At 37.4% G+C, this 144,179-nt stretch overlaps 4 protein-coding genes and 2 non-coding genes across 8 annotated transcripts in view; 3 read left to right on the forward strand and 3 right to left on the reverse strand.

Moving 5' to 3' along the window:
* Nucleotides 1–8,542: 8,542 nt before the first annotated feature.
* Nucleotides 8,543–64,634, reverse strand: cers1 (ceramide synthase 1). The gene is made up of 7 exons (XM_055016317.1): nt 63,613–64,634; nt 31,388–31,547; nt 23,533–23,713; nt 19,852–20,013; nt 18,128–18,275; nt 17,884–18,038; nt 8,543–15,159 (listed from the first exon to the last, which is right to left on the reverse strand). The coding sequence occupies exons 1-7, from the start codon at nt 63,850–63,852 to the stop codon at nt 15,117–15,119; spliced, it is 1,089 nt and encodes a 362-aa protein (XP_054872292.1). The 5' UTR covers nt 63,853–64,634; the 3' UTR covers nt 8,543–15,116.
* On the reverse strand, nt 41,861–41,931 carry trnag-gcc (transfer RNA glycine (anticodon GCC)). The gene has a single exon. It is a non-coding gene; the product is annotated as a tRNA-Gly (tRNA).
* A 4,124-nt stretch (nt 64,635–68,758) lies between the features above and the next one.
* On the reverse strand, nt 68,759–84,614 carry cope (COPI coat complex subunit epsilon). The gene is made up of 10 exons (XM_055005698.1): nt 84,470–84,614; nt 84,247–84,309; nt 81,834–81,934; nt 80,364–80,516; nt 79,842–79,895; nt 79,307–79,388; nt 76,056–76,211; nt 73,000–73,068; nt 69,940–70,014; nt 68,759–69,627 (listed from the first exon to the last, which is right to left on the reverse strand). Exons 1-10 carry the CDS (start codon nt 84,569–84,571, stop codon nt 69,574–69,576), a joined length of 909 nt encoding a protein of 302 aa, XP_054861673.1. The 5' UTR covers nt 84,572–84,614; the 3' UTR covers nt 68,759–69,573.
* Nucleotides 84,615–91,546: 6,932 nt separating this feature from the next.
* Nucleotides 91,547–123,158, forward strand: tnfaip8l1 (tumor necrosis factor, alpha-induced protein 8-like 1). The gene is made up of 3 exons (XM_023294580.3): nt 91,547–91,821; nt 117,329–117,608; nt 120,858–123,158. The coding sequence occupies exons 2-3, from the start codon at nt 117,337–117,339 to the stop codon at nt 121,144–121,146; spliced, it is 561 nt and encodes a 186-aa protein (XP_023150348.2). The 5' UTR covers nt 91,547–91,821; nt 117,329–117,336; the 3' UTR covers nt 121,147–123,158.
* An 8,188-nt stretch (nt 123,159–131,346) lies between these two features.
* Nucleotides 131,347–131,462, forward strand: LOC111585176 (U5 spliceosomal RNA). The gene has a single exon (XR_002747802.1). It is a non-coding gene; the product is annotated as a U5 spliceosomal RNA (small nuclear RNA).
* An 11,652-nt stretch (nt 131,463–143,114) lies between these two features.
* LOC111567307 (uncharacterized) overlaps nt 143,115–144,179 on the forward strand; it is a 28,965-nt gene continuing 27,900 nt past the window's right edge. For all 3 annotated transcript variants that reach the window (XM_023268321.3, XM_035947174.2, XM_035947179.2), the window contains exon 1: nt 143,115–144,179. This exon is cut by the window's right edge and continues 433 nt beyond it. In XM_023268321.3, coding sequence (XP_023124089.2) covers nt 143,596–144,179 — 584 coding nt within the window. In that variant the 5' untranslated portion in view covers nt 143,115–143,595.

The raw sequence follows: 144,179 nt of genomic DNA on the forward strand, positions 1-144,179 counted from the left end.
GAAGTGTAAAAAAATGATACAGTCCTCAAAAATGACAACTTAAACACAAATGCTTCCTATAAATGAATCAGAGGCCATTGCAGTGCCTGACTGTACGTTATAAAATAAAAATAATGTTAGACAAAAAATACAGCACTGTATTGTACACAGTACAGTATGCAGATATTTACACCACGTCTGCATCAATTCTTTCAGCCTGGTCAGACCTCAGGACCTCATCAACATCACAAACTATGTTTTCTCTGGAAAGAAGGACCTAGTGTGTCTGATCCAGTCCTGACATGCATCAACAGAAACATCACCACATGCCAAGACCACTGATTGACAGAGATTTTCCTGAATGTATGGCTGCTGCTCATATACCTTCCACCTCCATGTAGAGAAGAATTCTTCTATAGGATTCAGAAAGGGAGAATATGGTGGCAGAAAAACCACAATAACTTGAGGGTTCGTATTGAAACATTCCTGAATCAATAGTCCTCCATGAAAACTAACATTGTCCCAGACAACAACAAAAACTGCGTCTTCTTGCCAAACACCCTGCTGCACCGTGTCAGTGGATCCTTTAAGTCAGGGGTATTCAACTAAAATTCAAAGAGATCCAGTCAGAGAAAATGTATTAAAGCAAAGGTCCGGAACATCATAAAGTCTAACTTCAATTAGTGCGTTATATGATGATGTAACCTAGAAGTTTTATCAGCATGTGCATGTGATCAATAACTGATCATCAAATCAAATAAATTCAGTACGGTTCAAAAACATTTTGACAACATTTATTAACAAATAACTTTTGATGTAACTGTACATCTTAAAATTAAGTGCAGAACTTGAAAAAATAATGACTAAACAACCCAAACCAGCTTATATATATCTTTAACAATACCTAAATCTCAAGAAATGTAAACAATTGAACACTTTTACATTTTTTTTCTGTCTTGTTACTCCCTTATATCCCTGCTGCTTAATGGGAGAACTGAGCTGCAGTTTGCTCTGCCAGTATTTTTTGAATTGTGTATTTTGAATTGTGGTCTGAATGGTGTCAGGGTTGTTCTCAAACACATTTGGAGCTCATTGGTCAGTCTGGAACCATATTCAGTTTTGATTATGTTCATAGTTGAGAAAGGTGCCTCCAGCTGGATGTTGAGCCAGACATGGTCAACATGTGCAGGACTATTTCCCTCTCAGTGTCGCTTTATTCATTCTCCTTTTTGTCTGTCTCTCACCTCTCAACTGTTTTCTGAAAGCAGACCTGTGATGTTTAGCAGCTGCAATGCAGAGGCTTCTCTCCTCTGTTGTTGACACTGTTCTTGTGAAATTAGTGGCAGTGATTTCTGATTTGCATAAACAGACCAGTGCAAAACCGGTGGATTGTGTTTAGGCTAAATCTGAAGAAATTCTGAATTATAACAAAAACCATTCTTTAACGTTTGACGGCATTCCAGTATATAAAAGTTCTAAAATTTGAGATTGTGGTCTGACATTTTGTAGAGAAGCAGTCTGTATTACTGATGAAATTATGCAAATGCTGCCTGAAATATATTCAGAATGGAATGTAAAATAATTGTAGATGGTGTCAAAACAAACTAAAGAACTTTTTTCAAACAAACTTTTGAATTGACTCCTGTCTTGGATCATTTATGCTCGCTGGAACGTGTGCAGACTGAACTTACTAGAAGAAAAAAGAAGTTGTTCTCTGTTTGCTAATGACATTACAACATGCATTGATGAGGAATTCATTAAAAATTTGGTGTAAACCTTAGTATGCTTTAGTCTAGAGCAGGGGTTCCCAAAGTGGGATCATGACCCAAAACTTAGGTGACGCTTACATTCTACACATTTCATTATTGAATCAATGAATTCATTGTTGGTCCTGTTATTTACTTTGTTTGTGTTACTGTTGCAACAAATATCACACCCACATCAGTGCATGATACGACAAACTAGTTGATCAGAGATGATGAGTTAAAAGATGGGAAGGGTTATGAAACAGCATCTGTCCATAACTTGCAGTGTTACTACATCATTACTGTGCAGCTTTACTACTGCAGATCCTCCTTCAGACATGTGCAATGAAACATGCAACAAAGCTGAGTGTGTCCATGTGCAGTATCACTAAAATCTGTTGTACACTTACTGGCTTCTTTTAAGCCTAAGTGTTTATTCACTACTATATGGAACCCAAAATGTCACCTAAATGCAGCATTCTACATGGAAATGCCAGTTAAGCGTATTTGTATGAATAAGGTTATAAAAGAATGTTGACACCACAGCCTCCCTTAAAAAACGGTACCGTGCACAATAGCAGGTATATCCACTGTTCCCTCAGTTATTGGGAGTATGGCTCGTACTACAGGTTACCAGAAAACTGTCACATCTCTTTCTGATGCAATATCAACCATCCAAAGCAGTGAATTGTGAATATTTTGTACATTGTAAAAGTGTACAGTATCAGTTTTTCTACATACACAATAGTCTGTACAATATCAGTATTTCCCTCTACTTTAGATAAATAGATAGATAGATAGATAGATAGATAGATAGATAGATAGATAGATAGATAGATAGATAGATAGATAGACTATAGATAGATAGATAGATAGATAGACTATAGATAGATAGATAGATAGATAGACTATAGATAGATAGATAGATAGATAGATAGATAGATAGATAGATAGATAGATAGATAGATAGATAGATAGACTATAGATAGATAGATAGATAGATAGACTATAGATAGATAGATAGATAGATAGATAGATAGACTATAGATAGATAGATAGATAGATAGATAGATAGATAGATAGATAGATAGATAGATAGATAGATAGATAGATAGACTATAGATAGATAGATAGATAGATAGATAGACTATAGATAGATAGATAGATAGATAGATAGATAGATAGATAGATAGATAGATAGATAGATAGATAGATAGATAGATAGATAGATAGATGATAGATAGATAGATAGATAGATAGATAGACTATAGATAGATAGATAGATAGATAGACTATAGATAGATAGATAGATAGATAGATAGATAGATAGATAGATAGATAGATAGATAGATAGATAGATAGATGATAGATAGATAGATAGATAGATAGATAGATAGATAGATAGATAGATAGATAGATAGATAGATAGATAGACTATAGATAGATAGATAGATAGATAGATAGATAGATAGATAGATAGATAGATAGATAGATGATAGATAGATAGATAGATAGATAGATAGATAGATAGATAGATAGATAGATAGATAGATAGATAGATAGATAGATAGACTATAGATAGATAGATAGATAGATAGATAGATAGATAGATAGATAGATAGATAGATAGATAGATAGATAGATAGATAGATAGACTATAGATAGATAGATGATAGATAGATAGATAGATAGATAGATAGATAGATAGATAGATAGATAGATAGATAGATAGATAGATAGATAGATAGATAGATAGATAGACTATAGATAGATAGATAGATAGATAGATAGATAGATAGATAGATAGATTATAGATAGATAGATAGATAGATTATAGATAGATAGATAGATAGATAGATAGATAGATAGATAGATAGATAGATAGATAGATAGATAGATAGACTATAGATAGATAGATAGATAGATAGATAGATGATAGATAGATAGATAGATAGATAGATAGATAGATAGATAGATAGATAGATAGATAGATAGATAGATGATAGATAGATAGATAGATAGATAGATAGATAGATAGATAGATAGATAGATAGATAGATAGATAGATAGATAGATAGATAGATAGATACTTTATTAATCCCGAGGGAAATTCAAGTGTTCAGCAGCTTACATACAACAACACAAATAAAAAGACAGGAGAGGCAGGTTAGTACATTAACATTAAAGGTTAGTATATACGCTGACAAAAACTTGCTGTACAATTACATTAAAAGCACTTCTAATTTTAAAATCTATACAACACCAAATGTAATTAAAATTCAATAAAGAATCTTTACACATTTCAAGGCACAGTGGTTTAAAGTGATTTAAAGTGAATGACAGGTAGGAGGAAAACAGGTTTATCAAACCACCTAAGGTGCACAGACATTCTAGAATAATCACATTGGTCCTAATGGACCAATCTGTGCAAAATAGATCAAATCTGCTCAATGTTAATACTTAAATATCAGTATTTATACTCATGAAAGAATGTGCAATATTGTCATCTGTACATCCAGAAGAATATGAACAATCTAGTACTAATCTAACCCTAATGCCAGTTTGGGATTAAAGATAGTGTGACCAGCAAGCAGTGACTGTAAAATGTGGCTGTATTCAGATGACAAAAGAAAGAGGCTTTGATTGAGCTGTTTGTGTGATGGATGCTGGCATGTCAGTTCAGGCTGTAGCCACACACTTGAATGTCCACAACTCCACCATTTAAATGGCTTCTAAGGGTTTCAGGCAGCTCTGGATGTCTGACAGCTGCAATCTGGTAACTGCATTAAAGCAAAGAATGAAAAGCAACGTCATGTTCATCAGTGGATAATAAACAGATATGACAAATAAAAGTAGAAATGACACAAAAATAACTGACTGAAACAGCAATAAATACTGGAAAAGTAATCTTTAAAATTTGAGAATTATTTCTAAACTCTATCAAGTGTCTTATATCATTTTGAGTTAATTTCATGTTGAATAAATCTGGAGTCATTTTGGACCAGTTTCAAGTAATTACGGACAATTATTGGGTCATTATTTTTAACAATTTTCATTGCATTTTGGACAAGTCTTTGTTACCTGAGACAAGTTTTAAGACATTGTGATTCATTTCAGACACATTTTGAGTCATTTTGGACAGTTTTAAAACCATTTCATACAGTATTTGTTATGTTGCACCCTTATTTGCATCCTTCTGGACAGGTTTAGTCATTTAGGAACATATTTGTCATTTTGAAAGTGTTAAAATTCCAAGTCATTGTTTTTTTGTTTTTTTCTTAGTTTTTTTTAGGTTTTCATATTGAAGAGGGGGATAGAGAAAGTGGGAAGGATAGAAAGGAAAGATAGAGAGAGGTGAAAAGATAGAGAGGTGAAAAGATAGAGAGGTGAAAAGATAGAGAGGTGAAAAGATAGAGAGGTGAAAAGATAGAGAGGTGAAAAGATAGAGAGGTGAAAAGATAGAGAGGGGTGAAAAGATAGAGAGAGGTGAAAAGATAGAGAGGGGTGAAAAGATAGAGAGGTGAAAAGATAGAGAGGAGTGAAAAGATAGAGAGGTGAAAAGATAGAGAGGTGAAAAGATAGAGAGGTGAAAAGATAGAGAGGTGAAAAGATAGAGAGGGGTGAGGGCAGAAGCAGGACTGAGAGCAGAGGGGTAAAAAGGGTGAGGAGAAGGGGGAGAAAGGAGGAGACATTATGGTGGCTGTCAGCTTATAACCAGAGCCTCATTTCTTCCTTTGCCACCAGCTCCAGCCACCTTTCTTCCTTTCAGTCTTGTCATCTTTGTGTTCTTTGTTCTTTGTTCTTTGTCTTGTCTTTCTGCTCTGCTCTCTGCTCTCCGTCTTTGCTTGGGTTCTGCTCAACGGTTGGTCCAGGCTTCTTGGTCCTTCTCAGGAAGCTGAAGCATCCCGTCTTCCTTTTCATCAAGGACTCCTGCATGGCTTCATTCTCCTTCTGCAGCTCGTTTTGTTTGTTCAGGAGGTGAACCTTTTCTTGCTGCAGCGTGATCTTCTGCTGCTGTAGGTCCAGTCTCTCTGCAGCCTCTTTGCTATGTTCCTCCTGAAATGCACAGAGGAGCACAGAGAGACCAACCACCGAAGCCTGCAGTCGAAGGATTTCTTCTTGCTGCAGCTGGCTAGACTTGGTGTTGTTGTTGTTCTTTCCAGCTTCTAGTGCAGCTTCTGCCTGGACTTTATCAGCCATGAGCAGTCTGAACTTTTTGTCCACTCCGTCTTTGATCTTCAGCAGCACATCTCTTTCCAGCAAGAGATCCTCCTTCTCCTCCAGGATCTGGCTACATTCTTGCTGCAGCTGTTGGTTCTCCTCCAGAAGGGCCTTCTTCTCTGACAGGAGTGTCTGATGATCCACCTGAAGGTTTATGATCTTCAGCTGAAGTAGCTGTTGGTGTTCTGCTGCCTCTTTTCTGGCTTGGTCCAGACGTGCTTGGAGCTCTATGTGTCTGGAGAATCTCTGCAGACATTCCCTTCTCTCCAGGGCTGTTACCTGGTCTCTCTGGGTCTGCAGCTCCTGTTCAGTGGTCCTGAGTTGAGAGGAAAGACTCTGGTTGTTCCTCTGGAGTCTGGAGATTTCTCTCTCATACAGGAGTTGGTCTTGCTGCAACTTCTGGTTCCTCTCTTGCAGCTGTTTAATCTTTTCCTTCAGTTTTTCAGTTTCATCTTTCTGTGACTGGTTATCAGTCCAAGATGGAACTTGTAAAGTTCTCTGTTGCTGAGTGGTGGCGGCGTCCTGCACAGAGTGGAATGCAGCTCTGCATGCAGCGCTGAACATCCTTCTGCTGCCTCTGTCAGTGCGTTGGTCCATTGTAGTCAGGTAGTGTTCAAGTGTTTTAGTCCTCAGTGCTTGTGAAAAATGCTCAGTTGTGCTCTGGGAAGCTCTTGGAATCACTGTGATTGTCTGAAGAAAGACGACAGATTTATACGTTTCAGAATATGACGTATTAACTGACGTCCTGATGTGCTGTGACATCATAATGTGGTGTGACATGTCGGCCTTCGATGCTGTTGCTCGGCAACAGGACACACACTGGAGAACGTTCTCCAACTGTAGCACTTGGTTAGCGCTAAGCTAATTGTTGAAAAGAAAACATCTTCTAAACAAGCAATAACCCGATCGTCACCTCTTTCCGTAGGTTTGGGTGATTTGTTTCAATCATACAGATCTGACAAGATTTTCTTTATTGTCTTAATAAATCAATAATTCATAAAGCGCATTTCAATCAATGCTCTGATGACATTTTTTTTTAATGGTTTTGACGTTTCGTAAGCTAATGTTATTGTCCTCCACGTTACACTCCTCTGGTAAAATAAATGAATGAATTCCATTCATTTTTTGTCTGCGCCATTTCTTATCCAAAATATAAATGCTACAGCACACTGATGAAGGTTTATATAGTAGGAGTCTTTATTACGGGTTTACATCAGGTAAAAACTCGTACCTAATTGGTCTGTGTGTTTCCTGAGCTGATAACTAATGCCGTAAACACTGGGAAAGCTGTGCCGGTAAAACAGAAGCGACCGGTCAAATTTAAAATCCCGTTACAATTTATTGATTACAGGTCCGGTCCGTATAAGACGGCGTCTGGTCCGGATCCGGACCGCGGTCCACCAGTTAGTGACCCCTGCTTTAAGTCCATCTAGGAAAGTCAACAAATGCTGGGTGTTCTATGGGTCCAGAACTGCATGACGGTCAGTTACTCCCAGATTGCTTATTGCAGCTCTGAGGGTTACGTTGCCCCACGTTGACCTGGATGTTGACTACAGCCTGTTGTCCAATGATGTTCCTCCCTCTTCTCCTCCTCTTGGCCTCATCCACATAGATGTATTCATGTGTATCATCAGAATCCAACTGAAAAACTCTCTGGAACAAACACACCAAACACAGAAAAAGTCAGTCATGTAGACTTTCTGTAATTTTACCAGCACTTGTGAACCAGAATTATGCATTAGATTTTTTACAGGATTCTCAGAACATTTCTGACTGCTTGTATTGTTCCAGTATAGACATGTCACTGAAGTGATAAACAACATTTACATACATGTAAAGTGGTCCAGGACCAGGGGCAGGGGCAGGGGCAGGTCCAGGTTCTGGTCCAGGTACTGGTTCTGGCCGTGGTCTGGGTCGTCCACATCCTCTTCTTCCAACATGACCTCTTGCTCCTCTGACATCCATTCTGAACAGCTAATTCTGCTTCCCAGCAGGTTTTATAGTGTGCAGTTCATTGGTAAAAGTGTTTTCAGTTTTGACCTGTTGTATCTTAATTGTGACAGCAGTGTTGGAACAGTGTCCCAATTCTGCTTCTTAGTGTTCATGTTTTGAAAAATGTGTGCTGTGAGTGAAAAAGTGTGTTCAAATGAGCAAAAAACATGTTCAGTCTTTTGCAAAAAGAGTGCAAGAGTTTTGGAAACTATGTGCAAAATTTGGACAGCAAAGTCCTGTTTTTGAGAAATGTGTGCAGTCAGTTGGTGGCTGAGTGCAGTGAATGGAATTTAGTGTCTTATCAATTAAGAAAAACTGTAAAATTGTATTACAAAAAGAGCCAAAAGTTCTGTGTCTTTATCAAGTAGTCATGTTGGTTTAGAAAGTGGTCAAATTCAAAAACATGTGGGGTAATTTGTTACAGTGTGTACCAATGGTCCAATTGGTACACAATAAAGCCAAAAACAATATTTTTTTCTTCTTAAAGGTAATAAAGTCAATAGCAAACTAATTTTGTCCATTTTAAATAAACTTTGCAATCTCTCGCTCACTCTCCCGTGATTTAAAACAAAATAAATGAGAAAGAAGAACAGAAGACGACCACATTGTTTGTTTACTGACATGTTTTATTTTATGAGAAAAAAATGAAATGATAACATTGGCTGAATGGTATTAAAATTGTATTACAAAAAGAGCAAAAAGTTCCGTGTCTTTATCAAGTAGTCATGTTGGTTTAGAAAGTGGTCAAATTCAAAAACATGTGGGGTAATTTGTTACAGTGTGTACCAATGGTCCAAAATATCAGCAAAATACACTTTAAATTAACTGATTTATTTTTTCCTTCATGATCCTTCAGTCATAAAAATTCCCCCAAAATGCTCCCTTTTGTTTAAAATTTTGATCTACTACTGAATAATAAAAATAATACTAATAAATTACAGTGCAATGTATAAGAAATACCTGCAGGGCTTTTTCTGCCCGTCACACTCGACTCTTCGCTCTTCGCCAGCTCCCACAAACACTCGCCTCGGAGTTTGGTGGACGTTTTTGGCACAATCGAAACTTCCAGTGAGGATTTGGTCAAGTCGAAAAACCTTCGGCTCGCACAAAACGACACTTTACTGCCGCTCGGTTTGTGAATTTGCCTTCGTTTTTAAAAATTTTTATTTACCATCACTCCGGGGGCCAAACTTGAATATATTACAATAATTCTGATTATTTCAACATAAATAATGTTGCTGCTGGACTCAAAAACCCACCAGCAACGGCTCACTTCATGACCACCCCCAGATTAGTTTTAATTTACATAAATGGGGGAGAGCTTCAGCCAGAGTCCAGATGTCGATTCCATGGAAATCAATCAATTCCTCCCAAATGACCTCCTCACAATCAGCTGACTTTCTCTGTACAATAACTTTAGTGGCTTTAACCCTCATGTCGTCCTGCGGGTCAAAATTGACCCGTTTTAAAGTTTGAAGATGTGGAAAAAATATATTTTCACAGTGAAACATCTGATGTCCACATTTTCAACATTTTTGGGAAATTTTTGAAAATTTTTGTGGAAAAAAATGTTGAAAATGTTTCTTAAGAAAATTCACAAAAAAATCAACCAAAATCCAGCGAATTTCTCTGGATTTTGGTTGATTTTTATGTGAATGTTTCTTAAAGAAAATATTAGAAGTTTTCCTGATATATATATGTAATCACTTTAGATATTTTTAGGATTTTTATGAAAGATTTTTACTCATTTTTAAAAAAATATTTATAAGAATTTTCTTGCCAAATTTGGGGGATTTTTTAAAAATAAAAATTTCAAGGGAAACTTTTAAGGAATTATTGGAATTTTCTTCCTGAAGATTTTTTCAAATTTTCATAAATTTGGGTAATTTTTTTCTGAATTTTTGGAAACAATATTTTTTGGTGCCCGTAAATGAGGACAACAGGAGGGTTAGAGTCACTGCAGATGATAAATCGGCTGATTCTGAGGAGGTCTGGTGGGATATTTTTCTCAGATTTGGTTGATTTTTCCATGGATCGAGCCGTTAACACTAAACCTCTGCAGCCCTGTCAGTCAGGCCGCTTCACTGCTGTTTGCAAACACTGCTTCTGTTATTGCGCTCCCTGATCAACTAACAGACACCAAACATTTACAGCTAAATCCTCCACAGCTTGATTTAAATTTGCACTAAAGTGGTCCTGCTCTGACCGACGTCGGTCACTTTACTAACTTCTTTAACGTACGGAAACACAGAGGCGACCTCGACTGGAAGAATCGGCCCAATCTGTACAGAAACAAGACGTTCTAAAAAGGTTCTTCGTTTCATCTCAGGTAGTTTTAGTCAGTTCTGGGTCGTAATCAGAGGTGAGCAACATGAATGAGACTCTTCAGCTTTGGAAATAATTATTAGACCACTGTGAGCTCACTTTTCTGCCTTTTTCTTGGTAGTTATTAGTGAAAAAAACGGCAAGTTTCCTATTTAACCCTCGTGTCGTCCTGCGGGTCAAAACTGACCCGTTTTAAAATTTGAAATGTGGGAAAAAAATCTATTTTCACAGTGAAAATTCTGGTGTTCACATTTTCAATGTTTTTGGGAAATCTTTGAACATTTTTTGGTGGAAAAAAAGAAATGTTAAAAAAATGTTTAAGAACATTGACAAAAAAAAATCAAATCAACCAAAATCCAGTGAATTTCACTGGATTTTGGTTGATTTTTTTGTGAATGTTCTTAAATAAAATATTAGAAGTTTTACTGATATATATGGAATCACTTTAGATATTTTTAGGTTTTTTTGGAAGATTTTTACTCATTTTTTGAAAATATTTACAAGAATTTTCTTGCCAAATTTGGGGGATTTTTTTTTAAAAATTAAACTTTTAAGGGAAACTTTTAAGGAATTATTGGAATTTTCTTCCTGAAGTTTTTGCAAATTTTCAGAAATGTTTTTGCTGAATTTTTGGATTTCTTTCAGACAAGGAATGCCTGTAAATGAAGACAACAGGAGGGTTAACTCTAATGGTGCACAGGAGAGTAAACTTTAAACTTGGAGAAATTGGACGCCATTTCTTGCTAATTGATGAGAAACAAAAATCCAAATGACAGAACCTCTACCTCCTCATGTTGCTCACCCCCAGATGTAGCCACTCCTCCACATCTGCTTGTGGTTCGACACATCTGGACCTCTCAGTACCGTGTCGGACTTTAGGGACGAGTCGCACCGAATCCGGATCCAGGTCTTTGTGGATTTTTAACTGCAAACTTCAACCCTCCTTTCAGATTTTTATTCACTTCTGTCGCCGTTTAACAAAATAAAAACATCAGCAAACTCTGAATAAGGTCGTCTCACAGTCGAACAGGAAGGACGGCGACGCTTCGTCCCGCTGCCTACAGTACAGATGTGTAACGACTACAGTAAACTGAGCGCGAGCCAGCATTCAGATTCGGAGGAAGAGAATCCAGATGTTGCGTAAAAGCGACTCTCCCTGGTCCCTGGAAACATCTGCAGACTGTCGCTGACTCACACACAGCAGAGAAACGACAACACATCTGGAATACAAACAGTGCTCTCACAGGAAAAACAAAACAAAACAGCAGCAATTCCAAAAAAATAAAACCTCAACTACGACAATAATAGTAAAATTAATAGTTTTAGCTCCTTCCTCCCTTAGCGTCAGGATCGCGGAAGACAAAAATGATAAAAATCCTACGGACAGACGACATCTGCAGCCTGCTCCAGCGGCACAAGCCTGCTGTTCATCCAAACAAGAGCTTGAATTTGATCGAAGAGGTGGAAATCAAGTGAATATCCCTTATTTTGAAACGGAAGCAGCAGCTGTTTCCACGAACACAAAGTAAACCAGCAGGAAACGAGCGAAAGAATTCCCTTTAAAGTGTAATTTAATGTTCAGAACACACAAATACACTGCCCATCCAAAAAAAAAAAAGCAAGGTAAGAGCCTTCCATTGGATAATTACTTCTTTAAGCCCAGCTGATGCAGTGAAGAGCTTCAATTGACCCGGTTTAAAGTTTGAAAATGTGGGGGGAAAAAAAAAATTCACAGTGAAATTTCTGATGTCCACATTTTCAACATTTTTAACATTTTGGGGAAATTTTTCAACATTTTCTAGTGGGGAAAAAAGAAAGATTTCTAAAGAACATACACAAAAAAAAAATCCAGCGAATTTCACTGGATTTTGGTTGATTTTTATGTGAATGTTCTCAAAGAAAATATTAGAAGTTTTCCTGATATATATGGAATCACTTTAGATATTTTTAGGATTTTTTTGGGAAGATTTTTACTCATTTTTTGAAAATATTTACAAGAATTTTCTTGCCAAATTTGGGGGATTTTTTTTATTATTTGAATTTTCTTCCTGAAGGTTTTGTAAATGTTCAGAAAATTGGGGAATTTTTTTGGCAGAATTTTTTGATTTTTTGTTCTGCTTGAGGTTTTTTCCCTGTTAAAAGGGTGTTTTCCTGCCACTGTCTCCTTAGGGCTGTGCTGGGGGTTCAGGCATATGGGTTCTGTAAAGCGTCTCGAGACAATTTGACTGTAATTGGCGCTATATAAATAAAATTGAATTGAATTGAATTAGACAAGAAAACAATATTTTTTGGTGCCCGTCAATGAGGACAACAGGAGGGTTAAATGTTGGAAGACACATCCTGTGGTCAAGGAAAGGATGTTAATCTGTCTCAGAAGGGTCAAATTATTGGCCTGCATCAAGCAAAGAAAACAGCTAAGGAGATTTCTGAAACTACTAAAATCAGGTTAAGTACCGTCCATCCATCCTTTGTCTTCCTCTTATCCGGGGTCGGGTTATGGAGGCAGCAGATGAAGCAAGTCATTTCAGACATCCCTCCCTCCAGCAACACTTTCCAGCTCTTCCTGGTGGATCCCGAGGCGTTCTCAGGCCAGATGAGATATATAATCCCTCCAGCAGGTTCTGTGTCTGCCCCGGGATCTCCTCCCAGGTGGACATGTTCGGAAAACCTCCAGAGGAAGTCTCCCTGGAGGATCTGAATCATAGGTCCAAACCACCTCAACTGGTTCCTTTAGAGGTGAAGGAGCAGCGGCTCTACTCCGAACTTCCTCCAGATGTCTGAGCTTCTCCCCCATCTCTAAGGCTGAGCCCAGCCACCCTACAGAGGAAGCTCATTTCAACTGCTTGTATCCACCATCTTGTACTTTCGGTCACTACCCAGAGCTCATGACCATAGGTGAGGGTCGGGACGTAGATGGATGGTAAATCAAGCCTCTTCACCACGACGTTTCGATACAACGCCCTCATTACTGCTGATGCACAGTCCAACGCATTATTAAAACCTGAAGGACAGTCCATCATTTTCAGGAACAAACTCTTAGATGATCGTAGGAAACCAACAGTAGAACTCACGGCTGTTTGATAGCGAAAGTAAGAACATTTCCACAAGGATTGGGACTAAACAGCTGTAGCTCAAAGAAAACCACTGATCAGTGAAGCTAATCAGGACAAAAAAGGCTCCAGTTTGCTGGTAGCATAAAGATTGGACTCAATGGAAGAAGGTCATGTGGTCTGATGAGTCCAGATTTACCCTGTTCCAGAGTGATGGGGGCATCAGGGTAAGAAGAGAGACGGATGAAGTGATGCCCTCATCATGGCTAGTGGGGGTTAGAGTTATGATCTGGGGTTGGTCAGGTTCAGCAACGTTATGTTCCCAAAGAATGAGGTCAGCTGACTCCCTGAAGATACTGAAGGACCAGGTCTTTCCATCAATGGAGCTTTTCTTCATGTTCCAAGATGACGATGCCAAGATTCATGGGGTCACATTGAGAATGAGTGGATCAGGGAGCAGGAGATGGATTGTCCTCTACAGATTCCAGACCTCAGCCCCATTGAGGATCTTTAGGATGAAGTCTTTGTCCGACATTGTCAGTAGAAGATCTTGGTAGGAAATGAATCCAATGCTGTGACTTTGCAGAAGGTTCCTGAAACGATGCCACGGCGAATGAGTGTCGTCCTCAGAGCTAAAAGTCGGTCCAATTAAATTTTCGTGTGTGACTTTTTCTTTTTTTTTTTTGGACGGACAGTGTATCTTCCCTCACAACCCAATTTCGAACGAATCCCGCACCAATTTCCTCGCGTTCGCCGCTGCTCGGAAAACTTTCAGCATGAGTTTTAATAAAGATGATTACATAGCTAGAGGATTTCATAGCATAATTTCCTGAATCATTCCGACGTCATGCATTCCTGAATACCATAATGTGTGCATACATAATGTTTTTTTCTATTAATCATACAGATTTTTTAGTCTGTTTTTTAAATCTTTACACTCTGGGGCTATTTCACCACCGAGGAGAATCAAATCATGGAGCGTTTAAAAAAATAAAACAACAAAACCCGGTCAATCAATTCAAAGCTATTTGCTGTCATTAAACCAGCAATCAGCTTGTACGCCTTCATGTGCAGCGACAGACGCTTAGCAACACAAAAAAAACCAAAAAACATAAAATAACTCCGTACAGGAATGCCAAAGAGGAGATTCCCAATGCCTGTTTGATCATCGGTACAAAGAGACAAACTGAGAGTTGAAATGTCGTGAAACTAACTTTTTTTTGTCTGTTTTTTTAAAATCTTTTAAGTCTCGGCTACATCCGTGTTTTCTCCACACACACACTAACACACTCTCACACACACCTGCTTTTCTATTCAGACTAATGGATGCAGCTGTGCAGACGCCACCACTGCAGTGAAATCAATACATGTGGCGAAGCAGCCAGGAAGGCCTCCCCTCCACACGGACTTACGGACGGAGTTTTTGAGCATGTTGCTTGCTGATCGGGCCCCTACACATCTCCTGAACCGCTTTCCTTCCTGACGCTTCTTCTGCACGCAGCCCGACTGGCTTGTTTTTCTACTGAATCTATTGAACGTGAAGTTAAACGACGGTAAGACAGCTGAGAGAACATTCACAGTGCTCTAAGGAGAAAACAAAACCGACAGCGATGAAATGAAAATGTTTTAAAACCAAAAGAAGAAAAACTCATCGCACCCTAAGTTGTTTTTTTGTTTGTTTTTTCTTTTTTCTTCCACCTTCCTTTCTGTTTCTGTTTTGACGCTCGTCCCCTCCGGCTGAGAGGCTTTTTTCCGGCGTCTCGTCGTCGTTTCCTGGAGCCAGGCGGTGGCGCCGGAGAGCCGGTTATAGATGCTTCTCCTTGGCGACGCCGTTCTGCACGTGCTTCCTGCAGAGAAACAGCAAGAAAATCAGGAAATGTTTGGGTCATCCAGAGAAAATTTAATCTCATAATTAGCTATAAATCTGTGTGAATTTATAGTTTTATTCTCATTTTCAAAAGCAGGACAAATTTTTACAGTTTCATAAAAAATATGAACCCATTTCCTAGGTTTATATTTAAAAAAATCTATGTTTTGACCATCTAGTGTAAATTTTGACATTTTTAGTCTCAACAAATCATATTTTGAAACATAACTGAATGCATATTTTTAATTATTATATAACATTTTTCATCTCTTTTAGAAAATACTACAAATATTTAACCATTCTGATTAAATTCGAACAAAAATACAAATTTTAAAGGTCTGTTGTCTAGATTTTGGGGAAAAAAACAACAGCTGGTCTCATAATTTTCTATAAATCTGAACAAATTTCTCAGGTTTATATGAAAAATTTAAAAAAAAATCAAGAAATGCTTTGGCCATCTTGTGTACATTTTGACATTTTTAGTTTCAATAAATCATATTTTTAAGCAAAATTTATCATATATTTTTAATTATTGCAAGACTTTTTAAATGTGTTTTCGAAAATAATCCTATTTTTTAACCACTATGATAAAATTCTAGTAAAAATACCAATTTTAAAGGTCTGTTGTGTAAATTTTGAGAAAGAAAACAGGTGTTCTAATAATTAATTCCAAAAGTTGTATGAATTAATACAGTTTCTTACTGAATATGAACCTGTTTCCCAAAAATTCAAGTGTTCATGTTTTGGCCATTTAGTGTGAATTTATACATTTTTAGTTCCATTAAATCATATTTTCAAACATAATTTATTGCATATTTTGAATTATTCTCAGATTTTTTGGTGTTGTATCTCCTCTCAGATGTGCGTCGCTTTGGATAAACGCTAAATGAAATTGTAGATATTGTCGGCGTGAGGCGACGGAGGCTATCGGAGGCGCTCAAGGCCGAACAGATAAACACAATCATCCACACCTCCAGAGTTTATTACCGAGCCACGGTCCAGTGGTCAAACTGCAGCGCTGAGTTGGACGCACATGGCAGGAAGTCAGATAAAAACAGACCAAGAACAAACGGATGAACTTTGGTTTTAGTCAACGAAGCGTTTTCCCGACTGACAAAAAAAAAAAGACTCGACACTTGATGACGCAATTATTTAACCACCATGAGGACATTACAGCAAAAATGCCAGTTTTAAAGGTCTGTTGATTAAAAAAACAACAGCTTGTCTTGTTGTTGAACCTGCTTATCAGGCTTATATTAAAAAAAATCTAATAAAATCAAGAAATGTTTTGGCCATGTGGTGTAAATTATAAATCAGTCAGTTATTTGGTAAAATGTCAAAAAAAATTGTTCAAAAATGTGTTCTCCAAAGCGCAAGATGACAAACATTTTGTCCACCACCCAAAAGTATTCAGTTTACTGTCATAGAAGATGAAAGAAAATAGAAAATATCCAAATATAAGAAGCTGGAATCAGAAAATTTAGATTTTTTCTTTTAAAAATTACTTAAATCACTAAATTCGTTAGTGACTAATTTAATATTTTACAACTAGACTTGTTTTGACTTATCATAAATAATAGAAATAAATGCTTTTTGGGTCATATTCTAACATGAATTATACATTTAGGTGGCAGTACAGTCAACAAATGGGATCATAATTAATATTATACATTAAAGTTTTCCATTCCAGTTATTAATAAAATGAAAAAGAAAGCCTGCATTAAAACACCATTAAGAATAAAAATACATAAATATAGATAAAGGTATGAAGATGTATGGGAATAGGAATAAAACTAGATAAGCAAAGTGGCCACATGGACCCAATCTGCAGCAAACGAAGGCCTGTTAGTAGATCTGAGTAATAAAAGCAGCAAATTATTCAGAGTGAAGCAGCGATTGTTCAGACTGATTAATTATCAGTGAAATGTGCAGAACTGATTGTTCCTGAAGGTTCCTTCAGACATGAACGACTAGAGAAGCACATTCTTGTGAAGAGAAGGGATTAAAATGGTAAAAACTCTATTTTACTTTTTAATTATTCCTAAAATAATGTAGCATTATAGCTTTATTCAAACAGACCAGGTTGTGCTAAAAATATACAACAAATGCTTCACTTATTACTATACATATACAAAGGACAGTCTTATTTATAATTCGTCTTTCACATCATGATGCTGCCACCACCATGCTGCACATCATGATGCTGCCACCACCATGCCTCAAGTCATGATGCTGCCACCACCATGCTTCAAGTCATGATGCTGCCACCACCATGCTTCAAGTCATGATGCTGCCACCACCGTGCTTCAGGCAATGATGCTGCCACCACCATGCTTCAAGTCATGATGCTGCCACCACCGTGCTTCAAGTCATGATGCTGCCACCACCATACATGGAGATGGGCTCTCAAATGTGATTGGATAATAGATGTGTGATGAAATTCAAATGAGTTAAAGTGGTAATGCTCAGTATTGAACCATCAGGATGTTGAATTCTAACAATTCTGGCTGATAATTGGTGTCATTTTGGTGATTTATTTTAAAAACTGAATGCGTTTCAATGGGCTTAAGGTTCCGAGGGTTCAAGTGGACATCATTTTCCTTCCAAACTGGTTGCAACTTAAAGATAATTCTACATTTCTAATAAAAATCTGCCAGCAGCTGACTGGTTTTAGTTGTAGTTTGTGTCTGAAGGAGCTGCTCACCCCTGGGCAGAGTTGTGATGTCCAGCATCGTCCTCGTTGTTCGCTGCCAGAGGTTTCCTGTTGCCTGCTGCCCTGCTGCTGTCCTCGTCCTCGTACTCCCGGACATCGTTCACCTCCTTCATCTTCAGCACCTTCACCACAAAAACCACGATAAACTGCCAAGAAATAAAAATGAGAAAGAGGTCAGATTCTGTTGCTGATGAAACACCGTGTGAAAACCTAAAACTGTGATTCTGTTCCTCACCAAGAACCAGTAGATGTTCATGAGCAGCAGAGCGAAAAGCAGAGTGTTGAAGAAGAAGTAGAAGGGGATGTTGGGGACGGACTGGAAGCTGGACACACAGGTGGCATACAGAACTTTGAGGGGGAACCAGTAGAGACGGAACCAGAACCTGAAACAGACAGGAAAATATTAAACACCAGCAGTAGAAATATTACATACAGTGATGATAAAGTTGAACGTTTTCCTCATTTGTTGCTTTTTAACGTTGAATCAAAGTCAATTTATTTGGCTTCTTTTGACAAGAATTTATATAAAAACACTCATGTCAAAGTGTTGTCTTGATTGAAAAAAAATCTTCTCCAAGTCTCACATCAGGTTGTCCTCCAGGACTTCTCTAGACTTTGCTGCCACCACCATGCTTCACATCATGATGCTGCCACCACCATGCTTCACATCATGATGCTTCCACCACCATGCTTCATATCATGATTCTGCCACCACCATGCTTCATATCATGATGCTGCCACCACCATGCTTCACGTCATGATGCTGCCACCACCATGCTTCATATCATGATGCTGCCACCACCATGCTTCACGTCATGATGCTGCCACCACCATGCTTCACGTCATGATGCTGCCACCACCATGCTTCACATCATGATGCTGCCACCACCATGCTTCTTATCATGATGCTGCCACCACCATGCTTCATATCATGATGCTGCCACCACCATGCTTCACATCATGATGCTGCCACCACCATGCTTCATGTCATGATGCTGCCACCACCGTGCTTCACATCATGATGCTGCCACCACCATGCTTCTTATCATGATGCTGCCACCACCATGCTTCTTATCATGATGCTGCCACCACCATGCTTCATAGTGAGGATGATGTTTGTGTTTGGTGCAGGTTAAACATATCATCTAGTCTGATGGACAAAAAGTTCCATTTTGTTCTCCTCAGACCAAAGAACCTTCTTCCCGTTGACTTCAGAGTCTCCACATGTCTTCTGGTGAACTCTAGTCCAGATTTAATTGGAGTTTTTCCCAACAAAGTCTTTGTCTTTGTCTCCCATAAAGCTTTGACTGGTGAAGAACAGACAACAGTTGTTGGATGAACAGTCTCTCCCATCTCAGCTGCTGAAGCTGGAACTCCTCCAGCGGAGTCATAGGAGTCTTGGTGGCCTCCCTCACTAGTCTCAGGTCTTGAGGACGTCCTGCTCTAGTCAGATTTATTCATGTTCCATATTTCTTCATCTCTTAATGATGGATTTAACTGGACTCCAAGAGATATTCAGTAACTTGGAAATGTTCTTGTATCGTCCTGACTGATGCTTTTCAACAACCTTTTCTCAGAGTTTCTTGGAGTGTTTTTTAGTCTTCATGGTGGACTTCTATCCAGGAGAACTGATCCACCAGAGACTGGACCTTCCAGATCCAGGAGTCTTTATACCACAATCACTGAGACACATTCACCGACCTAAGATGATCTTTATTTTACTAACTGTGGGACTTAATAATAATTATATATTTAATAAACTGACATTACTTTGTAGAAATCAGTTGTCACATTGACATGAAACAGTCTTTTTTTTGGTAAATTCTTATCAAAAAAGACGAATTTAAACAAGAAAACTTGCCAAGGGGTCATCATACATGTCTGTTTATCTGCAGCATCTTCATGGGTGAATAAGAGACAAACGTAAAAATGATGAATGTGTCGTTTGTTGAAGCTCACCAGGTGATGCTGAAGCAGACGGAGCCGGTGTTGGACAGGATGTCGTTCAGCAGGTAATAACCTCCTCCTCTGGACTTCAGGTAGACATTGAGCTTAGTGAACTCCAGCTGGATGTCGCTGATGTCGTGGAGGAACAACACCAGGATCCCTACGTTGTGGTATCTGAGGGAAGAAGACACTCACTGAAAGGAACGTTTCTACTCATTTCTAGTTATCAAACCAGCAAAAAACTCTAAAACCTTTCTAAGAAATATATGTAATTGTAAATAAGGTTATGTGCCATCAGTAACTGAGGAAAAAAACAGGTCAAATGTGATGCTGTCAATCTTTTTTTTTAGTTACTGTGCATTTTGTTTTTATTTAATTAAAGGAAAGTTACTGCATTTGCAACTTTTGGCTTCATCTGATTACGTTTTGCTGAGCTGTGACAAACGCAACTCCCGTCTTCTGTTTTGCAGCAATGAAGCTGAAAAGCTGATGTTCGGTGCGAATATTCAACCAACACAGTAAGTTTCTGTTCTGCATTTTTTAAAGAACAATAATCCAGGAAGCTACATTTAATGTTGCTGCGTTTGCAAAATTTATCACACAAGCTGTGTTCTAGTTGAGCTGTGTTGTTGTGATTATCAAAAAGGGTCAATTTACTTAAAAATCAATCAGTTCCTCCCATCTGACCTCCTCAGAATCAGTTGATTTTTTATCTACAGTAACTTTAAAATGCATTTCATGAAGCGATGCAGAGCTTTACTTTCATACAATGAATATTTTTAGAGCTACAGGCCCTTGAAGTACATAGATGTGGGTTGAAATTTCATCTTTTTAGTCTAGTTTTTCATAATTTCTGAGTCATAGTAGCAAAACAGATGACATGAAACTTTCAAGGGAAAAACACATTTGTTAAAAACTGTTCTGTTAAAAACTGTTCTGTTAAAAATTCGCTGGATTTTGGTTGATTTTTTTGTAAATGTTCTTAAAGTAACATTTTTTTGGACATTTTTTTTCCCACCAAAAAATGCAAAAAAAATCCCCCAAAAATGTTGAAAATGTGGACATCAGAAGTTTCACTGTGAAAATATATTTTTTCCACATTTTGAAACTTTTTTCGATTTGACCCGCAGGACGACACCAGGGTGAAAAACTGCAACCCCATCAGTTTCACATCCACTCCAAGTGTCACAATCTAAATTCTAAATCTTGTTTTTGTTTTTTTTTCCTATAACCAACTTTGAGCTAAACTGTCCCAAACACATGTAAAACAATCAAAACGTCACACTAAACAAGAAAAAACAGACACAAAACAACACAAATGAGACATGAAACAAGAAAAACAAGAAAAAGATGTCCCTTAATAAGACAAACGAGGCAAAAAACAGGAAAACAGAGACGCAAAATGACAAAAAGAACAAACAAAATGACCACAACGAGAAAAAAAACTGTCCCAAAGATACACAAAACAACACAAAACTGACGCAAAGTGACAGAATGGGGACAAAAATGACAAAGATGAGCACAAAGATGACACAAAAAAACAAATCTAAATCTCATTTTTGGTCTATACCAATTTTGATCATCAATATTATGGGATGTATCATAGTTTTATGTCGCAAAGAGACTAAACTGTCCCAAAGACATCAAAATGTTACACTAAACAAGAAAAATGAAGCATAAAACAAGAAAAAAAGACACAAAATGTCACTAAATGAGAAAAACGAGGCACAAAACAGGAAAAGAGCGACGCTGAATGACAAAAACAACAAACAAATGACCACAATGAGAAAAAAACTGTCCCAAAGACACACAACAAGAGGGACAAAGATGAGCACAAAACAACAAAACTAGACACAAAAAATGAAATCTAAATTCTGTTTTTGGTTTATTACCAACTCTGAGCATCAATATTATGGGATGTATCGTAGTTTAAACAGTAAAACTGCAACAGTTTAATGACATGGAGTCCTAGAAACAATCATTGGTTCTCTGGATGTGTTTGTTTTCTGATAATTCACCAGAGAAAACTTTAAAAAGTGCATTCTGGGTAAACTTTAAGGTTGGTTTGGTGTTTCTTTGTGGTTGTTTTGTGTCTATTTGTGTTGGTTTTATGTATTTCTGACCAGGACCACCACAGTGAATGCATAGTCCTGACAGTGAAGCACGGAGGTGGTGGTATGATGATATGTGGCTGGAAAAAACCTGAAAAAGTGCATTCTGGGTAAACCTTAAGGGTGGTTTTGTGTCTTTTTGTGGTAGTTTTGTGTATTTTTGTGGCTATTTTGTGTCTATTTCTGCCTGTTTCATGCCTTTTCTGACTTTTAGTACCACAGTGGATGCATATGGGGCTGGAAAAAACCTGAAAAAGTGCATTCTGGGTAAACTTTCAAGGCTCATATCAGCATGTGTGATAGGTGGTTGGTCAGAACAAATTCTAGACAATTGAAGGATCATTTTCTTGTAGCCATGATAGCTTCGGTGTCGAAACTATTTTCTAATTTGGTTTGAACTCAAATGTGACTTTAATACCTGGAAATGTTCATGTGTCTGTCTGCGGTACTGATGAAGTTATGAGGCTCGTAAATGGTACTTCAAGGGCTTTAACTCAAGTCAAACTTTGCATGGTTTCATTAAATAAACCACAGTTACTGTACAGGAATTTTTTCCAGATTTAGTTGACTTTATACAGAACAACTCACCAGTTTTTTAATCCTCGTGTCGTCCTGTGGGCCATATTGACCCGTTTTAAAGTTTGAAAGTGGGGAAAAAAATATTTTCACAGTGAAACTTCTGATGTCCACATTTTCAACATTTCTGGGAAATCTTTGAACATTTTTTGGTGGGAAAAAAAATTTTAAAAATGTTTTTTTTAAGAACATTCACATAAAAATCAACCAAAATTCAGCAAAAAAAAAATTCCTTAAATTTGTAAAAATTTGCAAAATCTTCAGGAAGAAAATTCCAAAAATTCCTTAAAAGTTTTCCTTAAAAGTTTTATATTTGAAAAAACAAACAAATTTTGCAAGAAATAAAAATTTAACAAATTTTAAAAAATAAAAATTGGAAATATTTTCAAAAAAATGAATAAAAATCTTCCAAAAAATCCTAACAATATCTAAAGTGATTACATATATATCAGTTAAACTTTTAATATTTTCTTTAAGAACATTCACATAAAAATCAACCAAAATCCAGGGAATTTCGCTGGATTTTGGTTGATTTTTTTGTGAATATTTTTGAAGAAGCATTTTTTTGAATGTTTCTTTTTTGCACCAAAAAAATGTTCAAAAATTTCCCAAAAATGTTGAAAATGTGGAAGTTTTCACTGTGAAAATATTTTTTTTCTACATTTTCAAACTTAAAAACGGGTCTATTTTGATCCACAGGACGACACGAGGGTTAAGAAAATCTTCAAAGTTTCACTGATATGTAATCACTTTTTAGGATTGTTTTTGGATTTTTACTTATTTTTTGAAAATATTTACAAGGATTTTCTTGCTTTTAAGGAATTATTGGAATTTTCTTCCTGAAAGTTTTGCAAATTTTCAGAAATTTGGGGAATTTTTTTTTTTCAGATTTTTGGGATTTTTTCAGACAAGGAAACAATATTTTCTGGTGCCCATAAATGACGACAACAGGAGGGTTAAATGCATATTTCTTCTCATGTGATGAAAAGGTTTTCTGAGTAAATACCTGAAGGCGTAGGAGAAGCTGATGAGCGCCAGCGTGATGATGTGATGAACCACCATCACTGCAGAGTCCTTCCTCCAGGCGTCCATGTAGATGGTGGCATAGATGGAGTGGCCATAGAAGCTGCCCTGGATCAGGTAGGCTATGGCGATGTCTGTAGGCACTGACATACCACTCTTCCAGTCTGAGGGGACACAGGAATCCCATTGAAATTATCTGCAAAACTCAGCTGTGCAATATTCATGTTTATACGTAGGAGAGAACATGTGCAACATCATTGTGTCTACTAGTGGAGGAATCTCTCCTTGTCCACATCCACATGAATCTGTGCAACATCTAATTGTCCACATGTAGCAGAATCTAAAAGTGTTAACCGTCCATTAACCCCCGTGCTGTCCTTGCCTTTATCCATTAAAAAAACGGTAAAAATGACATGAAAGTTACATTATTTCCATTTTAATAGGAGAATATGGAGGAATAACATGCATTTTTATCTGGATATCTGGGTTAAAGACAAAAGTATCTGGTCTGGGAGTGCGGAATTTTAATAGTTTGTTTCATTAATTAAATTATTTTTCCATTAATTAGACTTTCACCAAAACTGCTGCATGAAACTTGTGGCTAATTCTGGCTTATTATTTTGTCTATATTTGTTATAACAGTGGTTTATTTCACATTAACATGAAGCACAGATAAATGCAGTGACGTTCTGTCTATAGGTGGCAGTAACACGTCACATTTAAAGACAAGTCGTCCATGTTTGCAGTCAATCAATCCCAAACTGATCGGCTGAAGTTTTATCTGCATTTATTGGCTTCAGACTGCGACGCCTTAATGGATGCAAAACTGATCCAGGTGCAGATTTTAACAGAACTCAAATGCGTTCTTTATCCATTAAAAAAATGCTAAAAAGTGACATGAAAGTTGTCAGAAATCACAGAAAAACGGTCCCAAATGACTTCCAGATTGTCCACAATAATGGAAAAATGTTGAAAAATGTCCAAAATTACACAAAAATGATTAAAATTTCTCCAAAATGTCTTGAAATTTGTTGCATTTCTTGGCTTCAGACTGTGACACCAGGACGGATGCAAGAGACCCAGCCGCAGATCAAAAAAGAACTCAAATGTGTTTATTTATCCTTAAAAAGGGTGAAAATGACATGAAAGTTGTCCAAAATCACAGAAAAAATGTTCCGAAATGACTTACAGATTGTCCAAATAATGAAAAACTGTTGAAAAATGTTCAAAATTAACCAAAAACGCTCCAAAACTCCTCATATTTGTCCAAAATGTAATGGATGTAAAACTGATCCTGTTGCAGATCTTAACGGAACTCAAACGTGTTCATTTATCCTGAAAAAATGCTAAAAATCACATGAAAGTTGTTTTGTACAGATTGTCCAAAATAATGGAAACAGTTGACAGTGACATGAAAATGATCCAAAATTCCTCAAATTTGTTCAAAATGTCCTGAAATTTGTCTGCATTTTTAGTCTTTAGATTGTGACACCTGGACGGATGTAAAACTGACCCAGCTGCAGATCTTAACGGAACTCAAACGTGTTCATTTATCCTTTAAAAAATAGCTAAAAATTACATGAAAGTTGTCCAAAAGTTTTTTAAAAATTGTCCCGAATGACTTCCAGATTGTCCAAAATAATGGAAACAGTTGAAAGTGACATGAAAATGATCCAAAGTTCCTCAAATTTGTTCAAAATGTCTTGAAATTTGTTTGCATTTTTTGTCTTTAGATTGTGACACCTGGATGGATGTAAAACTGATCTGGCTGCAGATCAAAACAGAACTCAAACGTGTTTGTTTATCCTTTAAAAAATAGCTAAAAATTACATGAAAGCTGTCCAAAATTTTTTTAAAAAATTGTCCCGAATGACTTCCAGATTGTCCAAAATAATGGAAAACTGTTGAAAAATGTCAAAAATTACACAAAAATTGTGCAAAATTCCTTAAATTTGTCTAAAATGTCTTAAAATATGTCTTCATTTGTGACACCTGCACGGCTGCGAAACTGATGCGTTTTGGGTTTTAAAGGAAGTTTTTGATGCTGCAGATGATCGAGATGAGCTTTATGATCCAGATGTGAACCAGATGAGTAGAAATCTAGCATTATTTAAGTGAATTTAGAGCGTTGTGCAGCCTCTGAGACGTTTTTCATGCAGGTTTTTATTGTAATCGTGTCATTTTTCTGCTTTATTATTGGTTTTCTTGCTTGTAATTGAGTTTTTCCCACAGTAAAACAGAAGCATCATCTCTGTCACAGAGCTGGAAACCAGTTTGCCGACGGTTTTATTTGCTTCGGGTTCTCTGCTCGTCAGTGCAAACTCTGCCGGCGGAGGCTTTTGTTTGTTTTTGTCTCCGTTTTCCTGCTCGTGACCCGGAAATCTCTCTCAGCGCTTCGTCTTTAGGCTTTCTCAGTTCCTGAAACGCATCTCTAGAAAAGAGGAGGTCTGTTTGAGGAGCTACGAACGAACGCTCGGCTTTACTGGAGTTTATTTCTGCACCAGAGGCAGCAGGAATAAGACTCAAAAGATGTTCCTTCTTTTGTAGATTGTCGTCACATTCTGTCATGTTGCTGACTGAGTTTAACCCTCCTGTTGTCCTCATTTACAAGAACCACAAAATATTGTTTACTTGTCTGAAAAAATACAAAATTCTGCAAAAAAATCTTTGAAAATTTGCAAAATCTTCGGAAAATTCCAATAATTCCTTAAAAGTTTCCCTTAAAAGTTTTATTAAAAAAAAAAATCCCCCAAATTTGGCAAGAAAATTCTTGTAAATATTTCCAAAAAATTAGTAAAAATCTTCCACAAAATTCCTAAAAATATCATTACATATATATCAGTCAAACTTCGAATATTTTCTTTAAGAACATTCACAAAAAATCTACCAAAATCCAGCAAATTTCACTGGATTTTCTTAAGAAACTTTTAAAAAAAAAAATTTTTTCCACCAAAAAATGTTCAAAATTTTCCCAAAAATGTTGAAAATGTGTACATCAGAATTAAGGAAACTTTTAAGAAATTATTGGATTTTTCTTTCTGAGGATTTAGCAAATTTTCAGAAATTTGGGCAATTTTTTTTGCTGAAATTTTGATTTTTTCATACAAGGAAACAATATTTTGTGGTGCCTTTAAATGAGGACAACAGGAGAGTTAAAAGTTTCCATGAAAGTTTTATTTTAGTAAAATCCCCCAAATTTGGCAAGAAAATTCTTGTAAATATTTTCAAAAAATGAGTAAAAATCTTCCAAAAAAAATCCTAAAAATATCTAAAGTGATTCCATATATATCAGTAAAACTTCTGATATTTTCTTTAAGAACATTCACATAAAAATCAACCAAAATCCAGCGAAATTCGCTGGATTTTGGTTGATTTTTTTTGTGAATGTTCTTAAGAAACATTTTTTTTAACATTTCTTCATTACACCAAAAAAATTTTTAAAATTTCCAAAAAATGTTGAAATTGTGGACATCAGAAGTTTCACTCTGAAAATACTTTTTTTTCCACATTTTCAAACTTTAAAATGGGTCAATTTTGACATGCAGGACGACACGAGGGTTAATGAATTATTGGAATTTTCTTCCTGAAGGTTTTGCAAATTTTCTGAAATTTGAGGAATTTTTTGCTGAATTTTAGAATTTTTTTCAGAAAAGGAAACAATATTTTTTGGTGCCCGTAAGTGAGGACAACAGGAGGGTTAATGAAGGATATTTCTACATAAATACATCTAAATTAAACGCAGTAACTTTGTGGAGCTTCAGGATCAGGTTGAGCTCAAAAAGGAGGTTTCCTGAAGCGAACCAGACGAGCTGAAGCCGCCTCTCGTCTCTGAAACCTATCGGATGTTGGACGGAAACTTTCTCCTCCGAGGCCGGAGCGCAGTTTGTCTCTGGTGAGATGAGGTTACGTTGTAATGTTTATTGATCGGCCCTTCCGTCATTAAACATTGAGAGGAGGCCTGGATCACAACAGACGAGCTGCCAGAGGAACCGGAGCTGCCGGTTTCTGCTGCACTTTTTATTCTCCTCTTCAGGACTCAGAACCCGGCCTTGCTTCTGCCGCTCTGCTTTGATTTCTTCTGCTTCGTCCTCCCTCCCTCATACTGCTCTGCCTCTCCACGCTGCTCAGTTTGACGGCTATTAGAGGAGAAGTGGCGATTAAAGATGAACCTGGCGCTGTCGGCCAGACTTTGGAGGCTCCACTCAGCAGCCCAGACACCTCCAGGTCTGACGGAAGAGCTGCAGAAACTCTACATCCTACCAAGTCTATTTGTCTTAGTCTTAGTCAGAATGTCTCATCCCACTTGATTTAAGATAAATTCACTGAACCCTTCTGTTGTTTTCATTTATGGACACCAAAAAATATTGTTTCCTTGTCTGAAAAAAATCCAAAAATTCTGTCAAAAAATTCCCCAAATTTCAGACGATTTACAAAACCTTCAGAAAGAAAATTCCAATAATTCCTGAAAAGTTTCCTAAAAAATCCCACAAATTTGGCAAGAAAATTCTTGTAAATATTTTCAAAAAATGAGTAAAAAACTTCCAAAAAATCCTAAAAATATTTAAAGTGATTAAAAACTTTTTCCAGCGAAATTCGATGGATTTTGGTTGATTTTTTTGTGAATGTTCTTAAGAAACGTGTTTTTTGACATTTCTTTTTTTTTCCCCAAAAAAATGTTCAAAGATTTCCCACAAATGTTGAAAATGTGGACATCAGAAGTTTCACTGTGAAAATATTTTTTTTCCCACATTTTCAAACTTTAAAACATTTACAGGCACCAAAAATATTGTTTCTTTGTCTGAAAGAAATCCAAAAATTCTGCAAAAAATTCCACAAATTTCTGAATATTTGCAAAACTGTCAGGAAGAAAATTCCAATAATTCCTTTAAAGTTTTATTTTAACACAATCCCCCAAATTTGGCAAGAAAATTCTTGTAAATATTTTTTAAAAAATGAGTAAAAATCTTCCAAAAAAATCCTAAAAATATCTAAAGTGATTCCATATATATCAGTAAAACTTCTGATATTTTCCTTAAGAATATTCACATAAAAATCTACCAAAATCCAGTGAAATTCGCTGGATTTTGGTTGATTTTTTTGTGAATGTTCTTAAGAAACATTTTTAACATTTCTTTTTTCCACCAAAAAATGTTCAAAGATTTCCCAAAAATGTTGAAAATGTGGACATCAGAAGTTTCACTGTAGAAATATTTTTTTTCCACATTTTCAAACTTTAAAACGGGTCAGTTTTGACCTGCAGGACGACATGAGGGTTAACATAAATTCACTTAACAAGAGACATTTCAGCAGATGGAGGGACTTGTTTTAAGACAATTCATCTTAAATGTCTTGTTAAGTCAAACAATCTTGAAATGATCTTATTTTGAGTTGAATTTTACAATAAACAAGGTTCATTTTACTTTTCATACATTTTTCAAGCTGAGGTGTTATTAGTAGAAGCTACATAATCTTGATTTAAGAAATAAACTTCACTAGATTCAAGTAAATGCGTTTTATTGGAAAATCACCAGTTAGTTCATATTGTCCAGTTTGCTAATACGTTGCATGTAAATTCAAAAATAAATAGTTGATTTCAATACTAGACTTGTTTACATGGTGTAGAGTTATTTATAAATAAGGGAGTAAGAATCATGGTCATATTTACAACTAATGTATTTTCAACCAACTGTATACAGACGGATATCTGAAAATGCTGCTTCAAGGACAAGCTGGTCTGAAATCTGGAGTCATGTCACTGTTATACAATCTAAAATAAGTCAAATACATCTTAAATTTTGTACTCAGCATGAATGTTTAAAAAGTAAATGTCTACTTTTCAGTTAAAATCACCTGCTTGGCTTCCTCTAAAACACAACACCTCTAAATGTTGTCAAAACACGACTAAATATTAGGATTTCTAGTTAACTGGGAGAAGACATTATATCTCAAAATGCTTCAGTTAATCTTTGGAATCTTATTTCAAGTACAAGACGGTCTTAAATCTAGAGAAGTTCTGCTATAATACAACTCAAAATAAGTTTAATACATCTCAGATTAGGAGGTTACATGAAAGCAAAAATCTATTTTTGAGTGAAAAACTACTATTTATTAGCATGTCTGGCTTATTTTAAGACTCCTAAGCTTGACAATCCTGGTAAAATATAGTTTAAAATAAGTTTTATCAGCTAATTTTAAGATCTCAATATTATAAATATCATAACTTATTTCAAGAAAACTTCCAAAGCCATTTCTCACTTGTTCTATTGGCAGTTTTTTTCACTTATTTCAAGGTAAAACTTCCTTGAAACAAATTGTTTTTTTTCTTGTTTTGAGAGGAGCATTTTTCCCAGTGAGGCTCTAGATGTGAATCATTTTTCATGCATTTTGTGGCAGAATTTAAAGCGCCCCGTAACAAATAAATGAATAAAGAAAGAAAATGTGGGTGGTTTTGTGTCAATAACTGCATCTAATCATGAAAGAACAGGAGCGTGGGATCAATTAAAGGCTGAGAATATGCATGAAGCACCGGGCTGTAAATCCTGTACAAACCACTATAAATATCTGCCTGTTTGAATTCTCAGAGTCTCTGCACAGTTTCAGGACATTAAAATGACTTCAGGTAAGAAACCGGCTCAGCTGCACCACTAATAAACACGTTTGTCCTCATTATTCAGTCTCATCTCACCTTTTAAATCAACTTGTAACTGATTTTTTATCGGGATGTAGATGACTCAATTAACAAAATAATTCAACTTTAACCTTCTGAACCCCAAAAGCTGCCAGTGGTTGTAAAAGGTGTGTTATTTTGTAAAAGTCGCCCAAATTACCGCATTTATTTAACCCTCGTGTCATTCTGCGGGTCAAATTGACCTGTTTTAAAGTTTGTAATGTGGAAAAAAAAATAATTTCACAGTGAAACTTCTGATGTCCACATTTTTAACATTTTGGGGAAATTTTTGAACATTTTATGGTGGAAAAAAAGAAATGTTAAAAATGTTTTTTAAGACCATTCACAAAAAATCAACTAAAATCCAGCAAAATTCACTGTATTTTGCTTGATTTTTATGTGAATGTTCTCAAAGAAAATATTACAAGTTTTACTGATATATATGTAATCACTTAGTTATTTTTAGGATTTTTTTGGAAGATTTTTACTTATTTTTTTGAAAATATTTTCAAGAATTTTCTTGCCAAATTTGGGGGATTTTATTTTTTTAAATAAAACTTTTAAGGGAAACTTTGAAGGAATTATTGGAATTTTCTTCCTGAAGGTTTTGCAAATTTTCAGAAAATTGTGGAATTTTTTTGCTGAATTTTTTGATTTTTTTCAGACAAGGAAACAATATTTTTTTGGTGCCCGAAAATGAAGACAGCAGGAGGGTTAAAATCTCGATTGTTCATCAAAATGTCTTTATTTTATATCTCTAATGTAAAATTTCATCAAAATTAAACTTTTTGCAGTAGCCACATTCTGTAAAAACCAAAAAATTCTGGGCTCTTCGGCACAAATAAAAAGCCATGACTGATTCATCTACGACTAACAGTCATGTGAGGAAAATTCAGAGACTTTTGGATTGAACTGCAGGCTGTATTTACATAGAGCAGAGAGGAAACAAGAACAGAAACTAATATTATGAGTAGTTAAATATGTATAGTATGCAGAATCGCCGTCTTTTATTCCAGTTCTGGTAACACCTGCACTTCTAGTCATGGTAGTTGTGTTTCCATAGAGGTGCAGGACTTTATATTGAAGCGAAAAATGAGTGAAAATGTGTGAAAAAACACCCAGAAGCTGCTGGAGTTCAGAGGGTTAAACGTCACTATTTTGAGGCTCTTACTGTAGAAGACGGAGGGTGGGTCATGGAAGAAGGAGTAGGAGGTGAAGAAGAGCAGGTAGGTGCTGTAGGACCATGACATGCTGCAGAAGAGCAGCTTCCACGCGCTCTCCGGCATCTTGGCAGCATCTTTGGGCATCAGCCGCCACCACTGTGCAAGAGGCTGCAGGGAAAACAGAGAAAGGACAGTCAGAGTTCATTCTGAGACGCTTTTCATTCATCCAGACGGTTTCCTCATTGCCCGGTGTTTAGGTTTCATCGTAAAGACTTGATTTTGTTCTGTGCTCTGATACAAACACTGAGGAGAAAGAAGAAAATAAATAAAATTAGATTAGATTAAATCCTACTGTCATTGCACTGAGATAACAGAACAGTTTAGCATCCAAACAGAAGTGCAAAAGAAGCAATAAAAGGGCAGTGCAATATGAAAATTCCTGAAAAGTTCCCTAAAAAAAATCCCTCAAATTTAACCCTCCTGTTGTCCTCGTTTCCTTGTCTGAAAAAAATTCAAAAATTTCCCCAAATTTCTGAAAATTTGCAAAACCTTTAGGAACAAAATTCCAATAATTCCTTAAAAGTTTTCCTTTAAATTTTTATTGAAAAAAATCCCCCAAATTTGGCAAGAAAATTCTTGTAAATATTGTAAAAAATTTGTAAAAATCTTCAAAAAAATCCTAAAAATATCTAAAGTGATTCCATATATATCAGCAAAACTTCTAATATTTTCAACCAAAATCTAGCGAAATTCACTGGATTTTAGTTGATTTTTTTTTGTGTGAATGTTCTTAGGAAACATTTTTAACATTTCTTTTTTCCACCAAAAAATGTTCACAAATTTCCCAAAAATGTTGAAAATGTGGACATCAGAAGTTTCACTGTGAAAATATTTTTTTTCCTCCACATTTTCAAACTTTAAAACGGATCAATTTTGACCCGCAGGACGACACGAGGGTTAACAGGAAGCTGCTTATTCCACATCTCTGCTGGTATATATTGAGATGTTGATGCTGCTGAAGTGTCAGATGAGTCACTTCTGACCGTCTGCTGCCGCCGACGCTGTCAGGAAGTCGTTTCAACACCAGATATTATAGAAATATGCTTTATGGGGCAGAGGACAAAAATATTTAAGTTAAAAACGCCGACGCTTTGGTTGCCTTTCTCCCCGGACATGTGCAGCAGAACTGCAGCCAGCATGTGACCGTCTGCCCGCAGAAACCAGTCTTTCACAAGGCTGCTTCAGGTTTGCAATGCAAGCAGAAAGGGAGGAAGTGGAGGAGTCCTGACATCCTGATGCTGCCGATAAGTCAAACCCGCCCAGCCTTATCTTCCTCCACAGCCTCTCTGTGACACAAAAACCTCCGAAATCTCTGAATCATTCAGTAAAAAGCAGCTAACGGTCGAGGTAAAGTCGTAAAATGACACCAGTGTGACAAAAAACTGAATCTACATGTCAAATGTAAAACAAAATCTATAAAATACGCAATGTTTTTATGTAAATTTAAATGAGACACTTCTTCTTTTTCCATACATGGCAGCAAACTGAATATTTGTATGTTCTTTTTAGACCAAATTAACCCTCGTGTCGTCCTGTGGGTCAAAATTGAGTTTGAAAATGTGGAAAACAAATTTATATTTTCACAGTCAAACTTCTGATGTCCACATTTTCAACATTTTTGGTAAATCTTTCAACATTTTTTGGCGGAAAAAAAAAATGTTAAAAATGTTTCTTAAGAACATTCACAAAAAAAAATTTATGTGAATGTTCTTAAGAAAATATTAGAAGTTTTACTGATATATATGGAATCATTAGATATTTTTTGGGATTTTTTTTTTAAGATTTTCAAGAATTTTCTTGCCAAATTTGGGGAATTTGTTTTAAATAAAACTTTTAAGGGAAACTTTTAAGGAATTATTGGAATTTTTTTCCTGAAGGTTTTGCAAATTTTCATAAATTTGGGGAATTTTTTTGCAGAATTTTTGGATTTTTTTCAGACAAGGAAACACTATTTTTTGGTGCCTGTAAATGAAGACAACAGGAGGATGAATGTGGGTTTTTTTTTTTTTTTTTTTAACATTCATTTAACATAACTCCATTGATATATAGGTGGACATAATGGTTTTTTTTTTGTTTTTTTTTTTTACAAGTTTTTCATGGTAAATTATGAGGAAAAACTTATATTTTGCTTGCTATGATCTAAACATAAAGATAGTTTTTAGTTTTATTTACATGTTTTAAAGGTAAATTTTGTTTTGTACTTTTATTTTTCTACATTACAGACCTGCTGGGGAGGACATATTGATCACTAATGAATAAAACACACGTTCAGGTGAAGCATCTCGACAGGTACGTTGGCTCAGCTAGACGGACAGGTGTTCAGTGTTTCAAAGGCAACACAGGAAACCAAACCCAACGCAGCGATTAGACGGTAACCGGAGGCCTGACAGTGAAAGTGGTCTGGTGTCAGTGATACCGCTCACCTCCATCTCGTCGGGACTCGATCCGACGAGGCTCGGTGACAGCGACATGACAAATTAATGGGGAGCCGATGCTCCTCGGAACCGGGAAGTCACTCCGGTTCTGTCCATGTGATGAAAAACAGCTCAGCCGTGTCGGTTTCCTGTCGCCTACCTGCTGAGTCTGACCAAACTTTCACTTTTCTTTCAGCGCCACTTTCATTTTAGGAAATTTGTTTGGTTTCTTTGTGTGTTTTTTTTTTTTTTTTTTTACATTTTTTCACCTACATTTTTTTCGGTGGACACATTATTTTTTAACATTTTAGATGTGCCAAATATACAAAAGTTAATGTAAAACTCATATTATATTTGATATAATGTAAAAATGACAGAAACTATAGCAACAAGTATTGTCATTTGTTTATTTAATCATTTAATCATCGACCTTTTTCCCTTGTAGGTCTATAAATATGTGGAAATGTGCAAAAGAGCATGTTAAAAATAAAACAAAGCTTAGTGAAAAGTACAGTTATTGACAATAAATACACCATATTACCTCCTAAATTAACCCAGGTGTCGTCCTGTGGGTCAAATTGACCCGTTTCAAAGTTTGAAAATGTGGAGAAAAAAAATTCACAGTCAAACTTCTGATGTCCACATTTTCAACATTTTTGGGAGATTTTTGAACAGTTTTTGGTGGAAAAAAGGAATGTTAAAAATATTTCGTAAGAACATTTACAAAAAAATCAACCAAAATCCAGCAAATTTCGCTGGATTTTGGTTGATTTTTATGTAAATGTTCTTATAGAAAATATCAGAAGTTTTACTGATATATATGGAATCACTTTAGATGTTTTTAGGATTTTTTTTTGGAAGATTTTTACTCATTTTTTGAAAATATTTACAAGAATTTTCTTGCCAAATTTGGAAGATTTTTTTTTTTATATATATAAAACTTTTAAGGGAAACTTTTAAGGAATTATTGGTATTTTCTTCCTGAAGGTTTTGCAAATTATCATAAATTTGGGGATTTTTTTGCAGAATTTTTGGATTTTTTTCAGACAAGGCAACAATATTTTTTGGTGCCTGTAAATGAGGACAACAGGAGGCTTAACGTAAAATCATGTGCTGCTAACTTCTACTAACGAGTAAAAGTCAGTCTGGATTCCAGTTTTTCTGTCTCTGAATCTTTCTGTCACTGGATGTTTTCTCGAGTCACAACAGGAGGGAAGGAAGCGACGCTCATGTGAGAAAAACTCAGGTCTTCAGCTGTGACACATGTAGCGGAACAGAGCTGGTCATGTGATCCCAGCTGAGGCCGCTGATTGGCCGAGACGGCGGTGACATGTGGTGCAGGAAGGCAGGACGCTGACCGCATTCCTCCGAGTGTTTCAGTACATCTGTATCAGTCCGTCAGCCTCCCCCTCCTCGCTCTGCATTTGTTGGTTTCCCCCGTCCTCACCCCTGTCCCCCCCCCCCCGCCTGGACGTTTATTTATAGAAGCCAGCTGTCAGCACACAACCACACAAACACAACAACACAACCCACTCACAAAGACCCGGAGAGGCTGGTCCAGGTTCCTGTAGAGCACCCAGACTGGATTATTAGACAGTCTATCAGAGACTGGATTATTAGACGGTCTATCAGAGACTGGATTATTAGACAGTCTATCACAGACTGGATTATTAGACGGTCTATCAGAGACTGGATTATTAGACGGTCTATCAGAGACTGGATTATTAGACAGTCTATCACAGACTGGATTATTAGACAGTCTATCAGAGACTGGATTATTAGACGGTCTATCAGAGACTGGATTATTAGACAGTCTATCACAGACTGGATTATTAGACGGTCTATCAGAGACTGGATTATTAGACGGTCTATCAGAGACTGGATTATTAGACGGTCTATCAGAGACTGGATTATTAGACGGTCTATCAGAGACTGGATTATTAGACGGTCTATCAGAGACTGGATCATTAGACGGTCTATCAGAGACTGGATTATTAGACGGTCTATCAGAGACTGGATTATTAGACAGTCTATCACAGACTGGATTATTAGACGGTCTATCAGAGACTGGATTATTAGACAGTCTATCACAGACTGGATTATTAGACAGTCTATCACAGACTGGATTATTAGACAGTCTATGGAAGCACCGCACTGCTGCTGCACCGAACCGTTAATCAACATTAATGCTGCATCACCGGACCTGAAACACTCCCAACAATCAGCCCTCTGCAGGATTCACACACACCCAGCTGACTGTCAGGAAAATAAACATTATTACTGCTTTACAGGCTGGGCTCCACTGGTAATTCTACATAAAAATGTCAATAAAGGTACAAAAGAAATGACAAGATTTAGGAAATTTATACGAATTCTATGGAAAGTTACGTGTAAAAAACTCTCACTGTACTTGAAATAATCTAAATATAACTGTTTATTGTATATATAAACATTTGTTTAACAACCATGGTTTATTTTAAGATTATTCATTTTATAGGTGGACATAATTTGTTCAATATACAACAAACAAACTTTTATGTTAAGTTATATACAGTAAAATTTCGAGTAAAATGACTTTTTACTTTATATATATATATATATATATATATATATATATATATATAAAAATAAAAATCTGTAATTTTAGGGAATTTTTCCCGGTTATTTTGCAGACTTTTTACATTTTCCACATTTTTGAAATAAACTAAATTCTCAATAAAGTTACAAAAATAGTCTGTAAATTTTTGTGGCTAATGTAAAATAACATGAAACAAAGAAACATATAGGAAATACATACGTATTTTGTAGGAAGTTATGCGTAAGAACTTCGGGTCAATTTTGATCCGCAGGACAACACAAGGGTTAAACGATACATTTAAATAGATTATTTATATAATAGATAATAATCCTGCCTGGAGCAGATGTTGGCAGATGTTTGTTTCAGATTCAGTGAGTGACGTTTGTGTTCAGTTAGAGGCCTTTAACCGACCAAAACCCCACAGCAGGACCAGAATCGGTGCTTCAAATGCAGACTGTCAGATTACATAACGGCCCTCCAATGGTTCCATTCTTGTGCCACCAGCCCACCATCTCTCCGGGTCCCATCCACCCACTCGGCCCAGCCACCCTCCGGTTTTCTACGCCAGCCTACAGCGCCGGGCCACAGTGGGTCAAGGACACCAGCTAATCCACTCCGTCCTCTGCCGGATGGATGACAGGGCCTTGAATTCCACTCAGCTGGGACCTGCCACCACCCAGCAGCTTCCTCCCAGCCTCTGACAGACAGACTCTGGCTGGCTTGGCTTTCACCGTCCCGCTGACGAAATTACAGCGGCGGCATGAAAAGATGAGAGTCGGTGTGAAAGAGGCTTCACGACGAACGAGTGGTTCCCATAGCAACCAGGCAGAGATGCTGGCAGCAGCGAGGAGAAAAACTCTCCATCATCCTTCCTCATCCTTCAACGTCGTCTCTTCCTCTACACTTCTGGACCTTCTCCTACAAGCTTTCATCTAGGGAACGACCGATATGTTTTTTTTAGGACCGATACCGACTGTTGGTAGTCAAGAAAGACGATAATATTTGGAGCCGATAAACATTAAATGTAATGTTTTAACAGCATGGGATAGCAGAGAACCTGTTATTAAGAACTCGGTGTCTTCTTTAACCTTCATGTCGTCCTGAGGGTCAAACTGATCCGTTTCAAAGTTTGAAAATGTGGAAAAAAAAAATTTTCACAGTGAAACTTCTGATGTCCACATTTTCAACATTTTTGGAAAGTTTCTGAACATTTTTTGGTGGGAATATAGAAATGTTTAAAAAAATGTTTCTTTAAGAATATTCACAAAAAAATCAACCAAAATCCAGCGAATTTCACTGGATTTTGGTTGCGACTCAATATTACATATATATGTCTGTGTGTGTGTGTGTGTGTATGTGATTATGTATATATGCTATTTTATATCTTGCTATTTTATTTAATATATTCCATATATTTATTATTATATTTAAAATTCTCCAAAAGGACTAAAAACTTTTCCAAATAGATTCATTTTTTGTTTCAAAACAGTTAAAGAATTGTCAAAAATGAATTAAAATCTGGCAAGCAAGACTCAGCAATTTTCTAAAATGGCTCAAAACATTTCCGAAGTAACTCAATTTTTAAATTTTAAAAAAAAAAAGAAAAAGCGGTTAAAGAAGTGTCCAAAATGAATTAAAATTTGGCAAAATAACACTCAAAATTTTTCCAAAGTGACTCAAAAGAAAATCTCAAAATGGGACCTAATGGTTAAAAAATTTGTCCAAAATTACTTAAAATCCGACCAAAAAAAAAGACTCAAAATGTTTTCAAAGTGACTCAGAATTCTCCAAATTAAATTCTGTAAAATAGAAATATTAGTGACTGAATTATCTCATCTGTCTGTTGACTGATATTGATCAGTTTGTCTCCTGCTGTTCTTCTCTGTTTTCTATATATTTCACTATTTATTGCTCACTAAAGTCAAGCTCTTAAAGCTCTATTAATTACTGTTTTCCTGTTTCAGGTTGATCTGTGTTCTAACTTAGCCGCTAGCTGTTAGCGTAGCATTAGCCGCTGTGAGAGAAGTTAACTTCCTGTTTTGCGTTTCTAGTTCAGAGACATTTCTGTGACCACAGAGAGAAACAGACAGAGAAGGAGGGCATTTAAATTATCAATAATTGACCAAAAAAAAGGAGAAAATATCGGCCAGCTAATCGTCCGGGCTGCTGATCGTTCTACTTTCTGGAGGCAGGTGATGAGGGGAAGCAGCTGAATGGACTCTGGCCTGTTGCATAAGGAGATAAAGTGAGCCAGTGATGCTGTTCAATAAGGCATCGTTCTCATTCAGCCTCTTTCATTCCTTTAACTCCGTCTGGCTTCGGTTTCTCTCTGCCCGGCTGATGTCACTCCGATCGTCACCTTTAAACCCAATTCTGTCACCGATTTCCCCCTCTGGTCTCTGTACATCTTTTTTTTTTCTTTCTCCAGACTGGGGCAAGCAGGATTTAGCGAAGGCTAATCCAACGCCGGCCAGAGGTTTATGCTCTATATATACATGCTGTAAGTGACTCAGAGAAGTTTGTAAGTAGGTTAGAATCCACTGTTTTCAACCATCCAGTGCAGATTATCGGCCACTATAAAGAGACGATGATCTCACCCGACCACCCTCCTGCCTTCCTGTTCTTCATGAGGTGATGAGAGGACAGCTGTCAGTGGGGATAAAGCTCATTCCCACCGAGAGCAGCACAAGGAGCCACAAAAACACCTCCTTCACCTTCGGTTCCGCAAAACAGGAATAAAACAGTAACGACTGATAGAAATTTAATCGACAGAAATCAAGGAAACTGTCATTTCAACATAATTTAAAAATCCAAGTTCGGTTGCATCAACAAACTCCACTGCCTCCTCACTTCCTCATCAACAGCCAATCATATCCCTCCATAATAAGTGAACAGCCAATCATTTAACCCTCCTGTTGTCCTCATTTATGAGCACCAAAAAATATTGTTTCTTTGTCTGAAAAAATTACAAAAATTCAGCAAAAAAATTCCCCAATTTTCTGAAAATTTGCAAAACCTTCAGGAAGAAAATTCCAATAATTCCTTGAAAGTTTCCCTTAAAAGTTTTATTTTTAAAAAAATCCCCCTAATTTGGCAAGAAAAGATTTTCAAATAATGAGTAAAAACCTTCCAAAAAAATACTAAAAATATCTAAAGTGATTACATATATATATCAGTAAAATTTCTAACATTTTTAACATTTTTTTTCCACCAAAAAATGTTCAAAGATTTCCCAAAAGTGTTGAAAATGTGGGCATCAGAAGTTTCACTGTGAAAATATGTTTTTTTCCACGTTTTCAAACTTTAAAACGGGTAAATTTTGACCTGCAGGACAACAGGAGGGTTAACAGCCTAACTGTGAGCCTGCAACACAAAAAAAAAAATGTCCAAAGGGACTTAAAATTCTCCGAAAGGAGTGACTCATTGTTCCTCCATAAAATGGTTAAAGAATTGTCCAAAATGAATTAAAATTGGACAAAAAAGACTCAAACTCCTTTCCAAAGTGACTCAAAAAATCTTCAAAATGATTTTAAAAAATGTCCAAAATGACTTAAAAATTCGCCAAAAATGACTCAAAATGTTTCCGAAGTAAGTCAGTTTTAAAAAAAACAACTATTAAAAGAATTGTCCAAAATGAATTAAAATCTGACAAAAATATCTCAAAAAAATACTGAAAAAGGTTAAAAATTGTCCAAAGTGACTTAAAATTCTCCAAAAGGACTCAAAAATTTTCCAAAGCGACTCAATTAAAAAAAATAAAATAAAACTGTTAAAGAATTAATCAATACTCAATAACTTTCCAAAGTGACTGAAACGTTTTCTAAATGATTAAAAACTTTTCAGATCAACATTTTTCTGCATTATCTGACATTTTAAGGAGCAAACAACTCATTAATTAACCAAGAAAACCACAGACAATGACAATAATGAACAGGTTGCAGGAGAAACGTGTTCCCTATTCGTAATTCCACCTACATAGCTGCGAACGGACTGAATCACTGAACAAAATGTGAGATTTATGGCGCGATTATTCGGTCTGGATCTGCATAATCATCAGCAGGGTTCATCTGGACGCTCATAGACTGATGAAAGCAGCAACAATGTGGGGGTGAAGTGGCTTCAAGACGTGTTAAAAGGTGATGATAAACCACATTAGCATCACAGATTCTTGCAGTCTTATAGCTGTTTTTCCCCCTTCCTCCTCTCTCCATGCTTCTCTCTGGGATGTTGAAAGCCCGTGTTGAGTAACGGCAGCTTTTTCAGTCCTGACCTTTTCACATCCACATCCTGCCGACTCTCTGGAAGCTCCACTGACTGCAGACAACATGAGTCAGCTGCTAGCCGGTATGTGGCTAAATAAGAAGAAATGGACGCCGATCGATTCCGGCGGTGAATCACGACTCCAGAGGAATGTGAACGGACAAACTGCAGCTCAACAATTAACCACAGCAAGGAGGAACATGTATGCACATATGAATGCTGTCTGCACTGTACTGCTGCTCAAACCAGATCTTTAAAATCCAGCTTTTTATTTAACCCTCATGTCGTCCTGGGATCAAGACTGACCCGGTTTAAAGTTTGAAAATGTAGAAAAGAAAAATATTTTCACAGTGAAACCTTTGATGTCCACATTTTCAACATTTTGGGAATTTTTGAACATTTTTTGGTGGAAAAAAAGAAATGTTAAAAATGTTTAAGAACATTCACAAAAGAATCAACCAAAATCCAGCGAATTTTACTGGATTTTGGTTGATTTTTTGTTTGAATGTTCTTAAAGAAAATATTAGAAGTTTTACTGATATATATGGAATTACTTTCGATATTTTTAGGATTTTTTTGGAAGATTTTTACTCATTTTTTGAAAATATTTACAAGAATTTTCTTGCCAAATTTGGGGGATTTTTTACACTTAAAACTTTTAAGGGAAACTTTTAAGGAATTATTGGAATTCTCTTCTTCTTCTTTCAGAAATTTGGGGAATTTTTTTTTGCGGAATTTGTGGATTTTTTTCAGACAAAGAAACAATATTTTTTGGTGCCCGTAAATGAGGACAACAGGAGGGTTAATAATAAGAATTAGCTCCACTGCTAATAAACCTGCTTCTCATTTAAATATATTGAGAAAAGTGAAAAGCAAGAAAAAAAAAGCATTTATGGAGCATCTTTCTTTCTTTGTTATATTTTTTTTGACAAACTGCCATGAAAATAGCAATTAAGTCTAAGTACAAATCATTCAAATAAAACTAGACGGGAAAAGTCAGAAATCAAATTAGCAATGATGCTGAAGTAATAAAGTAAAATTGCACATGAAATTAAAATAAAGCGCAAGGGACTCGATGATACGGAACATACCATTGGAAATGATATTAACATTATCGTTGAGTGTTAATCGTGCAGACAGGGGAGCGGTTAGTTTCAGCAAAAGGTTTGTGCATTGGCCGGGAATCAAACCCGGGCCTCCCGCGTGGCAGGCGAGAATTCTACCACTGAACCACCAATGCTCAGCTGTCTACACTCCACATATTTACAGCCTCACGGGTTTTTTTTACGTCCGACTTAGTGTGTTTTTCCAAAGGCAGCAACATAAATGAGCCTAATTACAGGGACCTTGAGGGGGAAAACCAGCAACATTTTTCCATTCCGGCAGAAACAACGAGATGTTCGAGAAGCACATCTGGAGGGAGCCGGGATCAAACGGCATGCGAGGATTTCTGGCAGACTGAGACGACTCACATCCAACACAGCTGGATTTCTGACGCTGGACAAGACGCCGGCTGAACACTGGAACCTGATTTGATTAAAAACACATGAAGAGGCGAGGCTCTGTCCCCGGAGAGCACAACTCATTTGCAAGTTAGAACGCGAGTGGATGAGCGCCGATGACCCCACGCCGTCTGCATGGAAACAAATCCCAGCGGCAGCGTGGACGACACACCTTCTGAAACATTTGACTCTGCTGACTTTGCCATGTCTCTAAGCAAATGTTGGGGCCCTGTGATGACTTCCTGTTTGAAAAGTCTTCATCTTTAGCGTGTCTTGATCTGACTCAACTTGAATGTCTGCGTTGCACAGAATGAGAGTGAAGCTTTTCTAGACATTGCACCTGAATCTGCTTTGTAAAGTTTTCCTTTTTTACTCGTAGGTTGCAGCCTTAGATGCCTCTTCACTAAACTTGTGTTATTAACATATATACATTATATAACATATATTAACAGAAAAAAGCCAAAGGTGTAGATTTTAACTGTTTGAATTTGTGGCAAATGTAACCAGGACGTGACCAAAGCCCACAGGTGCAACGGTGCATTGTTTTAGTCTAAAAATGTTCACTGGTGCAGGAAATATGTGTCCTAAGGTTACTGCAATCAGTCACCATAACCGATGAAAGCGCATCAACAGTATTACTTTCAAGTAACACCTATTTTTTTTAACTTTAATTCAATACAACAAATGTTTATTCTTCAGGATCAGTGTGTAATTGTTTCGTCGTGATGTCGGTTGTTTTTGGCTCCAGTCAGAGATAGTTTTAGACAACACAGGCGACTTGTTTAGATGTTAAAGTTCTCAAAAACCCAAAGCTCCAAAGTCTGGAAGGATTTTAGAACATCACAGGACATAAAGACGTTTCGCAAACCGAGCAGAGTTTGGATGCCACACCACAGCAACACAAACACATGAAGAGAAAACAAACAGAATTCAGCTTCTCTCCTGCTCTCTGTGCTCATTTATACTATATTTTATTAAAGATTAATTCACAATAAAGCTGTTTTCAAGTTCTCAGACAGCAGAAGGAGTATGAAATAATGACAGAAACGCATCTAATTCGGACTACATGTTACCTAAACAAGCAAAAGAGGAAATCTCAATCGCAATATTTTCTGAAAAAGTTAAACTATTGTCAAAGTCAGAGAGTGATTACACAAGGAAGGTTTGAAAGAAGCTTGGGTTTCTTTTGAAGAGGCACTGCTGACCTAAATATTAGGAGGTTGTTTTAAAAGTATTTTAACATAATTAACAATTTTTCAGCTGAAGGATTTTGCGATTTATTATCTAAACTTACATTGAATTGTGTACATTATATACATAAACCACTTCAACATTTGTACATTCTTTACATCGGACATTTTGCATTATATATTTTTCTTATTGTTTACTTTTATTTAGTGCGCATTTTTGCTTATATCTGTATTTAAGGTGGTGGTAAAGTATTTCTATTCTATTCTATACGACATACAGTTTTTCTAGATAAAAAGAACTAAGATGAAATCGTAAATTTGCTTTTTTTGGAGGAAATTAATAGTTTAAATTGATCGAATATCATTAAAGTAGTAGAAGATTAATTGACAGAAAAATAACTGTTAGTGGTGCAAACCATGAGCAGGTTAGCAGCATGCTACGCTAACCTTAGCACAGCTGTAGGAGCTGTGTGTGAAAACATGGCAGTGAAGCTAACACTGATCTGACAGGAGTCCGACTGCCGATCCCTGCTGCTTTTAGGCAGCGTCTACATGCAAAAGCAGAAACTATTTCCGATGCTTTCACAGTACATTGAAAAGAGACGCAGGAACTGTTTGTTTTTCATCAACATTTTGCACTTATCTTAATGCACATTTTAACGTTGTTTATTTTATACTTTAGAGTCACCACCTCTCTTACTGAAAGCATGCAGCTTTTTAGTGCATTAACTCTCAGCCACTTTTACACTGCAAAAACTCTAAATCTTACCAAGTCTATTTGTCTTATTTTTGTCAAAATGTCTCATCCCACTTGATTTAAGATGAATTCACTTAACAAGTGACGTTTCAGCAGATGGAGGGACTTGTTTTAATGCATCTTAAATATCTTGTTCTGAGTTGTATTTTTACAAGAAAACTCAAAATAAGCTTAATACATCTCAAATTAGGAGGTTACATGAAAGCAAAAATATGTTTTTGAGTGGAAAAACTGCTATTTTTTATAGCATGTCTGGCTTATTTTAAGACACCTAAGCTTGATAATTCTGGTAAAATAGAGCTTAAACTAAGTTTTCCCAACTAATTTTAACCCTCCTGTTGTCCTCATTTACGGTCACCCAAAAATATTGTTTCCTTGTCTGAAAAAAATTCTAAAATTCAGCAAAAAATTCCTCAAATTTCAGAAAATTTGCAAAACCTTCAGGAAGAAAATTCCAATACTTCCTTTAAAGTTTAAAAATCCCCCAAATTTGGCAAGAAAATACTTGTAAATATTTTCAAAAAATGAGTAAAAATCTTCCAAAAAAATCCTAAAAATATCTAAAGTGATTCCATATATATCAGTAAAACTTCTAATATTTTCTTTAAGAACATTCACATAAAAATCAACCAAAATCCAGTCAAATTCGCTGGACTTTGGTTGATTTTTTTGTGAATGCTCTTAAGAAACATTTTTAACATTTCTTTTTTTCCACCAAGAAATGTTCAAAAATTCCCAAAATGTTGAAAATGTGCACATTAGAAGTTTCACTGTGAAAATCTATTTTTTTTCTACATTTTCAAACTTTAAACCGGGTCCGTCTTGATCCCAGGACGACATGAGGGTTAAATAAAAAGCAGGATTTTAAAGATCTGGTTTGAGCAGCAGTACAGTGCAGACAGCATTCATATGTGCATACATGTTCCTCCTCGCTGTGGTTAATTGTTGAGCTGCAGTTTGTCCGTTCACATTTCTCTGGAGTCGTGATTCACCGCCAGAATCGATCGGCGTCCATTTCTTCTTGTTTAGCCACATACCGGCTAGCAGCTGACTCATGTTGTCTGCAGTCAGTGGAGCTTCCAGAGAGTCGGCAGGATGTGGAATATCTAAAAATATCTAAAGTGATTACATATAAATCAGTAAAACTTCTAATATTTAAGAACATTCACAAAAAAAAATCAACCAAAATCCAGCGAATTTCGTTGGATTTTGGTTGATTTTTTTTGTGAATGTTCCAAAGAAACATTTTTAACATTTCTTTTTTCCACCAAAAAATGTTCAAAGATTTCCCTAAAATGTTGAAAATGTGGACATCAGACATTTCACTGAGAAAATTATTTTTTTTTCCACATTTTCAACTTTAAAACGGGTCAATTTTGATCCGCAGGACGACATGAGGGTTAAGATCTCAATATTCTAAATATCAGATCTTATTTCAAGAAATCTTACCAAGCCATTTTTCACTTGTTCTATTGGCAGATTTTTTTCACTTATTTCAATGTAAAAGTTCCTTGAAATATTTTTTTTCTTGTTTTGAGAGGGGCATTTTTTCCAGTGTAGATATTTTGACTTGTCTGAGAATAAATGAAGCTGGACGTTTTCTCGTCTGACCTGAACCGTGACTCCAAACCTTGAAGTGAATACAGAACAGCAACTTCTGTGTGAAGCTATGCCCAAACCAGAGGTTCATTCTGAGACAGGTTAAACCAGCAGTTTCAGTTCCTGCTACATAAAAAGAACATTTGAAATATTATTCAAATGAGGAAAGGTTAAGTCAGGTAAGTATGTTGTTTCTAAGCAGCACAACAGGTGCATCTATTACCAGGAGGTTTAGCCTGTTGGCAGATCCCAGAGAAAGCCTTAAGCCCATAACTGCTTCTCAAATTAACTCCTGCTGCAGCAAAGCCAACGCATGCAACCTCCACGCTCAAGACTCGTACACGATTAAACTTGATCACACGCCGCTTCCACCTCTGTTATTGGATGTAGTGAAGCAGCATTGTGTTTCCTAACAATATCACACATTAGCAGCTTTGTAGAAAAGGATTATATGTCAATGATGCTGGATTTTTGAGGCTAATATTTCCACTAATATATATTTACATTTTAGTCATGCAAATTTTAAACAAGTCAGCAGTGTTAGTCAATAAGCAATGATTCGTTAAAGTCAATTAACCTTCGTGTCGTCCTGCAGGTCAAAATTGACCCGTTTTAAAGTTTGAAAATGTAGAAAAAATATATATTTTCTCAGTGAAACTTCTGATGTCCACATTTTCAACATTTTTCGGAAAAGCATTGAACATTTTTTGGTGGAAAAAAAGAAATGTTAAAAATGTTTTTTCAGAACATTCACAAAAAAATCAACCAAAATCCAGCAAAATTCGCTGGATTTGGTTGATTTTTGTGTGAATATTCTTAAAGAAAATAGAAGTTTTACTGATATATATGGACTCACTTTAAATATATTTAGGATTTTTTTAAAGATTTTTACTCATTTTTTTGAAAGTATTTACAAGAATTTTCTTGCAAAATTTGGGGGATTTTTTTTTTTTTTTTAAATCAAACTTTTAAGGGAAACTTTTAAGGAATTATTGGAATTTTCTTCCTGAAGGTTTTGCAAATTTTCAGAAATTTGGGGAAATATTTGGTGTCTTTTTTCCAGACAAGGAAACAATATTTTTGGTGGCCGTAAATGAGGACAACTGGAGGGTTAAACAACCACAAACTGGCACCAGGCTGCTGCAGATGTAGAAATGGAAAACCATCTGCTGTGAGGCTCAGTCGTGCCGATTCAAACGGAAATCAGGAAACATGTTGCTGCATCATCTCAGATTTATTTACCTCTTTGTTATTTGGGGTCCAAAACTAGCTTCTGTGAAATATATAGGCAGATGATATGTTTTTAGACCGGTGATTTTGTGCATTTTAACCCTCAGATTTCTCGGCAACACCATCAGTCACACTTTACTAATGACAAATACACAACAGCACGACATCTCCTGCAACTCGTCTATCCGAGTCTAGCCTCTAATGATGTGAGATAAAGCCGGTGTTCATTTGTTATCTGTTGCTGCTTCCTTGCATCATTACATTTTACAGTACATCAGACTGTAAACAGCTAATTATTCAGGCTGAAGCTAAAGTTACCATATATAGATCTGGAAAGAAACTGTGAATAATATCCACTAATTTGCTCTTTTACATCATGAGACCATATAATTACACTGTGTTACTGTATTTAGACCTGCTAAATATATACTTGTTTTACAAATATTTCACCTTATTTTCAACATTTATTTATTATCTTCAAGAAAATAGCCAAAATGACACCATTTATCTGTGCAAGAAACTGTGAAATCGGAAAATAATTGTCAGATTTTCAACTTTCTGGGGGTCCTTTAAATCAAATTAACCAAACCTAAGCTTAAAATCCTGACATTTCATCAAAGTCGCTTTATTCTGTCTGTCCCATTTTAAAAATTTGTCAAAAATATTCGTGTGCTTTAACTAATTTCTGCAAAAAGCTAAAAATTCTCTGCTCCTTGGTGTTACCAGCAATCATAAGTGATTCAGCTATGACCAACAGTCACGGGAAAAAAAATCGGGAACTTTTCAGCTAAAAATGCAAACAGAGCAGATAAAGTATGGAAAAAAATTAGCAGGAACACACTAAAATTCCAGCACTGAAACAGCTGAGGGCAGTTTAACCCTCCTATTATCCTCATTTACGGGCACCAAAAAATATTGTTTCCTCTGAAAAAAAAATCCAAAAATTCTGCAAAAAAATTTCTCAAATTTCTGAAAATTTGCAAGAAATTCTTGTAAATATTTTCAAAAAATGAGTAAAACTCTTCCAAAAAATCCTAAAAATATCTAAAGTGATTACATATATATCAGTAAAATTTCATATTGCAGTAAAAAAATGAGCATACAGTGGAGAAAAATGTGACAGGAGCAAATAAAAAAACCCAGAAACTGACGCAGACTGCTAGAAATGGAACATCACTGTGTGACGTTACACAACTTTCTAATTAGCAGCGACGATCATCCATATACATGTATTACTGGAATGTGCTTCGTGTGTTTCAGTCGTGTAGCTGCTTCTAACTGTTGCGTTTTACTACGTTCAGAGAGGATAAAACGCTGCTGAGTCTCGGTTTCGTTCACGACTGCGACCACATGGCATAGAAAGTGAAAACAAATGTGGAGCGTGACGATGCAGGGGGAAAACTCAGCCGCTAATGATTAACTCGACTCAACGTGAGCGCTATCGAATGTCAAAATGCTTCCAGGATTTAATGATTACAGCTGTTTGTAAGTCACATATTATAGTCATGTAACCGGCCAAAGAACACGAGGAAAACCGCCTGTTAGTTTAAACCTGGGTCATTCAGAAATATAATACATCAGATTTTATATCAGCGGCGGAATAAAAAATATGATATAAATATAGAAAAATCACAGAAAAAAGTAGTAATTTACATGTTGACTGTAAGAAAGAGATAGGTGTATTTTGATCATTTTACAGTTATTCTGCATAATTTAACCCTGCTGTTGTCCTCATTTAGGGGCACCAAAAAATATTGTTTCCTTGTCTGAAAAAAAATCCAAAAATTCTGCAAAAAAATTCCCCACCCCAAATTTCTGAAAATTTGCAAAACCTTCAGGAAGAAAATTCCAATACTTCCTTTAAAGTTTCCCTTAAAAGTTTTTTTTTTTTTTTAAATCCCCCAAATTTGGCAAGAAAATTCTTGTAAATATTTTCAAAAAATGAGTAAAAAATCTTCCAAAAAAATCCTAACATTAACCCTCCTCATTTACAGGCACCAAAAAATATTGTTTGTTTATCTGAAAAAAATTCAAAAATTCAGCAAAAAAAATCCCCAAATTTCTGAAAATTTGCAAAACCTTCAGGAAGAAAATTCCAATAATTCCTTAACAGTTTTATTGTTTTTTAAAAACCCTCCAAATTTGGCAAGAAAATTCCTGCAAATATTTTCAAAAAATGAGTAAAAATCTTCCAAAAAAATCCTAAAAATATCTAAAGTGATTCCATATATATCAGTAAAACTTCTAATATTTTCTTTAAGAACATTCAGATAAATTTTTTTTGTGAATGTTCTTAAGAAACATTTTTAACATTTCCACCAAAAAATGTTCAAAGATTTCCCAAAAATGTTGAAAATGTGGACATCAGAAGATTCACTGTGAAAATAGATTTTTTTCCACATTTACAAACTTTGAAACGGGTCAATTTTGACCTGCAGGACGACACGAGGGTTAAAAGTACATGCTGAACTGCTATAAATACCTAAATTCTGATTGCATTGATTATAGTTCACGGCTTGAAACGGCTACTAAGTGCTGCTCGTGCGTCACTCAGGACAGAATCTTGTATTTGGAGAAGCTCAGACCGATGATTAGGCTCCTCTACAGCCGACAGGCCTCATTACACTAACAGTCTAATGGAGTTAAATAATGATGGGATGTCAGGATTAAGGTTAAAGCTTTGGCTCAGGTGTGGAAGGAACCAGACAAATGCACAGCCGGGCTACAGGCCTGTGGAATCAATCAAAACAACCATTTCAGCTTCCATTTGATCAAAAGTGTGCTCTTACCGTACGATATCAGTTCATTTTCCTTTTAGAATGCCTCTAAATGGGTCGATTACAGCCTCAGTTCACTCAAATATTCTGTACATTTGACGTAACTAGTCACACAATTTCATACTAATGGCTTTAAATTTAGATATTTCATTTAATTCAAAGTAACTATCAGACTTTTAAAACACAATATACAGCGACGATAAAAAGCATTCACCCCCTTTGAAAGTTTCACCCTTTAATTGCGTTTTAATATGGAATTGTTGTCATGGTTACTTAGGCTTTTTTGATGAGAATTTACAAAAAAAGGTTCTTTCATGTCAAAGTGAAAACAGATTTCTACAAAATAATGTCAATTAATTAAAATCTATTCATATACTATATAATAAATAGAAAATAAGTGATCGCATCAGATGCTGCCACCACCATGCTTCATGTTATGATGCTGCCACCACCATGCTTCATATATTAACGCTGTCACCACCAAGCTTCATATTATGATGCTGCCACCACCATGCTTCATGTTATGATGCTGCCACCACCATGCTTCATATATTAACGCTGTCACCACCAAGCTTCATATTATGATGCTGCCGCCACCATGCTTCATGTTATGATGCTGCCACCACCATGCTTCACGTTATGATGCTGCCACCACCATGCTTCACATCATGATGCTGCCACCACCATGCTTCATATATTAATGCTGCCGCCACCATGCTTCATGTTATGATGCTGCCACCACCATGCTTCACGTTATGATGCTGCCACCACCATGCTTCATATATTAATGCTGTCACCACCATGCTTCACATCATGATGCTGCCGCCACCATGCTTCACATATTAATGCTGTCACCACCATGCTTCACATCATGATGCTGCCGCCACCATGCTTCACGTTGAAATGCTGCCACCACCATGCTTCATGTTATGATGCTGCCACCACCATGCTTCACATCATGATGCTGCCACCACCATGCTTCATATATTAATGCTGTCACCACCAAGCTTCATATTATGATGCTGCCACCACCATGCTTCACATCATCATGCTGCCGCCACCATGCTTCACGTTGAAATGCTGCCACCACCAAGCTTCACATTATGATGCTGCCACCACCATGCTTCATATCTTAATGCTGCCACCACCATGCTTCACGTCATGATGCTGCCACCACCGTGCTTCACATCATGATGCTGCCACCACCATGCTTCATATTGTGACGCTGCCACCACCATGCTTCACATCATGATGCTGCCACCACCATGCTTCACATCATGATGCTGCCACCACCATGCTTCACATTATGATGCTGCCACCACCATGCTTCACATCATGATGCTGCCACCACCATGCTTCATATTATGATGCTGCCACCACCATGCTTCATATTATGATGCTGCCACCACCATGCTTCATATTATGATGCTGCCACCACCATGCCTTCCAGTGAACTCTATCCCAGATTTAATATCATTTTTTTCCCAGTGTCTTTCTTTTTGCCACTTTCCTGTCAAGATTTGGCCGGTGATGAAAAGGCAACAGTTGCAGAAGCTTGTTACAACTTCGGAGGAGTCATAGGTGTCTTGGCAGCCTCTGGTACTAGCGTCTTTCTTCTTGTTCTTATCTTTTGTCGTAAATTCTTATCTAAAGAGCCAAATTATGTTGCCCATGATTCAGAATCGAAAAGCAATAAATACGGAAAACTTCCAAGGGAGGTGAATGCTTTCTATCGGCAGTGCACCGCGTGTGTGACGCCTCTTACAAAAGATGTTGAAACCAGGCTAACTCTACAGATGTGGAATTGTAAGTGTCTTTTAAATGTGTCAGAGGAGATTTTGGAGAGTGACAAAATAGCTTTGTAGTGTGCAGCGTTTCTGACTGAGTCACACCTCGGCTAGTCATTTCATTAGAACAACCTCTGTAATCGCTGCCAGATGTCAGCGAGGTCCGACGACTGACTTACAGGTTTGCACTAACTAGCCATGTGGTTACACAAACCCAGTACCGTAGGGAGGGTGAGGAGAGGCAGAGGGGGAGGCTAGATGAAGCAAATCTTGGAAAAAGCAGTCCACTATTACGACCACAGTTAGGAAAGTGTTCTCTGTGTGAGTCTAGTCCAGTTTCCTCCACAGAGAGGTTGGGGAGAACGAACCGATGTAGCTGCAACACAAAGAATGTTTGGCTCTCAGACGTTACCCATAACTACAGCAACCGAACGAGCCACACAAACAAACGTGGCGAAAAAAAAAATAAAAATACAGAAATACAGAGCCCAGAGCAGACGAGATGAACTCCGGTTTCCTCTGACAACTGTGTTCTCGCATTCGATTACAAAAGTGTCCTTGTTAGACGGGAGGCAGCTGCCAAGAGCGAAGCCTACAGTGACAGTGTGTTCTCGGCCAATGGAGGCCCGTCCACTGTGTCTATCTGGAAGAGAATAAATAGGACAGAAAGGGAGAGGAAGAGGAAAAAGATTGAGAGGCCGGCCACAGCAGCTCTGCGGCGGTCAAGGCCTCTCGGCACATTCCAGCTGACCAGAAGAGAGTCTGACTGTCACACAAACAGGCCTGATTCATGAGCCCAACAGCCACTCCCTGTTTTATCCTCAAATGATCTGATGGTCTTTTGTGTTTGGAATTACAGCAACGCCGGGGCTCGAATTACAGCGGAGGAATAGGGATGTAGCTAATGATCGCTGTCATCATTAATTAATCTGTCAGTTAGTTCTGATAAAATGATGGCGATGTGGATCGATCAGGGACGTTTCATCGAATAAAATAAGAAAACTGTAACTTAAATACAATTTTAGACGCAAGTTTAGTTACATGAACAAACCCTCCCTGCCTTGTAAACAGCCTATGATGATAGAGCATGCTATGAGTAACGCATAAACAGCCGATCATTTAACCCTCGTGTCGTCCTGCAGGTCAAAATTGACCCGTTTTAAAGTTTGAAAATGTGGAAAAAAATATATTTTCACAGTGACACTTCCGATGTCCACATTTTCAACATTTTTGGGAAATCTTTCAACATTTTTTCGTGGGAAAAAAAGAAATGTTAAAAATGTTTCTTAAGAACATTGACAAAAAAAATCAACCAAAATCCAGCGAATTTCGCTGGATTTTGGTTGATTTTTTTATGTGAATGTTCTTAAAGAAAATATTAGAAGTTTTACTGATATATATGGAATCACTTTAGATATTTTTAGGATTTTTTTGGAAGATTTTTACTCATTTTTTGAAAATATTTACAAGAGTTTTCTTGCCAATTTTTTTTTTAAATAAAACTTTTAAGGAATGATTGGAATTTTTCCTGAAGGTTTTGCAAATTTTCAGAAATTTGGGGAATTTTTTTGCTGAATTTTTGGATTTTTTTCAGACAAGGAAACAATATTTTTTGGTGCCCGTAAATGAGGAAAACAGGAGGGTTCAAAATAGGTAATTTAATCCACATCATTAATTATTCATTATATCTATATATCTATTTGTAATAGACTTTTCAGCCTTGTTGCCAATATTTATTTGATCAATTATAATATATCTTTTATTCAACAAAATGCCAAACAATACAGACAAACCTGTCTGTCGAAACATCTCAACTCGAAGGTGACTTACTAAACTGTACAAAACCCAAACATATTTAATTTGTAATGATTTAAAATGGAGAAAAGGCAAAAAATCCTCATATCTGAGACACAATTCTGGATTATGATTGATCAGCTGCTTATTAGATTAATCCATTAATCGTTTCAGGTCTACATGTCGTTGGACTGAATGTTAATTAGCAGGTCACTGAACTTTAAAATTAACTATGTGTAATTAATTCATTCATTTAACCTTATGAAGCTTGACGAGATGTGACACAACTGTCCAACAATCTGCAGGGTTTTCAAATGAATCGTTTTGGCGTGTGGTCTGTAAAATTCTAGAACAGAAGATAGGAACAAATTCCCCTGTCATTTTTGCTTGAAGAATAACTTTATTTGACAATTAATCAGTAGTCACATTAGTTGCCCTTATCTCTTGAGTGACTGACCAATTAGTGGACTGACTGTTTCACCTCTAAGAATCTTAAAAAGCGAGCTACCAAATATGGCAGCAGAAAGTCAGAAATGGGCAGCAGCTGGATGCTAAAGTGCATCACAGGCCGGAACAAACCTGCGGGCGGTCAAACCACGAGCACACAAAGCATCAGTGCAGGAAACCATCAGGCCTCCAGCTATTTGTAGAAACACGAAGCTACGAGCATGTTGTAACACTGACATTAGATATGACATAATACATATAAAACACTGGCACAGATAGAAAGCTTGATTACCTGCAGTGAAACCTCTGGGCGCTCTGAAGGGTAATTCAGAGTCGCTATCTTCAATGACTTCATTACATCATTTCATCTTTGAAGTTGTAAACATTGTTGGATGGGTTGTGTTGACATAGCAATGGTAGTTCCCTCACATTTCTATGATTAAAACGAAATTCAACTTGTACTAACTTAACCCTCGTGTCGTCCTGCGGGTCAAAATTGACCCATTTTAAAGTTTGAAAATGTGGGGGAAAAAAAGCTATTTTCACAGTGACACTTCTGATGTCCACATTTTCAACATTTTTGGGAAATCTTTGAACATTTTTTGGTGTTAAAAATGTTTCTTAAGACCATTCACATAAAAATCAAACAAAATCCAGCAAATTTCGCTGGATTTTGGTTGATTTTATTGTGAATGTTCTAAAGAGAGTATTAGAAGTTTTACTGATATGTATGGAATCACTTTAGATATTTTTAGGATTTTTTGGAAGATTTTTTCAAATTTTTTGAAAATATTTACAGGATTTTTTTGGCCAAATTTGGGGGATTTTTAAAAAAATAAAACTCTTAAGGAATTATTATAATTTTCTTCCTGAAGGTTCTGCAAATTTTCAGAAATTTGGGGAACTTTTTTGCTGAATTTTTGGATTTTTTTTCAGACAAGGAAACAATATTTTTTGGTGCCCGTAAAAGAAGACAACAGGAGGGTTAACTGACAATCGTGTTGTTTTTGATGTTGAGCCCAAACATTTGCTCTGGAGGAAATAGTTTAGTGAACCTTTAAGTGCCACGTACTCATGATGTAGAACACGCATGAAGCAGATCACGTCAGCTGATGGTGAAAGTGCTGCTTGATAAAAAAGAAAGCTGAGTCATGAGAGCAGATCGGAGAGCTATCACCGGCCAAACTATCATAACAAATAATGACTGCTTGCAATCAGTGTCAAAATTACAAGCAAGTTTCACCTGAGTGGGCACTTTTGGCTGAATGGATATCACTTCCCCCTTCGCCGCAAATCAAGTATCTTGTTTCTCTCTGCGGCTCTAATGTACAACAATGAGCAGGAGCTTAGTGGAAAGTGATCTGGGATCTGTGGTCGGGAACCTTGTCAAACCTCAGGCTGCTTTCACATTTAGAACAACAGCGAGGGGATGAGGTGCCACCGGGCTCAATGCAGGGAGATAAGCTCTGCAACAAGGCCGAGGCTGGCAAACTCCCTGCTGCTGTGCTGTCTGAGTGAATGCTGCACTGTGTGTGTTGGGAAGGTATTTATGAGCACCGTTATAAACTGCTGCTGCTGCTGCTGCTGCTGCTATAAACTGCTGCTGCTGCTATAAACTGCTGCTGCTGCTGCTATAAACTGCTGCTGCTGCTGCTATAAACTGCTGCTGCTGCTATAAACTGCTGCTGCTGCTGCTATAAACTGCTGCTGCTGCTGCTGCTATAAACTGCTGCTGCTGCTGCTATAAACTGCTGCTGCTGCTATAAACTGCTGCTGCTGCTGCTGCTGCTGCTGCTATAAACTGCTGCTGCTGCTGCTGCTATAAACTGCTGCTGCTGCTATAAACTGCTGCTGCTGCTGCTGCTGCTGCTATAAACTGCTGCTGCTGCTGCTGCTGCTGCTGCTATAAACTGCTGCTGCTGCTGCTGCTGCTGCTGCTATAAACTGCTGCTGCTGCTGCTGCTGCTATAATATGCTGCTGCTGCTATAATATGCTGCTGCTGCTGCTGCTGCTATAAACTGCTGCTGCTGCTGCTGCTGCTGCTATAATATGCTGCTGCTATAAACTGCTGCTGCTGCTGCTGCTGCTATAAACTGCTGCTGCTGCTGCTGCTGCTATAATATGCTGCTGCTGCTATAATATGCTGCTGCTTGACCACCGCCTGCCTGCTTTTATCTCCACTGCACCGTTGCTTTCTGCCGCAAAACGAAGATAGTGAACTGAAGTCGCATGTTGGCGTAAGACAGCACATGTCCTTTTACCACCGTGTGCATGTGTTCGGGTGTGTGCGCGGTCGTGTTAATGATTGGCTGCTGCATGCTGAGTCAGCAGCTACACAACGCCCTCCGGCCCACTTCCCCACTCCAGTCCTTCCTTCCTCTAGATCCCTTATTTGTTTATTCCTTCCCTCCGATCACCCCTTCTCCCTCCAGTATTACACTTTTGTCTCTATCGCTAATTTCACTGTGGCCTCATAAAGGCTGCACGTGCGCATTTTAAGGCCGCCCGAATGCGTGCAAAGCATCCGATGAATGCTTGTAAATGCAACGCTCAAGTTATAACCCATCAGATGAACACCTATTCATACCATGCAGGCGAACGGCAACACAAACCTGCAGCACACAGTTTGTGTTTGTGCAGAGTAAAGTGATGAAGGAAAATGAGGAAGAACTACTTTCGTGTTCGACTATGTGTGACATTTACACGTTTTCTTAACCCTCCTGCTGTCTTCATTTACAGGCACCAAAAAATATTGTTTCCTTGTCTGAAAAAAAATCCAAAAATTCAGCAAAAAAATCCCCAAATTTCTGAAAATTTGCAAAACCTTCAGGAAGAAAATTCCAATAATTCCTTCAAAGTTTCCCTTAAAAGTTTTATTTTTAAATAATCAATAAACCACCCAAATTTGGCAAGAAATAAAAATTTAACAAATAAAAGAAATTTTTTTTAATTAAAATTATAAATATTTTCAAAAAATGAGTAAAAATCTTACAAAAAAAATTCTAAAAATATCTAAAGTGATTACATATATATCAGTACAACTGCTAATAACTTCTTTTCTTTAAGAACATTCACATAAAAATCAGCCAAAATCCAAGGAAATTCGCTGGATTTTGGTTGATTTTTTGTGAATGTACTTAAGAAACATTTTTAACATTTCTTTTTTTCCACCAAAAAATGTTCAAAGATTTCCCAAAAATGTTGAAAATGTAGACATCAGAAGTTCCACTGTGAAAATCTATTTTTTTCCCACATGTTCAAACTTTAAAATGGGTCAATTTTGACGTGCAAGACGACACAAGGGTTAAAAAAGAGCTTTTCAGCACTCACTTTAAGGACACATTTACCTTTGTTTGGGTTTTTAAATGTTGGTGTCGTTGGTGGCTGAACACAGTGAGGCACTACAGTGTCTTATGCAACAGCACAACTCAAGTGGCTCATAAACTAGTTGTGTTTAATTTAACCTGAGTAGGTGCTGCTGTGACTCGTACACCCAAGCATCAAACCAAATGTGATGAAAAACACTCACTCAACCAGGCAGCTGTAACCACCGCCAGCACACTGACAGTAGGGTTAGCGACATGTGAAGAGACGGCAGCATCATCTCTTCTGATCAGAAAGATTCACACGTGCAGAGCGTCACAGATAAGCACAAAGCGTAGGTCATGATCTGCAACCTGGACTGTACCTCATAGCTTTGTAAATGCACCATAAAAGCAAGTGTTCATTCACAGCCCGACTTCAACCAAAGTGCTGAGGGGGCCAAATACTTGATGGCTTTAAATATGATTGGATTACACAGTTCTGTATAGGAATGATAAGGATTAATCACTAATCGATTAGCTGCAGTTAGCAACCCAACTGATCAAAATACATTAACTAGAGGTGTTAACGATTAACAGTTAATGGAGTCATGAAACCGATTAAAACATGCTAACCGATAAGGCAGGAGTCAAAGGACATGTCAGACAGTGTATTGTAGATTAGCTGTAGTACACAGGTTTTCCACCCGGTGGATCCTCTTACTGATGCTTGGTAGGGGTAGCTTCTGCGCTAGCTATAGTTGTTAAAGGTTGTTCTTCTTCTGTCTGTTAGTAGCCCTTTACTGTTTACTGCTATTGAAACCCAAGGAGGCAGCTGTACTGTGAGGGTTTAGCTAGCAATGGGCACCATGACAAAGAGTTCTGTAATGTTTAATGGCCTCCAACTACACATCAAAAGCAAGGAGCTCTGATATCATGGTGGTTTACATTCTGACTTCGTTAGAACAGAAATATCACTATAGGACACATGTCCCATGTTAATATTGCTGCCAAATACTGACCACAGTTTCCATAACTTGCATCCCTAGCATCCTACCACAAAGTAGCAATGGGCACCATGACAAAGACTTAAGTTATGTTTAATGGCCTCCAACTTGACATCACAAGTATGGATCGACTAGGATACCGATGCAGACACCAATCAGTTAAAAATGCCTCGATTGTTGGCTTATTATGCCTAGCGGGTGCCTGATGATGATAATTGTGCTGATTCAGCAGGGGTAGCTACTGTGCTAGCTATTGTTGCTGAAAGTAGTACTTCTTCTTCAGTCTGTTAGGAGCCCCTTACTGTTCAATACTGTAGCAACCCGAGGAGGCAGCTCTATTATGAAGGTTTAGCTAGCAGTGGGCACCATGACAAAGACTTCTGTAATGTCTAGTGACCTCCAACTAGATATAACACATTCAAGACCTGCTAGGATCGACTAGGACAGTGTTCTGATATCATGGTGGTTTCTGTAACAGAGCTGACCTTGTTAAAACAGAAATATTACAGGACAAATGTCACATTTTGATAATTCTGCCAAATACTGACCAAAAACATTTTTCATAACTTGCATCCCTAGCGTCTTACCACAAACTAGCAATGGGCACCGTGTTGAAGAATACTACGTTTCTGGTCCATTCCACGCATGCTCGTCAAGCAACGGACTATACCACTACATACATTCTCTTGGCCTTCACATTTCTGTCTCACAGATACTTCCCCTTCAGCCTACATACTGTCTTCCCCGGGGATTTGGTGATTTCCTTCCAGGAGTTAAAGGTCATCTGTGTGGCCTACTATTCGACTACTACCCTTATGGATGTAGAAATCATGAACTGGCCTTAACGGCTACCGGCCAGAGCTCTCATTTTCAGCATTACTACACACCCCTGATCCACGAACCTAAACCGCTAGAGTGTCTTTTGTCACTTGTCTTGTGTTGTCAAAAATACTTGTATTAGCAGATCAAATAACGATCACTGTGTTCAGTTTTCTTCATTGATTAACCCTCGTGTCGTCCTGCGGGTCAAAACTGACCCGTTTCAAAGTTTGAAAATGTGGAAAAAAATACATTTTCACAGTGAAACTTCTGATGACCACATTTTCAACATTTCTGGGAAATTGTTGAACATTTTTTGGTGGGAAAAAAAATGTTTAAACCATTTCTTAAGAACATTCACTAAAAAAATCATCCAAAATCCAGCAAATTTCGCTGGATTTGGTTCATTTTCCACCAAAAAATGTTCAAAAAGCTCCCAAAAAATGTTGAAAATGTGGAAGTTTTCACTGTGAAAATATTTTTTTTTCACATTTTCAAACTTTTAAATGGGTCAGTTTTGAACCGCAGGACAACACGAGGGTTAATATATTAATCACCGAACAACTGTTTCGGTTAAGTTATTATCAAATGGTGTTTCATATGCGGTTCAAAATACTCGGTGTTCATAATGCCAAATTTAGCGGTGAGCTGTAAGGAAACAGTTTGACATTTGAATCTGCAGCAAAGCAGAGCATTCGGTGCCTCTTGACTAAAGTCCTTCCTCTTTTCACTGCGAAGGCTCAAGTCTCAGGTTCGTGGAGGTTATTCTTGTGGAACGAGGTTCGACTGCAGTCAAAAAAATCAAGTATCACTTGGTCTGTTTTCATAACTGAAATCTGTACAGCAGAAAATGCAAACCAGAGTAAGGGGAGGTTTTAAGTGGGTCAACTTTCATTCTTCAAACGTGACTGTAAGTGCTGTAAGTAAGAAAACAGGAAACTAATTATTTTTATCCATCAGCCTGTGGCAGATGAGTTACAAAAATGCACCAGCAACTTTCGGAGAAGTAGGGCTCGATTTCAGACATCTGCATCTGACTGTTGTTCTCAGTATTGATTCATCTGTGGGTTGTGTTTTCAATTTGTCAGTTAAAATATTCCAACTCAGTAACCCAGAGTGAAAGAGGAGGCCATTTAATGCCACAGCAAATGCTTAAAACCACAAACTGTCTGTTTACTGTAATGTAAAAGCAGAAAATTCTTACATTTGAGGAATATATGGCATTTTCCTTCAAATCTAACACCATTTTTGACTTTGTGATAAACAGGTAAACAAAACAAACAAATACCCTCCTCTGTAATTGATGCATATATGAGATGCAGAACATTAACCCTCCTGTTGTCCTCAGCAGCAAAAAATATTGTTCCTTTCTCTGGAAAAAATCCAAAAATTCAGCAAAAAATTCCCCAAATTTATAAAAATTTGCAAAGTATTCAGGAAGAAAATTCCAAAAATTCCATAAAAGTTTCCCTTAAAAGGTTTTTTTTTTTTTTTTAATCCCCGTTTGGCAAGAAATAAAAATGTAAAAAATAAAAATATAAAAATTGTAAATATTTTCATAAAATGAATAAAACTTTTCCCCCCAAAAAATCCTAAAAATATCTAAAGTGATTACATATATATCAGTAAAAGTTCTAATATTTTCTTCAAGAACATTCACAAAAAAATCATCCAAAATCCAGCGAAATTCGCTGGATTTTGAAAAATGTGAAAGTTTTCGGTGAGAAAATACATTTTTTCCCACATTTTCAAACTTTAAAATGGGTCCGTTTGACCTGCAGGACGACACGAGGGTTAAATCAGATCTAAAATGTTTGTTGTTTTCCTGAGGTTCTTCCACAGATCATACGATTCTAAGTGCATCATTTGATGTCTATCAGGTCTCTGGTCTCTGCAGCTAATCAAGAATGTGTGTTTGTTATTGTCTGCGCTGTAATTTATTACGCTCATGACAGTTCAACCACTTCACTCCACATCAAGAACCGCAGCAACTGGATACTTCAACACTGCGAAAACCGCATATTCACTCATTACTGGCAAGTTATTAAATGCGCCGCGGTTTACTTAACTTTGAGAGAGAGTGAAGGAAAGCATCTTGTTTTGTTCCGAGTCTGTGCTCTCTGCTCAGATAAAACCTCAAACTCCGGGTCTCTTCTGGCAGCTTTTCTGTGATGTACAACAGTAATACTGCATTAGTGCTGCACGGCTGCCCCGGCGCTGAACTCCTCCTCTCCATCCCTAATGTAAGGTGTTACTACACATGCACCGGATTCAACCTACTTTCATTGTTCTCAGCCTTTATAGCACAAACAGGCTCCATCCCATAATGTTCCATAGGAGTCGACACACATACATGATGCAGAAAAGAAAAAAAATAGGAGAGTGGGGGGTTACAGGCCTCATTCTCTGCATTCTCAGGCCTCATCTGGCTTCACACATGGGGCCCTGAGCTACAGTAAAGTGCTCCAGCATCATCCACTGCTCCACCCCCACCCAGGACACATCCACCCAGGATACATCCACCCAGGACACATCCACCCAGGACACACCCACCCAGGACACATGCACCCAGGACACATGCACCCAGGACACATCCACCCAGGATACATCCACCCAGGACACATCCACCCAGGACACACCCACCCAGGACACATGCACCCAGGACACATCCACCCAGGATACATCCACCCAGGACACACCCACCCAGGGCACACGCACCCAGGATACATCCACCCAGGACACATCCACCCAGGACACATCCACCCAGGACACATCCACCCAGGACACATCCACCCAGGGCACACGCACCCAGGATACATCCACCCAGGACACATCCACCCAGGACACATGCACCCAGGACACATCCACCCAGGACACATCCACCCAGGGCACATGCACCCAGGGCACATCCACCCAGGGCACATCCACCCAGGACACATCCACCCAGGACACATCCACCCAGGACACATCCACCCAGGGGAGGGCCCCTCCCTCCCGGCTGCGACTGGGCGGAGGAGCCTCGGCCCAGCGGAGGGAACAGAGGAGACCTGGGCGTGAAGCCAACCTGTCGAGCATCTGACGGATGCGTCGAGGTAAGATGCCGTCAGACGTTTTCTTTTTTTTTTGAACGTGCACATCATCAAAAAATAAACAGTGAATTTCCACTTCATGACAGCGTGCTGCAAATCAATGAGCAAGACCGACTCATGACGATACTGGATGCTAATATGACTGTTGCATCACTGGGAGGCCTCTAATTTACAATAGTGGATGGATTGTATTGATTTTCTGGAAAATGTACCCGTTAAACGCACTGATTTCTGATGGTGTATGTGCACATGTGTGACAAAGAGAAACAGTCTCCAACACTTTCTGCTCAACAATTTACGTTCAATTTAGGTTGTCCTGTCAGAAAGCACCTAAAAGCACACAGGTGGGAATCTAAAATCTTATTCTGGCACAATGGAGTCAGTAGTTTGACTAAAGAGAGTCTTAATGAGACTTAACGGGATTATAATAGAGCAAATCTGAACTGTAAAATAAACATTTACCCAGAATATAAAGCAACAAATAAACAACTCTAGGTGTTTAGTTGCTATATACATTCACAGTTCACCACATAGCCATCATAAATATTTATATACGTCCAGTAATGGGGGTTCTACAGCTGTCTATGTGTTGTTTGTCTATATATATTAAATAGTCTGCATCCTTATACATACACATTTATAAATATATAATGATGATGACGATGATGCAACTATGCCTGTTTCGGCACAATATATTCTGTTCATTTTACAGTTAAGATTATATACATTTATGCATATATATGTATATATATATATATATATATATATATATATATATATATATATATATATATATGCTTGCTTTTTGCGTATATGTATTTATTTTTAAATATTCATCATATAGACAAACATGATTGTCTGTATATTATATGCACATTATGGTGCAGATACGGTGTCTACTATATGACATGTTGTTTTTATACATGTATATGATATGCATGTATACACTTAGTATTATGTTACAATAAGTTATACAAAAACAGCAGGGTGGTTTTTGCTATATAGATAGATAGCTAGATAGCAACAACATGGCCATTGTTGTCTATATATTATATAGAAAACAATGGGGTGCAGATAAGGGTGTCTACTGTATATAATGTTATATTTATTTATATTATGTGCACGTATTTACTATATATTGTATTAAATTATGTGATATTATACTATGGATGGTTAATATAAGGAACATAGGGGTGTTTACTGTCCAACGCAAACACACATATATATTATAAAGACAACTATGAGCTACAACTACTACTATAAATATACCTGCAAATATGTTAACTCTGTAAAGACCTTGTTAATGTTAGAATCTGTTTGTTGGATCAACACATGTGCTGACTGACTTCATCCTCCTCCTCCTCCTCCTCCTCCTCCTCCTCCATGTGCTCTGATGGAGGCCTGACTGGGTTCTGATCTCTTCCTCACCCTGCTTGAACCTGCCACCATCTTGAATGAGTCACTAAACCCAAATAAGAAGAAGCAGAAGCAGCTCTGAGCAGCAGCTGGGACTCAGGTTCATCTCCACCTGGCCGTGGACCCACTAAGCTGCTCCATGTGTCAGGTCTCCCACACCCACGGAGCTCCCACCCAGAGAGCGTTAATGAGGGATTCACTCACCTTAAACAGACTTTGTGTCAGTCCTTTCCTGATCTGCGTCCACAAAAAGGCGCAAAAGAAGAACAGGCCGATCTCGGTCCAGGTAATGTTGGCGTTCTCCAGGAGAGTCCGTCTGGAGAGCTCCAGCCCGCAGCCGCCACAGTCCGTCCAGGCGTCCAGCATGACGGCGGAGGCTCTGCTGATCAGCTCCAAGTAGCCCGGCATGGGCTCCACGTCCACCGGCCCGGCGGGACTACCCATAGCGGCGGCGCACACACGACAAAAACCGGCTGAGATGGAGTCCGGGGAGCTGCAGGGTCCAGACGGTGATCGGTGGAGCTTCTTAGCTCAAAGCGCTTATCTAACAGCTCAGCAGCCTAATTCTTTGTTGTCCAAATTAAGACTCGGGCCCATTCTCCGCGTCCCGGACACTTTATCAATGGGGCCCGGCGGCTCTGCAGGGAGGCGGGGGCGAACCGACACCGAGGCTGGGCTGGGAAGCTCACACAAACCGAATCCTGAGCGGGTTCTGGCCGTTCCGGTGATCCATTAGCGCCGCTGGAGGCTCCTTCTGCTCATCATTCCGCTGCGCTCATCCGCGGCAGCTGCGCGTCCCGGTTAGCCGCCTAAGCTAAAGCGGAGCCACACGGCATCGGCGGCACGGTTAGCCTGGACGTCGGTAACGTGACCGGGCGCACACGCATGAACGAGTTAAGAGCTGGGGGTTCGGCTCGGCTCGGTGATCAGCGCCGCTCCGCCGCCACACGGGCTCATCCGCCCGTTATTCGCCTTATATAACGTGTCCGCGCCGCACCGCCACTCAGGAGCGGCGGATTCCCGACACGAGTTATCCCGGCGACAGCAACAAGCACACAAAAAGAGGATAAATCGGAGGAATATTATCCTGCGGGGTCTGCTGCTGCTTCTCCTCCGCCTCTCGGTACCGCGGCTCCGGTGCTCAACGTGTCCGACGCTGCGTCCTGACGCTGCGCTCCGATCAACTGTTGCGGTGAAAGCGGGACCGACGGCTCCGCTCCGTTTATGCGAAAAGTGGGGGGGGATAAGCGGGGGGGCGTGACGCAATTAGGACCGCTATCTGGCGTTTGAACCGTCTTCTGCTCGGAGGATTACCGAGGATGACTTAAAGAGACAGCGCAGACGCACTGGCGGCGCAAAAAAACCTCCCACAAAAGCGCAAAAAAAAAAAAAACAACCCAAAACAAAACGTTAAAATCTTTATTTCCTCATAACAGCAGCTGGTCTCATGAAGGAGGCCGGAGATCCTCAGTGACACCCCACCATCAATAAAACACATTCATGCACAGATTTTTAACCCTCCTGTTGTCCTCATTTACAGACACCAAAAAATATTGTTTCCTTGTCTGAAAAAAAATCCAAACATTCAGCAATAAAATTCCCAAATTTCTGAAAATTTGCAAAACCTTCAGGAAGAAAATTACAAGAATTCCTTAAAAGTTTTATTAAAAAAAAAAAAAAAAACACCCAAATTTGGCAAGAAAATTCTTGTAAATATTTTTTTAAAAATGAGTAAAAATCTTCCAAAAAAATCAACAAATATCTAAAGTGATTCCATATATATCAGTAAAACTTCTAATATTTTCTTTAAGAACATTCACATAAAAATCAACCAAAATTTCCCCAAAATGTTGAAAATGCAGAAATTAGAAGTTTCACTGTAAAACATTTACAGGCACCATTGTTTCCTTGTCTGAAAAAAATCCAAAAATTCCGCAAAAAATTCCCAAAATTTCTGAAAATTTGCAAAACCTTCAGGAAGAAAATTCCAATAATTCCTTAAAATTTTCTCTTGAAAGTTTTTTTTTAAAATCCCCTAAATTTGAGAAGAAAAATCTTATAAATATGTTCAAAAAATTGGTAAATATCTTCCAAAAAAATCCTAAAAATAATTAAAGTGATTACAGATGTATCAGTAAAACTTCTAATATTTTCTTTAACAACATTCATATAAAAATCAACCAAAATCCAGCGATTTTTTTGGTGAATGTTCTTAAGAAACATTTTTAACATTTCTTTTTTTCCACCAAAAAATGTTCAAACATTCCACAAAAATGCTGAAAATGTGGACATCAGAAGTTTCACTGTGAAAATATATTTCTTTCTTCATTTTCAAACTTTAAAACGCATCAATTTTGACCTGCAGGACGACACAAGGGTTAAATAAAGTGATTCATTCTCTGCACATCTTAAGTTGTTTACAGCATTAAAGTTTGCACATTCCTGCACTCAAAATCATGTAAATATTTATTTTTATTCTTTGCTCCTTTTGCTTCTTATTTGTCATCTGCACTTTTATCTGACATAAATAAATAAATTATATTAAATTTAAAAAATACATAAATAATAAATAATAATAATAATAAACACCTGAACCTCCATCCTGGCTACCTGTTAAATGTTTTCTATTTAATTATATTTTGAAGAGATTCTGCTTTATATGTTTAATATTTAATATTTCTTTCAATTTTAGAAATAAATCTTGTTGATATTTGTTTTAATATATTAAGTGTTGTCCTGTTTGCACAGTTTTTTTAAAATAAGAGTATTATTTCTCCTCTGCACATCTTAACTTCTTTGTACGGTATTAAAGTTCGCACACATCATGCAAATATTTCTTTTAATTACTTAAAATTCTTTGCTCCATTTGCTTCTTATTCATCTTGCTGCTGCACTTTTAATTGGCACCAAAAAAATCACAAAAAAATTGTAAATTGATCTTACAAGTTTTATCCTGTCCATGTTTGCAAAGAATTTTTAAAAATATATTTATCTTCTGCACATCTCCAGTTGTTATAGTATTAAGGTTTGCACATTCCTGCACACAAAATGATGCAAATATTTATTTTTTTATTCTTTGCTCCTTTTGATTCTTATTCGTTTTGCTGCTGCACTTTTATCTGGCACTAAAATAAATTTTTTTAAAAAGAAATATATATATATATTTTAAATTGTACATAGATTTTTACATGTTTTATCCTGCCAGTGTTTGTACAGAATTTTTAAATATTATTTATTCTCCGTATATCTCAAGTTGCTGACACCATGTGGTATTTAAATGTGGACACAATATTATGCAAATATTTATTTTTATTCTTTGCTTCATTCGTTTCTAATGTGTTTTGCTGCTGCACTTTTAATTGGCACCGAAAAAATAATAAATTAATTAAAAAAATACATAAATAATAATAATACACCTGAACCTGCATCCTGACTATCTGTTAAATACAGAAATGTTCTTCCTCTAATGATATGTAAGTATTTTATACCATTCTGTTTTGTTTAATAAATATATTTTATGTAAGTTGTACCATTTGCACAGAAATTTTACAATAAGAATATTATTTATCCTCTGCACATCTGTGTTACACTGAATGTTTGCACAGAATTAAAAAATCTATATTTATCCTTTGCATATCTCAAGTTGTTTACACCATGTAGTATTTGAGTTTGCACAATCCTGCACACGATAATATGCAAATATTTATTTTTAGTACTTTATTATTTTCTGCTTTTAATTGGAACCAAAACTCTGCATCCCTGCACCGACAACCTGTTAAATACAGAATTCATTTTATTTTTATTTTTATTTATCAATAAAGCAATGCATCTGTCCATTTTTAATCAAATGTTCTTCCTTTAATTACATTTTCCAGAAAAAACAAACAAGACGTTTCTGTTTTCAGTGGTTTCCGGCTTTGGTTTATATTTAATATTAGAAATTAATATTATTGATAATTTTATATCATTTTATTTTGTTCAATAAATAGATTTTTACACATTTTATCGTGTCAATATTGGCACAGTTTTTTTTTAAAAATAAGAGTATTATTTATCCTCTGCACATCTTTAGTTGTTGATAGTATTAAAGTTTTCACATTCTTGCATTTTTTTTTTTTTTTTTTTTTTTTGGTGCCAGTAAAATTTTAAGAATTTTAAGTAATAAAAAGAAATATTTGCATGATGTTGCAATATTTCTTTTTATTACTTAAAATTTTAACTGGCACCAAAAAAAAGAAAAGAAAAATAATAATAATAAAGAAAAATAAACAATAAACCTTTATCTGCATCCCTGGACTGACTACCTGTTAAACACAGAAATGTTCTTCCTCTAATGACATTGTCAAGAAACAAACAAACAACAGAAAAGATCCTGCTCTTTAAATTTAACCCTCCTGTTGTCTCCATTTACGGGCACCATAAAATATTGTTTCCTTGTCTGAAAAGAATCCAAAATTTCAGCAAAAAAATTCCCCAAACTTCTGAAAATTTGCAAAACCTTCAGAAAGAAAACTCCAATAATCCCTTAAAAGTTTCCCTTAAGTTTTTTTTTTTTTAAATCCCCCAAATTTGGCAAGACAATTCTTGTAAATATTTTCAAAAAATGAGTAAAAATCTTCCAAAAAAAATCCTAAAAATGTTGATTTTTTTGTGAATGTTCTTAAAAAACATTTTAAACATTTTTTTCATCAAAAAATGTTCAAAGATTTCCCAAAAATGTTGAAAATGTGGACATCAGAAGTTTCACTGTGAAAATATTTTTTTTCCACATTTTCAAACTTTAAAACAATTTTGACCCACAGGACGACACAAGGGTTAATATTTATTTCAGTTTTAGAAATTAATCATATTTATGTTTTGTTTGAGTATTTTGTACCATTTTGTTTAATAAATTGAGTTTTTTATATAAGTCTTATCCTGTCATTGTTTGCACAGAATTTTTAAAATAAGAATATTATTTATCCTCTTCAAGCTGTTTGCACCTTATAGTATTTAAATGTGCACATTCCTGCACACTGCAAATATGTGTACTACTTAAAATTCTTTAGATTTGCTCCATTTGTTTCTTGTTTGTCTTGCTGCTCCAACACATTTAACTGGCACAAAAAAAAAGAAAAAAAAAAAGATAATATACCTGCATCCTGCACTGGCTACCTGGTAAATACAAGTTTTATTCTGTCTTGTTGTTTGCACAGAATTTTTGTTGCTACATGACTGACAACATGTGCAGGACATTTTTCAACTCTGTGCAACATAAATTAATTTGATTTGACTTTGCTTCATTTTAAAATTCTCTCCTAAACCTGCATGTATACCAACCTTAAACAAAGATTCACACAGCAAACACAACTCAGCTGTTAAACATTTATTATCATTTCAAAGGAATGTTTGCATTACATGTGGATATGGTGGGAGAAATATAAATTTCTAAAGATTGGACACCCTCCAAGGGAAATTATGACCTCACGTGTGATTTAAATAAAGCGGCCAAGTAAAAATATGAAAACACACAGTGGACGGAAATATAAACGCAGCATGAGAATGGTACAAATTTAGCCAATTGTGCACAGAAAGTTTTCAAGCTGTTCAACTGGTGACAAATTCAGAGTTAAACCACACACTGGTGGCTTAAAAAAAAAAAAAACATAGATCAGATAGCCTGAGAAGCTCACAGACGCTGCTATAAAAAGGCCACCTCATAATGCAGCTTTATTCAAATGATGCGACGCCACACATGACAGGAGAAAAATGACGGTTAGGGCTGCAAAAAAAGCACCTGAATGACCAGAAACCCAGCATTTGTTTGATTCGGACAGCTCGGTGTGACAGAAAATCTGCCACATGATGCTGTGGATGTCTGACAACAGCTCAAAAAAGTCCACCAACTTCACCCAGTCCTTCAGGATGAGCAGGACATTGTTTGTCATTTAATCTGCGTGGAAAATGTGAGAAATCTGGTTTGTATTTCAATGTGCTTGGTTGTTTCCTTCTGTTGTAGAGACTCCATGTTTTGGGACAACAAATGCCTTTTCCTCTATGTTAAAAAGAATTCACAGATTTTAATTAAACACTACATGCTGCGTTTACATTTCTGTTCAGTGTACATGTATGTAAGAGAGATGTCGAGTTGTTTTCATGGCGTCGAACTCAGTAAAAGGAGATGTTTCACGCCGTAGCGCTGGGAGCGTACTGCATCGCTAGTCTGTCGAACTCGTTCTCCTGCAGGGAAACAAAAGAGCAGAAGAAGCGGTTAAAGAAAACAAAAAAATCTGACCGTGGAAACAGCTGTGCATCGCATGCTTTGTTTGGTCAGCGTGTAACCCAGTTTTAGTGTTTATGTACATCTGCACTGTTGTGTAATTACACCACAGAGTGTGACAAAGGCTAAAGATTCAGAGTTTAATGCTCTCATCGGGTTCGTTCCAAGGACACCTGCTGCCAAACCACCATAACACCCGGGCCAGGTGATTAAACTATAACAGAGTGAAGTTAAGAAGGATGGTCAGCAGCTGTGAGTGGAAGGAGGGTTACCTTTGCTAAATAGTCCTTGAGGAAGGGGTGAGCTCGGTGTGCATCTTTCAGCTGGGACAGATACCGGTTGGTTACCTGAGGACAAACAGATGACGCAAAAGTTTTAAAAAACTGACAGTAAACGGGCCAAAAAAAACCTTCTGAAAGAGCTGAAAAACAGGCTTTCCGAGTAAAGGTTATTAAGGTTTGTCAACAAATAAAAACAAACATGTTTTCCAGGGCCTGAACACAGTATTCTGATTAAACAATCACGTGAGATTTCAGCTCTAGTGTTATCTGTGTTCTGAGCAGCTTAAAGCATGTTTAGCTAAGTTAGAAAAGGACAAAACTGCGCAATAATCAGAATTTAGCCACATTTAACTCAAAACCTGACAACAGTTGTGAGATTGTTTGCATATGTTGACATCCACTGCCAATGAAGTATGACCAAACCACAACTAAACTGTCTTTTGTCAAATTCTCACTAATATTACACAACGCATTTCTTCTAATACTTCTGTTGTTGCTAAATTTGTCATGGTTGTTTAATGTTAGAGACAGAAGACTTCTACTACTACAGCTACAGGTTGCATAACTTCCAGGAATGCTTTGAATAACGTTACTCAAAACAGTTTTTTGAAGCGCTCAAATTGCTTCCTTCTGGTGAAATTTTAATACCAGGTTTGGGTAATAATGAGCACAAAAGGGGATCCAAAACAAATTCCATCTACAACTTATGTCACTGTCAGGATCGCACTGACTTGAACTTTGCTCGGCTTAATTTAGACAAACAAATGGTATAAATAGAGGTCTTTTCAATGGTTTATCTCTTTTCCCACAAAATAATACACAGAAAAAGAAAGCTTGCTCATAGAGAATGCAGAGAATCCTTAGATTTGTTGGATATTCATGAGTATTTTTTAGGGTCACAACTTTAGACCTCAATTCATCAGGTTAATCTAATAATTAATAATACTGTAGTGTCCTAGCCTTAATATTTTAACTAGTTAGCACAATCTCCTTAATTATTAATACTGTAGGGTCCTAGCCTGAATATTTAAATGAGTTAGCTTAATCTCTATAATTAATATTAGAGTGGTGTCTTAGCCTTAATGTCAATTATGGTCAGCTTAAAGTCCACAATTATTAAAACTGAAGGGTCATAGCCTTAATATGTAAATTACTAGGGTTAAGTTAATAATTAATATGTTAGGGTCTTAGCCTTATCATCTAAATTTGTCAGGTTAGGCTCCTTAAATACTAACAATGTAGGGTCTTAGCCTTCAATTAGGCTAATCTCCACAGTTATTATTAGGGGGTGTCTTAGTCTTAATGTTAATTATACTCAGGTTAATCTCCACAGTTATTAATACTGTAGGGTCTTAGCCTTAATATTAATATTATTCAGGTTAATCTCCATACATACTAATACTGTACAATCTTAGCCTTAATATTTCAATTAGTTAGGTTAATCTCCATAGTTAATATTAGGGGTTGTTTTAGCCTTAATGTTAATCGTAGTCAGGTTAATCACCACAAATACTGTAGGGTCTTAGCCTTAATATTTAACTTAGTAGGGTTAATCTCCATACATACCAATACTGTACCATCTTAACCTTACTATTTAAATTAGTTAACGTAGTTTTCATAATTGAGAATACAGTAGCGTCATAGCCTGAATATTTCAATTAGTTAGGCTAATCTCCACAGTTATTATTAGAGGGTGTCTTAGCCTTAATGTTAATTACAGTTAGGTTAATCTCCACATATACTGTAGGATCTTAGCCTTAACAATTATATTAGCAAGGGTAATCTCCATAATTAATATGGTAGAGTCTTAGCCTTGATATTTAAATTAGTTAGTGTAACCTTCATAGTTGATCATACAGTAGTGTCATAGCCTAAATATTTTAATTAGTTAGGCTAATCTCCATAGTTATTATTAAGAGGTGTCTCAGCCTTAATATTAATTATTGTCATGTTATTTTCCATAATTAATAAGGTAGTGTCTTAGCCTTAACATCTAAATTCATCAGGTTAATCTCTATAATTTATAATAGTATAGTGCCTTAGCCTTAATATTTAAATTAGTAAGGATAATCTCCATAATTGATACTATGCTAGTGTCTTAGGCAGAATATTTAAATTAGCATGGTTGATCCCTATAATCATTAATACTGCAGTGTTATAGCCTTTATATTTAAGTTTGTCAGATTAATCTCCATAAATACTAATACTGTAGTGTCTTAGTCCTAATATTTAGATTAGTCAGGTTAATCTCCATAATTAGTAATACTGTGATATATCTGTCTGAATATTTAAATTAATCAGGTCATCTCCATAATAAATACTGTAGTGCTTTAGCTTTAACTTTTAAAGAAGATAGGGTAATTTCCATAACTAAAAACACTGTCAGGTCTAAGTCGTAATGTTCATTTTAGTCAAGTAAAGCTCTATTTTATATAACTTTTGAATGGTTTTAATCCTTAACATTTACATTTCTAAGGGAAATTCACATCATCAATAACAATGTGGGGTTTTAACCTCAATCTTTACACTTGTTTTTGGTCAGTTCATAATCTTATTTCTCTCCTGGAATGCACTGCTGTTTTAAATGTGCTCTTTAAGTCACGGTGACATTCCTGATTTTCAGCCAGTTTTCAAAGAAACATCCACACCATTCCTGTTAACCTTGAGTGTGACGAGCTAATCAGCGGTTATCACAGGCGGGACCTTGTTAATGACGACTCCGATTGAGTGGTCAGCATTCTAGCGCACCGCTATCAAGTCCATCGAATGCACCGGAGATAATTGAGTCTTTATCTCATGAACTCTGAGATTCAGGTTGTGTAACTCGCACTCACATCACTAAACCAGTAGATCTGCGATAGAAGATGCTGGAGTTCATTTTCCTGATTTAAACAAAAAACAAACCTAAAATTGCAGATTTCCAAGCAGAAAGCGTTGCTGAATAGAAGCTGCTTGGAGTCCTCCTTGACTAGTTTGTCTGTAGGAAGGAGCTAAACTGAAGCTGTTACAACAACGGTGCTGTCATTAACGGCTGTCGGTCCAAAGTCTCACCTCGGGAGCTTTGCCCAGGTGCTGGGTCAGCACGATGAGGTTGATCAGCGTCTCAGGGTGGCTGCTGTCCTGATAAGATGACACAAAGATACAGAGTGAGTGGCAGAGTCTCAAAAGTAGAAACTAGACGGTGAAAGACACCAACTTGTGTTTAATCTGCACTACTTTAAGCCATATTTTATCATCTACGCTACCGTTCAAAAGTTTGGGGTCACCCAGAAAATTTCATGTTTTCCATGAAAATGTAAATGTATTTTCTTTGGATGATGCAGTCAATTTTTTGTACCTTTGTTTCTATGGAAACATAGAAAAAAATGCAGCATGGAGGTAAATTGACTGCCACTAATTAATCCACAAAATCTTCAACAAACTCATCAACAGTCCAATAACTACGATCAACTTTAACTTCCAGCTACATCTGGCAGCTGATTTTAGTGAAAGAACTCTCAAATCTCTGCTACTGTGGCTAAAAAGCCCCAAAAAAGGGTTAAATGCAGCTTTTTAAACAGGCCTCTAACTTTTGAACGGTAGTATACATGAATTAAAGTTGGTCTATATTAGTTAAGGTTGCTCTACGTTAGTTAAAGTTGCTCTAAATTTGTTAAAGTTACTCTAAATTCTTTAAAGTTGCTCCATATTAGTTAAAGTTGCTCTATATTCTTTAAAGTTGCTCCATATTAGTTAAAGTTGCTCTATATTAATTAAAGTTGCTCTATATTAGCTAAAGTTGCTCAATATTTGTTAAAGTTACTCTATATTAGTTGAAGTTGCTCCATATTGCTTAAAGTTGCTCAAAAATGAGTTAAAGTGGCTCTATAGGAGTTAAAGTTGCTCTATATATGCTTAAGTTGCTCTATATTTGTTAAAGTTGCTCATAAATTAGTTAATGTTAACCTACACTACTGTTCAGATGTTTGGGGTCACCCAGACAATTTCACGTTTTCCATGAAAACTCCCACTTTCCTTTATGTGCTAACATAACTGCAGTAGTGTATGAGTTATATCCAGAGGTGTAACATCAGTTTTACAGGCCTTTTTACACCAAATAAGTTATCTTTAAAAGAATGAGCTATTTCCACTGTTTCCATAGATGGACATTTATTCCTCTACTAAAACTTGAAAATGATAAAGTGATTCTATTTTATTCTGTTCTTGTGTTTAGTGTGATTCACGTGTCTTCCCGACAGCAAATACTAAATTAAACGACCACCATTTCTTCTTTTTCATAAGTACAGAAAACAATTATGTGTTGCAGGAAGCTTCAGGGATCCAGTTTATTGCTTCTGTCTGTTGAGGCCATTAATAACAATAAAAATAAAACAATTCGCCTGGTTTAGCTGCACAGAACATGTGAAAGTCTCGTCGCATTCCTGTTAAGTTCTGTCTGTTTAGTGAGAGCAATGGGTAGCCACAGCTCTGTAAACGTTTAACCGCCGAGCTACATAGGATGAGACTCACACAAGCTGCCATAGAGTCCAAGGTCTACCTTTTAAAACAGGATTTCTGAGTTATCAAAGTTATCTGGATAATAGACAGGAGGTGTCAAACACAGTGTAAATTAATTTAAAATGATAAATATGATGATTCAGACAGAGCTGTGATATTTATCAACAGTGTGAAGAATGAAAATGCACAACACAAAGAAAAAAATAACACAATTAACCCTCCTGTTGTCTTCATTTATGGGCACCAAAAAATATTGTTTCCTTGTCTGACAAAAATCCAAAAATTCTGAAAAAAAATTCCCCAAATTTCTAAAAAATTTGCAAAACCTTCAGGAAGAAAATTCCAATAATTCCTTAAAAGTTTCCTTTAAAAGTTTTATTTTTTTAAAAAAATCCCCCAAATTTGCAAAGAGAATTCTTGTAAATATTTTCAGAAAATGAGTAAAAATCTTAAAATCCTAGAAATATGTAAAGTGATTACACATATATCAGTAAAACTTCGCTGAATTCGCTGGATTTTGGTTGATTTCTTTCTGAATGTTGTTAAAGAAATATTATTGTTTACTTTTTTTTTCCACCAAAAAAACTTCACAAATTTCCCAAAAAAGTTGAAAATGTGGAAATTTTCACTGTGAAAATGTGTTTTTTTCTCCTCATTTTCAAACTTTAAACGGGTTAATTTGGCCCGCAGGACGACACGAGGGTTAAAATGATAAATATGATGATTCAGAAAGAGAGCTGTGATATTTATCAACAGTGTGAAGAATGAAAATGCCTAACACAATGAAAAAAATAACACAATTAATTAAATAATTAGCTGGATAGTGTGTTTTAATAGTGCATGCTGGTTAAACTTAAACCTGCTGTAGATGAAGTACAAGAAACTTCCAGTGCTATGAAGTAAATGCTGCCATCTGCTGCTAACATGAAGGCAGAAGATTTTTTCATTTTTTACAATGCTTATGTCTTATTCAATCATTTCTTATTTTTCTTTACTAAATTAGTGACATTTTACAGAAATGGTTTGATTGCAGTGATTGCCTCAAAAGGTTGTGAAACAAAATATTAAGTTAAGGGAACCATCATTTTTGTCCAGGCCTGTTTCATGAGTTTATTTTTTAAAATAATTCTGTTGAACCACGATTCACAAGCAATGTCTGATTTTCATTGGTTACTTTTCATAGAATTTTTATTTATGATTACTTTTGTCAGATTAAAATTATTTCTGTGACCATTGTGGGTTTTTCTTTCATTAACCGAGGGGTACCAATAATTTTGTTGACGTGTGTATAACATCTGTAACGGCAAGACTACACAATTTTATAAATATTTATAGTTAAAAACCCTGTTTAATTGTTATGTACTCAATCATTCTGAATACATCTTAAAGAGTGATGAGGTTTAACCCTGTATTATTGTTACAACTCCTGTCTTCAGCAGGTATTCATTAAAAATGTCGCAATGAAGGATGTGGATCTAAAAGCAGCTTAAGGAACAAGTCATTAAAGACTTTAGGTGAACAAACAGAGCATCTTTGTGCATCACAGCGTGTTCAGTCGATGTGAAGAGACAAAAACAGGACAGACAAAGAACAGACTACCGTCCTCCTACCTTATCGAGCGCCTCCTGCAACACTCCTTCAGCCTCCTCCCACTTGTTCTGAGCCATGTAACAGGCCGCCTGTCCGTTCAGCAGCAGCAGCGTGGACGAGTATTTGTCAGACATCTCCTGGAAAATGTAGTAGGCATCCTGCAGCTTCTCTCCACCCTGAAACAGCAAGCGGAGTCAGCGATTACTCTGAAGAGCCAATAATAAGGGCAAAAGCCGGCTGTGACTTGTAATTGTGTTGGAATGACACTGCTCCTTATGACTAGTCCATGGACCAGACCAGATACTGGAACCACCTCAGGTGACCAAACCTAAGTGGTGCTAAAATGTACACTGGGTTAATGTAAGTACATTAAGATGTGAGAGTCTTTACACACTGGCAGCTTTATCACTTATTAGTGAAACATTCACCATAACCACTGTATGGCACAATTCATTTATCTCACTGTATGCAGAGATCACATCTAATATAAGTCAATAATCCAATAAAACTGTTTGAGAACGGGTAACATATATGTGTGTGTGTGTGTGTGTGTGTGTGTGTGTGTGTGTGTGTGTGTGTGTGTGTGTGTGTGTGTGTGTGTGTGTGTGTGTATATATATATATATTAAAAAAAAAATTAAACATCAAACCCAAATGAATGCATTTCTTGTTTGTACTTTCTTTTCATGCTTATTTGTTTTTGTCATTTTATGTCTTGTTTTTGTTGTCTTGTGTCTTGCTTTTGTCGTTTTGTGTCTCGTTTTTGTCATTTTATGTCTTGCTTTGTCACCGTGTGTCTTGTTTTTGTCATTTTGCGTCTCACTTGTGTCATTTTGTGTCTTGCTTCAGTCGTTTTGTGTCTTGTTTTTGTCATTTTGTGTCTTGCTTTTGTCATTTTGTGTCTTCCTTTTGTCATTTTGTGTCTCGCTTTTGTCATTTAGTTTCTTGCTTTGTTATTTTGTTGTTTTGTGTCTCGTTTTTGTTGTTTTGTGTCTCGTTTTTGTCATTTTGTGTCTTGCTTTTGTTGTTTTGTGTCTCGTTTCTGTCATTTTGTGTCTCGTTTTTGTCATTTTATGTCTTGTTTTTGTCATTTTGTGTCTCACTTGTGTCATTTTGTGTCTTGTTTCAGTCGTTTTGTGTCTTGTTTTTGTTGCTTTGTGTCTTGTTTTTGTCATTTTATGTCTTATTGTCATTTTGTTTCTTGCTTTGTTATTTTGTCTTGTTTTTGTCGTTTTGTTTTTGTCAGAGACAATCTTGTTGCCATAGCAACGAAATCTTTCTCAGTCTCAGGTTTGTTATAGTATTGTTCTGTGCTGTAAAGTTATTAACACAGATGATGATGTGTAGCATGTGGCGTTTCTTATTTTTTCGTAATGAGGAAAAATCCTGTCAAATTCCATCCTGTCGTGTTGTTAGAACTTTTAGTTCAGACTCTCTCATTGTGTCCATTAAACCAGTGGTAACATTTATTAAGAGTCTGCAGCAGCTGTCATATCAAAATGCAAACTACAGACATACAGCAAGTTAAAAATACCAAAAACAACTGGTCACCTTGAGTGGTACCGATACTGGAGATTTCGGGTCCGGGTCCATGAACTATATGTAGAGATTGTTAGACTTTTGTGTATGAGATGTGTCACACAAATAAACCCAGCTTGCAGCAATATGAGCAACCTAAATGGAACACAGTCCATCTGCCGCCTGTCACGCTTCGGTTAATTTAGATTTATATTACGGTAAGATTTGCTGTTGTACATACTACTAATTAAACCCAACCTGAATGTTTACAACGTGATTAAGAGGGATTTATTGTACTTAGTGTGCACACAGATGCACCAAGGGTCGGCGAAGTTCCCATGATTGAGCATTTATTCCTCAACTGACTACATACAATATTCTGGTGATGTTAGAAAAACGGTCAATCTGTGTCATTTCAGGCAGAATTCAGGAAATACGCTGCTGCACCATTGATCACTGCTCCCAACAGACCACACACACTCTCATAATGACAGTTAACCAACAGTCATGAAAAATTCATGCATGTAAATATTCGGAAATTTGTGTTCTTCTGTTGTTCTTATTTATATTGTACATATAGCGTGTATACTTGCAAATTTCCCCTTGTGGGACTAGTAAAGATAATACATTCTATTCTATTCTTTTGTTTGTTTTTTTGTTTTTGTAAGTTAACTTTGAACATTTCAACATAAAAAGAAAACAAAAGACAATGAATAAGTTGCTCAAAAAGGAGCGGGAAGAAGTCGAAGCTTATCTGATCCCACCCCTTCTTGCAAATCTATTCATTCTGCTTCTTCAAAATACTAACATTTATAAACAATAATAATGACAATAATAATAACAATAATAACAGTGTACATGATTTAGAATAAATATACACCAATATGTCAGTTTAAATTTATACAAAAGAAAAAAAAATAGCAAAACACAACAGAAACAAAAGACTTGACTAATAATACGTATAAATAAAGAAAACTAATTATTAAAGAAATCAATAATTATTAACAGTAACCTATTTTATTCCATTCTATTCTATTCTATCAATTTCCACAAGTCTGTTGAATTCTAGCAAAAAAAAAGCTAAGTTCTACAAAACAGTTTGGTTGAATTTTGAGAATATTATGTTTCCATACCTGGTAAATTTTCCTTTTGTAATAAAAAAAGGCCATAATTAGGGTTCATTATTTCCAGAAATGAAGCTGCTACAGCCAAGAAATTTGGTGAGAGCACAGAAATATTTGTTTCAAACAGATCTGAATTGGTGAATGCCTCCAGCATAGGGCCAAATTTCTAATTACTGACCCTTTAAAAAGGAAAGAGTGTAAACAAGGGTTGTACAGAAAGTTTCTGGAAGTGTACAAATGAGTCCACGGCACCATTTTTGTAAATTAAAAGCAACAAACTGGAACACGGGCTTGCCATACTTGAAAACAAATCAAACTGTATGGATGTTAGAGGCCTCAAACGCTGGTGAAATGTCAAACAAAGACTGTATGTTTAGAGGGAAATATGGATACATCCACATATATATGCTAATGTCTGTGTCCTCGCCACATTTCACAGCTGCTGGAGTTACACTTCTGGAGATATTTAACCTTTAAAATTCCAGGTAAGGCTGCTTTTAAGGGTGAAAAACCAGTAACTTACAGGTTTTAAAAACAAATGAAACTCTAAAATTTTGGCATTAATATTTTGCAGAACTTACCAAATAAATAATTAAACTCCAAACAAGAAATGAATGATTTTCTCCTCACCACTGCGATGTTAACCCAGGCTGTGGCTAGCTGGGTGAGAGTGGCATCCTCATCCTGCTCCTGCATCTTCTTCAGCTCTTTCCTGTCGAAGAAAAAAAAATGCCATCGTTATAAACAGAATGAATGAATAGAATATATACTTTACTGATCCTTACAAACGAAATTAAGCGTAAAAGCAGCATTTGACACACAGAACACCAATGCTACTAGTCTAAATAATGATCTAACTAAGAGTTATAGATTGAAATTAGTTAGAAAAAAAATATATGAAAAGGTAAAACATATGCACAGAAAAAATATAATGAGTTAAAAAGAAGCATTAGTTTAAAAAGTGTGTGTTTTTGTCTGTGCAAACTTTCGAAAATTTATACTACACAGGTTCAAAATTAGCCATAGTTAGAGTAGGCTTGGGGAGTTTATGATTAATGCACATAGATGTTTCCGTGAGTCTTGAAACAACAAAAGCTAACATACCAACTGAATGCAAATCATGTACATTATGTTTTTTGCATGAGGACATTTAATAACTCCATACCTTGCCAGGTCGACACGATCCAGACTTAGAAGCACCTGAATGCTCATGGCCATGCTGATGAATAAACAAATGACGGGGGTCAGTTTCACGCTGAGCTCTCATCAATCAGACAGTGATGAGGAGCACGTGTACCACAAAACACCTCAATTCACAAATAAAACTAAAGTACTCAACGCTGTGGAGTCCACAGTCTCTAAACAACCCTTTACTTTGTGGTGTTGATTTATTTTAAATGAATGTTTCTGTTCAATTTACCAAAACCACCAACAAAACAGAGCATTAATGATTTGTGTACGCAAATGCAGCTAATCTCTTTATCTCGTCCACACAGGCACATATTAGCCTCATCAGCTAATTGTGTTTATTTGTGAAAATCAATATTCTCTTAATAAAAATCCATTCCTCTCTCGCAGTAATCATGCAAACATGAACTGAGCAGGAGCAGCTTCATTTTTGTGGTGATTATTTCCCTCTGTACAGTTGACAAATAAATTATAAACTGGTATTTTGATGCCTTCTTACCACTCCAGGCTTTCTCCTTGATGGAGAGTCCTGAGAGCAGCATCAGTGTTCATCTCACGGTAGTAGATGGAGGCGGCCATCAGCAGGAAGGTGGTGTTGGCAGCATCGACGCTCTTCGCCATCTTCTTGTCCAAATCAGCAACAATAGTGTCCCTGAAGGAAAAGGTTCAAGATTCAAGACCTTTATTTATCACAAATACAATTATACATAGTATAATGTGCAGTGAAATGCATTGTGCACCTGTTCCAAACCGAAACAATAAGAATAAAGAATAAAACCCACAAGAAATATGAATATATGAAAATGTGTATATATGTATGTATATATATACACACACACACACACACACACACACACACACACACACACACACACACACACACACACACACACACACACACACACACACACACACACACACACACACACACACACACACACACATATATATGCACATAAATACACAAAAGGCATAATGAATAACATCTGTGGTGCCAGTCTGATGCTAAAAGACAAAGGAACCACTTTTGCAAGCTGAGGAAGGCAGACACCAAAGTTAGCAAAGCAGTAAAATATTTTTAAATGAACACAAATTACAAGTTTTGCATTAAACAGGGAAATAATTAGTCTCCTTTTGCAAGACAATTTGAAGTCTTACTTAGACAATAAGCTGTATTAATCTGTCAAGTTGTGCTGCATGTATAAAAACAACAAAAAACGGAAATAGAAAACTAGTGTGGACATCAGTTCATCAGAACAGGGTTGATATTTAGATTCTGGTGGACTATTGAGAACCTCAAGCTCAATGTAATTATCCAAGACTCTGTTCAGCCAAAAATGCTGCATTAACCCTCCTGTTGTCTTCATTTACGGGCACCAAAAAATATTGTTTCCTTTTCTGAAAAAAATCCAAAAATTCAGCAAAAAAATTCCCCAAGTTTCTGAAAATTTGCAAAACCTTCAGGAAGAAAATTCCAATAATTCTTTAAAAGTTTCTCTTAAAAAATTTATTTTTAATAAAAATCTTGTAAATATTTTCAAAAATAAGCAAATTTCACTGGATTTTGGTTGATTTTTTTTGTGAATGTTCTTAAGAAACATTTTTAACATTTCTTTTTTCCCAACAAAAATGTTCAAAGATTTCCCAAAAATGTTGAAAATGTGGACATCAGAAGTTTCACTGTGAAAATATATATATATTTTCCACATTTTCAAACTTTAAAACTTTATAAAACTTCAATTTTGACCCACAGGACAACACGAGGGTTAAAATGTGAATAAATATTCAGACAGATGGCATCTTGGGCCACACATTTGTCACTGCATGTAATACTTTGTGCTTAATCTACTATTGAGGCTAATAGAAAGAATATTATGCTAAAAATGTGAATTAATGTATTGAGCTCTTGTTTATGGGGCACAGTGACAGAAAGTACCCTCCATACTAAATGAAAAGCGGAAGGTCCTACCTTTTTATGTCGTTGGACAGATACTCTGCAAACATCCTTACAGCCTGGAGCTCAGGTGAAGAGTTGGCCTTGATGTCATCCAGGACAACAGCGTACTTCCTCTGCAACAACAGGAACAGAACGTGCTAAGTAAAGCCCCACTCAGACCTACACTGCTTTCCAGTAATCTGACAGCAAGTGAACGTGTCGTCTTTAAGTCTGAATGAGTTCCCTGCTCACTTTTCTGTAAAGCTGTGACAGGAATCTACTTTACAAGTCTGAACTGCATCCAGTCACATTAACAGATTGGTAATTTAAGCTGAAGCGATTTAGGCAAGACTTTTTCCATGTCCGAGCACCAATATTGCTTCAAAAACATCCCAGAGTGCAGAAGAAGCTGTTCCTCTGCCAAAATCACATAAAATCTTTCTCATTTACTTTGATGAACAATTTTGAATTATTAGGTTACAAGAATGGTGCAAAATAATGGGACTTTACTGCAATAAAGAGAGCTAGAAATCACTTAGAGTAATGATATTCACTAATAATGAACGCAATCTTTTTTTTTAATACACAGGAGCTTAACAAGAGCTGAAGTTTAGTTTGTTGCTTTAGAGTTTTTCCTCTGAGCTTATTAAATACCTGCAGCACCAGAGAGCAGCAAGATCCATTTGTGTATGTTGAACAATAAAACAGCAGCACAGTAATTATAATTATAAACTGTTGCCGACATGAAGACTGGGCGACTCAAGATCTAACAGCAGTTCACACTATCAACTTTTCTGCACCTCAGACAGGTGAGCTGTGACAGTTAATCTGCTGTAGGTAAATCAAGAGCTCCTTAGCCGTCATCTTCAGCTTTGAGCTGCATCACAGCTGTTGAGATATTTTTATTTTATTGTTGGTAAAGCAGTAGTTTGATTATTATCACACATGGATAGAAGTTTTCATCTTTAAAAAATCATAAATAAACTTTGCAATAGCTATTTTGCCAGTTTGATAAGCTTCTATTAGTCCAGATACAGTCTTTTGTTTATTAGTGCTTGGTTATGTTTTATGCAGAGGGTTATCAAGACAGCAGAGAAAATCATCGGTTGCCCTCTGCCCCCTCTGGAGAACATCGCGACCTCCCACTGCATCAGTAGAAGGAAAAAGATCTGAGCAGACAGCACATACCCTGGCCAGCAGCTGTTCAGCCTGCTGCCTTCAGGGAAGAGACTGAGATCCTCAAAATGCAGGACAAACAGGCTCAGGAACAGTTTCTACCCATGGTCCATCAGACTCCTGAACTCCAAACACCTGTCTACCTGAATTCACAATGTCACTTTTTGGTGCTTTCGTGCAATTTCCTAACATATTTATTCTATTTTACTGGTTTTTATTCCATTTCATTTACCTCCCATATTGTATATATCTGGCCTCCTCTGCAGATGTTGTCATTTTTAATATTGTTTTGTTATATATGTACATTTGATATTATTTAATGTTGATATTTTCTCTCTTATTGCTTGTTGTTGTGCACCGTCCAGCGGAAGTATTTATATTTTCGTCATGCCATGTATGATGACAATAAAGCCATTCTAATTCTAATCAGGGTTTCTGCAGAAATCAGCCAGCCATATTTAATTCTTTTTAATGCCATTTTAATGCTACACTGTTAAAATTTTAATGCCATGACCGTGAACTCAACAAATTACACAGGTTTGTTTTTTGTAAAAGATGATTTTTCTATGAAAACTGTCCGTACATTTCACTATTTCTGAATCTGGAAACCACCCCTGACCACCCACAGGCTGTAGTCATTCTCTGAAATCCACATTTTCTAGCCATTTTTGCTGGAATTTGCGTTTGCCCATTTCCCTGGTCCAGCCTGCCGGCCACTTTAAAAGCATGCCGTTTTTGGCAATTGTACCCAACTGACTGGAACAGTTATCGCAATGCTTCGGCATGTTTACGCAGATGCACAAATCTGACGAATCGCAGTCTATAATTACATATTATTATAGTCAAATAGTTTTCTTGAAAACTGCTGAAAGATTTTTTAATGCCACTGAGAATCAAATTTAACGATTTTTAATGCCATTTAAGGCCTTACTGTTCACAAAATCAATCTAATGACTATTAATGCTTTTTAATGTCCTGCAGAAACCCATCAGTGGATGTTTTATCCAATCTCGCGTGAATGACAAATATCACGTGAGTACCGACACTCCATCCGTTACTGTGGTAGGTTTGTCTGAATGAAGGAACATTTACGAACTACGTTTGAATGACAGAATGCTGTCACTTTAACAGACTGATAAAGCAGCAATCTTACGAGTCTTACGTCTGAAAGAGGTTTAACTGTGATACTTATGAAAGCACTGCTACAGCTAGCTAGCAGTCAGCTTAGCTTAAAGACAAGACATTTTTTCAAAATGGTTCTTTGACTTACCTGTGCGATGTATGCTCTGTACAGAAACATGTCCCTCTCTGTCTCCTTCTCTGGCGATGACGGCTTCAAACACAAAACGTTACAGTGAAAACCCGAATCAGATCAGTAGGAGAAAAGTTAGCTCAAACATTTAGCATCGCTGCTGTCAGACGCCGTGTTTCCCGCCGTTAGCGAGAAAAACATCATTTAATCACATTCGGGTGTTAAGAAGTCTGTTTCCTACCTTCACTTTCTGAGCCTCGTTAATACACTGCTGGTAACTGCCGATGTAATAAGCATTTTTAACGTCGAACAGTTCATCAACATCTCCCTGCTGAGCCGCCATGTTGACAACACAACTTCTGGACACGTAGCAGGAATACGTCACATCCGCCGAGGATTGTGGGAGATGGAGTTAACCCTCCTGTTGTCTTCATTTATGGGCACCAAAAAATATTGCTTCCTTGACTGAAAAAAAATCCAAAAAATCAGCAAAAAAATTCCCCAAATATCTGAAAATTTGCAAAACCTTTAGGAAAAAAATTCCAATAATTCCTTAAAAGTTTCCCTCAAAAGCTTTATTTTTTTTTAAAAATCCTCCAAATTTGGCAAGAAAATTCTTGTAAACATTTTCAAAAAATGAATACAAATCTTCCAAAAAATCCTAAAAATATCTAGTGATTACATATATATCAGTAAAACTTCTAATATTTTCTTAAGAACATTCACAAAAAAAATCTACCAAAATCCAGTGAATTTCGCTGGATTTTGGTTGATTTTTTTGTAAATGTTCTTAAGAAACGATTTTAACATTTCTTTTTTTCCACCAAAAAATGTTCAAAGATTTCCCAAAAATGTTGAAAATGTGGACATCAGAAGTTTCACTGTGAAAATATATTTTTTTTCCCACATTTTCAAACTTTAAAACTTCAATTTTGACCCACAGGACGACATGAGGGTTAAACAACAAAAAACACTGAACTGCAGTCAGAGATTGTAGTGTGACAAATAAGTAACACTGAAAGATATAATACATGGTAAGAACGTATTTCTGTGTATTCTTTTGCCATAAAAAGATAATAAACTGTAAAATCCATCACTTAAAGCAATCACACACAAAAATTACAAATATCGTTTGAAATATTACTTTTTCCAGTAGTTTGTGTAATATTGGCTTCAATATCATGTCCAACATTTCATTAACATAATATGAAAAAATTCAGTTTTTAAGTGCAAAATTTCCATTTTAAATGCAGTATTTCATTATTTTGTGTGATACTATTTTACTACCTTAGAATCATGGTCAGTATTACTTCTTACTTTTTCTACTTTTTTCTACTGTGGTCTTATCTAGAGCTATTTTCCGTAATCTATTATCCATATATCGTATTGCTTTTCTACTTTAAAGGTGCTGCATTTCTCAGGTTATGTAAATATGTTTAGCAATATTTTTCCAGATATTAGATAAGAAAGTTTATCATTAACTCAAGTAGGTACAAATACACATTTGTGGGTGTTTGTCTTCTATGAATACACACCTAATATTTATTTAGGCCACTACATTTGTAGCTGCAATGCAGATAAACTGAATTCTTGCTGATCTAAAGGCTCATTATTTGAGTAGTGAACTTTCTCTTCATCAAACCCTCCTGTAATGTATCGAAACACATGTTAACATACAACTATATGTACATTTTACTCTACTGTAAGTCTTTACATGTTTGTAAATGTTCAGCAATGTGCAACATCAATTACACTGCTGTTTTAACCCTCCTGTTGTCTTCAGTTATGGGCACCAAAAAATATTGTTTCCTTGTCTGAAAAAAATCCAAATATTCAGAAAAGAATTCCCCAAATTTCTGAAAATTTGCAAAATCTTCAGGAAGAAAATTCCAATAATTCCTTCAAAGTTCCACTTAAAAGTTTTATTGAAAAAAATGCCCCAAATTTGGCAAGAAAATTCTTGTAAATATTTTTCAAAAAATGGTTAAAAATCTTCCAAAAATGTCCTAAAACTATCTGAAATGATTACATATATATCAGTAAAACTTCTAATATTTTCTTTAAGAACATTCACAAAAAAAAATCAACCAAAATCCAGCGAATTTTGCTGGATTTTGGTTGATTTTTTGTCAATGTTCTTAAGAAACGTTTTTAACATTTCTTTTTTTTCCACCAAAAAATGTTCAAAGTTTTCCCAAAAATGTTGAAAATGTGGACATCAGAAGTTTCACTGTGAAAATAATTTCCCCCCCGACACATTTTCAAACTTCAAAAAGGACGAAACGAGGGTTAATAGTGATCTACATACCCCCAAATAAGCTATTACCACAACAATAAGCTGTATCAGTGCTCTCATAGGTTACACTTCGACATGTTATTCTGTACTATATTGTGTATTTGAACAATTCTTTTAAATAACGCTGCTCAGTGTTGTTTTACACTGTGCAGAATCAAGGAATTCTATTTCTATTCAATGATGCTTATTGCCATACGTGCCGCATTTAAGTAACATGGAAACAGAAAATGAATCTGCAGCTGGCCCACTTAAGTGCATAAACTTTCCACTTATATCCAGCTCCTCTCATCCTTGTCAGTGGTGACTCAACCTCCACTTACTGTCATTCAGACTGGCTGCTTCGTTTTCAAGTGGTCTCCATCTGATGATGTCTGCTGGGTGCCAGCTGTACACGTTCCATCACCATCCCAGCTCTAGCTATTAGGAACAGGGGTTAGGGTGCAACACAAACGTAACACTCAGAGGAAACTGGAGCCACGACACATATCATCATGATGTTAGAGGTTGCAAAAGTTGGTGAACCGATGATGAAAGATTGTATTTTTTAGTAGGAAATATGGATCCATCCATTTATATATGTATATGGACTTGCTGGTGCATCAATACCAGCCTTGTGTGAAAATATTGTACCTTTTTTCCATTTTCAGGGCAAATAATGAAAGATATCAACTTCTTGTGCAGCTATTTGATCATTTGATTTGCTAGACAGAATTTTATCTGTGATAGATAGATAGATAGATAGATAGATAGATAGATAGATAGATAGATAGATAGATAGATAGATAGATAGATAGATAGATAGATAGATAGATAGATAGATAGATAGATAGATAGATAGATAGATAGATAACAGTAACTTTACAGATTTTATATACATATATAATATATGTATTTTACATATATATAATTTATTATTTATATATTATTTTTGCTTTTTTCTGTGTTTGGGTTTTACAGGGATTTATTAGAGGAAATGCACATTGAAGACTCGCTAATAGGGATGTGAAATGTGCAAAAAACTGTGCAGTTTCTGGTATTTCCAAACACATAAATATCCTATATATATATATATATATATATATATATATATATAAAGGATAATAATTGGAAAAAAAAAAACGATATTGCGTTTTTGCAACAGTGGGCCTCACATTGCACCACTAGAGGACGCTCCAGATCAATTTCACCACCACAGGTATGTTATTTATTTATTTTGCTGTGACACAGTCCTGCAGCAGCACAAGTCTTCCAGTAGAAAATACAGAAGTGCTGCTCAGAAAATAGGAGAATGAACAGAATTAACGCTGACGTGAGGCTGGCACTGCGAGGCCGAGGAAACCAACAGTGGCTGGAATCAGGAATAATATCAGAGCTGTGAAATGAGCCCAGTGTTAACATAACAATGCAGGAGGATATGACCTTAGGAATTCCTGTGTTCTCATTAGGCAAAGAGGAAAAACTTCCTCCGTCCTGAAAACATCCGCTCACTGTGTTTTTTTTTCTCTTTCTATAAACAATATTAAGCCCGCAAGCAAGTTGAGATTATGAAATATAATAAGAACCTTGCACACAGTGATGTAAGTGTGCCATGTAACCCGACAAGGTAGAATTTATATAATTTTGTTATATAATGACATATAAACATGGGATGTATGTAAGTGCTGCTGTAGTGGAGATTCCTGCCTCTAAATGTGAAAAAAGAAAACTGCATTTAACAGATTCCATATGTTTTTAATGGAAACTACTTATTATCAGTAAAAATATAAACTAACTGTGAAGCTTCTTCTGTTGCTTTCTTACATCAACTACATATTTTTTCTGCATTTTTGTGTTTAAATAACCAAATGATGTATTAGCTCATTAAATATAAATTCATTTGCAGAAGTCTACATTAAAACCAGTGTGATTTTGTCTGTAGTGTCTCGTCTTAATGCGATAATCGATGCAATAAGAGAAATGAGAGAGGAAGACATTTAGCTGCATATTATTAGAAGCTCATAAATAAACTCTGCATTTCTTCATGTGGATGAGGATGAATAATCAGGTTTATTAGTTGTTGATGGATAAATGTAGGCTGTGTAGTGGTACGTAACACAAAAACAAACATTTGAGTGATTTTTATTCTGAAAGGTTTTGTTTACATGCACAAATGAGACATTATATAGCAAAAAAAATCTCTATTTTGCATGAATTAAAATAAAAACACCCACATGAACTCTGTGACGTGAATGACACAAACTGGAAACAAAAAGATATTAACATTTTTTAAATGTTAGATGTTTTGGTGTCTTATTTAATTCTACAAATACAATCTAATAAACTTCAAAATACGCTGTCTGAGATGAAAACAAGTTAATTTTACTCAGTGAAATGTAGTTATGATGACCTTTGAACAAAATGAATGCCCAGCTGATTACTTTGAGACATTAAGACAAATATTTTTTGTAATAATTTCATGTTCGATAAATGAAGCTATATGTAAACAAATGTTCTATTAAAATGGATGGAAATGTAGAGTACGGGACTACTCATTATGAGCAAAAAATTAAAGTAAATTAATCAGTACCACTATGGAATTTGTCCAGTTGTTTACTTTAAAACATTACATTTCAGAAAAAGACAAGGAATAATTTGTCATAATGTCTTAAAGTAATCATCTCTGAGTCACATTTTTACCTGCCATAAGTAGTTATGTAATTTTACAATATATATGTTTAAATGCAGTTTTAATTTAGAAGTAAGTTTTCAGTTTCACACTCTGCATTTCATCCATTTTAATAGAACGTTTGTTTACATACAACCTGATTTATAGAACACGAATTTATTACAAAAAATATTTGTCTTAACCCTCGTGTCGTCCTGCGGGTCAAATCAACCCGTTTGAAAGTTTGAAAAGGGGGGGGAATATTTTCACAGTGAAACTTCTGATGTCCACATTTTCAACATTTTTGGGAAATTTTTGAGCATTTCTTGGTAGAAAAAAAGAAATGTTAAAAATGTGTCTTAAGAACATTGATATAAAAGTCAATCAAAATCCAGTGAATTTTGCTGGATTTTGATTGATTTTTATGTGAATGTTCTTAAAGAAAATATTAGAAGTTTCACTGATATATATGGAATCACTTTAGATGTTTTTAAGATTTTTTTGGAAGATTTTTACTCATTTTTTTGGAAAATATTTACAAGAATTTTCTTGCCAAATTTGGGGGATTTTTTTCAATAAAACTTTTAGGGGAAACTCTTAAGGAATTATTGGAATTTTCTTCCTGATGGTTTTGCAAATTTTCAGAAATTTTGGGAATTTTTTTTCTGAATTTTTGGATTTTTTTTCAGACAAGGAAACAATATTTTTTGGTGCCCATAAATGAGGACAACAGGAGGGTTAATGTCTCAAAGTAATCAGCTGGGGAAGTTTCATAGTGATAATAAATAAAAAGTTCCATAATTTTACAATATATAACTTTAAATGCAGTCTCACATTAAGCATTTCCATCCATTTTAATAGAACATTTGTTTACATGTAGCCTGATTTATAGAACATGGCAGAACCTGATGCCTCCTTTCCAGATTTAAACATTACATTTAAGAAAAAGAGTTCATTAAAATGAACTTTTGTGTCAATGTCCTAAAGCAGGGGTGCCAAACATGAGGCCCGTGGGCCAAAACTGGTCCTCCAGAGGGTCCAATCCAGCCCTCAAAGTGTAAAAATTCCAGAAAAGACATTAACTGCAGATTGTAAATTAGTAAAACTATAAATTTAAAATAATTTCTAGATCATGACAAGATGTTTTGATCATAAAGTAAAATACTAGAATGTTCATTGTTCTTTTGCATCTCATTTTTGTAATATGTTGTCTTGTTTTTGCTGTTTTTTTGTAGTCTGACTTTTGTCGTTTGTCTCATGTTTTTGTGGTTTTGTGTTTCCTTTTTTCCTTTTTGTCTCGCTTGTGTTTTTTGTTGTTTTTTGTCATTTTGTGTTTTGCTTTATTTGTTGTTTTGTGTGTCGTTTTTGTCGTTTGGTGTTTTTTTTGTCTCGCTTGTGTAGTTTGACTGTTTTTGTCGTTTTGTTTCTTTTGCTGTCATTTTTGTCTCGTTTGTATCAATTTTGTACCATAATTTTTTGTCTTGTTTTTGTTCACTTTTTTGTCGCTTTGTAAGTTTTTAATGAAATTTTTTTTCTCTTTTTTGTTTTGTGTCATTTGTCTAATTTTTTGTCATTTTATTTCTTGATTTTGTCATTTTGTCCCTTTTTTTTAACATTTTGTCTTGTTTTTGTTGTTTTTGTCTTTTTTTAGTTGTTTGTCTCATGTTTCTGTAGTTTTGTTTCTTTTTTGTCATTTTTGTCTCGTTTGTTTTTGCTTTTTTGTTTCAGTTCATGTCGTTTGCCTCATTTTTTGTCATTTTGTTCCTCTATTATGCTGCAATTTTACTGCTCCGGCCCAGTTGAGATCAAATTGGACTACATGTGGCCCCTGAACTACAATCAGTTTGACACCCCTGTCTTAAAATAATCAACTGGGGGAAGAAAACGGTACAGATAAGTTCACATTTTTACCAACTTCCTGTTAAAACTTATGGGATTCTACGAACTGATTTCATTTTGTTGACATATTGACGGTTTTTGCAGAGGATGTCTATTTTTATCACTCCATAAATTAGAAGAAAAATTTTTTAAAACACAATTTATGTGCTATAGCTGCTGTCAGAAGCCTGCTGGCCACAGTTCCTGCTCATTGTTCCCTGAGCAGGGCTTCCTCTGGGAAACTGTCAGCCTTGGGAATGGAGCAGGATAATTCCTGGAAGCCTGAGGGGGAGGAGGAGGGGTAAGGAGGAGTGAGGAGGAGAGCGAGGGGAGGAGGGAGGGCACGTCCTGCTTCTAAATGGACCTCAGTGTTTGGGCCTCAGTGGGCGGGGCTTCCCCACACTCTGCCCTCTCATTGGGCCGATCTGGCGTCAATCTGCTGGTTTGAAGGTTTCAAGTTTGAAACTTTTTTTTTTTTTTTTTTTTTTTTTTTTTTTTGTTTTGTTTTGTTAACGAGGAGGCGGAATCCGGTTACAACTTGTAACCGAACTCAGAAAACAAGCCTCTGAATAATTCACGGTTCTGAGCCCCGACACCGAACGACAAGAGGCGGCAGCGGGGAGCTCCACGGCCGACGAACGAGCGGACAAACCGGGGAGAGAACATGCAGTGAAGCGTCCTTTCTTCCCTCCGCTGCCAGGATGGAGACTTGAGAGGCTTTAACACGGGTTAACTTGTCATCTTCTCCCGTGTCAAAGTGAAGCCGAGAGTGAAGGTGAGTCCGCGACGGTGGCCCCGGTTGATCTTAACGGTCGAGCGGGTCTTAATGAAACAAGCGGTGGGTTGTCAGAGGCCCGGTTACCGAACCGAACCGAGCCGTGTCAGTGTTGGCTGCCTTCTAACGGTCACTCTGGTTCCGTTTGCTCGGTCACTAATTATACTACTTATTGGCAGCCTCCATGTTTAATTTGGACTTTATGGAGTCTGGTTCAGGTTGATAGGTTAGCTAGCTGCTAACAGGCTAAATGCAGGTTAACTACAGGTGGACGTGGGAAAAGTTTGGCTAATAGTTTAGCTCATGGTTTAGCTAACAGTTTAGCTAATAGCATCAACATGGAAATCACCCAGCTTACACTAAAACACTGATTATCGTAAATTTTGTATTGGAAATTTTCTGAGAATTTTTGGGCGTTTTTTTCCCCCACTTTTTGTCACGTTTTTACCCACTGTGGACTCGGGTTACACTGCAGTAAAAAGTTCTGCACCTTTATAGCAGTAAAACCACGACAAGAATATTAGCTTAGCTTTATTTTTGTTACATTTTTATTTTTGCCCCTGTCACGTTTTTACACACTGTGAGCTCATTTTTCACTGCACCTTTACCATGGGTAAAATTTTAGCTTAACTTTTTGAACTCCAAACAATTTCTTGTTTATATATTATATGTTTTTTTTCATTTTTTATTTACTTTTTTCCTTGATTTTGTTGCTTTTGTAACTGTTCTGTTTTTCTTCACCTTTGGCTCATTTTTCACTGCAATACAAAGTCCAGCACCTGCACTAGAATTTTAATTAACTTAAAGTTTCTGTCTGTTTTTTGTTTTCTTAAGTTTCTGCATGTTTTTCACATTTTCTCCCACCGTGAGCTCATTTTTCATTGCACCTCTGTGGGAATAGTTATGAAGGCTAGAATTTTCACTTAACGTTTGAACTCCAAACAGTTTCTATTGTTGTGTTTATTTCCCACTTTGTTTACTTGTTTTTGTTTCTCCTTTTTTACTCACTGTCGGCTCATTGTTCACTCTGATATAAAGTCCTGCGCCTGTCGGGAAAACACAAACCATGACTAGAATTTTAGTTAGCTTAAAGTTACCGTCTGTTTTTTGCTCCTGTCACGTTTTTACTCGCTGTGAGCTCACTTTTCCCTACACTTCTATAAAACAGTATAACCAAGGCAGAAGTTTTTGTTGAATCTTTTGAACTTCAAACTGTTTCTTCTGTTGTTATTGTTTTTAATGTTTTTTTTGTTTACTTGTTTATGCTCCTGCCTCAGTTTTACCATGAGCTCATTTTTCACTGCAACTCAAACTCCTGCACCTCTATGGAAAACACAACACCATGGCACAAATTTTAGCTTAACTTTTTGAACTCCAAACAGTTTCTGTTGCAGTATTTATAGATTTTTTCTTTTTCTTCTCTTGTTTTTGCTCCTGACTCGTTTTTACCCACTGTGAGCTCATTTCCCACTGCACATCTGTGAAAACAGCATAACTAAGGCTAGAAATTGTTTTTTATTCTTTAAACTCCAGTTTCTTTTTCTGTATGTTTTGTTTTGCTTGTTTGTTTTTGCTCCTGCCTCGTTTTTTCTCACTGTTGGCTGATTTTTCACTGCAACATAAAGTCCTGCACCTCTATGGAAAACACAAACCATAACTAGAAGTTTAGTTTGACTTAAAGTTTCTGTCTGTTTTTTGTTTTTCCTCCTGTCGCGTTTTCATTCAATGCACCCATTTTTCACCGTGCCTCTGTTGACACCCTTTGACCTCGAAGCAGTTTCTGTTGCTGTTTTGTTTTGTTTGTTTGTTTGCTCGCTCCTGTCACGTTTTTACTCACTGTGACCTCATCTTTCACTGCACCTCTAAGGAAACAGCATAACCAAGGCTAGAATTTTAGCTACATATTTTGAACCCGCATCTGTATGGAAAACACAAACCATGAGTAGAATTTTAGTTTTATTTAATGAATTAAAAGCAGTTTCTGGCCATTTTTAGTTGGCTTATACTTGTCCGTTTTTAGCCACTGTGGGTCTAAAGTCCTGCACCTCTACGGAAACAGTCAAGTCATGACAAGGATTTTAGTTTAGCTTTCAGAACTGTAAGCATTTTTTGGGCAGTTTTTAGTTTTTTTTTTGCCTGTCGTGTTTTCAACCACTGTGAGCTCATGTTTCACTGCGACATTAAGTCCTGTATGGAAAACACAAACCATGGCTAGTATTTTAGTTTAACTTAATGATTTCCAAGCAGTTTCTGGCTGTAATTTTATTTGTTTAGTTTTTTGTTCCTGTCACATTTTTGTCTTGTTTCACTGCGATATAAAGTCCTGCACCTCTATGGAAAACGCAAACCATGACTAGAATTTTAACTACACTTTTTAAACTCTAAATAATTTCTGTTGCTTTTTATGTTTTGTTTGTTTGTTTTTCTTTACTCCTGTCACATTTTTACTCACTGAGGGCTCATTTTTCACAGTACATTAAGTCCCACCCCTCTATGGAAACAGCATTTTTTCAAGTGGCTTCAAATGGCTGCTCCATGTACTATAAATATTTAATATTTTTAGTTTGTTTCTTTTTTATCTGCTCTGTCTACAGTTCAGCTGAAAAGTCCCTGAAGTTTTGTTACACGTCTGTTGGTAACAATGAAGTCAGTGATGAGTCTTATGTTGAGGTGCAGCAACTGTTTAGTTTTTTACAAAATCTGGTTCAAGCACACAGTTTATTTTTGGCTTTTTAGATGAGAAATTACTCAACATGCAACTTACAGCTTCCATACCTGTCTGCTACCTGCTCTGTGTAAACACAACCTGCAGGTCGGTGGAAAGTCCCTGCATTTATTTTAGCTGACTGTTGATTGCACCTGAATCTGTCATGGATTCTGTGTTGTGAAGCATTTGCGTAGCAGAAACCATTTGTTTTCGCAAATTTTTTATTTAGATAGAATAGCTTTATTGTCAGCATACATGGGGGCGAAAATAAAAATAGCTGCCACTTGACGGTGCATTGATAACTAAATGAACAACAATAAATAATAATATCGAATGTACATGTAAAACAAGCACTACTGTTCAAAAGTTTGGGGTCATCCAGACAATTTCATGTTTTCCATTGAAACTCCCACTTTTATCCATGTGCTAACATAACTGCACAAGGGTTTTCTAATCATCAATGAGCCTTTCAACACCATTAGCTAACACAATGTAGCATTAGAACACAGGAGTGATGGTTGCTGGAAATGTTCCTCTGTACCTCTATGGAGATATTCCATTAAAAATCAGCCATTTAACACTGTCTAGACTGGATTTCTGATTTGTTTAATGTTATCTTCATTGAAAAAAACTGCTTTTTTTTTTTTTTTTTTAAATAAGGACATTTCTAAGTGACCCCAGACTTTTGAATGGTAGTGTATGGGTACTAATTTGCAAAAACTGTAGTAAACACCTAAATGTGTATTTTGGATGTTTTCTGTCCAGTAGTGTGAAGTAAGGCACATTAAGTAAGCAAAATATGTCAAAATCTCGATATTGACAAGTGCATGGAATAAACAGTGTTTATGCCTTAATGTGATAATCAATAGATGAGAAATGACAGACAGAGAGCTGTTCAGCAGCTGTCCTGCATAGTATCAGAAGGTCATGAAGAAACTGTGTCTGCAAGTGAAACCCAGAATTTGTGCTTCTTCGTGTGGATGAGGACAACTGAAGCAGGTTTATTAGTTATTGATGGCTAACTGTAGGCTGTGTGGTGGCATGTGAAACCAGTGGGTGGAAAGCATGTCAGGAGGAGTTCCCACTTGTACCTGTGTCATCTGAATTTCAATTTTTGACTTTTGCAGGGCTCTGGGCAACAGAAAACACTGTTTATATTAGCATGGAAGCTTATTGTAATGCTTCTGTTGGAATACTTATTGCTTCATTATGTATGTGTTTTCCATATTTGTGGAAACTGAACAAAATTATTCAAAGCCCACTATACAGGGAGTATATCTGTTGAGAAAAAACTCAAAGTGACCAAAATTTGCCATCATATGCAAGAGAACAAAAGAAAACCAGAAATTTTCTTGCTGCTGGTTTAACCCTCCTGTTGTCTTCATTTATGGGCACAAAAAAATATTGTTTCCTTGTCTGAAAAAAATCCAAAAATTCAACAAAAAAATTCCCCAAATTTCTGAAAATTTGCAAAACCTTCAGGAAGAAAACTCCAATAATTCCTTTAAAATTTCCCTTAAAAGTTTGATTTTAAAAAATCCCCCATAATTGGCAAGAAAATTCTTGTAAATATTTTCAAAAAAGTCCTAAAAATATCTAAAGTGATTACATATATATCAGTGAAACTTCAAATAATTCTTTAAAAACATTCACAACAAACGGTCACAAAAATTTTTTGTGACTGTTCTTAAGAAACTTTTTTAACATTTCTTTTTCAGACAAAAAATGTTCAAACATTTCCCAAAAATGTTGAAAATGTGGACATCAGAAATTTCACTGTGGAAATATATATTTTTTCCACATGTTCAAACTTTAAAACGGGTCATTTTTGACCTGCAGGACGACACGAGGGTTAATCACCTAATGATCCTGGTATTCTTGCACAAAAAACCACTTCACATCTAAACATGGACTGGAAAGGCTGAAAACGTCTGTTTTGCAAACACTGATGTGTTGTGTAGCACATTGCTGTGTTTACGTTGAAAGCTTCTCTCCATAACAAGGCTGCAGCGGGGATGAATAGTTGCTCTGTGCAGCCAGCACACATTATCATGCACAGCCTCAACAGACATGTCAAATGAATTATGGCCTGGATTAGGACCCGGAGTAGCCTCTCTCCTTGCATTAGCTGCGTCAGTGGTGAAGTGATTTGGCGTTTTTCAACCTACTCACTTTCAGTTGCCAGGACTTCCTTTGTGTGTTTGTTGTTTGTAGCAACAGCTGACAACCAGCAAAGAAGAATGAAAATGACAGAATGACTGCAGCACCTTAATTCAACCAGTGCTCTTTATATAGTGCAAATGATAGAGGCTTCGTGATCTTGACCAAAAGCAATGAAGTATTAAGATGCCCCAAAAAATTATAAAAAATGTCAGAAAATATTTTTCAAATGTTGAGAATTTTTTATGTTGGAAAATATTTTTTAAATGTTGGAAAGTCTGCAAAAAACAATAAACAATAATAATATGAAAGAATAATAAATAAAATTTAAAAAAACATCAGAAAATATTAAGTATCTAGAAAGTCTGTTATGAAGCTCTACAAGTTTACAACATTCTAGTGTAACTCAGCAAATATTCACAGTACAAAAGTAACTGCTTTAATAAATATACTTAAGTTATTTAACATTTTAAAAAGTGGGGAAAAATATCTGATTTTGTTGATTTTATATGGAATGACGCTTCTGCTAGTAGTGTAGACAGTTTTGGACCCTACTATTGACTAAAAGTAAACCGCAAACTGTTAATTTTTGCATTCTTTGTTAACAAGCTGTCACTTTTCAAATCAAATCAGACGTACTAACTGATCAATAAATCCATTATCTCGGCTACTTCTACGACCTGTAATATACAAAAGCTGTTAAGCTTATATAATGTTAAATTATGTGAGTTCAAATTCTAGTATTTCCCCTATTAAAACTCATCACGGTTTCCAGGAATTGGAGGCGATGTCGGTTAATCCCTTTATTGGAGCAGCAGCCGTTTTTTGCTTGAAAAATTGCAATCGATTGTTGCCGTCTTTTCTTTTCAGACCTCGGTAGTAATTTTTGATTGCAGTACTCACATTGCTTTTGTATTCTGCTGAATCGCAATCACTTGTGGGGGCAGACAAAATAACAAACACCTTCCAATACAACACAATACAGAGCATTAACATACAGAGTTAAATCAACACTTTTCTGACGTGCTGCCAACAAAAACTCAACATGAGGATCGTTATAAAAGGCAGGATTCATCACAGAGCTTCTGAGCTGGGCTGGATGATTTCGACATCTCGTCTTTGCTTTTCTGCCTTTTGGTGAAACTTTCACAAGTAAAAAACAGCAGACATGTGAACAGAAGAGCCCGTGGGAGCAGTATTCTGCCATCTCTAATGCTGATTTAAATAAGCCTCACAACACTGCAGAGCTGCGAGAAAAACAAACTGCTGGACGAAGTTTGAAGTAAGCCTCTTGATCACGACCACAAGCATTACAGACGTCATTAGGAGGAATTCTGCCTGGGAAATGTTGAATAAAAAAAAACAAAAAAAAAAAACTTCTTTCTCTACAGATTCTCCCCCAGCTGTATGATATAATCTGTCTCCACTTTGAGGTACAATAGACAATCCTGGCTGTTATATAAGGTACATCCGTGCTTTGTGTTCTGAGAGGACAAGCACTACTGGAACCACTCCACTGGTGGGGAATCAACGGCAGGATTTCAGGACAAGTGAATGCAGCAATTTCATCTTTCATCAAGTTTTGTAGTGTTTGTCTCGCTCTTCTCTTGAGATGTTGCGTAACAGAGGAGGTGCTGACTGCTAATAGGGAATGAGGAGTGTGTTAACAGCTGTATGTAGCAGGCGAACAAGTCTGCAACGATCTCATCTAGTTCAGCGCTTCTGACACGGGAGACGTAATTGTGCACCGAGCAGATGCATCACACATACGGCCACATGCAACATGCATGCTCTGGAGGCGCGTCGGTCGCATGTGCCGTCGCTCTCTCATCTTCCCACGCAGTCGTCATCAGTGAAGGCTGCAAATCTGCAGAGAAAGGAGGCGATCAATGCCTTTCCCTCAGAAACCCTGCCCCGTCCTACCCTTTTTTAAGAGTTTTCTCAGATCTGCCAGAGCCCCCTGAACAATTAATAATTAACACATCGGCATATAATGGATCTGGGATTAATAATTCAGTCTGCCGATTTGGACTAAAATAGACTGCAGGCGAAGAACGGTCCGCCGAGGTGCAACAGGTTGGAGCCGAGATGTGGGACGAGGATAAAGGGTGGAGCACCAGCACAGAGAGTGAGACGCAGCGGCATTAATTTAAGAGCATCAGTCAGTGGTAGGCATGTGTAATAAGGCTGGGAATACAGTAGCTGCTGCTGCACTGCCTGAGGCCAGCACCACACTCACTGACAACATTTGTTCTTGCATTAAAATGCATAAGTGGATAGTTGTTTTATGGCTACAGCAGCGTTAATTTGGAGTGACACAAGTGAAAGAAAAAGTTCAAGGACTGGTCCACTCTCGCGTACAAACTGCCACGTCTAGGTTTTAATTATACATTAGTTACAATATAATTAGCATCTTAACTGCAGTTAAAAATAATGAAAGACATAATCAAGGTGCTAACTGTCGCTTGAGCTGTGACTGATGTCTGGGCCTATGACATTTTAATTAAGGCCACCATAGGAACAGGGCATATTATGACTAATTTCCTTCACCTCGAGCCCAAAGAGCATAATTTGTTAACGCAGTATTTAACAGAGTGGGGATGGCAATCAGTGAAAACAGAGGGGAACCAGTACGAGAGGACATGATTGTGACTAACAGATGACTCAAGTGGGATCTCAGATGAGTCCAGTCCGTTGGCAGACACCATCGCTCGCTCTCTCCACTTCAAACAATGCCGTGATATTTCCTGCAGCTCCAAGGCCACGCGCTCGACATGTTTCGGGCTTTTCTGCGCACCACCCGTGCGCTCAACTGAACTTTGTGTTTGGTAAAAAGAAGGTCAAACACCTCTCTTGTCTGGTTGATGAGTTACCGTGGATCCTCCTCGGCAGGAACAACAGTGTCTCTAGGATTACTGCTGCAATTTCCAGCTCTGCCCTTAATAACGCTGCATGGGGAATGTCCTGCAACGTGACTGCATTGTCCTATTCTAAAAGACGCTCAGAGGAGGGGATCTGCACAGATACGGTTACACTGAAATATAAATAGATGAGGCTCACCAGCCTCGGCTTAATCCTGCTGGGCAAGTATTGTACATTATTATTTATTGTCTTTCAAAATCATAAAGTGCTGAGACAATGATGAAGCTGTTGTGAGGCACAAAGCTGTGATTAATGGGGAAACGCAAATACTCATTAAACCCACTCTCGGATGAAATCTGAAATAAATGACTTTAATTGTACTGCGTAGAACTTTCTATACATTTCAGTTGCTGTCCAGAGCTACGAGGTCTCATTTGGACTGTAACTATTATTTTCATTATTGATGATTGTATTGATTGAGCATGAGGGTCATTTCATGAAAAATCAATCGGTGCCTCCCACCTGATGCCCTCAGAATCAGCACATTTTCTTTGTACAATAACTTCAGTCAGTCCCTCCAGGATTTCATGGGGTTTTTCCAGATTATTGCGTTTTAAAATGCCTGAATTCGCGGCAGCCTTTCTCAAAAATTGCGATGTTAAAAGCTTATTTGTTGCGACGAAATTTCAGGAGACAGTGACAGTTGCTAAAAAGTTGCATTCAGCTTTTAGAACATGTATCAACATTCTAATTTACAATATTCCGAAATTAATTTTTTAACGCTCCAACCCATTTGCACAAAAGCTGGCACACCACGGTGGGAAATTAGCAGCGGCCAGATACTGGCTTAACATGAAGTGGTTGGTAGATTTAAGGCACAGAATGATCATTTACTATGGAATGAATCACATTTGAACATGTCTGTCAGTGGCTTAAAAAGTTAATTTCACTTCCTGACACACACATGCTCATGGCTTGTCACGTCAATTAACAAGAAAAGCCCTCAGAGCACAGTACTCCACCAAGACTGTTCATTACCTGGCCTTGTGCTGAGCACAGGTGTGTGTTATGCATGTGTACGTTATGTACGGATACTGAATCACGTGACCTAAATATGCAGCAGGCGGCGGGAATTGATGGGACTCAGAAACACCCCCACAGTTTAATCAGTTGTTCCTTGGATTATCTCCGATAAGTCCACAGCGATACATTTGTGGTAGGATCACAATGATGTTATCGTCAGCAGGCCGCTGAGGTAGCGTTCACTTGTTGCCATGGTTACCGTGCCGCTATCAGACGCCGTCCCGCTATCTGAATGGGAAATCCATAACAAATCCTTGGATCCAGACTTTAAGCCGCATCACTGCCAAAATCTAATCACTTGGTCCTTGCGTCGTTTCTGAACTTCCCTGAAAATTTCATCCAAATCCTTTAGTCCGTTTTTGAGAAATGTTGCTAACAGAGGAATGATTCACATACGCCGATCGTCACATAACTCCACCGTGTTCCTTGGCGGAATAGTTAATCTAACTTCCCTTCATTCTTTCAGAGCTCCAACAGATCTGGATGCTACAGTTTCCATCACGGTGATTTGTCTGGTCTGTGGTCCGCTAGTTTCAGCCGTTCTCCCCATATGTTTAGTCATAGAAAAGTGTTTGTGAATCGCTGATTTATTTATTTTTATTCCACCACAGTATTGCATGGGTGTAAAACAGTTTACTTCCACTTTGGTGAAGAACATCAGGAAATTAATTGTTTTTCACGGTCTTTAGCAGTAATTTTTGTTGGTAAATGAGAGACATTAGAATGTGACATGTCTGCATCTTCAAACCAGAAACAAGGAAGTGCATTTGGTGACGTACGTGTGTTAGGGCTGGACCGGAATATCCACTTCTGGGTGCTTCAAGGGCCTGTATCTCTAAAAATACTCATAATTTGAAGTAAAAAGTTTGCAGGGCTTCATTAAATATACCCAAGTCAGCTGATTCTGAGGAGGTCGGGTTGGAGGCCCTGACCCTGTACATGCCTATTTGACCAAGATGTGGCATTATGCAATGACAAAATATGCAATATGCAAAAATACCCCAATGTCGGACTGACTGGGAAACATTCCAGTGTGTCTGAGTTGTGGAGACACATGAAAATTGTCACCAATTATCTTAAAAACAGTCCAAATCCCAAACAATCAGGAGGTATAGAAGGAGTCATAGTACCACTAATCAGGAGGTAAAGAAGGAGTCAGTACAACTAATCAGGAGGTATAGGAGTCATAGTACCACTAAGCAGGAGATACAGAAGGAGTCATAGTACCACTAATCAGAGCTGCAGGTATAGAAGGGGTCATAGTACCACTAATCAGGAGGTATAGAGAAGGAGTCATAGTACCACTAATCAGGAGGTATAGAGAAGGAGTCATAGTACCACTAATCAGGAGGTATAGAAGGAGTCACAGTACCACTAATCAGGAAATACAGAAGGAGTCATAGTACCACTAATCAGACACAAGCTTATAACTAAAAAATGACTATTATTAATAATATTTTCATCAAACCTGCTAATTATCAGTTTTCTAGTTGTTACATTGATTTAACTGCATTTTACTTTTAAGACTGGTTAATTTTTTTGGAAGATTTTAGAAATATTTTTAGACTGATGTTTTGGGAACATTTCAGTAATATTTTTCTGACATTTTATTATTTTTTGGGGCATCTATGTAATATTTTTACAGACTTTCAAACATTTAAAAATTATTTTCCAACATAAAAAATAAATATATGAGAAATATTTTCTGGCATTTTTTTAAATAATTTTTTGGGGCATCTTAATATTTTCATCAAACCTGCTAATTATCAGTTTTTTAGTTGTTACATTGATTTAATTGCATTTTACTTTTTACTTTTTTAAGACTGGTTAATTTTTTTAACATTTTAGTAATATTTTTGGACATGATGTTTGGGGAACATTTTAGAAATATTTTTGGACATTAGATGTTTTTGGAGCATTTTAGTAATATTTTTCTGACATTTTATTATTTTTGGGGGCATCTATATAATATTTGTACAATGAAATTATAAAGCTGTTGAATAGGAGAAAACGTTTATGATACAAACTGTGTGTATAAAGATAAAAGTAGAACACTGTTAATCAGCAGGTTTGATGAAAAGCACCCAGTGTGATTGAAGTGAGGATAATGTTAGATTTCCAAGGCAACACTAATACCAGTAGAGCTGACTGAAGCTCACATTATATTTGCAGTTCTGCCACAGAACAGGGATATTTCTGAACCTTTACAGTTGCTAGACAGGCAGGTAAATGTTCATCTTTTGGGGAAAAAAAATTCATCAAATCCACATTTTTAACTTGTTCCAGATTTTCATAGCACAAGGGAATGCTACACATTATCTGTGCTATTGTTTACTTCTGCTTTCCAAAACCAGAAACCAGCTAAATCTATCCAAGCATAATGCAGAATAAGACGATTTGACAGTCTTACACTGCATACTACTATGGGATGTAGTGTGCAGTATGTACTGTAATACTATGTTTTAGCTGGAGGTTTTAAATACTGTTTAAGTATCTCTGTTTGCAGTGCTTAGGTTTTCAGTAGTTTGAATCTTTAAATTCTCTGTTTCTGGTATTTTTGCTGGACGACAGCAGCAGGAATCGACAGGAGAGGAGATGGGAGGAGGAGAGGAGGCAGACATACAGTAAAGGTCACTGGCTGAACTCAAACCGAGTACGTCTCGGTCACCAGTGTTTCTGCTTTTGAAAATGTAAAGGGCTGAAAACCAGGAAAGAATCTTATATTTAACAGACCAGCGCAGGATATGAGGTGTTTGCAGCAGGAAAAACAGGGTTATTGTGAAGTATTGGAGTTAACCCTCCTGTTGTCCTCATTTGCGGGCACCAAAAATATTGTTTCTTTGTCTGAAAAAAATCCAAAAATTCAGCAAAAAATTTCCTAAATTTCTGAAAATTTGCAAAACCTTCAGGAAGAAAATTCCAATAAGTCCTTAAAAGTTTCCCTTAAAAGTTTTATTTTAAAAAAAATTCCCCAAATTTGGTAAGAAAATTCTTGTAAATATTTTCAAAAAATGAGAAAAAATCTTCCCAAAAAATCCTAAAAATATCTAAAGTGATTACATATATATCAGTAAAACTTCTAATGTTTTCTTTAAGAACATTCACATAAAAATCCAGCGAAATTCGCTGGATTTTGGTTGATTTTTTTTTTTTGTGCATGTTCTTAAACATTTTTAACATTTTTTTTTCCCACCAAAAAACGCTCAAAGATTTCCCAAAAATGTTGAAAATGTGGACATCAGAAGTTTCACTGTGAAATATGTATTTTTTCCACATTTTCAAACTTTAAAACGGGTCAGTTTGACCCGCAGGACGACATGAGGGTTAACAGACCAGCACAGGATACGATGTGTTTGCGGCAGGAAAAACAGGGTTATTGTGAAGCATTCGAGTTAATTGCGGACGCCCGTGATGCTCAGAGGAGGCGATCAGGCTGCTTTGCGGTTTGTGATTTATGTCCGTTGAGTTGTCCTGAAGCAGTGGAGGTTTTCTCTGCTGATGAGTCGTCTCTTCCAGGGTCACAGTGCCCCAATCCATGTGACTAGTGATCCCTGAAGAGCATGAAAGTCGTGACATTTTCTGCTGCCATCAACCAGTCACTTGTAAGATGAAGTGTCAGGGAAAGTTCTACAGTCTGTGCCAGAGCTTTTTTAGCAACTCTCAGTGGCAGTGCACGGCAGAAACACATCCTTTATTGGTTTCTCTCTTCATGCCGGCTCTTATCAGCACCCGCCAAGCTGTCAAGACTGGCAGCAAGTGTCACACCGGTGATATTTAGGACGCCGTGACCTCCTTGTGAGGCACGGTGGCGCGAGTTGGAGTGGGCAGCAGGTACAGGTGTATCCAATTTCAGGCCTTTTCTCACCTGTCACGCCTCAGCTTTAGTTTGAGTGACGGACGAGTACAGTCGGTGCAGAGGCTGCATCCTGGACGCTGCTCAATGCTCCGCTTTGGGAAACCAATGCCACGCTTACATCGTGCTGGATTCAGCCTCAATGTGAGCAGCCAAAGGGCAAAATCAGGCACGTCAAGTAGTATGTACAGAATGTATGACAGCACATGCAAGAATTTTAGGAGTCATTTACTCCAAGCAGTTTGTCATATTTTAAACTCACTGTGGCCTCATTTGCTGAGTTACACGAGAATGTTGTGAACTTCAGTCCCTCCAGGAATTCACGATGTTGCGATCGCGTGAATTCAACCAATCTCCACGGATTCTGCACGACCTTGCAATTTTGTCCAATCACCGCAACATTTGAGTAACATTTTTGTACATTTTATCAATATTTTCTAAATTATTATTAATTTCTGGTCGCTGCAAACTGTTAATTGTTGCAGATATTTAAACGAGACATGTAGGATAATGAGATTTTAATATGATTTTTAAGCTTGGATTTCAGCAGATTTCCTGACAGACCGGTATGTCACACATGATTAGTTCAAGGACTGGCAAATAGTAAAAAAATCTATTGATTATTCTTGTTTTTACAGTTTCTTGCTCTGATGCATTGTGTATTTTTTATGATTTCTCTTTGTAAGATAGCACGCCTTCCAGGTTTTGAGTATCAGAGGATTAATTCACGAAACATACGGCAGAAGAAGTTACTGTTCACAGTTTTTGCCTGTTTAATATCTCTACATTATATATCATTGATTATCTTTAGGTTCAGAGCTGTGGTTTCCATAAAGCCTGCTGTTGGCATTTTTGGGTTCTTTAAAATCGTGCTGCACATTTTTTACAATGTTTTCTGCTATTCTTTTTGTGTTATAACAATTGTCTCTTCAAAACTCCTAATAACAGTCTGTAGTGTTGATATGGACATGAATTGTGGGCATTTTCTCCTTTTCAGGTTGTTTTATTTGGAGAATTAGTTTGACATTTTGGGAAAAAGTTAGATGAGAAAATTGATACCACTATCGTAGCAAAGGGCGATCTTTCATTTTTGTCAGATTGTTTTATTTTGGGCGTCAGCTTGACATTTCAGGATGGAGGTGGATGAGAAAATTGATGCCGCTATCATATCTGTTAAATAATAGGCTACAGCCAGCAGCTGGTTGGTTTGTTTTTTGTGCTGTACTGTTTCTTAAGACCAAATTATACAGAGCAGTCGGATTGGTAAACAAAAGTACTTTTTTCTGCCTTTTAAATGTATTGTATGCAATGTTTATGCACTGAAAAGTTTAAAAAGAGCAGTGTTGCATGTTTGGTTGAACTTATAACTTATAAAACTTTACATTTAGATGTAACAACACATTTATTCTTTGCAAATAATGCATTGTAAGAGTTTTTGTTAATTCCCATACACATTTGCAATTTCTTAACGCATTGTTTTATGATTGTAAAAGGGAATAACGGCACATTTAACCTGTTGGTTTCCATAAAGATGATGTAGGACAGGGGTGTCAAACTCATTTTAGTTCAGCTCAATCTGATCTCCAATGGACCGGACCAGTAAAATCACAGCATAATAACCTATAAATAAGCACAACTCCTAATGGTTCCTTTGTTTTAGTGCAAAAAAGTTCATTCTGAAAATGTTCACATTTGAGGAATTCTCGTTTTACAAAACATTATGAACAAACTGAAATTTCTTAAGAAAAATAAATTACATTTCAGCAACATTTGGCCTCAGTTTATCATTTCCACATCACAACTTCCAGATCACAGTGTCTACAAAGGAACACAACATTTAGTCACAGCTATCTGGAACTGAACCATAGAGGACTTGACTTAAAAAAAAAGACAAAAATAACAAAAACAAGACAAAGTATTATAGAAATGAGACACAAAATAGTAAAAATTGAGACACAAAATGATAAAAAATGAGACAAACACCACGAAATGAAACAAAAAAAGGCAAAAAATTTGACAACATGGCTACAGAGCAATAAAAAAATGGACAAACAGCACAAGTAAGACAAAAAAAACCCCAAAACGACAAAAAGCAAGACAAAAAGGAAACACAAAACTAAAAAAAACGAGAAAACGACAAATACTTGAGACAACAAAATTCAGACAAAAAAACAAGACAAAATATTACAAAAATGAGACAAAATGACATGAGAAACAAAATGACAAAAAATGAGACAAATGACACAAAACAAGAGACAAAAAATTTGACAGTCACAAAGCGTCAAAAAAATAAACGACAAAACCGATACAAAAAATTACATAAATGACAAACGAGGCAAAAAAAAAGACAAATGCGAGGAACAAAATGACAAAAACTGGACAAACAACACAGGCGAGACAAAAAAATGCAAAATGACAAAAACATAAGACAAAAGTCAGACAAAAAAACAAAAATGAGACACAAAACGACACAAGAACAATGAACAATCTAGTATTTTACTTTCTGATCAAAACAACTTGTCATGGTCTAGAAATTATTTTAAATTTATAAATTTACTAATTTATAAATTGCGGTTAATGTCTTCTCTGGAATTTTTACACTTTGAGGGCCAGATTGGACCCTCTGGAGGACCGCTTTTGGCCCACAGGCCGCATGTTTGACACCCCTGATGTAGAACTTAAAGGCGGTGAAGGGAGGCTGCTTTTCCAACCACACATCTGACACGAGTTCATTGAAAACATTGGGCTGTTTTATCGTCAATGTTCTGACAGAAAAAGCAGTGTTCCTAGCCATGCTTTGATTACCCTCTTAGCAGCAAACGCATTGCATAATGATTGCCGTTTTATCATAACGGCTTGAAAATGTCCCTGCGGTGGTGGGTGGTTTGATGTGATGGATGTGCATGCAGAGACTCCTGCGGGTTAGAGGGAGACAGCGTCACCTTGGTTGTTTTCTGAAGCTACAACTTACAGACGTCCTCCAAACGCATCATGTGCAGACTGCTGGAATTTACCGACCTTACATAAACGCCTCACACTGCTAGGTGGCTGTGCACTGAGAGGCTTCTAGTCCCCGCTCAGAGAGGTGAGCAACCAAAAATCAGTTTTAACCCTCCTGTTGTCCTCACTTGCGGGCACCAAAAAATATTGCTTCCTTGTCTGAAAAAAATCCAAAAATTCTGCAAAAAAATTCCACAAATTTCTGAAAATTTGCTAAACCTTCAGGAAGAAAATTCCAATAATTCCTTATAAATTTCCCTTAAAAGTTTTATTTATAAACTTTTAACCCAAGAAAATTCTTGCAAATATGAGTAAAAATCTTCCACAAAAATCCTAAAAATATCTAAAGTGATTAAATATATATCAGTAAAACTTCTAATATTTCCTTTAAGAACATTCACATAAAAATCAACCAAAATCCAGTGAAATTTGCTGGATTTTGGTTGATTTTTTTTGTGAATGTTCTTCAGAAACATTTTTAACATTTATTTTTTTCCACCAAAAATGTTTAAAGATTTCCCAAAAATGTTGAAAATGTGGACATCAGAAGTTTCACTGTGGAAATATTTTTTTTTCCCACATTTTCAAACTTTAAAACGGGTCAATTTTGGCCCGCAGGACGACACGCGAGGGTTAATAGCATTTGAATGTCGGATTTACCCAAATTGAAACAGTAATTTTGTGTATCAGGATGGAGCGCCCAAAAACACACAAAGACAGAGCTGCTAAATGTCAGGTATGATCGATGAAAACATTTAGTGACACATTGTCTGACTCACCAGATGTAGATTGCAGGAATAAACTGACAACCAACAACCTCCAGGCGGCAACGCACCGCACTGAAAATGTCAAGTTTTACCGCAGCTTTGGGTTGAGCATTAAAGAAGCCCTTCCCGGTTTTTATGGTGAATAATCTGTTTTAATGGCGTTGATCGCCTTTAGCATGCAAATGATCCACCACAGTTCCTCCATCACTATTTGGACCGAACACAGTCGGTACATCCTGTTTTCAGAAGATTTTGATTGGTTTAAAGTAGGGATGCACCGATCCACATTTTTTTACTTCCGATCCAATCCTGATACCTGAATTTGGATATCTGCCGATACTGAAGCTATTCCGATACCAGAGCTCTGTTTGCTTTAATATTATTACTATCATTGTTGTTGATTTTATATGAGGCTGCAATAAACTCATCTCTACAGGCAAGTATGATATGTACAAATGATGGTAAGCTTGAGGTAAGTATAAGGTCAGAAAAACAGGAAATCCTCTAAACAGGAAAAATCCCATCCTGAAAACAAATGCAACTGTAAGGTTTTCAAATTGACTGTCAGTATTTATCAAATCCAAGACAGATACAAAGGGTAAACTTCTCTAACACAATTTGTTAGAAACACATTTCAGTGGCTGAACCTGAATAAAATCACTTTTAAACTGGACAAAATGTTGAATAAATTTTCTAAGAATCTGAACATTTAACCCTCCTGTTATCTTTGACTCTATTCAGTGTTTAACGTCTCCAAATAAATGATCGACTTCTTTTTTTTCTAAATATTTTGTGACTTCGTACAAAATTAATGCGAAGATATGTTTTCAGTGTCTGTCGGAAATGATGCAAGGAATGAGCGGCCTTGACGGAGTACTGCGCTCTCTGAGTGCTTTTCTAGTTTTAGTATCATTACTTTTAGCATAAATAACAGTGCTAAGCTACCCCTTCATCACATGATGTTAGCTACAGCAGCTGTATGACTGGTCATTAGGGCTGGCCCGAATAGCAATTTCTGGGCCATTCTGTCATATTTTCATTGGCAGCGATGATGAAGACAACAACTCCCATGGTCCCCTGCAGCTTCACAATGTCATCACACTATGTCTTTTATTAGTTTTTTGATTGAGGTATTCCAGCAGCAGAATCCACAGGTTTGGAAACATCGTGATAAACAACACGGCTGGCATAAAAGATGTCATAAATGATAATGTAAATAATCAGAATTTGCTCATGTAAATATGTAATAATCACATTTTTCATTATAATACAACAACTACAGTGACTGTTCTCTATCAGCGTTGGCTCATAAGTAAATTTCAGGCTGTGGCATTTACATAATTGGTTACACAACGCTTCTAGATTGTAGCAACAAGATCAATTTCTTCAGCACTTATTCAGTGCGTCAGTGTGAAAAGGTCACAATGGCCACATTATAGAAACACTAAATGAAAGTGACAGCCAGTAGGAATTGTCATCCCACTTATTCCCCTTTTCCCAAATGAATTGGAAAAGCCTTTGGTTGAAGTGTCCCCGATACAGACATCAGCTTTACCTCCTCTGAAACTCAAACAGGCACAGCAAATTAAATCTGTATAATAAAGGGTCTACCCGGCTTTCTATTATCCAGGTTCAATAATCCTCCAAGGACTACAGAGGAGGACGGTGAGGTTATTTCTTTGTCATCACAGGCTGTCACACAGGCTTGACGGGACTGTCTGCACCTGCAGGAGTGTAACAGTCCCTGGGTTCATTACCCAGAGTCCCTCACTGTCACCAGACATCCATACAACGCTGCGTCGGGTCCGGTTTCATTTCCATGAGTCTTTGCTGAGCTTTTCGCCTGCATGTTTCTGTGAGTGAGCGTTTGCCAGCTTGTTCTGAGCGAGTGTACGAGTTTGTAACTGCTGCAATTATAAGTGCTGAACTCTTGGCTGCTGCAATCTGTCTTTGTTTTCATTTCATTTACAGCTGTTCGGGAAGCGGGCCCTATCAGTAATGTGTGTGAGCACACTGATGTTTGTTTGCATGACTCCTGTGTGCACCGACGGCCGCAGCGGGTATATTTTTCCACCATACTCGGCAGTGTTTTCTGCTGTCATGTCTCGTTCCGCCTTAAATCCGTTAAAATGTTGCCTCTATAAACACTATGAAGACGCTGTGTCAGGGTTGGCTGGGATGTCCCTGGGCACCGCACTTCACAGGCCATTTAGATTTGGCACCAACCACTTTCATGCTGCAGAGTCTTCACCTCCCTCCACCCCCCAAAAAAGCAGTCGCATCAAAAACTTTTTCATCACTCTGCACTTGTCCCTCGAGGACATGTTTTCCTGAAGCCTTTAGTTTTCTCGCCTTGGGAAAATAGAGGGGGAGAGTGAGGATATCCCTCCATCCTGGAGATAAGAGTGCCAGGAGTCTGTTATGTCACTCTGCTGCTTTGAGCGAAACCACAGGCAGACACTCCTGAGTGTTTCAACTGTTTGTCTACATGACTGGAAAACACTCCATCCCTCCTTACTCTTTCCCCTCCTCCTCCTCCTCTTCTTCCTCTTGTTCTGCTGCTGGAGTTGACAGCTATGATGGCTCCGGTCTCCAGCAGGAGTGGAATTTAATGAGCACTATGAAATCACCCTCCAATCTGAGAAAGAGGCCTGCCTATTATCCATTTGCATTTTTCTGAACTCTTACACATCCGTCAGTGAGGACACCGGGGGGAAAAAAGGGGACATAAACGCAGACTTCCTCTATGATAAGCGATTCTCCACTCGAGGCTGGATGCAGTGATTAAAGGTCGTCAAACCGACTAAGTGACTGTTTCTTAGGTGCCGCTAACACAGAAATAAAGATTTCAACTTGTGTCTTTTTTCAGCCTGATCATTAGTGTCTTTCTCCTTGTTATCCGTTTCACACACATTGCATCAGAGAAAGATTTTCAGCGGCGAGAGCAGCTCGATGAGTTTATGGCGCTTTTCCACTAGCACCTACTTTTCAACTAGCGTACAGGATTTAGGAATGGCGGCCCACCACTCCTAAATGAATGTGGAGCAAACACTGCATTGCCTCCACATCCTCCATTGTTGTGTTGCATTTGTGTCGTACACAAATGACATTAAAGGACTTCTGGGCTGCCGTGCTATGATGACTCCACCCACGATGAGGTGGTACTCAAGTTAAATGGAAAACGACCTAAACCGAGCCGAGTAGGAGCTCGTAGAAAAGCACCATTAGAGTTAGAGCCGTGGCAAAACAGTCGATGGGGATCCGTCGGTGATTTTTGGCCAGCGGGACAAGAGGCTTGATTAAACGTCCAGCACCTGCAACCAGATGCCGGGTTCAGCATTTGGCGGTGCATAAAGGACCTCTCATTCAACACTTACATTTTGACAATGCTTCAGGATTGGTATTTAGCACACCCCCAGCCTAGTTTCTCTTTGCTCACCCTCTCCTTGTGTGTCTCCTCTCTCTGGAAAGCATCCTGCTGACACTCTCTCCAAGGAGTCTTATTGATATTCTTAGAGAGGCATTGCAGAGAGAGAAAGAGAGGAATGAAAGTCACACATTGTAGCAGCACATGCACTGCCTTCGAGTAGCAACAACAGTAGAAATCACCAGTCACCCAGCAGGGATGTGTCACCTCTGCCTTTGTCTGCTGCACTAATAGCACCTCTCCTGCTCTGGCTTTGTACTGTTCTCCAGCACATGCTCATTCAGTTTTCCATTTCAGCTAATCTTCTGGGTTTTTTTTTCTCACATGGAGACGTATTGTATAAAGATTAATCCCCCACCATGATGTGAATGGGAGGCCTCTGTAAATATAATTATTTTGTTTTCACTGTGGCAGTCACCTATTAGGCTGCATTTAGCTCGTCTGTAACACGTCAGGAGATTTATCAAGGAAATGAGATCTGACTCTCGAGTCTGCTTTGTATTTATCTTCCCCCCTGAGGTACAAAAGTGTTTTCCTTATTTATGTGTGCGTTTCCTCTCAACCTAAAATCCTTCATACTTTGGCTGTAGGCATTGTTTGAGATTTTTTCGGTTGCAATGCCAAATCAATACTCGCATAAACATATTTGTGTTTAGAAATAGAACATTAGTTTATTAACTGAGCCAACAGAAAATATTCCTGCAACTGTTATATTACTGATTTCAGTCAGTTTACTCCAACCATTGATGCTAACTTCTCTAATGTGAGAATTGAATTTTGTGCTTTTGTTGCTTTTCTTTGCTTTACATCAAAGTAAATCGAACATCTTTGTAGTTTTGGACATTTGGTTGCACAAAAACAACCATCTGAAGGCATCACCAGACATTTTTTACACTTATTTCTGACACTTAATGGAAAAATTTGTTAATAAATAAAATATTCAGCAGTTAAAGTGATACTTCAAACAACCCTCGGCGGCAGATTTTTTCACTTGACAATTGAAGCCAAACTTGTTTAGATTTTGAACATAAATATAACATTAATATAGCGACAAATAATTATCTACTATCTAAAGATATTGTGGAATAACTGTCAGTTGAAATTTCAAGCTTCTCTGTTCTACATTTTGGCATCTGGTCCAAATACACTTAAATGTTGGTGCATGTGAGACCCTCCCATTGAAACTGTTAGCCATCTTTATGCATATTTATTCATGTTATTTACTTAATTTATGTGCCCCTTTCTTATTTTGGCTTAACATGAGGGTCTGTGCTGCTGTTTTAAGGATCTTTTTCTCAGTTTCTGTCACGAGTTAAGGAAAGACAAATGAAATGAAGATAATGATACTCAAGTTAGCAACCACTCGCTACATGACCTAATGGTTGTGGTTGGATTGTGTTTTTGTCAGTTCCTGAGGCCTGTAGTATGAAGCAGGATGTGAGGTTATCGAAGTAACTTCAGGTTTAACTCTTTTACTTCTTATTGATTACATCACCATATTAACCTACACTGCGCGCTTAACCAGTTCTTGAGCAGATTAAGTTCCAGATTACACATCAACACAGATAAAACACCGTCTATTGACCCATCTGTTCTCTTGGAAAATAGCATCATCAATCCTGGAAGATCGACGGAGCTCAGCGGGCAGATAGTGAGAGGACAAGATCAGAGTTTTTAGAGCTGTTTTCAAAGTCATTTCGTTGTTCTATGTGTCTTTCAAGAGCATATAATCCTAAAACAGACACTGACTGAAACACTAAAACTTTATAGCCTTCTTGTTGACCTCATAAGATTTGCAGGAACTGTACTTAGTGGTTTGAATTGTGTTCTAATACTTGTCCTCTACTTGCTTCAAGTATCATTTAACACGGTCAAGGTTGCAGCTGAGAGAATAGCAGATAACTGTCTCATACGCCATAAGAATGAGACTGAATGTGACATAACTGAATTCTTTCTCCACATCAGCAGGAAATAGTTTTTTTTTTATTGCTTCATTGTTTTCTCTTTAAATAATGTGTCTTTGTTATTAGCGTTAACCCTCGTGTCGTCCTGCAGGTCAAATTGACCCGTTTTAAAGTTTGAAAATGTGGGGGAAAAAATGTGTTTTCACAGTGAAAACTTCCACATTTTCAGCATTTTTGGGAAATTTTTGAACATTTTTTGGTGCAAAAAAAGCGATGTTCAAAAAAATGTTTAAGAACATTCAGAAAAAAATCGAAATCCGCTGGATTTTGGTTGATTTTTTTCTGAATGTTCTTAAAGAAAATATTAGAAGTTTTACTGATATATATGTAATCACTTGAGATATTTCTAGGATCTTTTTCGGAAGATTTTTAGTAATTTTTTGAAAATATTTACAATTTATTTTAAAAAAAAATTTTTCTTGCAAAATTTAGGATTTAAAAAAAAAAAAAACTTTTAAGGGAAACTTTTAAGGAATTTTTGAATACCAATCATGCGACATTGTCTGGGGCGGGGGGATCCGAATATTCGGATCTCAAAATAAATATTCGGATACCACTGCAACGACCGAATATTCAGATATTCAGGTCCAGCCCTATTTTCTTGTGAGGAATATGTCAACAGTTGTCAAAAGTTGTGGCCGTTTGCTTCGGTCTGAGATGCTGCTTCTTTGATGACATCCAGTAATTCTGAATGTTGCACATGAAACCTTAAAATTTAACAATTTTGTCTAAATAAAGCAAAACCTATAATTCAGCGAATTATGACTTAAATCCAGAAAACTAAGCCTTGAATGGACATTAAAATTCCAACTTTTGCCTCAAGAAGTGACGGACAGATTTCAGTAGCCACAAAGTTTTCAGTTTCCACCCCTACAGGTATTTTTCCTGGTATAGTGTTTCAGAATATATATTTATGTAAATCTGAGCAGTGTTTGTTCATGCTCTGTTTACTGACCTTGCAGTATAGTTTTACATAATTGAGTACAAACAAATTGCATCTGAGCTGCAGCAAAGAAAACTCGTCACACATTTTCCATCTCGAACATTCTGCAGAAAACACCGCCATAAATCACCGCCTTAAGCTCAAGAACAGTTTCAATAATCAGTTAATCATTAAATTATTCACATATCATTAATGCAAGAATGCAGATGTAAAGCAGATACGTTTACCGTGTTTAGTGCGTTCAGCTTACTAATTAGCGTAAATTTGGCCTGATGTTGGTGCTAGAATCTTTAAAGATACGAAAAGATAAGAACTTTATTGATTCCTCACCAGGAAAATGTATATGTTACAGCGGCTAAATACAGATGAAGCCTGAAAGAAGTAGGATAAGAATTAGGAAAGTAAAATAAGGCTAAAAACAAAGACAATAATACATGATAAATTTACATCTGTATTTATACAGATATGACATGATGATGATGTTGTGGGACTGTATGTGTTTATACTACAGCAATCCATCCAATATTGTCGTTATTTTCATATTAAAAAAAAAAACATTTTCAACCTTCTGGTAAGAGGAAACATTTTCTCAGGGGACCTTGAATATTTGTTGCACAATTCAAAGCAATCCATCACATAGTTAATGTATTTCAGCCTGACAGACTTCTAACATGATCTGTATCCAGCCTCTCAAATCGCTGCTTTTTTCCCCTCTCTTACATAAGACTAATTATAAATAAATATACTTGGCTTTTAAGCTATCTGAAAGTGTCACCTTGGGCTCTGTTGTAAGAGGCACCATCAGATATTTTTTAATCAACTCTTATTCACTTTCATTGTGTGTGTGTGTTTTTTTTTTGAATACATCCCTGAAAAGTGGAGAACATGCCCTATAACGATAAAACTCACAACACATCAGCCTCCTCCTCTTCATTCACCCCCCTCTGCTGCTGGGTTTGGAAGGCGGTTGTAGAAAACAGCCTTTGTTGCCTGTTTACGCTTGTGCGCTCCCAGGTTATCCTTGGAGATCTGCGAAGGTTACAGAGGGAGTGCACGGGAAAATAGATTCATTTTATTTTTTGAAAAACACAATGTACAAACCTGAACAAGTGACCCGCAGGACATGCTGAGATGATGAGGCGTACCGCAGCCCTGCCTCGTTTGATGAGGGGCCTGGAGGGGGGTTTGCGAAAGCCAGCGGGGCCCCGTGACCCTCCAGTGTTTATGAGCCTTCATCATGGACGCCGCCTCACACTGAGTCACCCCACTTGGCAAACAAACGCACACTCAGAAACGGCATCGTGCATAAATCAAAGCCGGGCGGCGAATGAGCAGTCAGCCTCCTGCTTCACGTTCTCACACCTCGTTTTTGTGAATGCGATGGAGCAGATTAGCAGCCGGTGGTCGAGCTGTAACTGACTTCACTCCCACACGGCGTAATGACACATTCTTCTCTAACTACCTTGTGGGCTCCAAGCCAGAGGGTTTGCTGGGACTAATTCGACAGCTGCCATGGCTCATTATCTGATAAAGGGGACAGTTCTTGGCCCCGGAGTTTAAACAGCATTAGTGTCGGTGGTATTCCTAACAACCTCACACACTGCAGGCTCTAATGTGTTGGCGCTCTATGTTTTGCTTTTGAGATGAGAAAAGTCAAAGTGGATTTCCAAGTAAAGGTTCCTCTCCTTTCATTTCTCATTTTCCATCGATGAGCCACAACATTATGACAACTGACAAGTGAAGTGAATAACATCGACCATCTTGTTTTATATAGTCCCAAACGCAGTGGTCATGGGTTCGAATCCAGCCCTTGGCCATGTACTGCATGTCATTCCCCTACTCTACCCACAGTCAAGCAACCCTCCACCCCTTGATGCCAGTTGCCACAATGTGCCCCGGCACACTGCAAAAGCTGCTCAGGAGTGAACCAGGGAACACGGCAGAGCTAAGGTGTTCACCTGGGTTCCTCACTACTCAGATCCAACTCTTACTGAGTGGGATGTGCCAGGATAAGCCTGATCTAGATAGGTCCCACCCTGCAACTAGGGCTGGACCCAAATATCCGAATATTCGGTTGTGACGGTGGTGTCTGAATATTCATTTTGGGATCTGAATATTTGGATAACCCCTCCCCCCATTACAAACTGAATCGAATATTCGGATATTCATCATTAATCGGGGCTGAATATCCGGAGCCCAGAAACTGCTATTCAGGCAAGCCCTACCTGCAGCCTCCTCACTGCCACCATCCCGGAGCTACGAGATGCCCCACTGGGTCAGAGGACTTTTAGCTGCTTAAAGGGGACCAACACAGTACTGGGTATCCTCGGCTTACCTCGACCTACAGCCCGACGTAAGTCGATTTTTGCCGTAAGTCGGAACTCCATCAGAAGAGTCTGTCTTACGCTTGGGAGCCATAGTGAAGGGCAAGAAGTGAGCAAATGTAGCACAATCCAAGGTGACATACAGCCGGCGAATGTAAACAGAGCCGTCTTATAGCACCGTGTGACGACGTATTCAGCCGCTCCACTCGCCAACTACGTCCACGTAAGCAGTTCCGACATAATGACGAAACACCGTAGGTCGAATACATCGTAAACCCCTGTATTAGGCAGGTTGACAGAACGTTATGCCTGTTTGTCACATGTGGAACACCAGCAGGCAAATATGTTTTCACACTGGCCTCTCCTGAAAGAAAACACTGTTTAACCAGCTTCTTCTGTTGCTCTCTACATCTCTAGATTAGACCATGGACTCCTTCAGCACCAAGAGTTTGGCCCTGCAGGCGCAGAAGAAGCTGATGAGTAAGATGGCCACCAAGAGCGTGGCGAACCTCTTCATCGATGACACCAGCAGCGAGGTGCTGGACGAGCTGTACCGCGTCACCAAGGAGTACACTCGCAACCGCAAGGAGTCCCAGAAGATCATCAAGAACCTGATCAAGATGGTGGTGAAGCTGGGAGTGCTCTACAGGAACAACCAGTTCAACAGCGAGGAGCTCATTCTGGTCGAGAACTTCAGGTAAGAGTCAGAAAGGAAACAGCTGCGTATTTCAGCCAGCACGCTCATTTGCTTTCTGTCCAGCAGCTCGATGAGAAGAAACCACTGTCATGTCTGTATGGAGTACAGAGCAAGAGGAAATGGTTAAATCTACCTCTAAAACTCACAAATTAATGCTCTGTATCTTGCTTGCGTAACCCTTTGGACCCTAAAACCTGCTTTGATAATCAAAAAAATCACCAAAATAACAAAATTAATCAGGGCCACAAAGTGTAAAAATGGAAAAAATCTCTTGTAGTGGATTTTTTTCAAAGATTTTCTGACAGTTTCTAATTGATGCATCTGTCATGTCTCATTTAGTTTGGAAACTTCAGCAAATCTGACCTTAAAAATCATGATATTTCCTCAACATCACTTCCTTCTGCAAGCTAAATTTAAAAAACTTGACAAAAATGAACAGTATGCAGTTACCAGATTCTGTAAAGATAATGAAAGTTATTTAAAAAACTCCTCGATGAATCTGGGAAGCTGATAGTGACTCAGCTGTAACCAACAGTCACATGACTCATGCAGGCTGTTTTCATACAGAGCAGATGGGGGACAAATATGGAGGCAAAATTACACTTTATTCTACTGCAGTGTACTCTACTGTATTCTACTATACTATATTATGCTAATCTATACTGCCTTCTATGACATTCTGCTCTACTGTATTATACTTTACTGTACTTAACTAAGCCAAGGCTCCAGACCAACTTTCACATTTCAGGCTGCAGTAGGTGCAGCTTTTTAGCTGTGGTGCTCAGACAGGTGTGTGACCAAAAATGACCTTAAATATAAAAAGTAAACTAGGGCGCTCTACTGTCAGATTTGTCCCAGATAAAATTGGGGTGATTTTTTTTTTCTACATGCAGTCTTTTCTATGAACGGAAAAAAACAGCGCATGCATTTCACGAGAAGACCGCATTTTAAAGTGTAAATACTGCAGTACATCAGAGTTATAACAGTACAGCTTTCCACCACTTTGGTTCATGTAGTAGCTGCCTGTGCCGGTTAGAGCATCACCAATACATCTTAATGATCACCATGACCGAGACCAGCTTTATTCAACTTAATTATACTATGCTATGCTATACTATCTTGTATGCAGTTCTGCTCTACTATATTTTACTCTTCTACTATATTGGAGTATACTCTACTGTATCTAACTATGCTATTCTATGCTGCACTAAAATATAATTACTCTAATATGCTATTCTCTACTATACCGTACTATTGTCTATTCTACTAAACTATACTTTACTATACTGTACTATACTATACTACAGTCTACTAAACCATACTTCATCAGACTGTACAATACTATAGTCTACTATACTGTACTGTACTATAGTCTGCTCTACTGCACTGTACTATAGTCTACTCTGCTATACTTCACTATACTGTACTACACTATACTATACTGTGCTATAGTGCATTGTATTGTACTATACTATAGTTTAAACAACTAAACTATACTTCACTATACTATAGTTTACTAAACTATACTTCACTATACTTCACTATTCACTATACCACATTGTGCTGTACTACACTATACTATAGTCTACTATACTAAGCTATACTTCACTGTACTGTATTGCACTATACTGTACTATACCGCATTGTGCTGTACTATATTATACTATCTTTCCAACTTTACCAAACTGTCTTTTGTTTCCTGACGTCGCCGTAATTTGCTGGCTTCATGCTGTCATTTGCGAGCATTTCACCACAAATACTATAATTCTGTCTTCTCCTTTAATAAAACCAAATTTAAGGTAACTCTCGAGGGTACTGATGAATCTTCACCCATTTTGCGTTTTTCAGACACCGTTTCCGTCAGTAATTTTCTAACTGCACACACACTAATCAATCGGGATGAACTAGCGAGCCAACCTGAAGAAAGTGTGGAGAGAAGTTGAAAGGTCAAGGAGGTGTGACCATCAAAGTAGCAAAGGATTTTTGAAGAAAGACCAAATGAATGTGTTTTAAAAGTGTTTTTTAGATAGACTTGTGATGACACAGTGAGTCTGTTACTCTGATTTTATACAGAATGTAAAAATCTATTTTTTAGAACCTCACAGCCTCAGAGCAGACAAAGCTACGTGCCCCCCCCTCAGATCTCTGGCGCCCCCCCCCCCCCTGGGGGGCACAGACCCCAGGTTGGGAACCACTGCCCTATACTATACTATACTACTATACTGCATTACACTATATACTGTGCTGTTACTATACAACACAGTGATATTAAACCAGAGGCACAGTGGCTGTAAATCCACCGTCTGTATGTGGAATAAACTCTTCGGTGTCGCAGCAGTGACGGTAACCATATGTGAAGACCCCCTGAGTCAGAATAATGAGAGCATTTCCTGTTCGTTCTATTCCGCTGTCATTGTCTGAACACGGCACACATGTTAATGTGTCACCGTTGGAGGTGTTGGCAGGCGTACTTTGAAACTTCAGACAGAACTAGTCGAGTTTTTTCTCTAATTGCCTCCTGGCTCTTGCTTCTTATTCAACATACAAACATGAAGGAAGCATCAATCTGCTCACTAAACTCTCAGAAACAAAGCAAGAAATGTACCCTCCAAAAATGTTTACTGTAAAGGAGCTGAAATGAAGCATCCTGGCATATAGGAAGCATCGCGTCAGCTCAAGCAGAGCACTGAAGTTGTTGGTGTCGGCAGCTATTAGCGCCCCGACCTCCTGCTCACATGGAGTTTCATGTTGTTGACTCATGAGGATTTAATGTCATGTGTGTGTCAATGGAGGAGGTTAAGTTCTCTCAGCAGAGTCCTCGTTTCTGCTCCCGTTCAAATCAGGTCAATCACTCGACTGAAGTGTCTCTGACTGAATTTTAATGTTTGCATCAGGAGGTGACAAACCTCGAGGAACAACAAGGATGTAGTTAAGAGGAAAACTGCACTTCAAGTACATTTCTGTTTGCCGATAGAGGCAAATTAAGGACATCAGTTCATATATTTCCCTCTGAAACAGTCGCACTCAGCTTGGAGGCATGAGGAGCTGACACAAGTGCACAGTATGGAGAATGGTGATTATATTATCATGGAGATGTGTCGCTGCAAAGGACAACACTATAACTAATCTTCGGAGGGGGCGGAAAACTTTTCTGAAGAAACTCATAAGACAGCAGTTTCTATTTTTACTCTCTTCTGCTGCTGCGGTCAGATTCAGACGCTGACAGCTTCTCCTCTTTCTGTCTCACAGGAAGAAGGTCCACACCCTGGCCATGACGGCGGTGAGCTTCCACCAGATCGAGTTCACCTTCGACCGCCGCGTCATGAGCGCCATCTTGAACGAGTGCCGCGAGCTGCTGCACCAGGCCATCAAGTGCCACCTGACGGCCAAGAGCCACTCGCGGGTCAACCACGTCTTCAATCACTTCGCCGACTGTGACTTCCTGGCGACGCTGTACGGGCCATCGGAGGTTTACCGTGCTCACCTGCAGCGGATCTGCAACGGCGTCAACAAGATGCTCGACGAGGGGAATCTCTGACCTCCGTCCGCCTCGTCGTTTGGCACATTTACCTCCAGTGGACCCTCCGTCTCGCAGGAATTCTTTTTTAAAAGTGACAATCGTGAACGTTTATTTTTCATTTTGTTTTGTTTGTTTGTGTGCCTTTTCAGACATTACTGTAACACTGAAACTCTCTTGGCTAGTTAGTCCAAAGTATTCTTCTTCTCCAGCGTGACTGTTAAAGAAACCCAGCGCTGTTTTGTCTTTTTTTTTTTTTTTTTTTTTTTTTAAATGAATGTAAAACTTTCTGCTCTTATCAGTATATTCAGGGGTAGGAGCTTCGACAACTGTGCCTTGAAAAATGTATTTTATCCTCATTCCAAGGGCTTTTCTTTCCCTCTTACTTAATCAAAAAGACATGAATCCAGGCACAGGCCTTCAGCTGTAGCTCTGCGAGGTGCCTTTAATGGACGAAAATGGTTCTGGGAGCACCAGGAGAGGAGAGAAAGTGAATTTCCAATGACTTTTTTTTTTTTTGTTCGTTCCTAAAAGTAGTATTGCACTCAATCCTGAACAAGCGCTGTACTGTACTTTCCTGCAGAAGTGAAACCATGTGAAGCACAGCAGTTGAATAATCCTGCTTAGGCAGCATTTAAAAGCTCCCACCATCATGCACTGCAACGCAGCTTTGTAGAGGAGCCAAGCTTTTCTCCGGACGGCACCTATAAACCCAGTTTCGCTTCTAATAGTCTGGTTTATAGCCGCCACAACAAAGATGAAGTATTTGGGTCACGGGGGCACCGTAAACATGAAGGAATGTGATTGCGTTGTTGATTGTTTCTGCACTGACTTGTCGCCGGCTGGGAAGGAATCACAGGTTAAAGGTTGCATCTTCGGCACGAGGGAATTAAGGACAGTTAGGCTTCACGTCAGATCATCAGCGGCGTTTATCACCTCGGGTTTCTCCCAGAAGCACGAGAAAAGTCGAGTTGAAATTCTGACTGATCTGAACTAAAAAGACTCCCCACGAGCAGCCAGATGAAAGGCCGGACGCAAACGGCAGCCCGGTGTCGGCGAAAAGGCCCGGCCAGGGTTTAGAGATTAGAGCGGAGACAAACACAGCAGCTGATTGTACTCTCCCTCTGCAATTATAGCTCCCCATTCCAGGCCGGCATAATGGCCCGCAGCCTGAGCAGCCACTCCACGGCAGCCTCGTGTAACGCCACCGAGATAACTGTCTCTGTTTGCAGGTCCCTAAATGGAATGAAAGATGTTGTTGTGTTTCTTCTTATAAAGCAACGTATGAATACTGGCCCTCTCCAGCCTCGCATAATAGCCGTCTTTCCTTTTTGTCCGTGTGTTTTTGTATCACTGAGCCTGTCTGGGAGATTGTTTTGTGCTGCGGCCTCATTTTGTATTCTGTGTGTGTGTGTGTGAGTGAGTGTGTGTTTGTGTGCGTACCTGTGAGAGAATTGGAAATTGAGCTGTGTAATAAGCGCTGTGCTTTCCCAGATAGAATTGCTGAAACTTTAACTTCTTCCACAGCAGCTCTGCAAAAGAAAGAAAGAAAGGACTGATGTTACTTAAAATGCAGTCTTTTATTTATTTTTTTCCCAGAGAAACACTTCAGAAAGCAGCGTGCACTTGATAATTAAAAATATCGGCGGTAATGACGACAACGGTGGCGGCTGTTGTGGGCTTTTTTAATTCCACTTTTTGACTTCCCTGAGTGTTTTCTCATTTGTTCGACCCGTTTGACTCTGACTGCATCATTTTGGAGGACTTTGAAGTAAAGCCCTTTCCCTAAGTCCCCAAAAAGAGTCGACTTTAATTGTCTTCTGATGCCATTTTGTCCGATCCGTCCACATCTCAGGGCCACTTTAAATCTCCCGTGACATCCTAAAAGCAGCATTAACCTCCGCCTCCCTCATGTCACTAAAGCTCTCTACTATTGTTTTTATTTTCACTCGTGTACATATGATTGTTTTTGTCTCTTTTATTGTATCCCAACACAATAAATATAATACAAATTACTTTTTTAAAACAACAAATTCCTTGTCTTTGCTGTGTTTTTTTTTTTATTTTAATCAGTGTCCTCCCATCAGCATGTTGGAATTTTCCAGCCAGATCAGGAGGGTAATCTGACGGTCTGACCTGGATTCAGTCGGCCAAATCCCCTCCTCCTGCTCGCAGCATTGTTAGGGAAGCTGAAAGCCAACACAAACGCATCTGACAGACAAACAATTGAAGTTTGGGTCATTTTTTTCCCCGCTTCCTCCGAGCGGTGCCACGGTCAGAGGGCAGTGAGTGAGATGGAAAGACTTTTTTTTTTTTTTTATTGGGAGTTCAGCTGCAGTTTAATTTGAAGCGTGGAGCGACGGCTCTCTGCGTGGAGTCAGTTTAATCTGTCGTTGACTTTGCTGCTTCCTCAGACTTTGCTATGATAATTCGGCCTGCAGCTCGTCCGCCCATCCTCCCTGTAGCACACTTTCAAAGGCTGCTGCAGCACCAAGTGCCCATTTATCCTCTAATATGGTCGTTAACTCAACATGCATTGCAGTGTTTGGACTCGGCCTCCACTTCAGAGTGTTGTGACTAAACCGAGATGCACGTCTTATTTCCTCCTCCTCCGTTTCTTATCTCACTTGACTGTGATGTCAAATAAAGCAAAGACGACGACTTGAGTGATTCATGTCTTCCTGTCTGAGTGTTTGGGAGGAAATAGAAGTTGCAGAGGATTTTTTTTTCTTTTGCTTATTTCCAGCCATATATGTGTGTGTGTGTGTGTGTGTGTGTGTGTGTGTGTGTGTGTTGCTCAAACACTCTGTGAAAATTAAAAATTTCCAAATGACAGTCACGACTTGATTATCAGTGGATGTGAATGAGGGCTTTAATACATTTTGGAGAAGCTTGCTTCCAGTGGGGCGTAGTTATCATTTCTACATAATGAAGTGACTACAAAGGAGCTGGCCTGCATCTTAAGAAGGCAGCTGCAAAACTGAAGCTTGCACAGAAGCTTTTTAGTCTTTAAACTCGTGTTCAAGCCCAAATTTCTGATTTATTGTCAGTGTTATCGACTCCTCACCTAAACATAACAAAGTGATGATTTTTAAGAATTACAAGCCAAAACAATTACATAAAAATCCAGGTTTAGCCACTCGAGGTGGGTTAAAAAGCCTTTAATTCAAAAGGCTAAATACGTGTTTGCGCAGATGACACACACATTTACCTGTTAGATCATTATTTATATGAAACACTTCTGTCTTTCAGTTGAACTCAGATCTATCCATCAGCAGACTGAACAGAATTCTGCAAGTTTTTAACCAGAACCAAGAAGATTAGTATTAAAGCTTGCACAGGAGCTTTTTAGCCTTTTAACTCGTGTTTAAGCCCAAATTTCTGATTTATTGTCGGTGTTATCGACTCCTCACCTAAACATAACAAAGATGATTAACAAAGTGATGATTTTTAAGAATTACAAGCAATAAAAATACATAAATATCCAGGTTTAGACACTCGAGGTGGCTTGAAAAGTCTTTAATTCAAAAGGCTAAATACGTTTTTATGCAGATGACGCCCACATTTACCTGTTAGATCTTAATAAATGCCTTTTTGATGCCCAAAACTTCCTTCTTTCAGTTGAACTCAGATTCTTGCTGTTTTTGTTGAATCTTGAGCACAAAATTTCTACAATCCTGTTTTCATCATCTTATCTTATATCTTAACTTTTAAAGACACGGACACCATTTTACATTCTTTTATTACTGCAGCATCTTTTTTACCTGCCGTAACCAGAAATCTATCAATCAACTGCAGAGTGAATAGAATTCTGTAGGTTTTCAACCAAAACCAAGAAGATTAGATTAGAAGCTTTATTTTCATTTTAATGCAGTTTTGAAGACACTTTCTGACAGAAAAAATATTAATTTATATGTATACTGTAGAAATGTATCATTTGTTACTGTGACCATAATATTGCACAGTTTTAATGTTTTAATGTGTGAAAATCAGCAAAAATATCAGTATTTTATTAAATTTAGTTTCTGAATTGATTCATTTCTTAAAAGCTGCTACATGAACAAAAACATTTAAAAAAAGTAAAATCTGTAGAAGAAAATCTGATTGGAACTGAATTTTTAAATGGTAGAAAGAATCTTTATTAATCCCGAGGGAAATTTGAAATGTTCACTAACTTAAAAGCGTGTTTTGAATGTCAAACTTGCAAAAAATCCTTTGAAATAACATGGAAAAACCAAACTTTTAAAATTAATAATCCATTTGAAGACTGTTTGTGCTACCAGTCATGCAGTAATTAAAAATACCTTTGACTGCAGAAGAAAAAACTAATTCCTTTAATTAAATATAGTTTGTTGGTTGAACTTAATTAGACTTCGTCATGAATCAAAAAAGATTGGTGCAAATGGTTGCGTTAATTCTTTTCAGTTTATTTTTAGAGTGAAGACATGTTTCTATATATCAAAGTTGTCAAACACAGGAACTTTTCTGTTTCAAATTATTATTTTTTGTGTCCTTTGGTTAATATTCTTGAAGGTTTCTTCCCTTTAAAGTCCAGTTAAAGTCTGTTAAATGCCTTTTCTTCATTGAATCGGGTACAAATATTGATATTGCTGCTGCTTTAGAGCTTCTGTCCTTATTGAGTATTGTTGATCTGACTGTTATGGATTTTATTCTGCTTATTTACACCATCCTTAACTAGGAAAGTGTACTTTCATTCCAATATCCAAACTAACGCAGTAAACAGAACGCTGTGAAACTATTTAGCGAGTCTCAATCTGCAATATGTCAAATGCAGCGTGCCAGAAACGTCCAGATGTTGAGCTACATCTGGTGGGATTTTGCAGTTTGCTGACCCACAATCCTCTACAGACACAGTTTAAAGCACAATATTATCACAAACCCAGTAGTATTTATACTGCATGAAACAGTTTGTACTTGTAAGGGCAGCTGTTTGTACGTAAAGTTCATTAACAGCCTGTGAGAGGACCTTGATTTAATATTTATCTTGTTGTAAACAACAGAACCATCTGCGATGAATTCAACTATAATCACTGCTTTTCTTTGTGTCTCATCGCTGTTAAGAAGGCAACATCCGTGGGTGTTTTTAAATATGAGTATTTGTCTGTGTTTTTAGAGCATTTTTTAAAATCTGACTTACAAAGGCAGCAAAATCAACCAGAAGACACATTAAATTATCAGAATTTAAAGAAAAAGAAAAGCAGCAGTGATAGGAAAGTTAAAGATGCTATCGAAAAATATAAGAGTTTTAACGCTACTGTTGTCCTCATTTTAGTAGGGAGCTTAAGTGACTTTTGGCTTCAAGTCATGAGGCAAAGGTCCCCTTTGGTATGGAAGTACCTTAGGGTCATACAAATAAATTTATCCTAAGACACAAGTGAGATCTCGCTTTGGCGGCCATTTTTGAAATGGCCGCCAACCATACTTTAGAGGCCCACATCTTTGCTTCTGTTATAGCTGTAATGGCAAACTTGGTGTCAAAGTGTAAATTTTTGGGGTCAAGGAATCCAATAAAATAGGTTCCAAGACTCAAAAAAACAAAGATATTCTACTCACCATGACAACTGAAGGAAAAATATGTAATTTATTTAAAAAAAAAAACAAAACATCAAAAGCACAGTCGATTCACAACTCAATAATTTAATAAATAACAACTTAAAGTGTTGAATATGTGTATTATGGATGCAGAGAAACTGAGTAGTGAGACAAGAAGTTCATAACTACAGTCATGAGAAGAATACAATGAACATGACTTTAAATGCAGCTGATTCCATAATACTTTATGTCCTATCTGACATGCTTCAGCTTCATTATATTCCCAGGTATATAAGAGGCCATTTCATGTCAGCAGCGCTGCACATGCAAAGGCCTAGAGTGGTTTCTTGCTGACATTCAAGCTGTAGCACAACTCAGAAGTTGTCAGCTCTCACATATCGCCTAAAACTAAAGAATTATGTAAAGACACAAAGGCAGCCATCTTGGCACTGCTGGAAACTGGCATGAGTGAGAGACAGGTAGTGAAAAAACTGAAGGTCTCCAAGACAGCCGTTCATTATACCAAGAAAAAACAAGCCCAACATTGGTATTACCAAACTGCTAGCTGGTCAGGAAACGTCTTTCTACCCACCAGATGACCGTCACTCATCCGTTCCTGTGTCAGGAATCGTTCTCAGACCTCCAGGGGTCTTAAAAATGAGTGAGCACTGTGGAGAAATGTGACTTGACTGTTGATGATTGGGCTAAGGTTCTCTTTAGGGATGAATCCAATTTTCAGTTGATGTCCACTCCAGCCAACTTACTGGTTAGGAGGAAGCCTGGAGAAGCTACAAACCAGACTATCTGCCCCTACAGTAAAACATGGGGGTGGATCAGTGACCATTTGGGGTAGTCTGGGTGGAACAGGGCCAATGAACCAGGTCATATTTGGGGCTACTCTTGAAAACAGTCTTCTTCCATCAGCTGGAAAACTCTGTCCTGCCTCCAATGACTGGATTTTCCAACAAGACAATGCCCCTTGCCACACAGCAAGATCAGTTAAAGCCTGGATGGAGAACCAGAACATTGGAACCATGCCTTTGCCTGCTCAATCACCAGATCTAAATCCAACTGAAAACCTGTGGAAAATCATCAAACGCTAAATGGAGAAGCACAAACCCAAAAGCAAAGCAAATTAGTGCAACAGGAATGGGCTGCTGTAACAGCAGAACAATGTCAGAAGCTGGTGGAGAGCAGCCAAGACGCATGGCTGCAGTCATCAGAAACAATGGTTATGAATCAGTACTAACTCCTGTATGTCTCTAGTTTCCATTTTGATATGATAGCCCTTGCAGACTCACAGCTTAAATGTTATCACTGGTTAAATGGACATGCCCCACAATGAAATGCATGGGGCCTGAGTCAAAAGTCCTAACAACAACAGGATGGAATTTGATAGGATTTTTCCTCATTACGAAAAAATAAGAAACGCCACATGCTACACATCATCATCTGTCTTAATAACTTTATCGCACAGAACAATACTACAACAAACTTGAGACTGAGAAAGATTTCATTGATATGGTAACAAGATTTTCTGTAAGCACGACGTAACAATAGAATAGTGAAAGTTTAACAAACAGATTCAAAGTTAAATTCTATTGAAGTTAAAAACCAAAGATGAACCATATCTTGTGATATTTGGTCAGTGTGATACAGCAGACTATAATTTCCAATTAAACATACAAAATACCTTTTTAAATGGTGTCAAAACAGCCAAAATTGTGATGAAAAGTTCAAAATGTAACCCAGTTATAATAGACTGCTACCAGAACTGATCATATGCCAAAAACACTATTGCAAAGACTATTTCCATTATTAAATTGAATTTTGAAATGCTTTTGCAGTTTTTATTCTAATTACATTTTTAATGAATTCCGTTCTGTTGTGCTGTGCAGGCACTTATTCCAAATTTAAAGGTAATTTTCCAAGAACGGTACAGGCTCATAATGACACGAAAACATAAAATACAGGTAAGAGTCATTTCTTCCATGTACCAGTATCGTATAAAATAAAGGCAGCCATCCATGTTCATTCAAAGTTAATCCTAGAAAAGGACAGGATATTGCCATAGTTAACTGATCTTAACCAATCGAGCTTAATAAACCTTAACTGGAACTGTAAAAGACAACTTGCATAACTAGACATCTCAGCAGTTTCTTGAAAGGACCTGAAAACAAACTTACACCTACCCACCAATAACTCTTTGTATGGGAAAAAACAAGTGAATGCGAATACACAATTATCAAAAAAGCATGAAAAGATTCATTCATTTGGGTGTGGCATTTAATTATTATTACATATCTTGTTGGTGGCTTGTGGCCATTCCACCATCAGCACTGAGAATACACACAGGCACACAATTCTGGAAAATGGCTCATCAAATGCAGCACAGCACAGGACAAGGCAGCCTCGTGTCACATTGCACACAACTAAGCAGGCATCATTCTTGCAAATTCCTTGTACATACCCTAGCAGTGGTTGTTACTTGTTACAGATCACTCCACATCAGCAGCAAATGTTTCGCAAAGAACGGCCAGGGAGACAAAGTGTTTCCCTAGAAGACCAGACATGTGGGGGTGATGGGGCGCTCGGTGAGGTGGAATCTCCAGCTTGTCCGGGATGCAGTTGCTTGGTCAGAGGACCGTAACCTGCCACTGATGGCAGTAGCTCTTGACCAGCAGAAGGCTTTTGACAGGGTCCACCGAGGTTTCATGTTTAGGGTGCTTGAGAGGATGGGTTTCAGCCAGGTTTTTGTGGGGTGGTTGCAGACTTTGTATGCAGAGGTGAGGAGCATGGTGACAGTTAATGGTCACCTGAGGAAAGTTTTCGGGGTACATTCTGGGGTGAGGCAGGGGTGCCCGCTCTCTCCTCTGCTGTATATTTTGTACATAGAACCCCTTGGGGCGGCCATTTGTGCACAACAGGGGATCAAAGGGCTTTTGGTGCCAGGCAGTGGGGGCACGAGGGTGAAGCTGTCTCATTATGTGGACGATACCATGTTGCTGCTGGACAGTGATGAATGTCTGATCAGGTCGTTGCAGTTCATACAGGACTTTGGGCAGGTAGCAGGGGCAAGCCTGAACTTTGCCAAGTCCTCAGTTAAGTTCTTTGGTCGGTGGAGAGGGCGGACGGACGTACCGGGGGGCCTTGCTCACTGCCCTGGCCCTCTGAAGATCCTAGGGGTTCATTTTGAGACAGCCAACAGTGCTACCTCAAACTGGACTGAGCGCCTTGCGAAGGTCCAGAGGAAGCTCTCGTTGTGGAAGGGCAGATTCCTGACTTTTTTGGGGAAGGTACTTGTGGACGTACTGCCATTACTTTTATATTTGGCGTACATTTTCCCTCTTCCAGTGAGTATGAGACGGCCACTGATGCGACTGGTCTTTAATTTCCTGTGGGGTGGCAGGTATGAATATTTGTCAAGGGCCCGTATGATGGCTAGGATCGACGCAGGGGGGAGGGACATACCACACTTGCCATTGAAGCTTGACTGTATTTTTGTGTCCTTCTTGTGTGCTCAGTTGTCAGGCCCAACAGTGCACCCATCAGGCTACTTTCTGCGGCTGTTTTTTGCCTATCAGGCGAGAGAGCTTATGGTGTGGGACAACTTGGCACCACGGGTGGAGCAGCAACCCTGGCACTACCAGCATGCTGCAAGGTGGCTGAAAGCCCATCCAGAGGCTTCGGCGGGAGCAGTGAGGCTTGATCCCCAAGCCCTGTATAATGAGGTCAGGGAAAGAGTGCACCACCAGTGATTGGGATGTCACCAAGCGCTTGGAGGGAGATCCAGCCACGTGGACTTGACAATGGGCTCAAGGATCTCAATTGGCTGTGTCTCCACAGGTGCTTGCCAGTGCACGAAACAATGCACCGGCATGGGTTGGCGAGATCTCCTGCATGTCCAAGAGAGGGTTGCACGGACGATGAATCAGTTGTGCACATCATGTGGGACTGTCCTTTTGCACAGGCACTTTGATCTCGAGTGGAGTCAAGATTTGTGCAGGTGATGTCCAGGCCTGCTATGTCATGGGATCGCGTCAACAGAGGGGTGGACAAAGGAAAGGGGATGTTCCTTGTATGGCTGATTGCTAGCCTAACAAAAAGGAACTTGTGGTGGGCAAGACAGGAACTTGTCAAGAAGTTCCCTTGCACACCGATGACCGGTGTGCAATTTCTTGTATGTACCCTAGCAGTGGTTGTTACTTGAGGAAAGTGTTGCTCTCGACAGTTATCCTGTGTGAAATCTACATTTGAAATGTGCTTACTTGACTCAGTTGAATTCAGTGAAGTGGCCGGAAAATGTCGCCAGACGTCCTGCGGACCTGTGGGTGGCCCGCTGTTGAGTCTCACTGGGCTCCCACAGTGTCAGATCACTCCACATCAGCTGCTGCAAATGCTTTGCAAAGAACGGCCAGGGAGACGAAGTCTCAAAACCCGCAAGTCACGGCGTTTGTTAGATTTCCAAACAAACAAGGCAACCGTCAGAACACGACCAGCCGCAGTAGGATTGGCCATACAGCCAATGGGCTGCAATTCGACTGGACAGAGCCTTTGGCAACACAGGGAGGAGAGGTGCACTGGGCGTGGCCTGTGATCTGCTACTCGTGGCCAATACAAGCCAGCCTCACCACGAGGGTGGTGGCTGGGAGGACCAGGCTTTTGGGCTGCTTCTGGTTTCTCTTCGTAACGCACAAGTCTTTTGCCTTTTACTAAAGATTTCCATGGAGAGTGACTCCAATGAGTTTAGCTTGTTTTTGACAGGCTTTGCTGTCTGGCAGAGCCATATGTTTGTTGAACTCAGAGGAGCCGTGCTTGACAGGTTTTTGGGCGGTGCTCCCTACTATTTACGGGCCCCAAAAAATATTGTTTCCTTGTCTGAAAAAAAGTCAAAAAATTCAGCAAAAAAATTCCCAAAATTTCTGAAAATTTGCAAAATCTTCAGGAATAAAATTCCAATAATTCCTTAAAAGTTTCCCTTAAAAGTTTTATTTAAAAAAAAAAACAAAAAACAAATTTGGCAAGAAAATTCTTGTAAATATTTTCAAAAAATGAGTAAAAATCTTCCAAAAAAATCCTAAAAATATCTAAAGTGATTACATGTATATCAGTAAAACTTATAACATTATCTTAAAAAATCAACCAAAATCCAGTGAAATTTGCTGGATTTTGGTAGATTTTTTTGTGAATGTTCTTCAGAAATATTTTTAACATTTCTTTTTTCCACCAAAGAATGTTCAAAGATTTCCCAAAAATGTTGAAAATGTGTTTCACTGTGAATATATGTTTGTTTTTCCACATTTTCAAACTTTAAAATGGGTCAATTTTGACCTGCAGGACGACATGAGGGTTAAGGGCGTGACGGAGACTCACCCGACCTGCCAGCTTTTATTTTCAGTCGGAAACAGACAAAACAGATCCTACAACATGTAAAATCAGTGTTCAGATGCTTTTCTCGTGCTACGTCTTTATTGTTCACTTTCAAAAAAAAAAATTTCCACTCAAGAGGAAAGAATTAAAGCAACATTTTACAGCAATGTTTTTGAGTTATGACACCTTCTAATTAATTTAAGTTCTGTAAAATAACAGTTTAACCTTGGATTTACATGTGTAATGTAAATAAATGATGTGAAAAGGTCTCTGCAGTTACTTTTTAGAGAATAAACCTGCTAATAAAACACCTGTGGTCATTTTTCTCTGTACATGGGATGACTCGGTGATGGAGGACGAACCGATCCGGACCTTTTCATCCGTCCTGCAGGTTATTTTGGCATCGACTGAATGTCCGGCTGATGTTTGACTTGTGGGTGGTGCAGCAAACAAACCGCAGGGCTTCGTGTTCAAACAGCTCCTACAGAAAAACACACTTCTAGATGTTCTTTTATCGTCGAGAGCAGAAAAAAAAGACTAAAAAATGCCTTTTAGGTCCTAATGAGCGAGTTAAAGAAGTGAGGGAGCAGAAATGATTCAAGCGTCTGATGTTTCCTTTACTGTGTTTTTCAAAGCGAAGCAGCAGAGAAATGTTTGCTGATTCACGCTGCATCATAAAGCAGCTCTTTATTCCCAGCAGCTCCAGAAGCGCTGACAGGTGAAGCGTTCTTACATTCTGTATGTAAAACATTTTTATTTACACATCGTCTGCTGCTGTTTCTCATCTCTGTGCAAATCTGTGCATCAAGGACGACGTCCAGATCCACCGTCCAGCTTAGAGGTGTTCTTCACTTTAAATATACTGTTATATAACAGAAATGAGCTGTTTTTATTTAAGATTTAAGATTTAAATATGTCCCCTTTGTACCATTAAATATCAGCAAATGTTATTTTTATTTAAGAGTTATTGTTTAAATATGTCAATTTTTTCACTAATAAATATCAACAAATATCCATTTTTTATTTAATATTTACTGTTTAAATATGCCCTATCTTTCACCATTAAATATCCACAAATGTCCATTTTTTTTAAATTTAAGATTTACCATTTAAATATGTCCTATGTTTTACCATTAAATATCAACAAATGTCCATTTTTTAATTTAAGATTTACCGTTTAAATATTTCCTATTTTTTACCATTAAATATTAACACGTCCATTTTTCATTTAAGAGTTATTGTTTAAAAATGTCATGTTTTTCACTATAAAATATCAGCAAATGTCCATTTTTTATTCAAGATTTGATGTTTAAATATGTCCATTTTTTAAATATTAATTAAATATTAAATATTAATTAAATATTTAAATATTATTAAATATTAATTAAATATTAGTTATTAAATATTAGTTAATGCTCTTTTTTTAACTTAAGATTTAATATTTAAATATGCCCTATTTGTCACCAGTAAATATCAGCACATATCCATTTTTAAATTAAGATTTACTGTTTAAATATGTCCAGTTTTCACTAGTAAATATTAGAAAATGTCCATTTTTTTCAAATGTAAGATTTACTGTTTAAATATTTTATATTTTTCACCATTAAATATCAAAAATGTCCATTTTTTAATTTAAGATTTACTGTTTAAATATTTCCTGTTTTTTACCATTAAACATCAGCAAATGTCTTTTTAAAAATTTAACATTTACTGTTTAAATATTTCCTATTTTTCACCATTAAATATCAGCACATATCCATTTTTTAATTTAAGATTTAGCATTTAAAAATGTCCTGTTTGTCACCATTAAATATTAGTAAATGTCTATTTTATTTATTTAGTTTTTTTTTACTGGTACTTCATTTTTAAAACATATTTATTATTATTTAACTATTTTCTTTGAAACATAATTATTAAAAACGAATTTAAATTTTAGTATTTTAAAATGTTGTGTTAATTTATAGCAAAATTTCATTTTAAAAAATATTATTTAACCATTTAAAACAATACTATTTTGTTGTAAATTTATTTTCTGTCCAATAATGAAGTCAATTAATAAACAAAAGCAGGAATTTTCTTACTGCTATTTAATAAAATATTAAATAATGGTTTATGTCAATATAATTGATTTACCATTATTATAACATAAACGTTGTTTTTTTTTACTGTTAATACATTAATTTCTTTTAAAAAATCGTGCTTTTCTACTACAGACACCATTAAAACCTGAGAGAGAGAGAGAGAGAGAGTGTGTGTTTTTGTGTGTGTGTGTGTGTGTGTGTGTGCGTGTGTGCGTGCGTGCGTGCGTGCGTGCGTGCGTGCGTGCGTGCGTGCGTACGTGCGTGCGTGCGTGCGTGCGTGCGTGCGTGTGTGTGTTTATTTACTTACTATAGAGTCACCTTTTAATAACAGAAAATGTCTTGCTACTCCTTGATACTGTGGCCCTGTTAATTAACAGAAAGTTTCATTTTTCATTTTATTTATTTTCATCTCTTACAGGTAATCTCTAAGCCTCTCTGTGGATATACCATTTAGTTATTGGCAAATGTCAATTTTTTTGAATTTTAGTATAAAACATTTAAAAATGTCCTTTTTTATGCAAATGTCTATTTTTGTTACAGATTTACCGTGAAATAACAGAAAAACTCATTTTTTAAAATAGTCGGTACAGTATTAATGTATTGCTCTGTTCAGAATCTATTATTTGTTATAGATGCACCATTAAAAACAAACATTTTCTAGTTTCTTACTACGGTATATGGAACAATTTAAACAAAGACAATACCTTGTTACTTATGGTTACTCGGGACACACTGTTGATTAACAGAAAGTACATTTTTTAAAGATCACTACACAGCGTACAATAAAATATATATAAAAAATATTTAAAATATTCTGGTATTTATTGCAAAACTTAGAATAAAAATGGACATTTGTTGTAACTTAACGTTGTATTTATGGTGAAAAACAGCACATTTATGTCATTTAATGGTAAATCTACAGTATAAAAACTGTACACATTAAATCTGGACTTAAACTTGTAAATATGTCCTTAAAAACTTACAGTATGTTTAAAACAGTACTTTATGGATTTATGTTGGTAAATTCTGAGTAAAAAATTGACATTTTCTGTAACTTAAAGTTGTATTTATGGTGAAAAACAACACATTTTATGTTATTTATGGTAAATCTACAGTATAAAAGCTGCAGATGTTAAATAAATAATAGAAATAAAACTGGCAGCTCATTATCTGGACTTTATCCTGTAATTAAATGATGTAGATTTTAAATTAATTAAATGTCCAGGTAATTAGCTGCCAGATCTTTTTCTTTTAACTTTTGGATTTATTTAGGATTTGCAGTTTTTATACTTTAGATTTACCATAATTTATTATTATTTTATTATTATAGATTGACTATTAACTGGGAAAATCCTTTTGTTGTTGTTGTTCTTTAACTGGTGGTAAGTTTGAGTAGCAGCAGTATCCTATGTAGTAAGTAGATTTTTAGTGGTATCTAAAGTATAAAACAGATCATATTCTGGGATTTAATGGTAAATTTAGAACAAAAATGGACATTTTCTGTAATTTAATGTTGTATTTATGGTGAAAAACAGCACATTTATGTTATTTAATGGTAAATCTACAGTATAAAAACTGCAAATGTTAATTAAATCCATAAAATAGAAATAAAACTGGCAGCTCAGTATCTGGACTTTATCCTGTAATTAAAGGATGTACATTTTCTGTTAAAAGAACCAGGTCAGAAGCTTCTAGTTCTTTTTCTGTTGTTTAATTGATTTATTTAACCCTCCTGTTGTTCTCTTTTACAGGCACCAAAAAATATTGTTTCCTTGCCTGAAAAAAATCCAAAAATTCAGCAAAAAATTTCCCAAAATTTCTGAAAATTTGCAAAACCTTCAGGAAGAAAATTCCAATAATTCCTTAAAAGTTTCCCTTAAAAATTTTGTTTAAAAAAAAAAAAAAAAAAAAAAATCTCCCAAATTTGGCAAGAAAATTCTTGTAAATATTTTCAAAAAATGAGTAAAAATCTTCCAAAAAAATCCTAAAAATATCTAAAGTGATTCCAGATATATATCAGTAAAACTCATTTTCTTTAAGAACATTCGGAAAAAAATCAACCAAAATCCAGTGAAATTTGTTGGTTTTTGGTTGATTTTTTTTGTGAATGTTCTTCCAATCAGAAGTTTCACTGTGAAATTTTTTTTCCCACATTTTCAAACTTTAAAACAGGTCAATTTGACCTGCAGGACGACAAGAGGGTTAATGTGTGAAGACCAACAGCTCCTCCTAAAAAAATCTCACTAAAGCAGGATCTGTTTGAGGCCTTTGCTGACCTCTGAGCAGATCCAGATCCAGATCCAGATCCATTCTGCTGTCGTGGAGCTGCAGAGCTGCTGATTCTGTATTTCTGAGCTTTTGTAGTCGCTCCACATCGTCACTCATCCGGTATGCTTAAAGGTGCTCTCCCCTCTGGCAAGCGCAGCTACGACAGTCGGCTTGGAAGGTAGAAGTCTTTCAGAAGTCTTCCTCCCCCTTTTCTCTCCCAGTCTTCCTCGGCGTCCCCCCTCGTCGCTCTCCTCAGAGAGCACCTGACTGACGCATTGTTGAAGGATGAAAAGCGTGGCGGAGGGGAATCCAAAAGCAAACACAACACGAAAATATACATGAGAGGACGGCGGAAAGACAGCGAACCCCTCAGGATTCTCAGCAGCGACACCGGACACTCCAGGGAAGGCAGCATCTGCTCACTTCCATATTTAATACGGCGAGAAAGAAGAACAATGTGTTCTCCAGAAACTTCTCATTTCCACTGAGTGTAAATACAGAATCCTCAGAATCCTCCCAGACCGAGCTGCTGCCGTCCAGGTGGCTTTAGAAAGTTTCCCCCGACGCCCAGAGGCAGCAGCTCTGCCGCTAAAAGAAGATTTTACACAGAAATTTGGACGGACACGGAGGCCTCTGGCTTCAGAAGACCTGGAAGACACGGTTTCCTGCTGGAGGTTCTTCAACGGAGAGAGAAAGATGAAGAAAAGCTGAAGGTTCAAACACAGTGAGCTGTAGAGAGTGAGGAGCATTAAAGCACACATTAAATAACAGAAAAACAACTTATAGTATATAGTAACTAGTTTTTAATGGTATCTATAGCATAGAACATCATATTCTGGTGTTTAATGGTAAATTTTGTCTAAAAAAATTGACATTTGCTGTAACTTAATGTTGTATTTATGGTGAAAAATGGGACATTTTCTGTTATTTTTACAGGGCAGAGCAGCTTAAAGCAGCCTGGATTTGAGAGAGACACATATGTGAGGTTTTCTATCTCTTTCTCTCTCCGTCGAAGAAGAAACTCCACCAGGAAAGTGTATCTGCAGAGTTGGGGAAGCGTCTCGGCTCTCGTACGCTCGGCTGCCTCTCGATGGCAGTCGGCCTGTTCCAGGACTCAAAACAAGCAAGGCAGCGTCACAGGAGGCGAAGGACGAGGTTACAGGAGGCCATATGTTCTGTCTCCCAGCAGACACTCTGAAAATAAATCAAAAAAGGCTTGAATACACTCAAAAATCAACTGTCTACCCTACACTTATAATCTTACATCAGCCAAAAAGTCTTTTTGATCTTGTTTTGAGAATAATTTACTATGCAAGAACAGAATTTGTAAGATTATTAACCCTCCTGTTGTCTTCATTTACAAGCACCAAAAAATATTGTTCCTTTGTCTGAAAAAAAATACAAAAATTCTGCAAAATCTTCAGGAAGAAAATTCCAAAAATTCCTTAAAAGTTTCCTCTTAAAGTTTTGTCTTTAAAAAAGGAAAAAAGGAAAATTCTTTTAAATCTTTTCAAAAAATGAGCAAATTTCACTGGATTTTGGTTGATTTTTTTGTGAATGTTCTTAAAGAAAATATTAGAAGTTTTACTGATATATATATGGAATCACTTTAGATATTTTTAGGATTGTTTTTGGAAGATTTTTGCTCATTTTTTGAAAATATTTACAATTTAAATTTTTTTAATTTTAAAATTTTTATTTCTTGCAAAATTTGGGGATTTTTTTTAAAAATAAAACTTTTAAGGGAAATTTTTAAGGATTTAAAAAAAAAACTTTCTTCCTGAAGATTTTGGTAATTTTTACAAATTTGGGAAATTTTTGAACATTTTTTTGGTGCAAAAAAAGAAATTTTCAAAGAAAATGTTTCTTCAAGAACATTCAGAAAAAAATCAACCAAAATCAAGCGAATTTCATTGGATTTTGGTTGATTTTTTGTGAATGTTCTTAAAGAAAATATAAGTTTTACTTATATATATATGTAATCACTTTCGATATTTTTAGGATTTTTGTGAATATTTTTACTCATTTTTTGAAAATATTTACAATTTCAATTTTTTAATTTTTTAATTTAAATTTCTTGCAAAATTTGGGGATTTAAAAAAAAAAACTTGCAAGGGAAACCTTTAAGAATTTTTGGGAATTTTCTTCCTGAAGATTTTGCAAATTTTTACAAATCTGGGGATTTTTTTTGCAGAATTCTTCTGAATTTTTGGATGTTTTTCTGACAAGGGAACAATATTTTTTGGTGCCTGTAAATGAGGACAACAGGAGGGTTAAAACATGAACTGCTTTTGAAACTGCTTCAAGCAATTCTTTATATTTTGGGAAGCAATAAGTAATCTTTGCTAGCACTGTATGTAGAAAGCAATATTTGAGAAAGCAATTCAAATAAATATTATTGGCCATGCTAATTCTGTGCACATTGATGCTAGATTTAGATGCTATTTCTAGATTTTAAAATCTTATTTCAAGATTTCTTATCGAGTAAAATGTACTTGCTGCATGGACAGATCGTTTCACTAGTTTTCAGTGATTTTACTCTCAAATTTAGTGTTTCTATCTCATATCTGGGCTACTCTTTTTTGCAGTGTAAGAGCAGAATCCAGAGGGAGGGAGCTGCATGTTTCTGTTTCCAGTCACTCAGCAGCTTCATCATAACGGATGGAGCTGGAGAGGCTGAAAAAACGGACAGAAACGGTGATTTGCAGCCACTTATTATTCCACATTGACTTTAAAATGAGCTGCCATCGTGTGTTCCCATGTTATTTATGGACAAGTGGGAGGCTGATTGGAGGAAAACTGCGACTCCAGAAACACAGAGGGAGGTTTTATATCAAACTTTTCTTCCACTCTGCCTTCAAATTACACAAAAACACACAAATATCGGAGGAAAATGTACGAGCGAAGAACATCTGTTTCTGTTTTTAGCTTCATAACATCTGTATTTTTTATGGTTTTAAATCCACAGCAAACAGAAGGTTTGATTTAACCCTCCTGTTGTCGTCATTTATGGGAACCAAAAAATATTCTGCCCACGTCTGAAAAAAATACAAATATTCTGCAAAAAAGTTCAACAAATTTAAAAAAGTTAAAAAAGTTTGCAAAATCTTCAGGAAGAAAATTCCAAAAATTCCTTAAAAGTTTCCCCTTAAAGTTTTGTTTTTAAAAAAATCCCTGAATTTTGCAAGAAATAAAAATTTACAAAATTTAGGTTATATTAAAAAAACACCAAGAGAAGGAAGATCTGTAAAGAACCTCCAAAGGTACATCAGAGAAGCATCAAAAAATGGTTCCTTTAGCAAAAATCTGTTCTTTTGGGAACCATTTTCACTGTATGAATTTGAGCTAGTTTAAGTAAAGTTAATTTTGGATTAATGTCACTTATTTTTCTGTTTTGGTGAGTTGCAGTTTGTTTTTGTGGATTTTACCAACTTGAAATTACATTTCGTCTGTTTAAACTGGTCTTCGATAATCAGCAAAAGTGCAGAAATTAGGTTTACAACTCCTGTAGAATTGTGCGTCTTCGAATTTCTACTCCTGCAACTCAGCTGTTGTTTTCTTCCAACGGTATTTCTAATGAAAAAATCCAGTTTTACATATTAGATTGGAAAAATTGGAAACTTCAAGTTGCTTAAAGTTAAGTTGCAGAGATTCAAACTCTTTATTTGAGAGGAAACAAATAAATAAAGTTCATCTAACTCAAACCGGTTGCATTAAAAAAACACCAAGAGAAGGAAGATCTATAAAGAACGCCCACAGAAGCGTCAAAAAATGGTTCTCTTAGGCACCATAAATGGAATTGTTTTAGCAAAACTATATTCTGTCAGGAACTATTTTCACTGTAAAAAGTGTATTTGAGCTAGTTTTGGATTAATATCACTGATTTTTCTGTTTTGGTGATCTGCAGTTTGTTTTTGTGGATTTTACCAACTTGAAAATACATTTTTTCCCCTTTAAACTGGTTTTTGAAAATCAACAAAAGTGCAAAAATTTGGTTTACTGCTCCTTCACTGTTGAGCGTCTTCGAATTTCTTCTTTCAAATTTTATTCCTGCAACTCAACCATTGTTTTCTTCAAACAGTATTTCTAATGACAAAATCCTGTTTTACATTTTATTTTGAAAAAAATGGAAAGTTTAAGTTGCTTAAAATGAAGTTGCAGCGACAAAAACTCTTCATCTGAGAGGAAAGAAATGATTAAAGTTCATCTAACTCAAACCAATTGCACTGATATAAAAGCTACTCGTTAGCTTAATTTGGATTATCTTGCACTTTAACCCTTGTGTCGTCCTGTGGGTCAAAATTTACCCGTTTTAAAGTTTGAAAATGTGGAAGAAAAAAAAATATTTTCACAGTGAAACTTCTGATGTCCACATTTTCAACATTTTTGGGAAATCTGAACATTTTTTTGTGGAAAAAAAGAAATGTTAAAAATGTTTCTTAAGAACATTCAAAAAATGATTTTTATGTGAATGTTCTTAAAGAAAATATTAGAAGTTTTACTGATATATATGTAATCACTTTAGACATTTTTAAGATTTTTTGTAAGATTTTTACTCATTTTTTGAAAATATTTACAAGAATTTTCCTGCCAAATTTGGGGGATTTTTTTTTTTTTTTTGTTAAATAAAATTTTTAAGGGAAACTTTTAAAGAATTGTTGGAGTTTTCTTCCTGAAGGTTTTGCAAATTTTCAGAAATTTTGGGAATTTTTTTGCTGAATTTTTCGATTTTTTTCAGACAAGGAAACAATATTTTCTGGTGCCTGTAAATGAGGTCAACAGGAGGGTTAAATTACACCTCATATAAATACTGTATTTCTGTTCTTTATTTAACTATTTATTTTATATTTAAATACTTATCTAACACCTTATTACCACTGACACCAACATGATATTTGACTTTCTTCCCATCTCAGCATGTTCCGTTTTTTAATTTTGATGTTATTTTATCCTTTTTTAGCCTCCACATGGCTGCTACTTCGACTGAACAGCTGCTGCTTCGTGCCTTGAACTGCCCTGAGGGGACAAATAATGTTTTTGAATTGAACTGAAGCAATTATTTCAAGTTGATTAAACAATCCTCTTTTCTCTTTGTTCATAAAAGCCCTTTGTGGAAGCACCTGCTTCTATTTTGATAACTGGAATTAAACCATTTCAGTCGTTTTTTCTGGTCACTTCCATCAGAACAGATTTAATATTTTGGATTTTTTTTTCTCAGACAGAACAACATACATATCAGCTTGACATTTGTGAAACTGGTGGATATTTCTGACTTTTTTCTGGTGTTTTATCGACCAAATAATTCATAGATAATGAAAATAACCATTATTATAATAAAAAAATGAAAAAACTTCACTACCTTTCATGAAAAATCACCTTTCAGTTGGTGATGTTGCTCTGAAGAACCGGAGATCTTCCTGAGGAACTAGTTTGTATTTTTAATTTCTGGGAACACACATAAAAGGCTGAATAAAACCTGAACAGTCGGTTTATTCGGTGGCTGGTTATTGTTCCGCACACGGCTGTGATATTTCTAAATTGCAGTTCTACGATCCTCGATTTCTCTGTCTGTGTTTGTATTTCTGTGTTTTAATCTCATTAACTTTTGATGGCTCCTGTGCAGCGCTCTTTCAGTTACTTAAGGTTGCCCTCCAGATAAACTTGAATGATTATTTCAGAGTGAATTCTCATTATCCATGCACACATATTAACACACACAATACCATCGGAGCTACATATTTAAACACAGCAGCAGCAGCAGCAGCAGCAGCAGCATGTCATGTGAAACCAGAAGCTCTGGAGGATTAGAAGCTGCAGCTCGGTTACTTTCACTCTTCATTGTTTTTTTTGTTTTTTTCTTATATCCAGACTAATGGTCATTACAGGCTGACAGCTGTCTGTCCACAGGAATCTTCTTAGCGTGCAGATTACACCGAGCCTCTATTTTATCCTGCTCATGTACAGTAGAGAACGTCAGAGGATGAAGTCATGTTCTAACGGGGCACTACCGCAGGAGTAGATTGCTGTGCTGACTAACAGAATGACAGATGCTTTGAGTGTGTTGCTGCTGAGTGACAGCAAACTGTCAGGGCTTTTTGTGTGGCTCTGCTGCTGTCTTTTCATTTTGGATGCTGCCAGAGAGGGAGGGACCCATCTAATGCCGCCACAGCCGACTGAAAAGGCACCTAGGAGGCATCTTTGAGCTCGTCAGAAACAAGAAATCTAATCCAGACAGCCAAGAATTGGAATTCAAATGAGAAGCTCCTGAAAATAGCAGCTGTCTCTGCATAATTGGAACAAATGGAAGTTGGATGTGTGGCAGAAAATAAAAACAGGAGAGAGGAAAGAAGAAAAACAACAACTAGGATGTAACGTGACACTATTTGCTGACAGTTACAATAAGCTGCTGGCTGCTGTTTGGAGCCGAGCAGCTTGTAGTTTCTGTCAAAACTGCTGCTGATCCCTGATCTCATAGGTTGCAATTATGTGCCCCCCCCCCCCCCCCCCCCCCCCCCCTCCCCCTCCACTCCCTTCCTGTTCCTTTAAACCCCCCTCTGGTGTCCTAAGCAGCATTTAATTGTGAGGGGCTGAGCCGGGGAAAGGAGTAATCAGATGAGGCATCACGTGGGAACACATTAGGGGAGGGGGGGGGGATTAATAGCACTGATTGAACTTCTGGGCAAATTGGAGGTGGGGCGGGAAAAGCAGTGTCAAAAGGAGTTGCGGAGCGGTGAGGATGGGGAGAGGAAGGGAGTAACAGCAGCGAGAGGGAGTGGGAGGAAGAAAGAGCGAGAGGATAGGAGGCAGAGCAGCGCAGTGCAGGGGGGGAGAGAGAGCGATGTACGAAACCTCCACCGCTGCCGAGCCAGAGAGACGACGGCAGCCGGAGAGAGAACACCGACACCGGAGAGGCCCTAGGCTGCTCAGAGGCCGGCCGGCGAGGGGGTGAGAGGCTCCGGAGCTCCACAACCGAGGAGGGAGGAGGGAGGAAAAAGGCAGGGAGATAAAATAATCAGGATCCAGCAGGGGGAAGAAGAGGAGTGGGTGGGTGGCTGAGAAAAGTTTTGGAGGCAGAGTGGGAGAAGGAGAAGATCAGAGCGCTGGCGTTCATGGCAAAGACAGGAGGAGGTTCATGGAAGAAGAGGGGGAAGTCCTGTTCTCCTTCGTTCTGTGATTCTGCCGGACACCATCCATCACCATGTTCTCTGACAGCGGGGCTCCGGTATCTGGGGAGCAGAAAGCCTTCAAGCCCCACGCCCCTCACTTCATCCCCTGGCTGCGCAGTAGTCTGAAGCCCCACCACAGCAGCGACCTGGGGCTTAACGGACCCTACAAGTCCGGCTCGGAGGCCCGAAACAGCCTGACCCCGCTGGAGAGGGCCAAAGGAATCGGGTTCTTCTCCATCCCGGGGAAGGAGCGGGCGAAGAAGGCCGAGCTCCGGTGCAATGGCGTGGGGATGGCGAGGATGCTGCCGGTGGTGCTGAGGGGCCACCACATCCTGAAGCAGACCAAAGAGCCCAGCGCGGAGATCAACTCAGGGGACGGACCTCAGGGCAACGCCTCCTCCACCCCTCAGGAGAACCACACCTTGGTGAGGAACCACCTGAGCCTGAGACGCCCGCAGAACAACGGGGCTTCAGGGAGGAAGTATGGGCCCCTGGTGGGACCTCCACCGGTCCCTCTGCCTGCACTGCTCACCGAGGAGAAAAACTGCAAGGCGCCTGCTCTGATGGAGGACCGGAGGGGGAAGGCTTGGGATGGAAACACCTCCTACCACCACAG

Source organism: Amphiprion ocellaris, chromosome 2 (genome assembly GCF_022539595.1).
Source record: "Amphiprion ocellaris isolate individual 3 ecotype Okinawa chromosome 2, ASM2253959v1, whole genome shotgun sequence".
Classification (NCBI taxonomy): Eukaryota; Metazoa; Chordata; class Actinopteri; family Pomacentridae; genus Amphiprion; species Amphiprion ocellaris.

Bases quoted from the DNA above. Each gene is read 5' to 3' on its own strand.
- cope (XM_055005698.1), bottom strand. From the start codon at position 84,571: ATGGCGGCTCAGCAGGGAGATGTTGATGAACTGTTCGACGTTAAAAAT. The intron at 84,310-84,469 runs GTAGGAAACAGA...TTGTGTTTGAAG, and splicing joins ACGAGGCTCAGAAAGTGAAG to CCGTCATCGCCAGAGAAGGA. The intron at 81,935-84,246 runs GTAAGTCAAAGA...CTGTTGTTGCAG, and splicing joins ACAGAGCATACATCGCACAG to AGGAAGTACGCTGTTGTCCT.
- cers1 (XM_055016317.1), bottom strand. From the start codon at position 63,852: ATGGGTAGTCCCGCCGGGCCGGTGGACGTGGAGCCCATGCCGGGCTAC. The intron at 18,276-19,851 runs GTGAGCTTCAAC...TGTCTGTTTCAG, and splicing joins GTCTGCTTCAGCATCACCTG to GTTCTGGTTCCGTCTCTACT. The intron at 18,039-18,127 runs GTGAGGAACAGA...ATTTCTTGGCAG, and splicing joins TGAACATCTACTGGTTCTTG to TTTATCGTGGTTTTTGTGGT.
- tnfaip8l1 (XM_023294580.3), top strand. From the start codon at position 117,337: ATGGACTCCTTCAGCACCAAGAGTTTGGCCCTGCAGGCGCAGAAGAAG. The intron at 117,609-120,857 runs GTAAGAGTCAGA...TCTGTCTCACAG, and splicing joins ATTCTGGTCGAGAACTTCAG to GAAGAAGGTCCACACCCTGG.